This window comes from Eupeodes corollae, chromosome X (assembly GCF_945859685.1).
Source record: "Eupeodes corollae chromosome X, idEupCoro1.1, whole genome shotgun sequence".
Taxonomy (NCBI): domain Eukaryota; kingdom Metazoa; phylum Arthropoda; class Insecta; order Diptera; family Syrphidae; genus Eupeodes; species Eupeodes corollae.
The window spans coordinates 4,043,598-4,187,776 of NC_079150.1; the positions used below are offsets into that span (position 1 = coordinate 4,043,598).

General features: G+C 31.5%; 4 protein-coding genes across 10 annotated transcripts; 1 reads left to right on the top strand and 3 right to left on the bottom strand.

Annotated features, from left to right (window-relative positions):
* Positions 1–9,915: 9,915 nt before the first annotated feature.
* LOC129953415 (sodium- and chloride-dependent GABA transporter 1) lies at positions 9,916–17,423 on the bottom strand. The gene is made up of 12 exons (XM_056066624.1): positions 17,361–17,423; positions 14,191–14,513; positions 13,759–14,026; positions 13,586–13,687; positions 13,254–13,440; positions 12,926–13,193; positions 12,290–12,393; positions 12,093–12,217; positions 11,778–12,022; positions 10,604–10,807; positions 10,352–10,519; positions 9,916–10,280 (listed from the first exon to the last, which is right to left on the bottom strand). The coding sequence occupies exons 2-12, from the start codon at positions 14,341–14,343 to the stop codon at positions 10,179–10,181; spliced, it is 1,926 nt and encodes a 641-aa protein (XP_055922599.1). The 5' UTR covers positions 14,344–14,513; positions 17,361–17,423; the 3' UTR covers positions 9,916–10,178.
* Positions 17,424–34,553: 17,130 nt separating this feature from the next.
* On the bottom strand, positions 34,554–41,141 carry LOC129953251 (beta-1,3-galactosyltransferase 4). Of its 6 annotated transcripts, none has more exons than XM_056066232.1 (5): positions 40,828–41,140; positions 40,508–40,763; positions 37,171–38,197; positions 35,746–35,865; positions 34,554–35,601 (listed from the first exon to the last, which is right to left on the bottom strand). In XM_056066232.1, the coding sequence occupies exons 3-5, from the start codon at positions 37,616–37,618 to the stop codon at positions 34,622–34,624; spliced, it is 1,548 nt and encodes a 515-aa protein (XP_055922207.1). In that variant the 5' UTR covers positions 37,619–38,197; positions 40,508–40,763; positions 40,828–41,140; the 3' UTR covers positions 34,554–34,621. The 6 variants fall into 6 exon arrangements, with proteins under 6 accessions (XP_055922207.1, XP_055922206.1, XP_055922205.1 ...); XM_056066231.1 differs by having other exon boundaries at positions 40,818–41,140; XM_056066230.1 differs by adding an exon at positions 40,332–40,414 and having other exon boundaries at positions 40,508–41,140.
* Positions 41,142–44,814: 3,673 nt separating this feature from the next.
* LOC129953386 (ankyrin-3) lies at positions 44,815–83,625 on the top strand. Of its 2 annotated transcripts, XM_056066540.1 has the most exons (12): positions 44,815–45,197; positions 54,129–54,331; positions 59,390–59,497; positions 59,597–59,893; positions 59,973–61,841; positions 70,776–71,091; positions 74,975–75,092; positions 75,722–75,946; positions 76,006–77,855; positions 78,565–79,371; positions 81,960–82,020; positions 82,637–83,625. In XM_056066540.1, exons 2-12 carry the CDS (start codon positions 54,185–54,187, stop codon positions 83,112–83,114), a joined length of 6,276 nt encoding a protein of 2,091 aa, XP_055922515.1. In that variant the 5' UTR covers positions 44,815–45,197; positions 54,129–54,184; the 3' UTR covers positions 83,115–83,625. The 2 variants fall into 2 exon arrangements, with proteins under 2 accessions (XP_055922515.1, XP_055922516.1); XM_056066541.1 differs by lacking the exon at positions 78,565–79,371 and having other exon boundaries at positions 44,816–45,197.
* Positions 83,626–94,000: 10,375 nt separating this feature from the next.
* On the bottom strand, positions 94,001–106,397 carry LOC129953218 (uncharacterized). The gene is made up of 3 exons (XM_056066170.1): positions 106,376–106,397; positions 104,165–105,909; positions 94,001–94,880 (listed from the first exon to the last, which is right to left on the bottom strand). Exons 1-3 carry the CDS (start codon positions 106,395–106,397, stop codon positions 94,062–94,064), a joined length of 2,586 nt encoding a protein of 861 aa, XP_055922145.1. The 3' UTR covers positions 94,001–94,061.
* Between the last annotated feature and the right edge of the window lie 37,782 nt (positions 106,398–144,179).

A 144,179-nucleotide genomic window follows, 5' to 3' on the forward strand; every position in this document is an offset into this window, starting at 1 on the left:
GCAACTTGGAGAAAAAAACGTGTTTAAGGATAAAATTTTTGATTTCAATGTTAAAAATAATGTATTAACATTAAGCTTTTAATTTTAGTCGAATTTTTTAATGCAACAATACTTGTCCTAATAGAGCAAGAAGTAAAAGCAGAACAAGAAAGAGGAAACACGGCATGATGTTTGTGTTGCGAAACAATAACTCGAGTAGAATCTTAAAAAACTGCACTCTTATTCTATTTTCCGTGTATGTTTTTTAAAGTAAACTTTTCTTGAGTTCTATTGCTCATTCATAAAAATGGAATTTTCTATAGACACAAAACACAAACAGAAATTGAATACACCTACGCCTACTTACTTACCTCAACCTCATATTATGAAAATGAATATTAATAGACTCTCTTAGACTTAGATGAGTAAGAAAATGTCATTCAAACTTAACGTAAAACTCATTTCATTTTAGGGGAAGAACATATTTGTTGTTGTGCTTAGGTAAATCGCAGTTGGTTGCCACGTAAATTGTGTTTTCAAATTTAAAATATAAAAAACCCTCGCGTCACTTTTGGATATTTGCATAGGAAATGTTTGTTTCGAATACAAAAACGATGTTTTTTTTCTGTTTCCCTGATCGGAAATACCTAAGGTGATGATGAGTCAAAAAAGAATGTTTGGATATACAAATGGAGGAAGGTAGGTACTTAATGGGAAACGAATAATATAATAGATATTTGGATACAGATTTTGAATGCCTACCTCTTTGTAAAACTTAATTAAGTACTAATTTCCTCATAAGAATCATTAACACGCACTATAAGTAGGTAGGTGGGTTTTATATTTATCAAAAGCGGTTTTCTGTCTTTAATCAAACATTTTACTAATTGACTCTTACAGGTAGGTAAGTACCTGTCTTCGTTAGAGCAGAGGGTCGGCCTTATTCTTGTTTTTATTTTTCGAGTCTTACGTATTAATACAAAATATTTAATCACCGAAATGGTCATTGCTAGAAAAATACATAAATTAAAGATGTGATGGTTGCGGATTTTAATTTTTTTGTCTGATTTCATGGAGTTTTGGTTTTGTAAATGAAATTTGACGCCTTTTTATTCTATTATAAAGGGAACCTTATCAGTAAATCGAACGTATTTCATCAAAATTAACTTGAAATATAAGAAGGATGCGACAGAGGTACCTACAATAAATTAGGCGCCAAAAATTGATAAGTGTTTTTTTTTTTTGAATGAAGTCAAACATGAGCATTTCTTGTTTAGGAGGAAGGGCTTATTTAAAATGGAAACAAAATATTCAAGAACGATGGCAGTATTTACAGAAAATAACTATACCGGTTTTTTCTTAATTTGGTTCCAGTTTTTGTATAAACAATTAATTTTTGATTAAGTAACGGATTTACAGTCGAACTTTTGAAAAATACTTGAGTCTATCTATACTGTGATTAATTTCTGTAGTTTTGTTTGAAGAATAGAGATGGCTATTCAGATCTTGTATGTTTTTCATTTGAACTTCGGTTTTGAACGGGTTACTAGTTTTTATGTGCAGAAGTTCCTAGTTTTGTTTTTTTTTTTAGTTAGAAAAACAGCAATTTAATAACTTTTGTCTCATTTCTTTAAATCGAAGTTTCTATAACTAGAATTTTTTTCTTTCATTTTGAGAGTTCGGCTTAGGAAGTTCCACTGTATTAAATAATTTATTATTTTTATTTGTGTTGCCGTTGTTTTTTAAATATCTTTTTTATGTTAAGTAATTTTTGTTTAAATTTTCCATATCTTCAAAACGAGGTGGGTGTACCTGCTTTGATATTCTATTTAATAGACTTTCAACAACCTCACTAAAGACGCTATTCGACTAGCCCTAAATTCCGCTAATATATAACCGATATAATCAAACTGGATTGATTCCACGTTTGAAGTAAGTTAAAATTTGGTACTTATAGAAGCACAACGATGGGTGGGATATAAGCCGTCATGATTTGGATCCAAGTTGTTAACCAGATCTTAGATGGACAAAGGAACATGCTAAAAATATTTTAATAATGGTCTTAGGGATATTCAAACCTGCCAAAGAGTGGTCGAACTCACGTTCTTAATTGTAATAATTATAAAGAGGCGGGGATGCTACCCACAGTGATGATAACTTCCTATACGTGCCCGTCTTTTGATGTTTCTAAGTCTTACAAAATATTATTATATACTTTTTGTGTTTTTTTTTTTAAAGTCTATTGATCAAATCTTTTTCATTAATTAAATAGTATAAAGTTGTTTTGTTTATATTAATGTTTTTTTTTCAAGTCATCTTTTTTTTAAATTTAGTATTCATTAATTTCATGTAAACCAATTGTAAAACTGAAGCTTGTACTACCTTAAAAGATATTGTATCTAACTGTGCAAGACTGAATAATATGTAATAAATACAAATAAATATAAATAAAAAAAGTGTAGAATTATTACCTTTCTTTCTCTGTTCTTATCTTAAGGTACTTAAATCGAAAACCATATCTTATACATTTTCGATTGTTGTTGACCATTGTATTATTCTTTGTTTGTTGTTGGTTTCTTGAATTTTGTATTGTTATTTTGTATAACTTAACAATGTATAATTAACGAATTTTTTTACGAATGCAATACTTGCCATGTAGGTCCTATAAGTCGCAAATAAAAACTAAATTGTAGTCGCAAGTGTTGTTGGTTCCAGAGATATTTTTTTTTTAAATTGCTGTATACAAAAACCACTCACTCAATTTATTTTTAAAAGTCCTTGCTACACCTTTTGCTGTTGTCTTATGTTAAACGAAATTTATTAAAAGTAAATATCTCGGCCGGTTCTTGAGATATGGTCGACGAAAAAAGGTATGGAAAGTACAATCATATATACACACACGCACATAGGGCCACATTTGGGCCACAAAAAGTCGTTGTTATCCCCCTATAGCTTTTACCATTCACTGTAACGGCTTAGTCAACTTCATTTTCAAGAGAAGTATAGCGAAGTCAATCTTTTGGAGGGAACTTGTTAAAAATGAGATTATCAAAAATTTCACTGCGTAATCTACCTTTGTTTATGCTAACATTAGAAAATAATGAAAATCTCGAAAATATAAACAGTATTATATTTATGAATGGGCAACAACTATGCCAAAATTGAACCTCTGCAAAACCTTAAACTTTTTCGTGCTATTGCGAGTTTGACTGATAAATGCAGCCATGAAATTAAAGATCGTTATTGGGCAAAGAAAAGAATGTGAAATATGTTAACTGTCAGGGCTACCATATCCTGCAATTTACAGAGGATATCCAGTTGCCAACAAAATCCAAGGCACTAAGAGAAACATTAAAACTGGAAACAACTTGAAATCTAATTAATGAAAACAAAGCCACATACTTATACAAAAGTGCTTAAAACACTACAAATACAGATTTGGAAGTAAAAACAATTAGTATTGGTATGAAAAAAGAAAAGATAGCAGCTGTATACATCATGTCCAATGGGGTTCTAGATTCGTAACAACAAAAGGTTTCAAGGCGGCCAAAACACCTGACCTTAGAAATATTTTCATAAGTTCAAAGAATTCATATAAGTGACCAAGTTAATTACGATCGTCAGATCATACTCCTTTAATTTTATCACTAACTAAAGTGGAAGTATTAGAACATAGTAATCTAGCACGTGAATAAAAGAACAAATTGGAATGAATTCAGAGATGTGCTTGAAAGTTTTATAAATCTAAGATCCTTCATGCAAACGTAGGTTAAGATTGTTCGTGAAGTGGAACAATTTATTTCAGAAAAACTCCCAAAATGTATTAAATACTGACATAAAAGAGTAAATAAAACCTACCATTGTCCTTACAAAGTAAAAAAGTCATTCACATGTAAGAAGTTCTAATTGTAAGGTTTTTTAATCAATTTCGTATTTGTCGTTGTTATAAAACATTACATGATAAACTTTAAAAGATAGAGAAGAAAATTTCCAGTATCGAAGACTTCTTAACTTCCCGTAGGAAGCTATTGTAATTTGTCTGATTTGTCGAATTGAAAATTTTAAAATTTCTTGACGTTTCAAGGTCCCTTGAATCTTAACAAAAATGTATAGTACAGTTAATAAAAGTTTTCACCTCAAAAAATAATCCAACAGTTTTGAAACCTGGCACACTTACTAAGGGATGTCTGGTGATGACCCAAAAAGTCCCCAAGAATCCGACGTGAGCTCTAGCCGCAGTTAAGAAAAACATGGAGATTGTTTCAGTTTTTCGCGTTTATCTCGAAAAATGTTTGTCGTATCAAAAAATGTTGTTCCACAAAATTAAATCTCATTAAATTTTATAAAAAAAGGTTCTATGATTTTGTTAGTATCTATTATAGCTTATAAAATAACTCTAGCGGCAGTGAAGAGAGAAACATACGTTTTTTTGGTTTTTCGAGTTTATCTTGAAAATTATTTGTCGTATCAAAAAATAATCTCCTACAAAATTAAAATTAATTCAACTCGTGGGGCCACTAACTATATGGCTCATTGCCTGAATGCCTAGGGAATAAGCATTGCAGCAAGGTACTTTATCATCTCCAACGATGCCACTCGCTATTGACATGAATGCATTTGTAACTGGAAATGAAGGATGACTTTGGAACCAATTTGAAAGCTTTGCAATGTCTGTATTATCTCTAATTGTATGTACCTCCCCAAAATCTTCATGTTGTTCACTAGTAGAAAAAAGAACGAAAGTAAATTCTTCGAGAGATGAGAAAATTTATAGAGTAGGAGTCAGCCCTAGAACCACACTATCAGTGATTCCATGACCTGTTGTCAAGCCACCCATACTCTTCATTCCCCCCATTAGAGTTTGTTCAGTCGCCTGGTCCGACCACACCACTGTCCAAAATGGGCCCGTTCTTCTCATAGTAAACGCTCTTGCAAAAAGTTTTTAAATTCATCTGGGGTCATCACAGAAGGCAGATTTAAAAATTTTTCATGAGATTTTGGATTTCCTCTAACTAATGTTGGCTTATGTCGACTTGTTCCATTATTACATTAGCTAAAGATGTCGGTATTAGTATTAAAACACGAACTGCTCTCGCGAAAGCTTTTCCTTGCAGCATCTTTTCAACTGGGGCGTATATTGTCCTCATTACCTCTTGCAGGCCACTTCCACTCATCAGAAAACCTATTGGTACAATATAGCACATTAACAGGTAAAATCCACCCAATCTGACTACGCATTTTGATATCATGATGAAACTGCCTCAACGATTTCTTTACTTTGTATACTAATAGGCTGGTCAAATTTTACCACCTGGCATTTTTGGTCAAATTCGCAACATAAACTGTAAAGTGTATTATAGTCGGACGGTGGAGAGTTCATGAACGGAAGAGGAATAATTTTAGCTTTTGCACTAAACAAGCCTGTTGTTATTGAGTGCCTTTCCATCCTGGAACATCGTAAATGCCAATAAACTTTGATGCCAACCAAAAAGTGTCATATGGTTTTCGCTGTAACATTTCTTCGGATTCACGCATTCACATTCTCAAAAACTAAAATTTTTAATCCGCAATCTGTTTTCAGAAATGTTTCCAAAGGAAGAACCTACTTCAAGTTATCCAGTTGATTTAGCACAAGGTAGTTTTTTTGCTTTTGCCTTCGTGTTTTGGTTTCTTATCCTGTGGAAGTAGATGCAGCGTGCATCCTTTTCCGCCCAAAGAATGTAATGTATTAAGTCCATTTAAGGTTCTAACATTAAAGTCCGCATTATCAAACACAAATTGGTTAAATCACCCGCTGGAATCTGGTCACGTGTTTCAAATAGCTGATATCTCCAACAACTGAGCTTCATAGAATGAAGAACAAACCCCTAAGCTTAATATAAGCTTTACTAACTTTTTAGAACCAAATTTTCTGTATAGAAATTAACCAATGCGGCTTGGTATTGGAGACATGAATGATCTGGGTCGCACAACTGATATAATGTCATCAACATGTTTGAAAAAATCATCACATGTTTTCTTTACACCCCTATTAAGTTATTTTACAAAATAAAACAGGAACAAACAAATTAATATCATATTTCTTTAGAAAATTTAATTTTGTAGAAGATTATTTTTGATACGACAAATAGTTTTCAAAATAATCCCGAAAAAACCGAAAAAAACTTACGTTTCTCTTCACTGCCGCTAGAGTTAGTTATAAACTATAACAGATAGGAACAAAATCATGAAAGCTTTTCTTTATAAAATTTTATGAGATTTAATTTTTCCGGAACTAGAGATCACATCTGATTCTTGGGGACTTTTTTTTTGGGTCATCACCAGACACCCCTTAGTAAATTTGCCAAGTTTCAAAACTGTTGGATTTTTGTTATAGGTGAAGGCAATTTTTTTCGTTCATTGACTGGACTATTAGAGAGATGTTTGTGTGAAAATAAAAACATTACTAAAACTTGGAAAACATTTATTTTCGACTCAAATATCTTTTCAAAAATAAAAAATGTTTGCTTCAAACTGATTTCATTAGATAGAAAAATAGTAGGCACAATTGTTAAAAATTTATGTTCGACTCTCGATATCTCGTGAATAAATGAAAATATTGACCCAGCCTCTTTTTTCGTTTTTAATTTTTAGGAGTTGTTTCATTGTGAATAAAATCCTAAATGGTGGACGTTTGAAAGCATATGGAAAGCAACTAAGGGTGTAAAAAAAATGATCCATTCTCAGCAAATACATGATTCCTTACATATTATTGATAGAAGCGAAAAATGGAAGTAGGCCCCTTTGACTATTTACTTGTAGAGTGTGAAGATGAGAAGACAGAAGAGGATTTTGAATCTTCATCAAGTTTTCTATGAATTTTTGTAAACTTAATTTTTTAACTTGCAAAATTGATTTCTGAGGTATCTTGTACCTATTTAAAGTAAGTTTGTTCTTAGAAAAAGGTTTGTTGTTCCATCAAATCCACAAGATTTCATAATTTTTGAGACCTTCAAGTGATGCCTCCCATACCCTAACTTTTTTCTTTATTTAATTAGTTTCGTATACGACCTACCACAAATTGAGTCTAATTGAAAAAGTCACGACATTTTCTAACATTACAAGCTGTTCTTATTCTTTCTGAATTAATTGCCTTTTAAAAATATAAGAAGGAGTATAATACGTAAGTACATTTGCCTTTATTTAGTGTATAATTTATTTTCACCATGAAAATCTTTGAAAACATCAAACGACACGTCCGTCTCGTATATTGAAGTGCGACTTACAGAAAAGACCATGTTATAAACATATATGAACAATGAGAGCATTCTATATGTCACACGTCTATACATTATAATACTCATGGCACAGGTATTACAGACAGAAGATTATGCTTGCTTAATCCTATCCTATTTTGATGCAGCTTATGCAAAGTCACGTTTTGGTGCAACAACTATTCTGGAATGACAAATTTAATTTAGCCCATCAATTCATCTTATTTGGGTTTTGGTATTATTCTCTGACTCCTTTGTGCACTTTTTGTCGAATTTGATGAGTAAATTCTTTGGTTCCGTGACATGATTTTTAAATAAAAGAGCGCTTTGTTAATAATTCGGTAATAACCATTACCTCCCAATTTTCGCAGTTGCCTGATTAAAAGTAAAACTTCGGTAGAACAAGAAGAGTTCGTTATTGCTACTTATGAGTCCTTACAATAATCTGGGTTGATATTTTCAAGGAACATATCTATTATAAATTGTAATAACTTCGGGGTTGTAGCTAACATGCATGACAGACATTTAGACTGCAGGAAATGCTTTGTTCTTAACACTTTTGTAGGCTCTTATTTGGCTCGTCTTTGCCGCGAAATAAGAATATTGTTCATGTTTCACATTCATTTTAAAAGAGAACATTTATAGCTAAATTAATAAATGTGGAATATCGAAGAGTTAGGACTTATTCTATAGACTAAGCTCAAAATGTCGCATTTAGGAGTACTAGGTTTGAAAAATGTTCTTGTGATATTTTTAAAAAGATCTTTTTATCTTAAACGGTACTAAAAATTAAATTATAAAATACTGACCTATAATATAATATAGTGTAATATTTTGTAATGAGTGTACGAGTCCGTTAACAGTTAACTGTGTGCCCCAGGGCAGCCAACTAAGTCCAATCTTATTTATTTTTTTACAATTATTTGGTTCTGATCCTACAAAATTCGTTCGTCTCTTTTTAAAAGAATTAACACTGTATCTGATTGCAACTTTCACAGGAGACTTTATATTTTTTAGGTGGCGCAATAAAGAAAGCCTCGTTTTAAATGTTGACAAATGTAAAGCCATGAGTTTTACACACAGAAAAGTTCCAATCGTTTTAGATTACATATTTGATTCTTGTTCCTTAAGTAGGGTATCTGTTTTTACTGGCTTGGGAGTAGTCTTAGACTCGAAAAATTTCTCATTTTCTGCCTTTTTTTCATTTACAAAAACAGCAAAACGCCGGGCCACTGCCAGTGTCTTATCGTGTTCTTTACTTTGAAATTGAAATAAGAAGGGTTTATACAGTGATAGCCAAAAGAAAAAGAGTGAAATTGACTGCAATTTCTAAGGATAGGAAAAAAATACTTTTTTAAGGAAAATGAGCAAATGGGTAACCTCAAGACGCCAGTGCTTGATTAGGTGGCCTTTGTTCTTAAGAACCGCTTCACACCTTCTTGGCATGTAAAGTCGATTACTTTTTAACATGTTTCCACAGGTGTTGAGTACCATTTTTCATGGATTTATTTCCATAGTGCCTCCGTAATTAATATTAATAGCATAAGATGGCGAAAAATCAGAGGGTTCACAAGGAGCAGAAGGCAAATAAACAGATTTAAAATAATCGGCAAATAAATAGCATATAACGTTCATATCACTAGATACACAATTAAAGTACTTCATACAGTTTAGAATCCCTAAAGGCTTTCTTTTAATATTTATAAATTTCCAGAAGTGTTTCGAATCTTTTCTTATTTTTGACTCAGCAGAGAGAATACAAATATTAAAAAAAAGATATTGAGAGAGTCATATTCAAGGTGGAACTGAATGTATTTCTGGTAAGGGCCAGATTATCTTTTGTTGATTTATAAGCTTTATATGCTTTATTTTTTCTGTTTTTCAAATTATATAATCTTCTGTTAAACCAGAGTGGTTTTGAATTGGGTTAAACTTTTTTTTAGAAATATACATATCAAAAGTTTCACGCAGATACATTCCAACGCATGATCAAGGCTTAAATTAATCAAGGTATTATCCCAAGCAATTATTATATGCTTATTTATTTATTAACTTTAATTTTAATTTTTACTCATTAATTAATGTATTTAATATTTTTTTTTATTTAGCATTTATTTATTTATTTCATTAGTATTTATTTATAAATTTATCTGTTTATTTATTTATTTATATTTCTATTAATAAGAATGCTGCCTTATGTAATAATGTTATGTATTAAAATATATTTCTTTTGTAAAAGATGTTTTGAACTGGGTATTGAATGCTTTCGTGTTTACACAACCTCTTCTCTCAGCACATCTACGCCTTTTTATGTTTATTTAATGCATATATATATTTTTTAACGAAGATTTTTAATTGTAACTTTTCCTTCAAATCTTCATTAAAGCTTTTATTTATAACAAATTGTGTATGCTTGGCAGTTGTAAGAAAGCATATATACATCTTTCTATGTAAGTATACTTGACAAATTCAAAGCGATTATAGAAAAATTCTTTCAACATAAAGAAAAGATTATTACCAAAGTGGAAAATATTTTGAAAATCAAAACACTTCGAAGAAAGGTCAAAGTTATGATTTAACTACAGTCACTAAAAGACTTAAGTCTTCAAAGCTATTAACTGCTGATTATTATGTAGGTATACATTTTCAGTTACTTTAAGAACACTTCAATTACGCAAGAAAAAATATTAAAACATTTTGGTGTTTTATTTTGTATGTTTGTTTTATTTTTTTAAACTTATATTAAATTTGGCGTTTTATAAAACTGCATGACTTGTGCATATTCTTTTTATATTGTTTTAGAACATATAAATTATTCTTAATATTTTATAGTTATTAATTTAATTTTACTTTGTAAAAATTCGTTTAGTTTTGCGCCCGAATAAATAAATTTAACTTTGTTTCGATTTTTTCTAAGTTGATAAAATCTTATGTAATTAAACCATTTTACAATGAATACATATCTTCCATTTGTTTTGCACTTTCTTGTTGCATTTTTGCACGAAGGCTCTTCACATCATCGGCTATTCTAACGATAAGTCCAATTTTCTGAAATACATATTTGTTCGAGTGATTCAAATTTTCTTATTTTAATTTGAGAAAAGTTAAAATGTACATACAGTTTCTTTGTCTCCGGGTGTCTTATTCCAAAGCCAAATCATGTATGCAGGAATATAAAGCATTGATGACAGTGCTGTAAACCATCCAAAGGCTTGAGCCCAAAGTGGGTAGCTGTAGCCCAAATATTTAACTGGGGTCCATTGGACTAAATTAAATATAAATACACCCTGCAATGATAATACAAAATTAAAACGTTTTAATAGATTCATTTTGAAATGCAGATTTCAAAATGCAGAGGGCCAAAAACTTACAAAACAAATCATCGGAGTTGTAAAACACCAGCAGAACTTCCACCAACCTATTGGATAATATCCAATCATATCCTTGATGCCATCGTAGAAACGATCAACTCCATAGAACCATGAAATTGAAACACATTCGAAGAAAATCAGCCAGAGCAGGCAAAAACCACTAACAGCATATGAGTCGAGAATTTGAAATATGTACATTCCTCCCTGCAAACAAATAAACAATATACGATTTATGTAAAGAAAAGAGGATAGTTTTATTTTGTTTTAAATTATAAATTGCATACACGCATTTGAGAATGTTTTATATACAAATGGCCTTAACCCATGTAACCGCTCAAGGTATCTAAGAAATTTTGTAGGTATACAAAAGCGAATAAAAACATTTAACATTCAAAAAGGGGCTGAGCCCTAATGCTGTGTAAGTGTAAATATTTGGGGCTTATTAAAATTTTAAATTTCAACTTCCCATTCTTTGAATGAAGCCGGAAAGTAATTATTTTGATATACGCTACTCATCAACTAAATACACAAAAAAGATACTTTGTCCATTTTTTGTAAATATCAATGGTTATTGTGACATCTATTGATGCTCCCTACTTCCTAGAGATGTTAAGAAAATAATTCAAAAAGAAGAAGATACTTCTGCACAATTCCATTTAATGTGTCGTGTAAAAGGATTCAATGTCAAATTTTTAAAGAGAATATGTAATATTTCTTTGCAATACAAAATGCAAATCGTGATGGTCTTTAAGCTTGTCTGAGGAGCGTTTTTTAGACAGTAATGCTTTTTATAGTTTTTGTACGTTAAACTGAAGGTAGAGGTTTGTGAAGTAAAGTTTCAAGTTTGAAATTTATGACACTTGCAAAACTAACTAGCTGCAGAAAGTTTAATGCGGTTTACTCATACTTAAAAAATTCGTACAGAAAAAACTTGAAATAAGAAAGTCGTTCTAAAAAAGAGAGTCGCTTAACAGATCTAAAAATGATCAAAAGTTCACGGCATCGTAAACTTTAAAACAAAAAAAACACAACTTAACGAGAAGCAGACCGACGCGACGCTTGGTACAAAGGAATTTCATAAAGAAATTTTCAAAAAAACAGAACACATTAAGGCTTTTGGTATCCATGGATTCAATACCGCCCTGAAATATATGTAGGTATGACTCTGATTTACCTGTGTGATGCACGTTAACCCAACCAAATAACTAAGCATACAAACTACGGCAATAAAGATCTCTTTGCGCTTTCTTAACAGTTGTGGCCATTCATCAATAATTGCAGTTATAAAACCTTCCATTGTACAAAACTGTGAATCCAATCCGATTAAAAGTATCATAAAGAAGAATAAGCATGACCACAACGGCGATCCAGGCAATTGTAATACAGCTGATGGATAGACTAAGAACGCAAGTCCAGGCCCTATAAAAAAATAATTAAAATTAAAACAAAACATCTAAGAGTTTTTATCAAATAAGATACAAGTTCTTACCGGAAACAGCTACTTCAGCAACTGGCCTCTGCTGTTCGTGAGCCATAAACCCAATTATTGAAAATATTACAAATCCTGAGAACATACTTGTGCTGGAATTTACTGAACAAACAATCAGAGCATCTCTAAGAATGAAGAAAAAATAAAAGTTATTTTTTTGATACTATCACTGAAATAGAATAAAAATCATTTCATACTTGTAGACGTTATTTGTAAACTTGTTGTAACTTCCGAGAGCAACGAGGGTACCCAATCCGAGTCCATAGGAGAAGAAGATTTGTGTAACTGCATCAATCCATACCTGATCATCATACAAACAAAAAACCGTTTAAAAAGATGTTTAAAAACAAATAAACTTGGTAGGCTATAAAGAATCCTTTCCGGAAGTTCTATATTGTCCCGCATAAATCTAATTAATTTTTAGAAAATTCAAAACATTTAGATTCTTTCATCTCATTTTGCATTGTTTAAATGCATTACATGCACCTGCAGGTTTATCAGAGTGGATAGGTCAAGTATGCTTTTGAATCTTATTCAATCAAGCGTACGGCATTGAAATAGCATATAATATTATGTACCTACATTCAAGATTGATGATGCATGCATTTATTAATTTATATTTGCGTACAGCACTTTGAAGATATGTATAATAAAAATTAAACAAATTAAAGTTAAATTTAGTTCGCGTCGATATAAAAACAAAAGTTTGAAGGCTCATGTTTGACGTGTGTTTATATGCAACTTCAATAATGCATCTGAGTAATGAACATCTGGCGTTAAAAGCTCAATTAATTTTTTACCAAAGAATTTCTCTAGTTTGTTTGTTCATTTACCTCTGATTCTGATAATTTTGAAAAGTTTGGTATAACATAGAACTTTATTCCGTCTAAGGCTCCAGGCAGAGTGATTCCACGAATAAGTAAAACAGTCAATAAAACATAGGGAAATAGTGCAGTAAAGTAAACCACTTTGCCAGTCCATTTAACTCCTTTCCATATACAAAAGTAGCACAAGATCCACACAGTCAATAGAGTTCCAGCTAATTCCCATCGAATACTACCAACTTGATCAATTCCAGGAGAAATTTGAAGTGTACGACGTCTATTTTCAAAAATAAAATTTTAAATAACACAAAAAAAATGCACTTCAGCATTTACTTACTCCCAGAACTCCTTAACTGGATCGGATAATTCAGAAGCTGATACATTACTAGCTGCTACTGAACAAATCTTCTTAATTGTTCCATTTACTTTGCTCACTTGATCCCAACATAGAAGCTCCTTTCTTTCATAAGGATTAACACAATTTATTGTGTTCCATACATTATTGCACGTACGCCATGGAACATCTAATTTTTAAATTAAGAAGCGAACAAAATTATTTAACATTAGCAATGGAATTGAGATAATCTAGTTAATATAGGATTCAGATGGAATGGAAACAAAAAAGTATGATGGATATGATATGTAAATTTAACATTTATTTTTTAGTACCTGCTCTCATAGACATAAAAAAGTAAAAGGTTGCCCATGCCAAAATAACGATGTAATAAACGTTCATCCAACAAGACATTACTGCAGCAGCGTATCCTATACCTGTTTTTTCGGTTTTTTAAATAGAAATAAATTTTGTTTGTCAAGTTTGGTCTGTGTAAGTTATGTATTACCCTTAAATATAGGAGCAATTTTAAAGACTCCAAGTCCACCTATTGTTAACATTTGTCCAAGTGCAAGTTCCATAAAAAACATTGGTATACCAGCCAAAATAAGTGTTACGAAATATGGCACCAAAAACGCTCCTCCTCCATTTTTGTAGCACAGATAAGGGAAACGCCAGACATTACCTAAGCCGATAGCTAGACCAACAACTGATAAAATAAAATCTAATTTCGAAGACCATGAACCACGTTCAGGAACGTTATGTGATTTTGCCACCTTTATGTTAAAAAGTTAAAACAGATTATGTAAATTATATTTTACGGTTAAAGAAATCCGATTGATTAGAATGGAAAGTTATTTTTGTAGTTATTTAAAAAAAAACTTAAGAAAACAAAAATATTGGAAATCAAATAAATATTTTTGTTTGTTTTATTATTAACCTGATGCGAAGTTGCAGTTAATGCTGTTGACAGTGTTTTAGTTGGAACTGCATCCGAAGAGCTATTGATTCCCGGCATTTCAATATTCTCATCGTTACGTTTGTTTCTTAAGTTAAGAGTATCAACTAATTCTCGTTCAATTCCAGTAGACATGATTATGCTCACTCTTAATGAAATCTAACGATAAAATAGTGGCACAAACAAATTAAAAACGAAACTAGGTATATTTTAACACTATTTTGTATATTATCCTTTCGATTTCTTCAAATCAGATTAAGATATTCGAGAGGACGGTTGATATGTGTCGCCTCGCCACTTTCGTTCTGTAAAGAAAAAAAAATGATTTTTATTATTATTTGAAGATTACAATTTAGTACAACTACAATAAATATGAACCTCAAGTAAAATTGTAAGAAATTACATGCTTTATTTTAACTCAAAAATGTTTGTCTGTGTTGTGCCCTCGACATGAAACCACCACTCACTTCTAAATAACTGAATTTCAAGGGAACACTTAAATACTGTTTCAAAAACTCATTTTTAGAAAAAGTTCTTTTCAAGATATTAACTACTTTTTTTGACAAAAATTATGTTTCAAATTATGTATTATAATAAATGAATTAAGCGGCGCAACAGTCCGTGGCTTGAGACTCTTAATCATTCCTGTGTGCGAGCTATGTTGTAAGGAATGGAGGGGACCTACAGTTTTAAGCTAAATTCGAACGGCAAATTTGAGAAATCATTTTTCAAGACAAGAAATACTCTTGGAGGATTTGTCATTTACTCGTGAAAAAAGTTAGGGATTAAACCCAAGACCCCTTGCATGACAGTCCAACGAACTAACCATCACGCTACGGGTATTACATATTTCTTACAAACTTTTTAAATGCATTTTAATCAAACGTTTTAAATTCTCTTAATTATGTTTTTCTAAACAAGTAAAGTTAATTACAATCACCAAATAGATGCTGTGAAATAAAGCCAAGTAAAATACGGCCAAAATTTGAGAAAATTCACTTCACTTTTGGAAGGTATAATAAAGTCAATTTCCATCAGTTGGTCTTATTACACTCAAACAAAATGAAATAGAGTCCAAGTCAATAATGCAAATAAACTTTGCTCCTAACCCAAATCCTATGGTGTGCCCAAACTCCTTCTCTTACATACCTAAAGGGCAATGAGGCAAAGTTTTGAAAGTTACTCTTACTTGGCCTTATTTTACGGCACCCAGCAATGCAATAATATGCACCACATATTGTTTTACCACATAAAAAAACAAATTTTATTTTGGTTTCATTACTTATTCCTGGTAAATATGTATTTGGTTTATAAATCAAACTCAGATTCAGTCAAAATCAATGTATTGAACATTGGTCGCATTCACAAAGCTAGTGACTACGTAGTCAAGGGATTCTGATTGGCTAAATCTAACTACAAAATTAGTTGAAATTTCCCCTCCGACGTAGTGTAAAAAATTCGGCTACAAAGTTAATGGAGAATGATTTTGACGTTTCAGCTGCTCGGTAAAGTAACACGAATTCAAAATGAAACAAAATGTGTCTTAAATTTGATTTTATTGAGTTTAAAAACACAAAAGATAAGTTAAAGCTATGAAATCAAAAATGTTTCTTATTTTATATATTTGCATTTGTCAATAATATGACAGTTCCAGATTGACTAGCTTTGTAGTGAAGTTTTGCACTCACAAAGCTAGTTGAATTTTGACTACGTAGCCACTAGCTTTGTGAATGCAACCATTTTCATATTCATAACAGTTTTTTTAATAGCTCAAATAGAAATACACATTTATAAAAATGAGTCTAGAACCTTAAAACAATAGTTGAACTTACTAACGTCTTTGAAAAAGGAATTCGATAACTCGTATAAAATAAAGCCGTCTAGGACTTTATTTTTTATAGTTGAAATGTTAAAACTTTAACAAGCAAGGCAGTGTAATTTTCACATTCAACAAGTGCTTCAAAGACGAATGAAACAGGGTTATGATTAATAGTTGGTCTATAAAATTGCTGAAATAATGGCATTTTGTCACTACTTTAATTATGAAGCACTGCATTTTGTAATGTCTTCAGAGAGTTACGCCTCATAAAAGAATGTCATCATTCTTATGTTTGCGGAAAACACAATACAAAATTAATCTTTCTTTCAAAAATTTGTAGGCAATTGAATTGTCATAACTAGCAATTAAGCCACTGTCAAATATTTGCAAGGTGTAAAAATGAAATCGTAAACGATATAAACATGGATCGCGTAACACCAAAATTTCCGTCAACTAAAACATATAAGAAAATATTTGTTTTCACTTTTTAATCGTTCTAAGTTTGTTGGCTTAAAAATCTTCTTTTTTTTGTCCCGTAATTTCGGCAAAAAAAGAAAGTTTAAATATCTGATGACTTAAAAACAACACCCTTTAAAGAACTGTTAATATTTGTACGGCCAAATAAGCGTTTAAGGCATTTTGTGACTTGTCGCGATAATGCGATAAGACTTCCGACCCGTGAGCTGAGCGATGCTACACGTTCAAAGTGTACGATGCGCCAGTTATCCTGTAGGCCAACAATATGTTGTAAATCACAGCAACGGTTTTCCGTTACAATTTGTTGTTGGAATTGTATTATATTTATTGGTTATAATTTCCCCAGGGGTCTTGAAAATAACATTTAGAACTATTGTAGAACTGAATTTTGTTTTTTGGTTGGTGGTGAATATTTTTGTTTGGTTTAAAACATGCAGTTTTTGTTTAGCACTTTTGATTTTAAAAGGTTATATTTTTTGTTTCAAAGCTTATACCATCACTTTTTCTAATTATTATTTTTTATTTTGACCGCTTCATGGAAACAATCCTTATTGGAAAAGGGTTAAAGTTTTTAATATATTTTATGAACACTTATATATATTTTTGTATTTATATTCTTTCAAGCAACAAGGCGGTCAATTTTTGTTGAAATGTTAAGTATCCGCACCATTAAGCCAGACGTGATAGATATTTATAAAGAAATGAAAGTGATATTTAAGGATATTTCTTTTTCAGCTATAACATGCACTTTTTCCGTTTTTGTGTTCTTTTTTTTGTAAATGTTGGACAGTTATATGTGGACAAAAATGTAAAATATGGAAATACTTAGTAGTTTTTTTTATCGACCTAGACAGACCTTTAAACGTTATGAAATCTCTCTACGAACTAAAGGGATATATGTGAGGAGGCTCACTAAAATATAATCAAAATGTTGAGCTCAATTAGTATAAAATTATACCTACATAAAAACTGAATTAAATTTGTTGATCGTTTGGGTGGGGGTGGCTTGTTTTAAGGAGGATTTTCTATTACAATCCCCAAACTAAACCAAACCAAATACAAATTTAAAAAAACGTCAAAAATGGGTACAGTAAGAGTTGTATATGTGGGGGTAAATATATAGAGCTCTAAATAGATCTAGATGCCTACATTCTTTTTTTTGTTCGTTACTATCAGATTTAGTTTAATTTAAAATATGTGCATTATACGCATTTCTTTGGTACATTGGCAGATGAATGCTTATCAGAGTTGTGCCTTTAAGATACACTCTGAATTTTATGATTTAAGCCTTGTTTAAATATTAAGTTTTATGGATTTTAGAAACAAAAAATTATATTGTAGTACTAATTTCTCCTTATTTTAATGGAAATGCTGTGGCAGAATACTTTTCAATTTGACTTTTAGATATAGGCTGGAAAACACACATATAGTATATAAATAATTTGAAGTCAATATCTTTCTTTTTTCTCCTAGAACTTGCGTCAAAAACAAATTGCTTATCAATTTTTTGTTTGTATAGGTTTTCGTGTTTTACAAAAAAAAAAACAGTTGAATTTTTCTAAAAAAATAACTAAAACGTACCAACAATACCTTGAATATGATGAAAAGTTTAATTGTAAAATCTGTTTTTGATAATGAGATTTTTAGTCGAAAAATAATTCTTACCAATTTTTGTATTTCTTATTTTGCTAGGTTTTTGTTTTTTGTAAAAGAAAAACTATCAATTTGATTTTTCTCTAAATTTTACCAGATATCAAAAACGAAAGTCTTCGTAGCATACAATTACTTTGGATATTTTTTTTGTAACATATTTGAGGTTACAATTATTTTTTCAAGTTTTTTGATTTGTAAAAACCCGTTAATTGATTTTATTTTAAAATTATAATAGTTTAATATTACGTCACAATATATAATATAAAATTTAATTCATGTCGACACTTTTTTTAAATTGCTGTGGTAAAAAACACTCACTCAATTTTGTTGGGTGTCTTGTCTGCCTTTTTGCATTATTATGTGTATAATAAAATTTATTTAAAGTCGATATCATTACTGGTTCTTGAGATATGAACGGTGAAAAAAGCATTCCGAACGTACGGACGTACAGATGTACGTGCACACAAAAAAAACTTTTACTTATGTAGATTCTAGGCACCTTGAAACATCGGGAAATGTCAACACTTTCAAATGGACAAATCGAACCGATTACAATAACTTCCTATGGGAAGTTAAAAATATAAAACATTTCGTCTTTGTTTATTCAACTACCATAGTTTAGGATACAAAAAATGCTCACACGTTGGTAAACTCCATTAAACCTAATTATTTTGTATAGGTTTTGTTATTGCCAAAAAAGAGGGTCTTAAGTCATATACAGGTATTGTAACTCTAGGCAACAGTTCAACATTAAAATGATGTTACTAAATGTTTTCTAAATTGTTTATTGTGTTATCTCCGTCACTCAAGCATTTAATAAATACTTTAGCACACCATTTTGCATTTTTAGCAACTTACTATACTTAAAAGATGATTTACCTAAATTTAAACGATATGCCCAATTTCATAAACAACTTTTGTATTTAAAAGGATTTTAAAATGTAAAATGGGATATTTTGGTTTCACCAAGCGTTTTTAAAGTAAACAAGCTATTAAACACCCTTTAAAACTAAATGCCAATTTTTGGCTCATTAAATTTTAAAAGTGTCATTAAAAAATGAACATGACATAGTCTTGTATTTGATAATGGAACTAATTTTCTAAGACACTTAAGTTAAGTTGGCTTCAGTAGTGAGCAAATTTAGTTTGTACTCAACATATATACGTGTATACATGCCTTAATGATTACGGTATCGTTAAGGCAAAACCACTTTATCTATGTATGTCTTAGCCCATTGGGGGCAAAATTATGGGTCTTGTCGATGCCGTATTTAGTCAGCTACAACATTCTCGATGGCATTAAGCAATTTACTAGTTAGCAAAACCAAAAGAAAGGTCTCTGAGTCCCTTAATAAATTTCTAACTATTAAATTGTTAAGCCCTTAACAATAAGTTCTTAAAGATTTTGTGACTTTATCTATAACCTTATTGTTTCTGAGTCCCTTAATAAATTTCTAACTATTAAATTGTTAAGCCCTTAACAATAAGTTCTTAAAGATTTTGTGACTTTATCTATAACATTATTGTAAAAATCAAAATCAAAACATTTCTGAGTCCCTTAATAAATTTCTAACTATTAAATTGTTAAGCCCTCAACAATAAGTTCTTAAAGATTTTGTGACTTTATCTATAACCTTATTGTAAAAATCAACTATAAACATACTAAAGTTTATGACTCTAAAAAAATTGAAAGATGCAGAGTGTATGTAGATACTTTTAACAATCGAGAGCATTTATGCACCTTTCACATACCCCACCCTCGGTTATTGTACAGTTAGTAATTTAATTTGATTTATACTGCTCAGTTGGACATATTATGGCAACGAACAAACAAACAAAACTCAACCTTTGTCTAGATTTTTCGGATACCTCGTTCCCACCCATCCCAGTCCTAATACCCATCCCCATATCAGTCCAACTTCCATTCGTGCATTTATCTAATCTTTATGGTATAGACTATGGAGATGGGCAAAAGATACACCACATTCCCAAAAGGCATAGGCAACCCCTACAAAACTGTGTGATTTATCTTATTCACAATACCACAGTATGGGGACTTAATCAACTATGTCCGGTTAACTATACAAAATTATGACGCTCATGCATTCCGTTACGGAACGCATTAAAATTGTGTTTTATTTGTATTTACCGTGGACAGGAAGAGATCAGCGTATTTCCTAAAAAAAAAAATGAGCACTGACGGTGTTTAGGTTCAAATTGCTTTTGTAGCATACTACGACAAAAATATAATAGTTAATTTATATACATACATAGCATTAACAGCTACTTATTTTGACCTGGACGATCATAAATAAATAATTTTGATTTGTGCTTATTTACAATATTTTCAGTCGTAGTTTCTATTTCTGGTTAGGGGTTATTAAATGCTTCCTTCTTTTCCAGTCAAATTAAGCAGCGAAATAAATAATTATTATTATTATTTTATAATGGAGTGCTTGTTTTCCAATTCGGTAAAATAAAACGAAAAGTGGAGCTACCTAAATAATAACAATATGAGGATAGTGGTAAATTGTATTGAAGTTATGTTTCTGACCTACCTACGACCCTGCGTATTTCGATCTTTGGAAATATTTCGAATTTTCAAAATTCGAATTTATCAATTACACAATTTTATAATCCGCAGTTTGAGATATTATTATGTTGCCGCAAGAAAATCATGAATTATTAAGTTGTTGTTATATTTTATTTTAGAGCCGTTTTTTTACATCATCGAGTCGAAAATACCAAATGCGGTATATAATTAAGTCGCCTTAATATTGTAATAAATAATCATTGATTTCATTTAATATTTACAATTTCGTAATATTTCTTTAAAAATATGGCCTAAAATACAGGGTATCTCAAAGAAATAGTTACAGACAAAACCATCATATACGTATGTAGGTTAGACCTAAGACCTTATTTCGAATTATTTATGAAGTCATTTTCAATTTCCTTCCTTTTTGACTTAAAATAATTTTTATGATTTTTTGAGCAATTTCTTTTAAACCCATTTTTAGTTTTATTTATTTATTGAAGTAACCAATCTACGAATTTACATTTACAATTCAATTTATAAATACATATTATTACATATCGCTGCTTCTTTGGACTTAGAAGGCAATTGAGAAGTAAAGTCCTCTCTCGAGCATCTAAAATCACCATCTATAAGACACTCATCATCCCGGTTCTCATTTATAGCGCTGAGGCCTGGCCCCTTTCAAAGAAAGATGAGAGCGTCTTAGGATGCTTCGAGAGAAAAATTCTTCGGGCTGTACAGCGACACTGACCTAGTTAGCAGAATTAAAGTCCAACGGCTAAGATGGCTAGGTCATGTAGAGCGGATGGACATCAACGCTCCAGCCCGAAAGGTCTTCGAATCCAATCCCGAGGGACGACGCAGTAGAGGAAGACCGCAACTCAGGTGGCGCACCCAGGTGGGAGAGGACCTCAACCAACTTGGCGTGCGAAATTGGAGACAGCTAATATATGTAATATAATAATATGTGAGTATATTATTACATATTATACATAAAATTAAAAATTGATAAATTGAAATTAAAGTGAATAATCGACTTTTAAATAAGTTTCTTGGCATTGATATATCTAAATTAGAATAAAACATATTAAATAAATTAGAGCTATCGGAAATCGGTTCACGTTGTCGATATAGCGTATGATAGGAATCAATTGACAAGAGCGGTCTGGCTCTTAAGGAAATTGAAGGAGCATACAGATGCAAGCAGTTAAGCAAACTCTCACAATCGATAGTTGAAGTCAAAATTTCACGAATAAACATGATACTCGACTTTAGCTAAAAGCAAGGAATTAATTTTCATTTAGCAATGTATAATACTTTTGAAATTTTACATTGAAAAGCCAACAGAGTACATTAAGTACAAATTAATTTTCCCAAAAAAAACGCAAAACGTAAAGGACGCTTGGAAATAATATAAAATAAATTATGTGGCTCAACAGCCTGTTTAGATCTAGGGCCTAATGACTTACGACTCTTAACCATTTCTGTGTTACTAAATTTAACTGAAAGCTGAACATTATTACTATATGATTTATCAATTTTATTTGATCGACTTCCTTTAAATCACAAAATTCGAATCGTGATGGGTTTTTAGTAGTTTTTGTGCGATTTACTGGTGTAAGAGGTTAGTAAAGTAAAGTTACGAGTTTGAAGTTTATGACACTTGAAAAACTAACTGGTTGTCTTGGTCAAAATATATGCTCAAAGATTGTACTTGATTGCAAATGAAGTCCTTTGTTTGAACCTGCCCATTGTCATATTCTATAAAATAAAGAATTTATGCCAATCACCATTTAGCATTTAGCAAAGTTAATAACTATCTGAATTTCCAGGAAAAAATGTTTCAAAGAGATGAGAGATTTATTTGCATCATCTATGACGTTAATGAAGTCCGACTTTGACTACAATATTCACTAGTGTACAAGTGAAGACTTTGATGACGAACTTTTTGTTACAAATAATAAAACCATTCAAGAATGTAGAAGATCACTTATTTAAAAATTATGAAATTCAGCTTATATTTTGTTCTCTACAAAATTTAAATTATGCACTTATTTTAAAAATGTAATATAAAATAAAAATGTAATAGTAATAAAGAAGTAAAAGTTTTAAATAAAAAAAAACTGGAGTTTCATATAAAATAATATTTATTTTGTAATTTATCTTCAACTTACATATATATGTATTTAATTATATTTAGCTCAGTGCTAGCTTTCACTTGATACCTATTAGTATAGGTCAGATCCAAAATATCGGTAGATAGATAGATATTCTCTATTTTTGTAACTTACCAAATGTAACTGTAAAGTTACATTTGGTAAGATATCTTTCTGCTGAACAAGTATCTTAATTTGTATATTGAATTTAGATAATACAAATTAAATTATTAATTTTTAATTAAAATACAAATAAAACCTTCAACTCAAATTGAAAAGGGGAGGTACATTTTGACTCAAATAGAATTAAGATTTCTTAACTTTTGTTTAGAAGTATTTTTGTTAAAAAAGGTTAGTATAAATTATAATTGATAGATATATTTTAATGTATTAGTAATTTGTTAGTAAGAATTAACAAATTGTTAAATAAATAAATATACAAAAATAAATAAATAAATAATTTTATAAATAAATAAAATAAATTAATGAATAAATAAATAAATAAATGAATAAATAAGTAAAATAATAAATAGATAAGTATGGACAAACAATACATTAATAATGAACACATGGAAAATATATTAATAAATTAACAATTTAACGAGTAATATTTAAACAAGGGTACAAATATATCAAACTAACAAAAAATGTCGGAAAATGGTTAATGAATCAATTCATAAGCGGATTTTCAGAGTTTTCACAGTTTAGTAAGAAGGTGTTAGCTAGTTTGTTGATTCTAAGAGATATCAATTCAATATTTGCTTTCTCATGTAAGTCTATGGTGGAATGAATTCGTGGAAGGTTAAGTATCATTTTTAGAAGCTTGTTTTGTGATATTTGTAGTTTTTTAAGATGACATTTTGCACATTTGCTCCAATAATCCTGGCATTCATACAGAAGTATTGCTTAGAATACTACTTTTTGATTTATCATTTTATTGTCGTTGCTAAGACCGGACTTTCTATTTATAAAAGGATAAACAATATTTGTAGCAATTCTAACTTTTTGCAGAGTTCTGGCAATTTGCTCTCTGAAAGCCAGTGTTCTAAGTAAATACCAAAATATTTCACACTTGGTTCCCATTTGACATTTACACCATTAACGGTAAGTTGATTCCTTGGTTTGTAACAAGATTTTCTTTTTCTACTGAAAATGATGGTTTGTAGTTTGTCAGCATTCAGTTTTATTTTCCATTTAGTGTAGTAATTGGTCATCAACTCATTTATCAAATTTGTCTCAATAGGAAGACTAAATTCATGCGATGAAAAGATGCCTACTTCATCCGCAAATATGACTATCTGACAACCTGGTGTTCTTGGAATATCAGAAGTATAAATATTGTACAGTAAAGGACCTAGTACTGATCCTTGCGGGGCCCCATAGTTGACTTGGTAACAGTTAGACGAACAGTTGTTGACGAAAACAATAAGGTTACGATTGGACAAAAAAAACTTGGGTTAATTTATACAAGATACGAATGAAACCTGAAATATGACATCGTGTGCACAACTCCATCGTGCCAAACTGAGTCAGATAACTTTCCTATATCAAGTAGAATAAGCCCAGTCGATTAGCCAAATGATCGATTTTTCTTAATATGTTCACAGACTCTAAATACCTGTTGAGTAGTACTGTGATGTGTTCTGAATCCAAAGTGTTCATTGGAAAATATCTGAAGCTCATCAACGATGCGTAATATTTTACATTTCAAATTTTTTTCGAAAACTTTGCTTATACAACTACGAGTAAGCAAACTAATTGGTCGATGGCTTGTTGGGAGTTTTGCCGGTTTTCCAGGCTTAGGAATCGGTATTACCTTTGCATATTTCGAATTTAATGAAAAATATTGCGTTTTTAGACACGCGTTTATCAAGAAAGTAAGAAATTCGACCCCTGCTCGAATCTAAAACATCTAGTAAATGAAATCATGAAAAATTGTGTCAAATGAAAACTTTGCGCAATTTCAGATAAATTGATAACATTTTTTGTATCTTAATTATTTTACTGGTCGACAAAATTATATTTTTTTTTGCACAAACAAAACAATACTTTTCTAAAGGATTAAAATTTCCAACATTCGAATCCCACCTTTAAATTTGTCTATCACATCGGGGTTTTAAAATATACCAAAACCCAATTAAAAAAAGGATTTTAAGGCTAAATTAGAATGCCATTAACAAAACATAGTATGATAAATTTGCAAAATAAACATCTTTGTCTTTTGGATACAGTTTAAGCCATTGTGGTATCTTACTTAGTACTAGGAAATTCTCATTAGTTATGTTATGAGTATAGAGTTATGAGCAAACCATAGTTTCATAGTTTTGTAGTCAGTTTTGAGTGCTGTTTAACACAAGCTCTTATTTTGACTATTTGCTCATGTTTTAAAAATACCCGTTTTAAACTTTATTTTTGTGCTTTTAAATTAATTTCAAAAACTTGATACAGGGTGGGCGTGGTTACTTCCTTATCTAAAACTTTCGCAACTGAGCGGCTATTAATATTAGGGCGTTGGTTTATGGCTTGTTCGAAAGCACGATATCTAGGGTTTTCGTTATAAGTAGTTCAGTGCCAATAATGCAGTGGACAAAGCAAGAGCGTGCGTTCGCAGTGGAGTACTACTTTTCTTTAAGCTGTTCGATCATCGCAATTCAGCGTGCTTTCAGTCAATATCGCACCCGCAGGTCGTGTGCATGATCGAAAATCGATTTGTGGGTGGCCACATTCAGGGATACCGGTAGTGTGCAGAAGAAACATAATGGACCTTCCAGAACCGTCAGGACGCCAGAAAGGGTAAGGGCGGCGATTTTGAAATGCCCTAGGCGATCTGCACACAAACGGCTACTTTAGGGATTTCTAGTCGTACAGTGAGACACATTTTTTATGAGGAACAAAAACCTGCCTCAGGACGTGGCGAGACACATTTCCATATTTCGGGACAAACAAAAAATGCGATATTGGAGCCCCACTAACCCGAGAGAACTTAAGCAGCCTATGCATACAGAACGTGTGACTGTTTGGTGTGCAATATCCAGAATCGGCATTATTGGTCCACGATTCTTTAAAGAGAACGAAAGAGCAGTTACGGTTAATTCTGAACGTTATGTAAGCATAATTGTGGATTTTTTTCTGCCCAAACTTGAAGAAATGAATGTAGGGGAAGTGTGGTTTCAACAGGATGTCGCCACAGCTCACACGGCAAGGTCAATAAACGGCCCATCTCTTAGAGGCGATCTTCAGTGGCCAGCACTATCGCCACATTTAGCTCCAAGTGATTTTTTTCTGTGGGGCTTCCAGAAATCGTTGGTAAACACTGATCGTCCAAAGACGATTGTATTTTTATTTACGAATGAAAATTTAAAAATTATTGTAGTCTTATTTAACATTGACATTTTTTACAAAAGTCAAAATTCATAATGTATTTATTTCATTCTCGGGATTTTGGATTTTAGTATTTTTGAATATCCGGCATTTTTTGGGTTTTTGGGGTTGTGTCTGTTTCCCTTCAATTTATCTCGCCAAGTCATAATGTTAAGTGATGTATTTGAACAAAAAGCTTAAATGAATTATTAGGCCGAAAAATCACTACGTGACGATGCAAAGTCAAGGCTGTGTAATTAAACAAAAAGGTCGGTATCAAAAAGCTAGCGAAGAGATCACTGTCAATGTCGAGTCCTACAGAACAATTATTACCAATTTTTTATTGCCCAAATTAACAGGCCTATTCTGCTATTCATCGGGGGGAATTTTACTTGAATTTTCACTAATCATTATTATGCTATTCATTCGATATGAATCTGTGTATGTCGGTAACTTCGGTAATACGGTGCGGTATTCTTCTATTCACTTGAAAACATAAATTCTGGTTTGTTAATTTTTGCAATCAAAATGTAAGTGAAAACTAATTTATTACTAAATTTAGAATATTGGTTTATAAATTAAAGAATATTAACATTTTTAGGAAGGAATACACTTGTTAACCTTTCTCCGAAGCTCTCTGTTTGAGGATTCTCTAATTCCTCTGCTTACAATTGAAATAGAAAGTCAAATACTGCCCATTTCCAAAAATTACACAAATTATTCTGTTTAAGTGGATTGATTAAACTTAATTTTTGTATGAATCAAAACAATTTATCCAATATTCCCAAGATTTTTACATGAACAGCTGTTTATTTGAATGTCAAATTGGTTTGGGATAATGTAGTTTACCCGATGGATAGCAGAATGCAAAGGCAGTGTAAAAGGAAATCGAATGGGTGAATCAAATACACGGTCCACGTAAATAGCAGAATATGGCTGTAAATCATAATTAACCACCAAGGACGTGCGAGGCTTTTATTTCTGTGGAGATTCTTGAAAGGCAGGTTTAATCAAATAAACCACAATCAACAGATCCCTCTAAGGTGAACATTACATCATCAACCAAATTCAGTTACTGTATTTACATACAAGTAAATTCAAAATTGAGTGATAGGAATTGCATCGGCTCAAGAAGTAAAGTATGATAAATATATTTTATGCATTTGAAGGTCTATAAAAGTTTTTTTTTAGTTTCCTATTTATGTAACCAATTTCCTGAAAATGGTCTGATAGTGTCGTGAATTTTGCTCTACCTCATCTTTTTCAAAATTTGTATTTACGGATATTTCAGATAAAATATGGTCCTTTCTTATTTTATTTTAAAAATTCTAAAGTAGATTGCACAAAATTTCTTTTACTTTATACATTTTTAAGAATTGGATAAAGTTTTTGTTGTTCCACAATTTTTGCTACATTTTGTACCTACATATAATTTCAGAGCCACTTACCCACTGATTACTCATGTAAACCTAAGGAAACAGAGTGACTTTTCATAAATACTTCCGAAAACTTACAAAGTGCAGAAATAAAAAAATATATAAAGCTGAGATTGGGACATACCAACACCACCCACAAGCACCTAATCACCAAAGAACCTGCTCCACTTTGCAAAACTATTTCCGGAAAAGATCTTCAAGAGCTTTTAACAGTTATATCCTAAACTAATATAAAACATGTTAATGAAATTACTTTAAAATTAGAATTATTAATTTGATGTATTTAACAATTAACTAGCTCAAAGCCCTGGTAGACAGAGCTTTAATTTTAATTATTGATTATGTTATTTATTTATGAATTAATAAAGTTGTAATAATAATAATAATACTTCAGAAATTCAAGCATCAAGACAAAAAAAATTCAGAAAGTTTGAGCAATATTTCAAAAATGTTTCTAAAACTTTTTCTTAAATGTTTCTGAAATCTTTCAAAAATGTGTCTTTGGTCTGGACGTATGTACCTTCAGATTTTGAGCTCAATAGTACAGTCTCTTCTTTATATAAAAAAACCAACTAAATCACATTGTTTAACATCATAATTTGACTCTTTAACCAAGGCATACATTTTTTGCTACAATTTATAAATTGTACTAATGGGTTTCATTACACGAAGGCAAGTGGTAAACGGATGTAGTTTTTAATAATAATTTGTTTCTACTGCAAGCAATACGCTTCTTTTGGATTTTTTGTGGAAAATATAAACACATGTACTTTTTGTTTCCATTTAGTATTTTGGGTAGATATAAAGAAACCTCGTAACGCTTAATTCTCAGAAAATAAATAAAATAGTTTAGTTGTGTACACAACTTCATAAAATTATTTTTGTACTCGTATCAAACCTATAGATATTTTTATATATTACTATATATAAAAATTATAAATTAAAATAATTTCTTTGGATTAATTTGATAAGGAAGAATTACATTGTATTTCAATTTGTTATAACACTTTAATAAACATCAAGCGCTGAAACATTTAAAAGGAGCCTATAAAGAGGCTAAAAGACTGATAAAATTGCAAAGTTTTAAGGGCATTGCTGACGCCCTTTAGACTTTGCTCTTTTTTTAAAAGCCAAATTGTCACTTGAAGAATTTCAAAGAGAATGCAATCAAAAATTAAATTCTGTGATATAATAAGACAAGATGTTTTGAGATGTTCAATCAATTAAGGTGTAGGTTTCTATTTTTTGATTACAAAATTGACAGTTGGATTTTTATAAAATTTGTATCTATTAATAACATTATGTCCAAACTAAAAAAAAGTTTAAAATTAATATATTTTGTACATCATTTTTTTAAATATTTGAGTTTAAGTGCATAGTTTTTCATTTTTTTTCATTTGTATTCTTATACACATTTAATAAAGATGATATTTAATGCCATACGAAATAATTGTGAGATAATTTAATTTGTTGTAAGTAAAATTACCGAGCAGCCAATTTTTTTGAACAAAAAAGAAATTTGTCTTGACTTTTTAAATTAATTTAATTTAATTTACGTCGATAGAATTATTGGTTCTTAAAATATTTGGGGTCAGCAAAATTAAAATGCATGTAATACAAAATCTATTGAGCATAATAATTAAAGAGTCCTTCCAGGACACCTTGATATTGTCACCGTTCTATTAAAACTCCCTGAGTAAATTGTTTATGTTTTAAAATATTGACATTTAAACTTTAAATTAAAAATAATAGTTATCAGAGTTCTAATTCCTTATAATTTAATAATATAGAGCTAAAGGAGTTTTAACAGAATATTGGTTTATCCATTTCCATACAATTAGCGAATATATCTAAGCTATCCTAAACATGGACTAAGAGAATTTAAATAAAAAGACGAAGATATTAATATCTGTAAAATAAAAAAAAAGTATATGAATTTGATATCTTAGCTAATGTTTTTGAGATGAAGGACGAAAGTAAGGTATTCCGAACATACCCATTTGAAAACCATGGGTTTAAATACTAATGACAAATGTAAAAAATTACGTTACAAAAACTTCATGTTGCAATAGTTTCAAATTTCTCATCCGAACGGATAATTTGAGAAAGCATTTTTCATGATTAGAATTACTCTTGAAGTATTATCTAACTCCATTCAAAAGGCAATTTCCGTTAAAAAAGAATGTTTAAGTGGCGCAGTTAATGCCAGACCTCTAGCATGACGAAGAGAATAACCAAACCATTTGGAAAGCTGATTATAGGCATACCTTTGAGAATAATGAAAAACAAGTTTTAGAATAAATATAATTACTTTAAATATATAGCGTTTTACTTTTTCGTCCCTAAAGAAATCTGTGAGCGATCAGAGCAAACAAACTGAGACCGTTAATTTTAGCGAACCGAGTATAAATTTAAGAAATTGAATGGTGACATGAGTCTTGAGGCTTCCTCTTAAGCTCAATGGAACTAGTTTGAGTCCCTTACGAAACATAGTGACTTCAAATATACCCAGAGAAAGTCAAGTGACCTTAAATCAAACCAGTTCACGGGGCCATATCGTCAAAGTATGCTCTCCCAAACATTTTAGTCAATAAATGAATTGTGGCACTAGCTATGTGACATGTTGCACCATTTTATTGAAGCCACAGCTCTTGTACATGATGAACGAAATAGTCAATAACCATGGCTCTGTTCCTAAGCATCGCTTTTTAAGGAATTATTGACCAATCTTTCACCAACCTATAAAACATACTAAACAGTCTTTATGGATGGAATGATGTCTCAACATACAGTTGAAGATTATCATCACTCCAAATAATTCAATTTTATTATTATTAACAAAATTCGCTTAGGGAGAAAACAACATGATTTTTTAAATAAATTTGCACAATTTCACGGGTATTGCCTCTTGCGAGGAATTGACAAATTTTCCAAGAGAAATTCTTGTCATGAAAAGTGCTTTCTCAAATTCGTTCAGATTCGGCTTAAAATTGTAGGTTGCCTCCATCCCTGACAACAGTACTCGCACACAGGAAAGGTTGAGAGTTGTCAATATGGCCACCAGTTTAGAAAGTGTTTGCTAGCTTAATGTTCTTTACCTAAAAAAACACCCATTATTTATAAACAATTTCATCAGTATAAGATAACATGAGATGCAATAACTCAAGCTAAACATTGATTCAAAAAAGAGCTGCACGCCATTAAAGTTTTTTTTTAAGATGTACTTAACAAATCGTGTTAATAATGTTGCTTTGATTAAAAAAATACATTTAATAAAGTTCTTTTTTTCAACAGAATTATGTAAAACATTTCTTACGGATACAAATTTTGTGATAAAGAATTTGAAGACACTGCATAGTTAAATATAATTTTGACCCATTTCCTAAACCTGATTTTATGCAGACGTTTTCCACTGTTGTAAGAATCAACTTTCTCCAAGTAAGAGAATATCTACGCAATGTATGATAATTTCTTTAGAATTTAAAAAAAAAACTTAGAAATGAATGTCTTTTAAAAGTTTTAAACATCAAAAGTGAAGACTAAAATGACATAAGACCTTTATTAATACATGTGTACAATACAACTGTTGGAATCCAAGTGAGCTTTGTGCAAAGATTCAGTGCGACGTCGTAGTACGGTACCATCTAAACATATTTTTAAGGCTACTACCTCTTGAGTTGAGTTGATAAATCCTAGAGTTGTTTCATTTTATTAAAATAACAGTTATTTAAAATTATAGCAAATGCAATAAGCCTACTATTCAGCCCTATCATGAATTCCATCGTAATCGGATATTTTTACGAATCCCGAAAAACAGTATCATGAAATCCGTTCGTAATGCAAAATTGTATGAGATTTTCCACTACGAACGGATTTCATGATACAATTTTTCGGGATTCGTAAAATTTTCCGATTACGATGGAATTCATGATAGGACTGATTTGTAAACATTTTAAAAAATTAAACGACGTAATCAGTCTTAGATTTCTATTTCCAATTTTTCGTATTTGTCTAAAATATTTTTTTTTTTGCTATCATTTTTTTTCTATTTTTTTTTTTCATTTTGTAATATGGAATGTTAAGTATCATTTTTTCCTATTTTTGTTTATTTGGTAATATGGAATGTTAAGGCTCGGTGAAATGTATTTCACTCCACAAATTCAACCATCAAATATAAACCCAAATTTGGGAAGTACTATGAGGTTAATTTTCAGGTGTTTGTTATAAAAAAGTTTGCTTTCAAAAATTCAAATACCATTCGATTTCTGAAAAAAATTATAATTAAAAATCATTAGTGTTTTTTTTTTGTTTAATATTTTTGTTTCAATCAAAAATAAAAACGATGATATTTTTAACCATCAAATATTGATGAGACAAGAAAAGAGCTTGTGCAGAAAAAAACTATTGAAATCGGTTCATTAGTTCTTAAGAAAACCCTTCTAGGGCAATACTAAATATTCTTTTATATTAAAAGGAGCCAAATTAAGAGAACAAAATATAAACCAAAAATCTATCGGTTTGTTTTTCGGAAAATTTGAATTTTTGATTTTTGACCAACAAATTGGTACTGACATTTTTATTCTTACAAAGAAACGAAAAAAACGCCTGACGCGAATCGGCTTCAAGACGTTTGTTTAAAAATTTGAAGTCAGGAAAAATAGACCCACATGTTTCATGTTTGATTAAATTCCCGAGTTCGAAATTATTTACCACTTTGTTCCTATAAGTCGCAAGTAAAAATAAATAATTTACAATTCACAATTTTTTAAATATGTAGCAAATATGTTTTGAAATAAGAAAATGAAATTATAAAAAATGGAATTAAAGTTTCATATTGTCCTCAGCATACAGAAGCATTATCTCCTTAAACATATTCCGAAATGTTTTATTTTCTTAGTGTTCAGGCTTCGGTGTAGATTTAAAGGTTTACAAAGCTTAACAAGCTATTTATTTCGCTTTGGAATTTGATCGCAACTGTTTTTTTTTACTTTAAAACTTGTTAGATAGTTTTATTAATCGGTCATATATATATATAAAAAAAATAAATTAAGTCCGTTGAGAATTAAGGCCTAGTGACTTACAACTCTCAACCATTCCCTTGTGCGATTAATGTTCTCAAGGATAGTCACATAGTTTTGCTTGTTTTATTTTTTGTCATATATTATAAATCGTTTGAAACAATGGAAAGGAGGGAAAATATTTTAAAGGGTTTTTCAATAAGGGCGGAAGTTGTGTATAGATGTCGTGGCTTTTGCTGTGTGGCACGTAGCGCGGTCCTTATGGAACCACATGTCGTCTGGGTCAATTTGGGCTATAAGAAATTAGTTACCATAACGATGCTAGCGTTCGCTGTTGATGATGACCGCCTCACTAACGTAGTTTTCAAAATAGTACGGACCATTTATGCCGTCGGCTCAAAATCCACACCAACCTGTAACTTTTTGAGGGTGCATTATCACCTGGTCAACCTCGCGTGGGCTGGTGTCGTCCCATATACGGCAATTTTGCTTGTTAGCACAGCCATTCATCCAAAAAGGAGCTGTCACTAAAGATAATTTTTCTGCCAATCTTGTACACTTTCACAAACCACGGCGATGTTCTCGGCCGATCTTGCGTTCCTTGAACGTACGGGTGTTGGCTGATTCTTTGCTGAACCGGTCGTCTCAAATTTGTACACCAAACGTTGAATATTCTACTGTGTAGAAGATGAAGATTCTACCGATGCAGTTTTGAATATCAAAATGATAGGGAAAAACAAAGCTGGGTAAAGCATTCCACATTCTCGAAGTGCGGTTAAGAAAAGAATCTCTATACTTGACAGTACGTCCGAAATTGAGCTCAAGGTTAAACTGATGTGCATTCCTAGAAGTACGAGATATTACGGCTGAATTGTTTGAGGGGAGGAGAATGCAACTGGCTAATTTTGCTCTAAAACTTTTCTCCAAAATATTGGCTTTGATTTTCTGCCGGCAATAAATTCACCTCCTTACTTTAATCTGGTTTCTATTAATAGTTTAATTTGTGTGTTGGTAAAATAATTCCTGAAATTCATCAAATCAATTAATTTATAAACAATTTAGAATTTGATTGAATACTTTCCATTGTCTTTTTTCGCCATTTAGCTTTAAATCGCGTCCGCATTAACAACTTATCAAGAAAATTCTTGATGCTTTTTTTCCTTATATTTGCAAATCAGTTTATCGAACTTTGCAATAATGAACAATTGACATTTTAAGTTATGCCAATTATTTGGGTTTACAAACGTGCTAAAGGGATTATCGCAAATAATCTATGCAGTGATCCGTTTGTGAATTTACTCAAAGATTTATCATTTGAAGTGCTGTGTAACTTGCCATTGTGATTTGGCATAAGCAACTGAATAATAAACAAAAGATAAAGCAGACGTCACCAAAACAAACTGACCGCCACGGGGCCCCAAAATCTACCCGCCCCTTTAAATCCTACACATTTTTGAGCACAAAGGTTATTATATTATTACTTAATCATTTATTCTTCAACACTTGTGGTTTCCCGAGTAGTACCCGTGGCGTGATGGCTTCTGCGTTGGACTGTCAGAGGTCTTGGGTTCGATCCCTTCCTGTATCATCTAAAGTTTTAACGGGTACTGCCTCTTGCGAGGAATTGACAAATTCTCCAAGAGTAATTCTTGTCATAAAAAGTGCACCAAGGAATCGTTGAGAATTGTAAGTCACCAGGCCCCAGTTCTCAAGGGACTGTTGCGCCACCTAATTTATTTATTTTTTATGTTGCTTTCCGACCTCGTTGGTTGGCCTTGTTAGTTTCCATTTTCGTCGTTTTGAATTTTATATGTACTAAATTTATGAACTCTTAAAACTATTCCCTCTAACAATAATTTTAAAACCAGTGGAAAATATTGAAACGAATTTAATATCATATATTCTTTTTTGTTTTATTAGTCCAGTTTTTTTTAATTTTTTATATAATAATACTACTATTTACAGGTTGTCGATTGATCGAGCAGTTTTTTCCACAGATCAAATTGTTCATTTGACTTAATCATATGTACGCTGATAGTTTTTCTAATATTGCAAGGATTGAAAGCGATCCTGCGATTAAGAAACTCATTAACGTGTATTCGTTTTATGCCGAGTTGTTGGGCAACAATGCCCGTTGTAAAAACATCTTCTAACTTAAGATAGGTCTGCTCCAGTGCTTTCATATATAAATCGTGTATAACATCAGCACTCATTACATACGCTGGTCCCGTAGTAAAAGGTGGAAATATCGTTGCAGCGAACTGTACACTGGAGACGTAGTACTTGGATTTTTTATTTCTAATGGGCTTCCATTTTTTAGCCAGACGACCAAATATGACGCGCTTGTCTTTTTGGTGTTTTTCTAAGAAGGCCATTAGCTTGGGAACATTTATAAACATATCATCATCAGTTTTAAGTACAAATTTAGCTTGTGGGCAATTTTGATCAACCCATTCTAATGCCGAAATGGTTTTTAAAGTAAGATTATTGTAGCTATCTACGAAATGACCCCTAATTAAATCCCCATAAATGTAATTCTCCTGGTTAAGCGCATTTTCAAGAGTTTGATTATTAGTATAACCAAGAATAAATGCTATGGCGACATCACGACGCGTTCCATAGTGTCCCCATGTCTGACGGATCGATAGGCGCGCATCCTGGTGTGAGTGCGCAGATGTTATTATAATTAGCAATTTTATGCCGTCACCTTCGTCAGGACAGATGTGAGGGTTTACGTCAAGATGCCCACTCTCGTAGATGTCTGCTGTGGGAATGCCTTGAGTTGGATCGATGATTGCTGCTTGCCCTTTGCCAGACGGTTTCAGACGATTGGCTGGTATTAGAATGGACGGCGGTTGTGCAAGCGAAGATTGAACGGTTGAATGATTCGTTTGTTGTTTGTTTTTTTGTTGTTGCTGCTGCAAGTTTAAGTTATCTAAAAGGACGACAAGAAAAAATAATTATATTAATATAATTGCAATCTTTTTGAAAATTTAAGTTAAATAAAAACCATCCCAATATGAAAATAAATACACAGGCAACAAGGAATATTAGATACTTGTTTGTATGTTTTACTTACTGCTCTGTGACACTGTTAGGTTCTTTAAAATTTTATCAGCATTCAGAATAAGGGACTGGATATTCGCTGTTGGGATCGAAATGGTGTCCGAATCTTGTACGCTTATTGATGAATTAGTGACTGAAGCAAAGAAAAAGAAAATAGATATGAAAAAGAAAATGAATGAAACAAAATGATAAAAGGAAAAAATTCCCATAACCATGAATGTAGTGCTCAAATAAATTAGGTTTTAATTTCTAAGTTAAAAATATTATGCTTGTTTTAATTTAGTAATTGCAAGTATTGTAATATTATTATTTGTCTCAACAACAGCTAAATACACATAGTCACACACAGTTGTGTTCATAAAAATAGTAATTTATTAGATGGTCAAGTATTTAAATAACGGAAATTCTTACAAAAAAAATTAACATGTTACTTGCATCTAACGGTCTTTCATTTTCTTTTTGGAGACTTTAAGCTTGAAGTTATACTCAACTTTTCCCGATGAACACACATAAAAATAGCAGTGCCTTTGATTTTATAATTAAAAAGTGTTGACAATTCTTTTTTTTTATTTTCGGTAAGTAAATATTATACTATTTGAAGTTTTAAGTATTTGTAATATGCTAGCAAATACAAAATTAATAAATATTATCTCAAAAATAAACAAAGGGACGGTAAAAACACTGCACCAAAGAAATTCGAAAACTTATTAGAAAACTGTGTTCGGAGGGAAAAACCTACCAAAATATTCAAGACATCCTAGGCCGTTCAGCAAAAATAGTCAGTAACACCTTAAAATGGCTAAATAAACCGGAAACACGAGGTCCAAAAAGGATGACTACTGAAAGAACTGACAGAAAAATTGTTCAGTTAACAAAACAGAGTCCTTTCATAAGCTCTATGGAAATAAGAAATGGAGTTCAACTGTATGTTAACGCTGCCCACGTAAGGTCCCATTCTTGACGAAAAGGAATTTGGTAAGGAGAATAGAATTTGCCAAAGCGCGTAGAGATTGGGAAAAAAGAAGTGTAATAGAAGCATAATAGAAAAAAATAAAGGTATACAAATTAAATCATAGAAACTAATTTCATTAGTACAGGTTTCCTAAATATTGTTTCATTACTAAAGAGGTTATGAATACCCTTATAATATTTAGAAACAGTGCGAGCAATTAAGAAATGATTAGAAAGGAGAAACCGATGCATATTGGTTTTGAATGTCTGCACATTAAAATGAGTGGGAAATATTGAGCCTGGTAAAGCAGCCCAATAACCCCTTATTTTCGTTTCGTACCAAAAGAGGTTTTTGTACGTTGAAATAATGTGTTAATATCATTAATGAAATAAAAGAAAACAAATGAGAGGTCTGTTATTAATCATTCCCACCTTCTTCCCTAATAAATTATGCAATATTATTGAATTCTAACATGTTTGTACTTACAAAAGCTTGAATCTCCTTCAATAGATTTTTGTGCTGCTACGATATTGTTTTTGTTTCCTTTTGAAGTGTTGTTTTGGTTATTGGTATTGGCATTATCTTGATGCGAATATTTTAATTTATCGCTTAAATTATTTAAATTACTATGAGCCATCCGAATGTCTATGACTGAATTCCTGTTTTCTTTCAAATCGTCATCGACGATATTATTACTATTTTTAATAATTAAACTATTACCAAGGCTTACTCCATTTGAATCGCTTGCATTTTGAATCAAATATTTCTCAGACATTGATGATGAAGAAGAAACTAAAGCTGGTGAAATCCTAAAATGGTTGGACATTCCCATTGATGTATTTGAATAATAGGAGGCATAAACGAAAATAGTCAGTACTACAGCACCGATTGCAATGAGAAATCGCAAAATGCGTGCATTTTGAATTCCGGCCATTTCGAGAAATATAATAATTGATGTTTATCAATTCGTTTTTTTTTTTTTTTAATAATGCTTTATTTGGAAGCCCTTATCCAACGTCTTTTAGGAAAATACTTTTTATTTAAAATGAGATGTCGTCGTTTTGTTTGCTTGTTGTAGTGGCCGATTTTGCTGGAGGAAGGTCGGCGATTGCAGCTCGATTGTATATATTTTTGTTTAGTTATAATAAATTCCAATAATGCTTTCCATGTATTATTAAAGCGTACGTTGCAGCTGTCAGGATGATGATGGTTAAAGTACTGATGAAGATGGTGCCTGTAGTTGGTGTGATAAATTAAGAGAAACTCATGTAGCCGCCGATAGCTTTTGACACCAATTATAGCCGAATTTATAAGCTTCTCAAAATTGGGTTCCTGATGTTTTAATTGCAGAATTGCTTTAGCTTCTGGCCACTTCATTTAAAATTGTTTACTTAATTGTTATTGTTTAATATTTAATTGCTACAAATACTTTTTCTCTTTGTGTTTTTTGATTGAGTGTTAAGTCTATTTTATTTATATTTGTTCACAAATACACCATTTGGATCTTCAATTGCTGTGAATAGAAATAAAAAAAAAAAGAGAATTAAAAAACTTTCTTTCTATTGTTTGTAAATGTTATCACAACTTTGAGATTCTCCTTCATTCACACATTTTACACTATTTATTAATTTAACTGTTTGACCTGAATTTGATTAAAATATTAAATCCGAAAATAGTGAAGAACATCTTTTATTTGTATTTTAAAAATATAACCTAACCATAGGAAGTTTTTGTGATCGGTCAGATTTGTGGAATTGAAAATTTTTACACTTCTCGAAGTTTCAAGGTCCCTAGATTCTAAATAAAAGGTTTTTGTAGTAATGCCTGTGTGTGCGTGTGTTCGTAACTTTTTTCGTCGTCCATAGTGAACGAGTGAATTTATCGACTTCAAATAACTTTTGTAATACAGATAATAACACAGAAAGATGCAGAAAATACTGTCTAAAAAATTTAGTTGGTGGTGTTGCTACTATAGGTTAACCTAAAATATATCACGAACCAATAACGTTAGCGACTTTAATTAGGTTTAATATTTCAAATGTATTCTGAAGTGATACAAAACTGATATAATTTTGAGAAAAATTTAATAAACGCTGTTTTATAGATTTAAAAAAACTAAAAAAACAAAGTAATGGTCACCTCGAATAACTGTATGCAACGAAGAATATCGTTTTTTACTTCTGATAAAATTTGAGAAACTCGAATTGATAGTTTTTTTTACAAAAATAAAAACTTAAAAAAACATTACTAAAAGTTGGTAAAAATTGATTTTAGATTCAAACATCTTTTCAAAAATTTGAAATATTGGCTTCCTACTAATTTCACTTATTAGTATATTAGACATTCAGTAATTTTTTTATAAAAATTTAGAAGTAACTTTTTTCATAAAAATTAAAATCGCAAAATGGGTAAAAATTGGTTTTCGACTAAAAATCAAACTATTTCATCATGTGCACAATGTTATTGGTAATTTTTAGTTAATTTCTTAGACAAATTCAACTGATCACTTTTTTAGCAAAACACGAAAGCCTACAAAAGAAGAATGGTTTCGTTTCAAGTATTAGGAGAACAAAGAAAGATATTGACTTTAAATTATTTATATCACACAAAATATTGTCATGAAAGACAATTTGACGGACAGGGTGAGAAGTTATCAATGGAGGTCGAATCCCAGCCTTCTTTTTTATGCAGATTGGAAGTAGAGGGAATACAAGAGGTTCAAGATATGTGCGTTAATAGAAGCTCGATTTCATGGTGATTAAAATGAAGAAGCTTATGTTTTACTTGCTTTAAATAAGATGTTATACATCTAAAATTTATAGTGTATTTAACAGTTTGTAAGCTGCAATGTAATAAATGGTTCTAACAAAGAAGCAGAAGGCTACATTGAATCCTAAACAAATAGCCCAATGCACATAATTTTAAGCGACTCAGTGACATCCCTTGTTCTTGAAGCCTGTGTGATAAGTAGTTCTTCGTGTTTTTTCACCATCAATATTTACCATGAAAAATAAAAACAAAAAAAAATGTTAAAAAATTAAAGGCTTATTTAACAATTTTGCTGTCAATTAGAGCTTTGAATGAATAAATTTAGGGTCAATGGAAAAAGAATAGCAGTCATATGTTTTAATAAACCTTGGAGTGGACTTGACTTGAATTTTTTGGTGTATGTTTAAGGAGAATATGGTTAGCAGCTACTTAGAGCCAACTTGTTAGCTGTAAATGTTATGGTGTATTTCAGTAGGTTTGTTTTATAAATAAATACCTTTTCTGCTTTTATGTATTTTTTCCATTGACAAAATTCGGAATGGTCAGTAATTTCCCACTGTTGTTTTATCTAAGCGCAATTTTACATTTTGAAATGAGACACAAGTTTTAACTTAATCTTATCCACGTCAACTTAAAAACCCAGCAAGAATAAAGCATAGTAATAGTTCTTGTTGATGACTTTACTAAGGTTGTCTGATGAATATCTTGATGGAAAAGATACACAAACTTGTTTAAACTTTTTTTATTTTATACCAGTGGGAATTGCTAATCACTTGTTGCCTGCCTTTCCCAAAATCGTAATTGTTTTTTTTTTTTATTGTTTATTATGTTTAGTCATCTCGTATTGAAGAAGAAACAAAAAAAATGATGTATGTTACCTAAGGTTAATACAGGTTGATTTTGTTGATATCCGAGTCTTGACCACATAATAACTAATAACTAGAATTGACCATCAACATGACTTCATACATATGAAACAAAAAAAAAAGAAGTTAAGCCTCGTGTCGGTATGAATAATACAACAAAATGATAATAATGAACAAAAATTACCTACCAACTATTTAAATTTGTTGTCGTGAATCAAATTATGGTAATTGTTGGTGGTGACACAGGCACTGTTGTTGCTGATGCTTTTTCCTGGATAGTTTTGGTCGATCCATACGAATAGAATATAATTATTTTGTTTGCAATTTTGCAACACAGCCATTAAACATTTAACACACAAGTTTTTGTCTTATTTTTCGTATTCCTCATAGGCATATAAAACTTTTGCTCGGTATTGAAAATTTGATATTTCAAAAAGAAGTCACCTACCAGAATTTAAGTTTTTTATTTTTTAATAAATAACTATGTAGGTATCTAACTTTAATAAACCTGATTTATTTGGTCACGAAGAGCAGGTAGACTACTAACTATATGTGACTTGTAATTCGTCGTTAACACTTTGCACAGCTGCACAATAACCAAACCAACAAAACGCTTATAATAAACAAATAATTATTATTGCCTTACTAAAAAATGTTTAATTAACAAATAAAAAAACAAAAATGATGCAAGTAAAATCAATTATTGTATTGAAAACAATAATTGTAGAAGAATAGCGATAAAGAACGATGAGTGATGACGGAGAAGAAGATAGGGGACCAAAACGAATAACGAAAAGTCCAAAATGTGAGCGGAAGACAAACGCCAATTAGACTTCAGAAAACAAAGACACTCCATAAATTGTGTTTTTGCATTGAGTGTCTTTGGTAGGAAATGATAAGGTGTTGGTGCTATTGCTGTTTCAATCTGTTTCTCTCACAATGCTTTTGACGTTTCGATTTTGCTTCATACGAACTTCAACCACACTTCGATTAAGTTTACCGTATTTACAAGGACTATCGAAACAAGTTTGAAGCCGAGCTGTAATTGTTTGAAAATAAAAGTTGAAGGGTTGGTTTGAAAAATATATGTCATCTTTGTATAGAACGGCGAAACTACAACCACGCGTTAGCTCTGTCGGGTTTTGACAGGCTTCTTAACGAATTTACGATATTTAACGATATCATAGCGTGTGACATAAGAATTTGTAAAACGTATTGTAGATTCAAACCACCGGCGCGTTTATAAGCAAAAATTCTGCGCAAGTTGTAAATAAATAGGTAGAAATATAGCTTTAGTAGATCATAAGGTAGTAAAATTAGCTTATCCATTGCTAGAATAAGCGATATATAAACAAATAAATGTCTGGTCGCAAATAGCAACAATCTGATATAACGAACTGTCTAACTCAATTCACGTTCCACATACGATCCACACTTCAATAAATAAAATGTTCGCACGTGTCTAAGGCACTATGCACATGACCACGACCAAAGAATGAACGAATATTCGACGATTTTGACATTTCTTTCACATGAGAGTTTTTAATTCGTAACGAATGAAGTTTGACTTTGACAGTTGTTTTTTTTTGTGTTTATCATTACTGTGTTTTGTTTTGAAAACAAACGATTGAGAAAATCTGGTCAAAGCTATATTTGTTTAGATAAAAGTTATTGGTATTCTTGTTAATAAACAAAACAAGAACGAAATTTCATGTGCATCCACAGCCGAACACCTTTCACCACCGAAACCAAAACAAGAATGATTTTGTGAATACTACTTAATCATGATCATGTGAATAAAACCTTAAAATGTTTTTCTAGTATCTGAGCATCTTAAGCCATGTGAAAAAAATGTCATAATGGATGAATGTTCTGAAATTCGTTGATCGCTCATGTCCCTTTGGTGGTCACTTCTGTAAGTTGAAATCCATTCCGGTTAGAACATTGGTTTATTTTGGATTGTGTGGACTGTAGACTCGGAATTTGGTGCTGATCACGAAGAAATCTTTATATATAAAAATCAATGCCACTTTTCGATGTAATGTTATAACTCAACAAAGTCTTTACCGATTTGGCTAATTTTGGTCTTAAATTATTCGTGGAAGTTCAGAGAAGCTTTATACGCAAATAAAAGTAAAAACAAATCTTGAAAAGGCATCAAATCTTTCTATACTCCTATATACAAACAATTTCTACTATACTTAAATAAATTCCGATTTGTTGATTACCTTGATATTAATTGAAGATATGTGTCTTACGACTGTCAATAAAGCATTAGCACAATTGATTTTTTTTAACGTGAATTGAAAAGTGAGCAGGGGTTCAATTCAAATTATTAACGTTTATTTGTACAATAGAATATAACTAAATTGAATATTCAACAAAAACATGTGGATGACACAATCATGCAAGCCGTTTCCAATAATAAAGGTGGATTAGATTTCTTGGATGCACCTGGAGGCAAAACTTTCGTTTATCATTGATTTTAGCGACTATTTGATCGGACCAGAAATTTGAATGTGCACTGCATCTTCGGGAATTGCTGCTTCATTATTAGAAGGTGGTAATACCGCACACTCTGCATTAAAATTGCCATTGAATGTATGGGTGATTGAAACTCAACTAGCATCATTTCGAGAAATTCTGCTATGGCAAAAGTTCTGCGACTAACGTCAATTATTGTATGGGATGAGTGCACAAAGATCAAAAGAAGAATAACGCGGTACTTAACAGCTGTTTTAGTGGTGCTCTGATTTCGCTGTCAGGGGACTTTCGTCAAACAATGCCTATCATTCCTCGATCCACTCCTGCTGATGAAATAAACGCCTGTTTGAAGTCATCAGTTCTTTGGAGATATGTACGAAAATTGACACAGAGAATTAATATGCGTATTCACATACATAATGCTGCAACAGCCCATGAGTTATCAAAACAATTGTTAGAAAAACTGCCAGGTGTAGTCACGACATATAAATCAATTGACAGTGTTATAAATCAAGACGAGGCAATGAATTATCCAATGGAATTTTTAAATTCATTGGAACCGGCTGGTATACCACCGCATTGCTTGGTTCTTGGTTATATTATTGCGAAACATTAATTCACCAGAACTGTGTAATGGCACCAGATTGGCAGTGAAAAAGTTATTGCCAAATTTGATTGAAGCTATAATCTAAACTGGTAAATCAAGAGAAGTGTGTTTGATACCGAATATCCCTATGATTCCAACTGATATGCCATTTGAATACAAAAGATTACAATATCCTGTGAGTTTATCATCTGCAATGTTCATAAATAAGGCCCAAGGGCAAATAATCATGTTTTCACATGGCTAACTTTATGTTGCCTGTTCCTAAAAATATTGTTTATCCAACTGTTTTAGACTTACCCATATAGACCCACCATAGTAAGAGTACCCAATTCTTTTTTATCTTTTAGTTTTTTAAGTAGCTAGCAATTTGAAATATTTTTTATTTGAATAGCGTAGCGTAGCGAAACACGTACCGATCCGCTTGTATAAATATTTATGAAAATATAAATCCTAATATATATATAATGGTTTGCCTTTAAGCTAAGGCAAACATCTGATTTATCAAATGAATGAATGTCTTCGTAACAAATTGCACACATTTTATTAGTTAATTCTATCCACGCGTAAAATTCACAAAAATCTCATAACGAATATTTTGCTTTGTAAAATTGCGTTGTGGAAGTGTCATAAATAATAAAAATAAAAAATAAAACGAAATAAATATATATAAAAATTTATAATGGGAAAGTAGATTCAAAATAATAAACTATCTAACCTGCTGTCGAGGTATATCGGCGGAGGTAAACTGTCAAGTGGTAAACTGGCAGGGGTAAACAGGCGGTGGTAAACTAGCAAAGGTAAATTGTCCTGCTTCCATAGTTTTTATTTTTAAAGACGTCATGAAATATTTATTCGCTTATACTCAATTAAAAATATGGTCGGTTTAAGTTTTTAATTTGCGTCACTTTTTATAAAATTGGGTTAAAATTTATTCTGCTACAAAGCAGGCAAGTTTTGACAACAGTGGTTAAATTTTGATGTTTCTAAAAGCCCAAAAATGAACGAGCTAACAAAAAAACAAAATATTTCTGTAAGACCATTTATGGATACATATGTAAATCATAAGATATTCAATTAAAGAATAAAATTGTATTGTTTTTTTTGGGCCACAGAAAAAATCAATAGTTTTGTGCACAATATCCCTGACGGTATATCTGCTATACCAATGGAACAATCAGCAAGTCAAAAAAACTATTTTACTTCGATTGAACGCAACCACTTTTCTGATTGGAAATAAGGGATTGGAACTGGAAGCGACTACTGGAAGTTACGAGCTTCAAAGAAGTCAACATACACACGCATTGGATATTAAGAATTCTCTTATTGAATTATTTGTTTTCTAAGTACACTTGTAGGTATGTTTGTGTTATTATTTCTTTATAATATTTAAGTTAAGTGATCATCTTTCATCTGCGGTGGGTGGAAAGAGTGGCAAGTGCGCATTTCTCGATTATATTTTAATTATTTTTTAAATATTTCTTTTTAGTTAATAAATGATTTTTAAAGAAAGTGACTACGATTTTAGCATCTCAGTGGTTAAAAAGAAAATTATTTCACCTTTTCAATAAGAAAAAACTACGATAAATTTGTTTATTGAATGAAAAGAAAAATAAAATAAATTCAGAATTTTATGATTCGGTTCGATTTTATTTACATAAAAGCGATATAATGCAAAAATTGTGATTTAGAAAACAAAAAACAGTTTAGGTTTTGAAGTGCCGAATTAAAAAAAGTTATATTTTATTTTTGAAATACCTACGAAAAATATAGGAACTAAAATATTGAGGGTAAGTTTTGTTAGGAAAATACCTACATTCAAAATCCAAGAACAAGACTACAAGGCATGTAATTTTTTAGAAAACATAATTGGTTTGTTATTTGATTAATGTGATGAATTAATTTCGGAGATTGTTTAATTCAAACCAATGATTTAGGCTAAAAAAATATCTTCTCTCATTCGATGATATTATTTTTTCTTTTCTTGTATCTATTCTATTGCCGCAGTCCTTTTTTTGAGTTGAAATCAAGCCAGCGAGCAAAGAGGAATGAAAATAAAAATATAGCTACTCAAAAGCAGAAAAACATAAACAAAAATTAGTATATTTTCCTCTAACTGTACGTGGTGGCCGGCTGTAGTGCACACCTATTTAACCTAAGCCAAAAGATGTTTGTTGTTGCTTCCTCGTTCCTCATTCCTCGTTAATCGTCGACATAGAGCACTGAATTTGAACCTGGGCAAAGAAAAAAAGAAAATCAAAATGTGTAACACTATAATAATAATTGTAAATGTCTTCCTGCGGTGTTCTAGACGAATATTGTACATCAAGACTGCATCACCTTCTTGCAATTCTATTCTAATTGTGATTTATTTAAGAAAGCCTGCAGTACGAATTTGTTGCCCTATGTTAATGTCAATCGAACGCCCACCTACCTCAATACTAACATTATTAATCTCGAATTCTGTTGATGACGACGGTGATGATGTCAATCTTGCAAGCTTCCTCATATAGGTATACTTATTTTCGATTGATTTTGTGTTGACATTTTGGAAGTCATATTTCTAGTTATTGGGAGCAACTTTATTAAAATGTGTTTGCATTTTGAAGTTTAAATGGCTAATAGTATTAAGATAAATAATTTTTAATGAAAATTAACAACTCCCTCGAATTAGGATTATATGTTAACTTTTTTGGATTTTTCTTATTTGATTAAACTCATTGAAGTTCTTACAGAATTACATACACATAGCATCATCATAAGTCGTACTTGGTTAAAAGTGGTTTGTTCCCTTATTAATATAGGTACATATCCTTCTTAATCCATTTACCAATCATAATAAACTCTGCGCTTGTGCTGGGCACTCTGCTCGCTGGGAACCTATACACTTTGTTTGTTGACTTAATTAACTCAAGGAACACAATCTTAGATTTCAGGACTAATTCGTTTTGACTGCCCTTTTTTGTAATTCTGTATAGATTTTTCTTTTTAATTAATTTTAAATTGACAAAAAAAAACTATTTCCAAAGAGTTTACTTACTTACATCAACATAACCTTAATAAAGCCTTTTTAATAGAAGTGAGCAAGATTTTGATGATGTCCAATAGCGAACAGATTGAATGAGTATCAGAGTGATATATGACATTAAATATGGGATATCATAATGGCAACTTTAGTTTTCATGATTTCATTTTTAAATAAATCTAGAAGAATTAAAATAACTATAAAAATTATGATTTTATGAAACTCCAGCACTATTTGAAAAAAAAAACTGGAAATAATCTCTTTGATCTGAAATCATTTGTTTCAAAGTAAATTAAATGAATTTAATCAAAGATTTTTAACGATGTCAAAAAAATGTCTGAAAATTGTTTTCGTTGTTAAAAAAAATATTCGTAAATGTTATGAAACATTCAATCTTTTCAAAGCTTTGAATGCGATTCACTTGCTCCTTTTCTTAATGATCGTCAAGGATACACATATATATGTACATATGTAATACGATTCTTTAAACAAATTTATTGGTACAAAATAGAGAACCATCATTTCCAATTCCATTGTTTTTAAGGGAGGTAACTAAAAAATTAATAAAAATAAATCTAATTTAAGACTTAGTCAGTTTTAATTATTTATGTAAATCAACCAACTCATCTGTTTTAGTAAGAATACGGTATGGATTTAAACAAAAACAATTAAAACTTGAGTAAAATGAAGGTCAAAAGTTAAAAATATGATCAAAACAAAACGGGATCGGGTCTTCTAACATATCTCAACATTAATTTCAGAAGAACAATTTTGGATTGCTATCCCTCTTGCGGCAGATTTAATTCCAGTTTTTGTTTGGACATAATCGTAATGTTTATGCTCACACTATGCATGGAGCAAGTAAAAATCATACAACTTTATTTTTGAATGTGTCAAGTACGCCAAGTGAACCGTACTTTACACACAGTTACACTTTTTTGGTTCTCAATTTCAAAATTTTGTATCGTATGTGTATCTCCACTCGTGCAATAATTTATGTTCTAATTGAGTTTACATATCATGTTCATTAAGGTGGTTCTTGTTTAAAAAAAAATATTCTTCATTCGTAAAATTAGCCTGCGTTGAATTTCTTTCTACAAACTTTACTTTACTTTACTTTAAATTGAATTAAAAATTGACACCCCAATGTCCATATGACTGAAAAAGGAAGTAATTAATTTGAACAGGGAGACCTAGAAAAAACGAACACATTTAATTACGTTTTTTCGTTGACTGCGGCAATGAAATAAACATGCGAATCTAACCATTAAATATAAAATATAAACGCGTTGTATCTGGTGTTTGTAATACATGCTTGAAAATAAAATACAAAAAGGTGATGAGTCATAGCAATAGGATGGTGATGTCATGTGATTTAGTTTGAATAATTCAGACCAGACAAGATAATCAAGTCCATGACTTTGTAATCATAACATCATAATAGTTCCGACGCTAATGATTTTATTGTTTTGATTTTTGTCTTGTTCGAAATCAAAAGTATTTTAAGTGAAACAGTTAAGTTATGAATAAAAAGAACATAATTTTTATTCAATGTTTTACATTAAATTCCTTGAATGCTTTTTCTGCATTTTTAAATTGCAAGAAAGCATTAAAATAAGGGTTAGGTCGGATATAATGTTTTAAGATGAGTTTTGAACATTTAAATAGCCTGTACGAAATTTTAATTCAAATTCCCCTAAAAGGGAGGACTCTTTAAATTTAATATTTCTATGATCGATGATCCAATTTCATTGCATCTTTTGATCTGCATGTAATTTTAAAAGCCTTCATTCCTCAAAAAGTTAAGTATAATTTAAATAATAAAGTCATGTTTCTTAGTTAGAATCCAATAAAGTTCTTTGACAAAATTTCATAACTATAACTGAAACAATTGCATCACTTAAACACCGACAGATGGGTGTCAATGTTTTGCAAATATATTATTGTTAGTTAATAATAATAGAATTTTACTATATTAAAATTGGCTCATTTGTATTTGTCCTTTTCCAAAAGAAGGACTATTAGACCTCTGCGCAGTTTTACAATTTACCTTTCGCAAAAAGAAAAATGGCTTGAAAGATGGTCGTTAATTTGGTCGTACAAAAATTTGGCTAAAATTGTTAGTGTATTATTATAAAGTTTTCAAAATTGTAAAATTACAGAAAATTTCATCGGCCATTTTGTAGCTAGTCTTCCACTAACTGTACCTTAGACATATTTTGTAAAAATGATGAAAACGTTTTTGCACAATTTTAAATAAATAATTAAAGATATAATAGTTCAAAAATAAGATATTAGAGAAGATTTTTTTTTAAACTAAAGGACCCTTTTAAAAAATGTTTACAATTTATTTATTTATATAAACTGTAATAGTAATCTTATGTGCATGGGCTGTCGGCTTCCTGTAATATATTATAGGCGGGCTTCCCAAAGTGTGCTCCCCGGTACACGTGGTGCTGCGCGAATAATATCCAAGTGCTCTGTGGAAATATTTGAAAAAGTAGAAAATTCCAAGAGGGACTAGTAATTAGTTAATTTTAAGCTTCTGATCTTGTAATTTTGATAATTGATACATTTACATAGAATAGCACGAAGACTAGTGAGAGTGCCGATGGAAATAGGAACAGTTTTTTTTTACCGTGAAGTTAATTTGCAGTTGCTTTCAGTGCGCGAGTTTTAATTTATTTTGTTTTTATGCATTACATTTTCGAATGAATCGCTGGCTTAAGTCTGGATCATTGAAAAAAGCAAGTGAATGCTCCGCAAAAGCACTCGAAGTTGCCGAGGAATCTCTAACTGACGAGTATGTCAAAAAAAATAATTTACGTAAAATAGTAATCCATTCCGCACAAAATGATTTTAATGACTTAATTTTTTTTTTGTTCATATACTTATTTTAGTGCGTAGAAAAATGACGCAATAGAGACAGCGGCGGCGTTAAAGATTTCTGAAAGTTTTGAGTTTGATAGTTTGCCTAGATCAGATAAAGGGTGTACCGCGAATCATATTTGAATTTTGGATTTTCTGAGACAAGTGGCAAAAAAACTAAATGCGTAATTTGCCGTGTTGTTGAACAGTGCGATGTTTGCAGCAAAAATTAAACGTCGCTTTGCAGGGATTCATCCAGATTGTTAAGTTTCCGAATAGCGCAAACTGGTGAAGCCCATACCATTACTGAAAACTTAATAAAGCCATGTGTTAAAGACATTGTTGAATGTTTGTTGGGTTAAAAGGCCAACAAATTTGTTGACACCGTTCCTTTGTCAAATAACACAATATCAAGACGAATCGGAGACTTAGCGGAGAATGTGAAAGCTACTTTACTTTGACGAATAAGTCACAAAATTTGCACTGCAAATGGATGTATCAACGGATGTTGCAGGGTTGGCTATTTTAATAGTATTTGTGCGCTACCAATATCTATAATCGTTTCGATAAGATTAGGTCTTCTACAAGCCGTCGCCGTTGCCAACTACTACAATGACATACCATGGTTTAACTGCGTGGATGTATGCAAGGAGGGTGCCAAGGCCATGACTGGAATAACGTCCGATGCCTTCGCAAGAATAAAGCAAATTGCTAAAGGAAGCACCAGTAGCCATTGCGTTCTACACCGTTATGCCTTTGCAATGAATATAATGCCGGTCTCCCTTAAAGACATGTTGGACGAAAGCGTGAGAATAATTAACTTTATTAAATCACGGCCAAAGAATACAAGGTTGTTTAAAGTATTGTGTGATGACATGGGCAGTCTACATACGTCTTTACGCAGAAGTAAGATGGGTTTTTTGCGGAAAAACACTGACAAGGCTTTCCGAAATGGAGCTGAAGTTAGAACCTTCTTCATTGAAGACAACTATGTTTTGGGGGACATGTTGTGTAATGAGCGTTGGTTATTGAAATTGGCGTTTCTGTCATATATATATTTTTAAAAAAATAAATGATTTGAGTGTATCACTTCAGGGACTGCGTGATAAGTGTCACTGCGGAAAATGCCATATGCGCAACGAAGTGCTCTGCGTGAAATTTCTTACGCAAAAACTGCTTCGCCACTAAAAAAGATTGGAAACCGCTGTATTATAGTATAAAATTAAGATCTGTTATAGAACTACTTATTGTATCTTAATTTCATATGTTTTTTTTTAAGGATTTCGTACATATCATCATTATTGGGTAGAGATTAGAGAAGCACTGATGTGGGATACAAGGTATTAGAAATGTATTGTTTGTGAGCAGCTCATGTTGGAGGCTTTTCTTTTAGAAGGAACGAATGCGTTTAAAAATTGGTGATATTTTTTTCGATGAGTTAACTAAATAGATAGGTTGAATCTTATTACAGTTTTAACTTGTGAAGTGGTTATTATAGCTCGTCCAGTTTTTCATCTCGGAGGTTATGACAGCGCATATAACCTAAAGTCCTTTCGTGTTAGTAGTGTTTGTTAAGGCTCCAGTGTTTTTTTGCGGAAAAAACACAGTCGTATTGAGGAGACGGTGCCTTAGTAATTCACATTGTAAGTAATTATCGCATAACTTCTGTGGTATGATGGTTGTGAACCAATAGTTAATTAATAATACAAAATTAAATATTCACTTCCTGTTTTTGAAATCAGCATAATCTGTTATCGAAGGTCTTCAGGTCTATATATTTTGTAGTATTATCCTTAGTGTATTCAGATGACGTAAGCACGAAAGATCTAGAGCTGCATAACCATGATGGGAATCTTGATATTGAGTTGCAGTACATTTTGTTTTCAAATGCTTAGCATCGCTGAACTCTTTTTATGAAAAGAATTCAGCAGTTCAATCATTATTTAGAATCGATTCAGTTAGAAATTGAAGTTTTGTTGCAAGCTTAACAATTTACTTCACCTTACCTTTGGTCGACATTATATTTTATTGGAGCCGTTGTAAATGTGTTTTTTGGTATTAAACAAATAGCATATTAGTATCTATGGAATGTTTTATCTATTTATAATAAAAGGTGGTACATTTTCCTGAAAATTACAAAAGCACGTAGTAAGAGATGGGAATGATTGGGGTTGTTTTCCAATATTGTATTATTATACTTGAATTTTCCTTTGTGAAGTTTTTTTTAAAATATTTTTCAAGGATTTCACTTTCTCGTCTTTTAAATTTTTAAGTAGGGTACTTTCACAGAAAACAGAATGTTTGAATTGCTTGGGAGTAGTGTAGAATACTGTTTTTTTTGTTTGGTAAGCTGAGTTACGGAGAGATTTTTAAACAAAAAGCTGCAAATAGTATGATATTTAAGATTGTTAGTTTGGCAGTTAATGTTTCATATTCGACCCTATTGGGTTGTCAGTTTAAAGTTTGAATGAAGAAGGAGTAGGTGTATCTGCCTACTGCAATTAGAACTTCAAAATGTAATTTTTTGTATATCCTAACAATTATTTAATAATTGCAATTTGGGTAAAAAAGCTCGAACCAGTTCTTCTCGTTCTTACCACAAAACTTATATATCTTATATCTTATTCACATTCAAAAACTCCAAAAAATGATCTTAAAAAGTGCTAATATTTAAAAAAAAAACTACGAAATTTCATTTTGAAAAACAATAATGTGACACATCACTAAATTCAATAAAGTACTATGTCAAGCACTTTCTCAGCTTGCAACATTAAAACTGGTGACAAATTCGAGCTGTTGGAACAAGCAAATGGTGTGACGAACCGGAACCGTATGCGTAGATTACGAACGGCTGTAGATATTTCTGTTCTCCCCAGTATTGTTTTCGAAAACCAAGAGGTCTTTTCTTTTTGTAACTATTGTTAACAATTGTAACAATATGACGTCATCACATCTTTCCTTAACTCTTTGTTGAAGTGGCAAATAGTTACAACTCAGCTTGAGAGCTAATTTCAAATTGCACAACTATCAAAGAGAGAAAACAATGAATTTCAAAGAGATTTGTTTCCTTAATGGAATCCCAAATTTAATTATATATGAAATGTTTTGACGATATCGTACTGAGTGACGTCTTACAGTACGACCTGCACGTATTCCACGAACTTTATGTATCCGTATTTTGCAAACAGATTTTGATCTTAAGGTTTTAAGAATTTAGTTAACACAAGAACTATAGCTATTTGGCCCATTTCCACATTCTTTTAAAAATCTACCTTAAAAAGCATAAAAGCATATAATTTCAATAATTCTCTACATGACGAAAAGAACTCAGTATTTATTCAAGTCACTAAAGCGATGATAAAAAGTGAAGAATTTTTAGTTTTCTGATTCAGATTGGCGCAAAATTGTAAGCAACCTATTGTTAAGGCTCAACAATTTTCTCAATTACTCTTGGCTGATTTTTCAATTCTTTGCAAGAGGCAGTGTTTGTAAGAGTACAAAAAAAACTTTAGATGCCACAGGCAGGGATTGAACCTAAGACCTCTAGCATGACCGTTCTACGCATTAAGTATCCCCAACCAACAACGCCTCGGGTACTGCTAATAATAACTTACAGTCTTCCAGAAATGTCTATTAAATTTAATTGTCAAGCAAAATCACTAATTCACCTAACTTTAAAAATGTGACTAAGACACAATTCTATGCAAATTAAACTTAAAACAATGAAGGTGTTAATTTTTGAAATCCCATTTGTGTCATGACTCTTCACGACAGTAGTGAAACAAAAGAAGTGTATTCCGAAAATAACATAAACCTTAGAAATGACGATAAAATTACACATTTTTTCACCCAAACAAACAAACTTATTTGATCAAACACCATTACGCTTAATTGCGAAAATAATTATTACCTTCATATTTTGAAAGCAAGAACATATATTGCTAGAGTTGGCAATAAGGGATAGTTTTTATTTCCAAAAAAAAACAATGTAGATCGCTCACAATAAACTAAATCCGCTTGTAATATCACCACAAACTCTTTACATAAATCACATATTTGGACCACCTTACAAAAAATCTTTTGAATCATGCGAAAAGAAATGAGTTCCATTTAAAGAATTCATTCTGTATAAACTGGCAACAGATAAGTTGCGAAGTTATTAACAAGAAATCAGTCCATTCAATGCCGTATCCATTGAAAGAAGTTTTGAGATTAAATGCACTCCCACCAAGTATTCAGCATTCAATTAAAATGAATTAAACCTTTTACATTTCAGAGTGCAATTTCAGTCCATTTCGGAAGGATATATGCCAACAGCGATCTTTGTTGTGGCCACCTTATTCATTTTAATTTACCTTAATTAAATAGAAAAGATATAAAGATAGGTCACACGAAAATTGTATGAGCGATAACAACAACAAGCGCTGATTAACTCATTAGGCTACAATTAAATTACTTACCCACTTTTTAAGTTATTATACATTTTGTCTTAAAGTATAAATGTTGGTATTTATTTCATAACAAAATCGAAATCTTTCTCGTATATAGTTCTCGTTTATAGTTTAGTCGATCATTAAGTAGATAAACTTTTAAGTTTGTATTTGCGCATAATGTCATATAATCATTCTCTTAAAAAAAACATATATAAACTACTTCAATAAATAAACAAAATTTGCATGAAAATTTACAATAAAACTAGGATAGATAAGTAACATTACACAAAATTCACCATTCTTTTATTAAAAACAAAAATAAAATGCGTGACCATGTTAATACATTTTATAATCTTATCAGAAAAATAATTTTACAATTTTTTTTCATTTATTAGATTTAATCTTCATGAAATCTGACCAAATATAAAATCAGCATAAATCAATCACAGCAATGGCACTTGGTGATACAAAAAATGGCAACTTGCCTTCAATGACTAAAGATATTCAACTTCCAACTGCTGTAGAAACAGCTCCACAAAATAATGAACAAATCGAAAGAGGTTCAACAGAAAAAATGGCACACAAAGTCAATAAACAGGTAAGTTATTGTTTTTTAAACTATTATCATTATGATAAGCATTTTCCATTGTCAAAAGTATTTTCAAATTTTGTTTAAGAACTAGACAAAATTTCATCAACTTAACTACCTGTAGATTAATTAAAATTGTTCTAGATGTATGTTTGAAGGTATAAAATTTAGTCAATTTGTGTTTATATCATTTCATAAACAACAAAGGTCCACACATTTTGCAGAAGCTTACATTATTTATATTCACAAGCTTTAAGATGAATAAATAAGTAAATTATTTTTTTTTAATCATAAGATTACAAATAACTTATGAGTTTTTAAAGCAATCGTAACTTTAAAATACAGTGGATCCCACGACTGATCGGACACATGATATCGCACCTCCTCCGGTGCAATAATGACGTAAATGCAATTTTCTTAAATGTTCAGGAATCACGGTTAAAGTTTGCTTGCTTATTGAAAATACTATATCGCCCTAAAATAGGCCTACAGAATCGACTTCAAGAGTCCAAAAAATAGCTGACTATTCAGTGAGTTAGAGTTCATATTCTTACCTTTTATATCTTTCACCTGTTTCTTTTTTGAGCTTGTGAAGGGTTTGAACTATTGTGGAGCGCAAGGTACATTACGACTTTGTTGCTCCGAAATATTTTATAGTTTAAACTTTTGTGTCAAACAAAAAAGTGTCCTCTTTTGGGCACTAGCAAAGATACAATCACGTCAATTTTAACACGGATAAAACTTGACATTTGGGACATTATGGCGTTCATAACTAAATTTCAGAAAAAATTGCAATTGCGTCGATATTGCACCGGAGGTGCGATATATAATATTTTGCAATGCATTTTCTCCCAGAAAATGTATGGAGAGTGTAAATCTTTATAACCATTTTTTATAACATTCAAACATGTTTTTATTTTAAATAGGCCAAAATTATAATTTCAGCCATTAAACTGCAAACCAATATTAAAAACCAAAGTAACTAAAATTTAACACCTCACAAATAATCGGACACTTAATACTAAGTTGTGTATCCTTTCCATTTATTAACTTCCCAAAAGGGTCGATGTATTGAAGAAACAATTTTGCAATTTTGTTTAAGGCCCGTCTTAAGGGCTTCAATGTTCATAAAGTTCTTTTGAGCAACTCGAGATCCCAGTTCATCCCTAGAACATGCTATATTGCATGTAGGTGAGGTGACTTTTACTGTATTTTATGCACCTTAGGGATACCTTAAACGGTTAACTAACAATATAAAAATATGTAGTTCATTTGAAAACTCAAATCTTTCATTTATTTTTTTTTTTCACTGATGTACTGCCCTTTCGATCATTAATTCGAAGGTGATGCTTCTGCTTTTGATGATTTCGTTGCTGACTTCTTTAGTTATGGTTTCTTTTAAAAGAAATCTTTAGAGATAGCAAAGATTAGTTAATTAGCCTAAAAAGTAGCTTCTCGTCGTACATCTAAAGCTTCTTGCGTTTTTTAATTTGTTGCTCAAATTATAAATCCTTTTTTCGGTATAAAATCGTGATATTATGTAGTGAACTGTGGAAGGCTCCGTTGCTCAATTTTCCTATGGAGGAAATTTCCAAAAACAGTTTGTTTCACTTTTTGGTGCCATTTCGACGTGGAGCAGGAAATCACCTTAAATGTAAGTTTTCGGTAAGATAAACGTGAAAAACACCGTTACAAACTTACTACAGTGCAAAAACAGTGAGCAGTTGTTTTTGTTTTATTTATTTATTTGTTAATTAATAACTTGCGATTCTTTTTTATAATTTAAACTTAATTTAAGCTTTAATATGTTATAAAGTGATGACTGAATTCTACTAATTCTGCAAATTTCTTGGAGAAATTGCATTGCAAAAATGTACATTCTGTTTGGCTGATTATTTGTGGGAGCCACTGTACTTCTAAGTAACTCCTAAATGCGAAATCGGTATCTACAATCAATTTTCACATTTAAGTAACGTAACTTAAAGGCCATCTACGGTCATTAAAAGCCATTTAAAATTTATTTCGACGTATAAATTTTCATCTTTTTAATTTTCAAATTTAAACTGTAAAATGATTTTCTTTCCAACGTTTTTTTTTTGTATATATTGTGCGCGCGCTAAAGTGGTTATGAATACCCTTATAATGATTAAACACAGTGCTCAAAGGAGAACCCGTTACAAACTTTCCTAACATTACGGGTATTTTGGTGAAATTGTTACAGGGGAGGAAACCAACAGGCTAATAGAGCATTGTTTATAAAAATAACGATAAAACAAAGACAGGCATAAGAGCTTGCTTCGGTGTTCAAGAGAAGCAAATGTCTCGGTAAGATAACGATCTCCAATAATTCTTAGAGTTTTTTTTTTCAATTCTATCCAGACGACTCAAGTACGTTATTGGAGAAACATCCCAAATATGAGAGTTATACTCAAGTTTTGCACGAATAAAAGTCTTGTAAATTATAGCCAGATCAGAAGGGGTAAAAAAAACTTCTTGCATCGTCGGAGAAAACCTAAACACTGGCGATGTCAAATATGTGATCGCTCCACAACAAGCGGTTTGTGATGCACATACCCAGGACTGATAGTTGTTGTCTCCTCGATGGAAGTACCACTCATGGAAAGTGGCATTGAGAGTGGGTTACACTTTTGCGACAGTAGACATCATTGAGTTTTCAAAGCATTAAATTCTACACGGTTTTTGATTCCCCATTGAACAATGCTGTCAATGGTGACATTTGAATTGTCAAAAGTGAAAGTAGTGAAGTTTTGTTAGCTCCCGATTTTATTTAAAAAAGTCTAAATTAAAGTTGAATTTATTTATTTTTGTCTTCGACAACAAACTGAAAAATCACAAAAGCACAAAATGAAACGCTTTCTTTAACTGAAAATAACGTTATTGAATGGCAGAATTTACTTGATGACCTAAAACTGATAATGGATATATTTTCAATATCTAGAAAGAGCATCCTCTTCAGAAAGTAGAAACATTTACAGGAACCTGAACCACCAATTGTCATCTGATATGAGTTATTTTTGCAAGGAATTGGCTGCAGGAGCTATCGGTATCATCTTTAGGGCTAGAGTCGAAATACTATATATAGATTTGATTCATCACAAATCTGCACTCTCTGCAATTTAAGAGAACTTGAAGGTATTCACCATTTTATAGCAGTTTGCCCAATATTTTGCTAGAAATAAGGCGATTATATTTCCAAGACAGTTTTTTGACTTTGAACGAGCTTATTGATATTCTCAATGAATCAATTGGTTGGGTAAATCTCTTTAAATTTTGTAAACATGCGTTGTCATATCGCAATAGTTTTTGAACCTTAAGAAATATTCTCCCAGTTAAAAAAAAATAACAAATATTTGTGTTTCAAATCACGTGAAAATTGTATAGTATTTATGTTGCAAATCATTAAAATTGCATAAAAAGCTTTATATCTTTCAAATATTTGTGTTTCAAAGCACGTGAAAATTGAATAGTAGATATTTGCTCCAAGTCATTAAATTAAAAAATATAAAAAAACTGTTTATTGAAGATGTAAAAACTTTAATATTTTACTTATATGTATTTTAGTTTAAAAAATGTCTATCAGGCAGACGGCAGCTGTGCCATGTTCTTATGTTCTTAGTTTTAATAGAATGTAAAACTTATATATTGTAATAAAGAAATTGATCTATCTATTTGCGGCCAAGATCAGAATTCAATGAGCTTATCATACGCTGACGTTGGCCGTCCACATCCGAAGAACAAGGATGAGAATCTAAAAACGAATATGAAAAGCTGACGGTACTTTCATCAGCGAAACAAATTAGGTGGGTTAGAAGTTTCAGACAAAAGAACATTTATTTGTTCGTTTATTTTGTGACTATCAGATTTGAACGCGTCTAATACTACTTGAATTGAACTGTCCGAAAGGTAATTTCTGACCAAAAAAAGAAGAGATTCATCGATATCAAAAGCACGCATTTTCGATAACAGAGCTTGATGCCAAACTTTATCAAATGCCTTTGAAATATCAAATGCAATAATCTTACTTTCTCCAAAACAATGCTAAGATTTATTCCTCTGTTCGGTGAGATTAACCATGAGATCGTTCTTCAAGATATTTCTTAAGCTGAAAATTAATCAGCGTTTCCATTGCTTTGGAAAGAAAGGACGCAAGTGCAATTGGACGATACTTAGAAGGGAGGAGGATTCGCCTTTAGGGACAGGTTGGCCAAATGCAAATCCACCCATTTGGAAAGAGACCAGTAGAATAGGACAGATGGAAAAGCTTACGCAGTGGTTTTGCCAACGTTGAATAACACCTAGCGAGTCTTTAAATTAGTTTCATTTCATTTATCAATGATTAAAATTTAGTTAGTAAGAAAATATTATAAAAGTGATCTGTTGATCTCCAAGTAATGGCTTCTCTAAAATATTGGAGGCTCAATTTATTTTAATTTCCACTAAAAAAATCGTTCGGAATATCCTTTTCGGTAGAACCACCTGGTTTAGCTGTAAGTCTTTGTAAGAAGGCTTATGTGTCCCTAGGTTCCAATTTTAGTCTCCTTAAACTTTTCGTTCAACATTTTTCATAACGGTTTGTATATTCGAATTTGACATTTTCATAGATTTGTAGATTCTTAAATATTATGTGACACATACATCGTTTAGTTAAGTGGAAAACGATCATAGATAAGAATATAAGTTCTAAAATTTATAGAAGCAAACTGAACTAATTGGAGGGTTTTAAGAAAATCTAATACATAGATGAATCTAGCTCAAGCTGAAATAAAATCTTTAAAACTATTGTTTCAATATGTTTTGGAGTTTATTTAAAAAATCCGTAGTAGCTCATTCTTTTAATTTATAAATCTGCTATAAAAACCTAGAAAAATACTTCTTATATAAATTCTTTTTTTGTATGCACGCACACACGATTGACACCCCAGATTCGCAAATACGATTTTGAAATTTTTTTTGAATAACATATTTTATTCATAAGCGTCAGAACTATAGAAACCCATAAAATGTTCCTTATTTTAAGGTTTGTAATTTTCTTTATCATATTTTCAGATTGATGCAACAATATCGTTCCTCAGAGCTGGCCGTAGCGGTGAATTAGGTAAAGTTATTGAATTTTTAGAATCCGGGCAAGTGACAGACATAAATACCTGCAATGCGGTAAGTTAAGTTTATACAAAAAAGTAAATATCTTCAAAATTTAGATAAATACAATTGAAATATTTGAAAACGAAACAAAATGCAAACCATCCTATTTAGAATGGCCTAAATGCACTTCACTTAGCAGCAAAAGATGGCTACATTGATATTGTAAGCGAGCTCTTAAGACGAGGAGCTAATGTTGACAACGCAACAAAGAAAGGCAACACAGCTCTACATATAGCTTCTCTTGCTGGCCAAAAGGAAGTGATTAAACTTTTGATTCAATTCAACGCAAATGTTAACGTTCAGTCGCTTAATGGATTTACACCTCTCTATATGGCTGCACAAGAAAATCATGACGCTTGTGTCCGATATCTTTTGGCTAAAGGTGCCAATCCGTCTCTAGCAACAGAGGTACCTATTACACATTTAAGTCCATATATTTATGTAGTTTTATTTATTTTATGCATGGCAAAAAAAAACTCAAAAATAGGATGGATTTACACCACTTGCTGTCGCCATGCAACAGGGTCATGACAAAGTTGTTGCTGTTTTATTGGAGAGTGACTCGCGGAGCAAAGTTCGTCTTCCAGCACTTCATATTGCCGCCAAAAAGGACGATGTAAAGGCAGCTTCGTTACTTCTTGAAAATGACCATAACCCCGATATTGTTTCAAAAAGCGGTTTTACTCCGCTTCACATTGCCGCTCACTATGGAAATGTGGATATTGCAAAATTATTAATTGATCGCGGAGCTGACGTGAATTACATTGCCAAACACAATATTACACCATTGCATGTTGCCTGCAAATGGGGTAAGAAGAATATTCTGATATTGCTTCTTTCAAAAAATGCTCGTATAGACGCTACAACTCGAGACGGCCTTACACCGCTACATTGCGCAGCGAGATCAGGTCACAAAGATGTTATTGAGCTACTGGTTGAAAATGGCGCACCGATTTTATCAAAAACAAAAAATGGTCTAGCACCCTTGCATATGGCTGCCCAAGGAGAACATGATGAAGCTGCTCGTATTCTCCTAATGCACAAAGCGCCCGTGGACGAGGTAACCGTAGACTATTTGACGGCACTGCATGTATCCGCACATTGCGGACATGTCAAAGTTGCTAAACTCCTACTCGATCATAATGCTGATCCCAATGCCCGAGCTCTTAATGGGTTCACGCCGCTGCACATTGCTTGCAAAAAGAATCGCATCAAAGTTGTTGAGCTTTTGTTGAAACACAATGCCAGTATAAGTGCGACGACTGAAAGCGGGTTAACACCGCTTCACGTTGCCAGCTTTATGGGTTGCATGAATATAGTTATATACCTCCTTCAACACGATGCCAATCCAGATGCACCAACTGTCCGGGGAGAAACTCCACTTCATTTAGCTGCTCGTGCCAACCAGACAGATATTATTCGAATTCTCTTGCGAAATGGTGCAAATGTAGATGCCCAAGCTCGCGAAGGACAAACTCCCCTGCATGTGTCTTCACGTCTGGGCAATATTGATATTATAATGCTTATGCTCCAGCATGGTGCCAATTGCGATTCTGTTACGAAAGATGCATATACGCCTTTGCATATTGCCGCTAAAGAAGGACAGGAAGAGGTTGCAGCTCTACTTATCGATAACAATGCATCTCTTGATGCAGTCACTAAGAAGAGTTTTTCACCACTCCACTTAGCAGCTAAATATGGAAAAGTTCATATAGTACAATTATTACTACAGAAGGGCGCTAACGTTGACTGTCAAGGGAAGAATGGTGTTACACCACTACATGTGGCCAGTCATTACGATCATCAGGAGATCGCTCTACTATTACTCGAAAAAGGTGCATTGCCTCAAGCAAGTGCCAAAAATGGACACACTGCTCTTCACATTGCAGCTCGAAAAAATCAAATGGATATCGCTACAAATCTATTGCAATATGGGGCCGATCCAAACACCAAAAGCAAATCTGGATTTGCTCCACTGCATTTAGCTGCTCAAGAGGGCCATGTCGATATGGTTAATCTTTTGCTCGAGCATGGTGCCTCCGCAAACGTATCGGCCAGAAATGGTCTTACACCCATGCATCTGTGTGCTCAAGAAGATAGAGCTAAAGTTGCTCAAATTTTGCTCGATAATAATGCACATATATCAGATAGAACCAAAGCTGGATATTCACCGCTGCACGTTGCTGCACATTTCGGCCAAATAACAATGGTTAAATTTTTACTCGAAAATGATGCAAACATTGAATTAAGTACAAATGTAGGCTATACACCGCTTCATCAAGCCGCGCAACAGGGGCATACATTGGTTATAAATTTACTATTGACGCATAAGGCCAATCCAAATGCTCTCACAAATGTAAGCCAAATTTCCAAATATCTATGTGACGCAGGTTATTATTTAAAAAATTTGAGCAAATTTTATTTTGTGTAGTATTTCAATTCAGCTGCAATATTTTTTAATGGTTCATCGTTGAAAGCTTGTGAAAATGCAAATTCAAAAAGATACAGGTGACCAGATTCTTAATTAGTACTGGAATAGATCCTTATTTAAAAAGAATATAATTTTTAGTATTTAAGTGTGTTATTTTTCGGTTTGATATTTATGTAAGTGGTCTCTTACCTTATTAACCTTACTTGAATAATGCATACACAGTGCATATTACTTATTATTATTATTATTAATACATTCTTCATTTTTCGATAATTTTTTTCATTTTGTTTAGCTTATTGACTTATCTGGAGTTTTTAATAAAAAGACACAGTCCATTTTAAAAATACTTTTTCATCAACAATAATACAAAAATAAAAGAACCATGTGCATTTTGTTTTGGTAAGATACTGAAAACGATCCAAACATTATACGCTCATTTATTACAGTACAAACTGAACAACACAAAGCGAGATAGCTAAAATATGTAAAGTTTGACACCGACTAAACCAGATTAATTGGTTGTTTCGTTTGTGAGTGAAAAATAATAATAATAATTCAAACTAACGTTAATCAAAATTAAAACTAAAGTATCTCCTCAAAAATATATATATATATATATAATATATTTGATTTTATTTGAAATATTGTGTGAAGAAATTTTTGTTAATCATCATATAAGATTTTCCAAATTGAATATTGTTAAATATCAGTCTTAAAAAATTATGGTGACTAGCGTGTACCACTTCATTAGTAGTTCCGAGTAATGGATATTGGATACTCATTTTGCTAAACATTAATTAATGCTTTGAGATTTAAATGCAAACCTATTTTGGAATGCAAAAAAATGTAAAACCAAACCCATTTGTACCCACACAGACATTGTTTAAAAACAAATAAAAATAAAACCATTTTCTAAATTATTTCATACTTCATATACAATGATTTTAACATCTTACTATCCCTTTATAATTTGGTAATGTTAAAATCACGGAATTGCTGGCTCCTTTAACTTTAAGCAATATCCATATGACATCTAAACAATTTTTCTTATAAGAGCAGTGAATTAAATAGTCCCGTCAACAGTTGGGAATTCCAATAAATAGGTCGGCCTAAGCGTATTTGCTCTATTTCTTTTCACGAAATGTCACTTTTAAGACATGTTTGTTTGGCAATTAGCAATTAATTAGTTGGTAAAGGTTTAAAATGTTGGACTTCCTTAGTGAATGTAAACTAGTAAATTGTTAAAGCCTTAACCATAGGTTGTTTAAAATTTCTCCCCAATGTTACTTTTAAATTAATTTAGGTCCATTTCCAAACTAGTTATTTTATGTACATATTGTATAAAAAAAATATTTAAATGAATACAAGAAAAAATATCAAAATAACCTGAACAACCCAAAATTACGCTTCCCTACGGTCACATCGAATATTTTACGAACAACAAATTTTGAGAAAAATCAAATTGACAGTTTTTTTACAAATATTACATTCATTGAAATATGTATAAAAATCCAACAGTCAGTTTTGTTAATAAAAAATAAAAAAAATAGTACCCACAATTGGTAAAATTGATTTTGATATCTCGTGAATAAATTAAGGTATTGACTTCAGAATGATTTCATTCTGAAATGTTCTTAGACAAATCCAATCTATATTTTTTTTATATAAGAAATAAAAACTTTCAAAAAATTCTACTAAAATAAAAATCAAACTTTTTCATCATATACAAAATATTGTTGATAATTTTTAGTTAATTTAAAAAAAAATCAACTGACAGCTTTTTTTAAAAAACATGAAAACAAATACAACAAAAAAATTGATAAGACATTTTTTAGTAGAACAGAGAAATATATTGACTTCAAATTATTTATCTCACACAAAATATTGTTAATCGACAGACGGGATTGGAAGTTATTAGTGTGTATCCCAGCTTCTTTTTAACTTTCCATAGAAAGTTATTGTAATGGGTCGGATTTGTCAAATTGAAAATTTTGACATTTCTCGACGTTTCAATGTCAAGCTAAAAGATTTTTAGAAAGATGTCTGTGCGTGCGTGTGTACGTACGTTTGTACGCCCGTTCGTTCGCGACGAACCAGAAGAGACATCGACTTCAAATAAATTTTGTAATACAGATAAAAAGGCAGAAAGTGCTCTTAAGAAAATTGCGTGGGTGGTTTTTTTTTACCATATCAGTTTAATAAATAGGTGAACATTTTGGATAACCCTAAATATCTTACGAACCAAAAACGCTAGAGACTTTAATTAAGTATTATATTATATATTGTAACGTGATACCAAACAAGTATATTTTTTGAAAAAAAATCAATTAACAATTTTTTTTTAATCAAAAAAACTGAAACAAAATGTGTCACCTCGAAAATTTTACGAATACAAAATGATTTTATCTCCAAAACAACTTTGTGCCACGAAAAATGAAGTTTAACATCAGCTAAAATTTTGAGAAAAACCGAATTGACAGTTTTTTTATAAAACGTAAAAACCTAAAAAAACATTACTCAAAGTTGGTATAAATTGAATTTCGACACAAATATCTTTCCCAAAAACTTGAGATTATGACTTCTAACTAATTTTATCTTTTAAGAAATATCATTTTCAACATTTAAAAAAATCGAATCGACAGTTTTTTTTACCAAAAAAAAAAAACCTAAACAAAAAATTAATAAAAGTTGGTAAAATTCATTTTCGACTCAAATATCTTTTCAAAACTTTGAGATATTGGCTTTAGGCTGCTTTTATCTGTTAAAAAATATTGTTGTCAACACTCAGTAAAATTTTGCTTACAAAAAATAAAAACCTAACAAAAAAACAATACTAAAACTTGGTAAAAATTTACTTAGGACTCAAATAGCTTTTAAAATTAAAAATATAGTCTACAACGCTTTTTATTCATCCAATTTGTAAACATTTAAGAAATGCTACTTAAATTGGTGAAAATTTGTTTTCCACTAAAAATCTATTTAACAAAACTAGATTTTCAAACTAAACTATTTCTTTATTTGAAAAATATTGTTTGTAATTTAAAAATTTTTAAGAATGATTTAACTGAAAACTTTCTTAATCCAACACGAAAAGAAAGAAAAATCGACAAAATTTAATTTTTATTTGTATTTAAAATTAATTTTTAATATAATGGACAGTAAAGTTGGAAACCTTGAGTTTGCAAGGTCGACTTAATGTATATACAATTTTATTTAAAAATCTGCGTATTCGTCCAAGTGTATATTTTTAGTATGTCAGGTAACATTTTACTTGTATTTGCATATTTGCAAATTGTGGCTGTCACATCTATAGTATTTAAAAATTGATCTTCATATAAAAAGGAAAACCGTTAAAGTCTTTTAATCCATATGGGCCAAAATGAATGCATCCTAACTGATTTCGATCATTTCGTCAGTTGTAAATTTTATTATTTTTTAATTCTGATTTTATTTTTATTTTTTAATTTTGATTTTATTTAAAAAAAAATATTTATTGTTTGGGTTATTTTAAGTAAGTTAGAAACTGAATAATTTTACTAATTCATAATTATAGTTTCCAGGCCTATCGATTGAAATGTATTTAGTTAATATATCTGAATAAATGTTGGAATTTTTACATCTAGTATGAAACGATCCACTGCGCGACGACACGGTGCTCAAAATATACAAACGTTTTAGTAAGACAACTTTTTAAAAACTCTTTCTTTTGAATTTCGTCCAAGAAACTCAAGCCCAGATATAGAAATTGTATTCAAGTTTTGGACGAATATATGCTTTATTAATTATAGCCAGATCATTATTTCCAAAAACAATATATTTGGCTATTACTCTAAAGAACACTTACTCTAATAACACTCACTTCTGAGAAGGGACCACCTTCAAAATTACTCTGTGGTTATTAAACGTTGTAAAAATCTATATTAATTAATCCACATTTATTTTTGTTCAGGTTAGAACAAGAAAAAGTTAGATTTTATCACTTAATTTAAAAAAAAAACTTTAAGGTGAAAATTTGACCCGTAAAAAAAACAGCAGTATTAATAAAATTTAAGGAAAACGACACAATTACAAGAATTGTAGAACTTTTATTGCTTAAACAGTGGTGCAAGAGCGGGAAAAGGCCTTTTGAAAAAGGCATATCTATCCTTTTAAACTTTATGTTTAAGTACTCTTAGATAACCCGAGCGTATGATTTAAAAGTATTTTTCAACATATGTATTGTATGTTCTGATTTACAAGCCCTCAAAGTTGAAAAATAATTTTACTCTAATCGCGAACCGTATTTTCAACAAATTTTAAGATTTTTTTGTCCGAAGTTTCTTTAAATAAATTCTCTAGCTTCTTAAATAATTTAATTGGTTTATTTTCGATTATCTAAAAAAAAATAATTATTTTATAAAAGATACCTTCTTTATGTAGTCTGAAGCTTTAGTACTAAGAAAAAATGTTTTTTTTTAAACTTTTTGTTTAAAAAAAGCATCAAAAGATACCTACACATTACACATTCGTGTAATTTCGTGGATTCCAAAAAACTCCTTGACGGTGGCGTTTACCAACAAATTTGATTTCTTCGGTATTAATCGTCAGAATAAACTGGTTAAGCGCATTATTTTAAGAAAAAATTTTACTAAAAAAAACTTTTATTTAAATATAACACCAAAACCTTCAAATTTTATAAAAATATCAATTTTAATAATTTTTTCTTGGTCAAATTTTGACATGTGTGTCAAATTTCATTAAAATTCGTTAAATAGTTCAGATTTTACTGACTTTTTTGCGCTCTCCCATACAAACATCAAACCCTCAAATTTTATACAAATGTCAATAACTTTGTTGCTATTTATTTTTGTTCAACTAAATTTTGACCAAATATGTAAAAGACTAATATAAACATGTTTGCCAAATTTCATCCGTTAAACCGTTCAGATTAAACAGACTTTTTTCCGCTCTCCCATACAAAAAGAACAACTGTGCATCGTCGCTTCATAGAATCCACCAAAGCCTGACATCTCTGTACTGCAATCATTTTTTTAACATCTAATTTACCAGAATATATTAATCGGGAGTTTACACTACTGTTATTTTGAACGGCACTGTAATTATTATCTGTTGGGAACATTACTAGTTGGACTATAACTTTTGATTAGTAAATGCCTAGTACTCCCTTAATTAATATCAAACAAATCCTTATAAAATATCCTTTTACTACAAAAAATAAATTAGGTGGCGCAAAAGTCCATGAAGAACCAGGGCATAGTGACTAACAACTCTCAACCATTCCTGTGTGAGTAATGTTGTCAAAGATGGAAGGGACCTACAATTTATATGCCGAATCCGAACGGCTAATTTGAGAAAGCACTTTTCATGATAAGAATTACTCTGGGAGGATTTGTCAATTCCTCGCAAGAGGCAGTTACCGTGGAAAAAGTTAGGTGGCACAGGCAGGGATTTAACCCAAGACCCCTTGCATGACAGTCCAAAGCACTTACCATCACACTACGGGTATCACTATCTTTCTTTTAAAAGGTTAAATTTTAAGATCGTCTGTTGGGTTATATTGGTGGATGCGCTCGCCCCACCCCATTGACTTATTCTCTTCAAATGATTGCAAACAAATCTGCGCACTATTCTGCAAAATAATCTTTAAAGTCCGGTTCATCGGTTTGATGAATGACGTGAAAGTTCCCTTGTCAATTGTGGATGCAAATGGCATTTCAGGAACTCCGGCCCAACAATTTCTTGTCATTAATAAAGATGGCTTTTTTTGCCTTTGAGATAACTTGAACTACTTATTCACTTATATGCAAATAGTTCTGTACAATTGTTACGACTTTATTTTGTTTATGTGATTGACAATTAGGAAATATCATTTAACTAATGGTATTTTTACTTTCATACTTTTTTATTCGGTAGGATGTGGCATAGTGGCAAACACAAAAAGTTCTCCTTTAGCTTCATTAAGTTCTCTTTTTCGACTGTTCCCGTTATGATTAGAGAAAAATCGGGTCCAAAAATATAAAAATATTTTATTAAAATTCTTGAATTTTTAAAATACTTCACAAAATTGCTAATTTCCGATTATTGGCTTATTTTACTATAAGCACAAGATAAAGGAAATGTGACATTTTGTTCCTTACAACTAAAGTGTCTAACCAAACACATTCTTGAGTACAATTTAAAACATTACGTCATAATCTATAAACTTGTCTTTGCGTTGGGTATTCTAGATGCTGTACATTCATTCATTGGAATGTTTCCAAATATAATGTTGCCGTTACAGTGCGGTTCACCTAAAATTGTTTAAAAATATTTAAAAAAAAAAAAACAAAATTCATACAAACTAGGTTCTAGTTTTATTATTTTTATTTTAATAGCGTTATGTGATTTTTAAGTAAGGTTCTGATTGCAATAGTCTAAAATGGCAATGGTTCACATGATTATAAATGGCTTCTTTCAATCAAGGGTGTATACAGACTCTAAGATAGAAGGGTCATACGCCTACCATAATGTATATATATCAAGAAAGTTTTTCTCGGGACATTCCATTACCAAAATATTAAGACAAAAAACCTTTAACCTTTTTCAATAATTGTTTGTTTTATTACTCGCTGTCATTACCTGAAAGAAGTTTTTTGTTTGAATGACAAGTACAGCGCGCAATGTCAAAAATGTACGTATTTAAAAGTGGATAAAATGATTTTTGTGCCACGTACAAACAGAGAAGTATGTGAGGTGGGATGAGGCATTTTGCATTTGAAGACCACAGAACAAAATAATTTTTTTTTCTGCTCTATTCAAAAAGAACCTACCTTAAATATAAGAGAATTAAAAAAATAATTATAAATTTTCAATGAAATTACCAAAATAATTATACATGCCAGTGAATAAATGTCAAGATAAACCACTTTTAAGTTCAGGGCAGAGAACTGAGCTGTCAAAAAAAGATCTGCGTTTTTTTGCCCAGAGAAATGAGAGCGCTCGGTTTGGGTTTTTTTTATTTAATCAGCAGAGCTAGCTCAGAGCGCCCTATATGAGGTCTTCACGTTTGTTTCGTGTTATATGAAAGAGGCATATTGAACATTCTTTAGCTATTCACAGTTCATTTCTCAAGTGTGTTTCATAAGTAAGTCTGAGAGTTTTGATCAAACTTTGCTCAGGGCGTAATCGATGTGCTCAGGCTGTGCTCAGTGCTCTGTCCTGAGCTTAAAAAGAAAAACGCCTTTATGTGAACAGGTGAAATTTAAAAATTAATATAAAATAGAAATAAATGTTTCCACGAGATAAAATTGCGATAAGTATTATTTATTTGCGCATATCTATCAAATAAAATAAATGTTTGAGAAAATTTATTTTTTAAATAATGCGTATCTATGTACTATATCCTAGTCATATAAGACATAATCGTAAAATTAGATATGACACTAATTCTGCATTTTAGAAAAGTTGTTGGGGTGGATGCCGTATAAGCTTGTGATTTTTTTTTGTCGAAGGGAACCACTTTTAACTTTAAAAGAACTATTAATCCACGGAAAAAACAGTGTTTAGCTTTTTAAAGATGAACCCAATATAAAATATGAAAATTACCTTCATTTTGTAAGTTTTAAAAATGTTTAAGCCAATTCCGCTCTGTTTTAGTTGGTATTTAATTTGGTAGATTAAATAAAAATAAATGGAAAAGTACTCAACAAAGTTTAGGTTGTCAGAAACAGACTTTATTTATTTGATCTAAGTGAGAATAGGAACACATCTGGGGTGGAATCGGCTAATGTTATTATTGATAAAATAATCGAATTTGATCTATGTAAGGTGATAGTCGAGAGATCTAAGCACGAAGGAATAAAATATAAACGTACCTACACTATTATGTGTTTTAACCATCCTTTAACGTAACGAACAGATCAATGTCGCAGCCCCAAAGTTTTAATGTTCGCTAAAATTAATTAAACGAAGCTAAAAGCTAAGACAATTTCTGTGCTTCTGAGTGTCTCAAACCATCATATAATACATGTATACTAAAAAAAAGATTCAATTTATTAGTATTGCAAAACGTTTAAAATTAATTACGTAATATCTTTGTTATTACAAATAAAATAAATGGCTTAGGAGAGGTTTCATGACGAATTTAATCAGCAAAACCATTCCAACGACAAGGTTTGTACATTAAACCCAATTTTAAAATACTTGACATCACAGTGTATTAATGTTAAAAAAAAACTTGTATCTAACCCAATGAATCGCGGTGTGCCTTAAAAATGCCTATTAGATCTTTGCTCTATTTATCAATTCAGTAAGATTTTAAATAGATTCAATTGTGAAATTAAATCATATTTTTTTTTGTTTTCTCGAACAAACTAGCGTACTGAGCAGTAATAGAGAATAATTTGAAAGTACCAAAACATATTATTGCATTACTTGGGTTTTTTTTTGTTTTCTCAATATCCATTATAAAACAACAACGAGGAAAATTGGAAAATTTGGAATACAAAAAAAGTAAACATACATCTGTGAGGAGAACGCGGTTCTAAAAATATATTAGAGAAGTGCACATCAATAAAAATAAATTAGGCAGACAAATGCTTCGTTATACTTCTAGCATGCATACGTTTTTGGTTTTTGTTTTTGTATAACAACGTAAGTTTTTTGGACGTTTTTGAATTTCTTTTATCGAATTTGGTTGAGTCAAATAACTTTCCGGCGGTGTAACCTGTGATCGGTTTGAAATAGCATTTTTTATTTAAATTTTTAATTTGCTCAAATTGTCATTTAAATATCTTGGGTCGATATAGAAAAATAAAAGAAAAATACAATTTTGGTGTGAATTTATTGTAATCCGTTTTTATAATTTTTTTGTGTATCCAGCATGGACAAACGGCCTTGAATATTGCAAATAAACTTGGTTATGTGACTGCTGTTGAAACATTAAAAGTTGTTACTGAAAAAAGTATTACAAATACAGTTACTGGAGTTTTGGAAGAAAAATACAAAGTTGTCGCTCCTGAGTCTATGCACGAAGCTTTTATGTCGGATTCTGAAGACGAGGGCGGCGAGGATCACTTAGATCAACATCAATACAAATACATGGCCACAGACGATCTTAAAACTATTATAAATGAAAATGATCAACACAATTATGACACCACAGATGATGGCCAAAATTACGGAAGTAATCGTAAAGGTAATATTACTTGTATTGTTATATTTTAATAAATTATGATGTCATTCTTATAAGTAAGCTATGGTAGATATGTTTTTTGTTTTATGAGGAAGATTTCGAAGCAGAAATTAGATTACTTTTTTGTTTTTGTTTTGTTTTAATGTTTGTGACAGACACATGCCTCTTGGTTTTGGTGTGACATCCAAACCGTGTCTTCTAGATCCAGTATTACCTTAAAAAAAGGTCAAAGTTTCAATAAGTCAAATATTTATTTAGATATTTTAATTTTAATTTGAAATTAAAGCCGAACCAAAAGCAAACAACTAATTTAGAGATTTTAATTTTAATTTGAAAGTAAGGGCGAACCATAAACAAACAATTTTAGAATTATATACACACAAGAGCATATAAGAATAATCCAAAATTGTAAATAGTATAAACGTTTGTAGGTATTTCTTAAATAGAAACCTCTTTTTTGACCATCTCGCCGACAGTGTGTGTTCCTTTCTTTTAAATAAATAAATGTAAATAATCAAATAAACAAATATTCAAATAAGACTACACATTTTAATTAGAATGGAATTTATGAACTTCCTATTGGATGCTAATGTAGTTAGTACAAATAGTTTGATTTCAAAAATTTAAATCCCATTTCTCAAAAAAACTTTAATTTTTAAGAATATATGTAACTGAGCGTATTTTTTTAAATTAATTTTTATATATAAAATGTTTTAATTTGAGTTTAAAACCATTTTTAGTATGTAGTTACTTATAACTTATTAATATACGTTCTAAATTTGTAAACAATTTGTAACCCATTTTATTTAATGAAAATCTATCTGTTCGTTTTTGAGAAAATTGGAATTTTCGATTTTTGACCGAAAATGTGTATGTGTATGGACTACTGTTATTTTTAGTCTTAACAAAATAAAAAAAAATACCTAACGCGGATCAGCTCAAAACCTTAGTTTCCAAATTTGAAGTCAATCGAGCCATTGCTTTAGGACGAACAGGCAGACGGATGGTGTCGCAAGTAAAAATGTAAATATTGGGTTTTGGAGGGTAATACGTACGAAGGATTTATATTTGTATATTGAGTGTTTTTAGTTCTACATGTTTTTCTTTCTGATCAAAAAACAACAACAATTCATGACAGGTACTCGCGATGTATTCTAACTATATGGAAAGTATTGGATTCGTGAAAAAAATAAGAACTCGGTATTTTAATCAAACATGACATTACGATGGTAGTTAAGTCGAAAAGATGAGTCCCCCGATTCCGTATATCTGCCTGTCCTCGCTCATACAGCTCAAAGCATTAATTCGAGTTCAAACTTGGAAATTATGGTCTTAAGCTATTTTTTTAGAGACTAAAAATAACAGTAGTCCCCATACAAATTTGTTGGTAAAAAATCGGAAATTTGAATTTTCTAAAAACAAATAAAACATTTTTATTAAAGTTTTTTCTAAATATTTTTTTCTAACTTGGCTATTTTTAGTAAGAAGAACTAATGAACCGATTTCAATAACTTTTTTCCTGCACAATATCATAATGCACTCAATGTCTTAATAATATTTGATGATCCAAATGCCATGTTTTCTTTTACATTTTTGAGAATTTTTTTTTTTTTTTCAAAAATTCCAAAATTGTTGACGAAAATCAAAGTTTAGACGTATATTAATAGGCTGTAAACAACTGCATATTTAAAATATATTTAAACGAAAATTGAAAAAAAGAATAATTAAAAAAACCCTTTAATGATTTTTTAGAAAAAAATTAAAGATTTTTTGAGAAATCAAATGGCATTTTTAATGTTAGAAGATGAACTTGTTTTATAGGTATTATCATAAGTAATATTGTAAAAAGAGTCTTTGGACACAGGAGCAAGTGCACTTAAATTTTAAGTTTATGCTCGTGTTTTTGTTAAGAATTTTAAAGTTGTAAAGATTAACGTTTTTTATCTTTTTAATTAACACCGTATGTTAATGAAAATACTACCGGATTTCAATAAAAAACGTAGAAAATTTGGAATTATCTTACCACATATTATAATAAAATCATCGTTCTTCATCTTCGTAGTATAATATGATTTTGAAGATAATATAATTTTATATATAACTACCCTTATTATGTAAGGACACAATATGAGCACTAGGAAAGTGAGAGAGGGGTTGAAAGAAGGTGTCAGTGCACATTAGTTTTGAATTCCTGAATATTGCAATGGCTGAGAAAGACAGAGTTTGGTAAGGAATGCCATATTCGTGTAGTACGGCTAAGTAACGAATCTCTGTACTTGACAGTACGACCGAAGTTGGGCTCGGGGGTATTCTGATGAACAATCCTAGAAGCTCGAGTACTAAGAGGAGGAATGGCCGTTAAAATAACGGTAAACAAGAATGAGACAAGAAACTATACGACGATGTTAGAGCGCCGTAAATAATCCTATGATGGTATTATTACCAATCAATCTCGATACGTCCAATACTGTCCAAGAAGCTTAAATAAGTTGCAGGAGCATCAGTTAAGATATAGGAGTTATACTCAAGTTTTGGACGTACATATTATATAAATCTTGAAGATAACAGCCAGATCAGAGGGGTTAGAAAGACTGGCCTTAGGAAACACAAACATCTTGCGGTATTTTCCGCGACATTGTGTATGTGATCGTTCCTCAAGAAGTGGTTGGTAGTACACATACCAAGTATATCGAGATGTTCAGTCTCCTCGATGCAAGTGCCATCCATGAATAATGGCGAGGGGGGTATATCTCGCTTTAACGATAAAAGATAGCATAAGGTTTTCGAAGCATGTAATTCCACGTATTTTCTTATTCCCCATTGGACAATGCTGTTTAGGTCGAAAGAGAAGAACACTAAGGATGTGATTCTGAAAACGAATATGAAAAGCTAAGAGTACTATCGTAAGGGAAACAACGTATTGGATTACAAATTGTAGACGGGAGTTCATTAATACAAAAGAGAAATAGTGATGGAGATAAAACAGAGTCCTGGGAGAACCCAGCATTTGTTTTGTAGTTTTCAGACTTGAATGCATCCAATACTACTTGTATTGAACGATCCAAAAGGGATACCATCCGGACAGGCGGAATGTGTAAAAACTGGACACCATATTAATTTATAATTAAACTGCACGAAAGCATAATTGCCTACACAGAAGGGCTTACGTTTTTATGATATGAAAGAAAATAAAAGGTACAACAAAGGATTAATAACGTTTGAAAACAATTTTGTAGTATACGAGATATTCAAAATACAAAACCAATCTCCAAGAACGATAAACTTGCAGTTTCACAAAGAGCTATTGAAATTTCTATTCTCAAAATCCACCGCAGAAAACACATCACAAATTTCACCTTAAGAAGATGAAAAAATATCGAAGAAATGGGATTGGTCAACCACTTAAAAATTGACCGAACAGTTTGTTTGGATATGAAGAGAAAACTCGGCAGAAAGCGCTAAAGATGGAGGGCCAATATCGATCAGTTCGACAAGCACAAAACGCTAGGAACAGATAAATGTGGAAAAGTCTGTGGGTAGCTTTTATTCATTTAAGTTAATTTGTTTTTTTTTTTTTTTTATATATATGTATTTATTATTTATCAAATAAATTGTTGGGTTAGCAAAAATAGCTTTAAAAATAATTTTAAAAAAATTTAGAGCCAGGTTTTTGTGAATTGTCTGAAAAGAGATTCTTAGACAAGGCATAGATTAGATTTATAATTGACATAATGATACAAATTTTACCTGTAGTAATAAGTTGACAAGAGATTTTTAAAAGATAGACGAAGAGGCCGACTTAAATTAGTTTGCAATTTATTCGCCTTATTTTTTGAAGACAGACAAATATCGTTGCTAGTAAAATTTATTTAACTTATTTTTCCAGCTTTCACTGAAACTGCGAGTGCCAAATATGTCAATCAAAATATGTCGCCAGCATCCAACGTCTATCAAATTAAATCTATTGACAATGTTACAATTATCAAACCACCAGTTCATCTAGGGTAAGTTTTAATATCTTTTCTTACACAATCCATTTTCAGCTAAAGGGTTTTTCAATAAGAGCGGGGAGATGTTGAAATGGCATAAAACAAGCTGTGTGTGAGGTATTAACAAAATAATTTTGTTATTAAAAAGTCACATGTATGCCATTAAATGTGGAATATGAAATCATTCAAATTCCTCCGCTTCTTACCGTGGTACGGATTCGAATAGTCCAATTTTTTTTCCGCATAGTTCCGACTACATTTGAGCGATGGCCTGTGTTATGTACAACTTTAAGACAACGGTCCATTGTGTTTTATTTACATAGACCTGTGACACAGGAAAAAGTTTTGCTGGTTCCAATCGCATGACCTTCGTGGCCAATTCACATCACCCTTACGAGAGATAACCTTGCCCTCATATCGTTCATGCAAAATGTCAATCGTGGCGTTTACTGTGTGGAAATCTTTAAGTTTGATTACTTTTGATCAATTTATTATTAAATATACTAAGAAGACATTTTTTTAGCTGAAGAAAGAAAATATTACAGGGTTTATTGTTACTTATTGTTAGAAGTAATTGAACTAAAAAACAAAAATTACAAAACACTTCCTAAATGATTGACTAATAATTATGTCTCTTTTTTAAGTTTCCTAGTTTCATTCCTGGTCGATGCTCGTGGTGGATCAATGCGTGGTTGTCGTCATAGTGGCGTTAGAGTTATTGTACCACCAAAATCATGTGCCCAGCCAACAAGAATCACATGTCGGTATGTAAAACCGCAGCGCGTAGCCAATCCACCACCTCTTATGGAAGGTGAAGCTTTAGTCAGTCGCGTCATGGAGCTGTCACCAGTGGAAGCAAAATTTTTAGGGTATATAAAAAGCAAACAAATACAAAATTTTAAAACTAATTTTTTTTCTTTTAACTTAGTTCTGTTATATTGGAGGTACCTCATTTTGGCTCCTTACGTGACAAAGAACGAGAAATTATAATACTTCGATCCGACAACGGCGAAACCTGGCGTGAACACACACTATATGATAGCGAGGAAGCCGTTCGCGACGTTCTCAATGAGACATTCGAATCGAACGAACTCAGCCACTTGGAGGACCTACACACGTCGCGGATTGTACGCATTGTTACACGCAACTTCCCACATTTCTTTGCGGTTGTGTCGCGCATTCGGCAGGAAGTGCATGCAATCGGACCCGACGGTGGCACTGTGTCATCAACGGCTGTGCCTCAAGTGCAGGCAATATTCCCGCCAAATGCGCTCACAAAAAAAATACGTGTCGGCCTGCAGGCTCAGCCAGTCGATTTGAATGGTTGCTGCAAATTACTTGGTCAAGGTGTCGCTGTCTCGCCAGTAGTTACCGTTGAACCGCGTCGTCGAAAATTCCACAAGGCAATAACACTAAGTATTCCTGCACCCAAAGCATATACCCAAGGAATGGTGAATCAATACTCAGGCAACGCACCAACTTTGCGGTTACTTTGCTCCATTACTGGCGGCCAAAATCGGGCTGTTTGGGAAGATGTAACTGGCTCGACTCCATTAGCTTTTGTTAAGGATAGTGTGTCATTCACTACAACGGTGTCGGCACGTTTCTGGCTAATGGACTGTAGAAATGTATCCGAAGCTAGCCGCATGGCAACAGAACTCTACTCATATATGGCACAAGTTCCATTCATGGTGAAGTTTGTTGTATTCGCAAAGCGAATAAGCAATACGGAAGCAAAGTTGAGTGTTTTCTGCATGACGGATGACAAAGAAGACAAAACACTTGAACATCAGGAATTTTTCACTGAAGTAGCCAAAAGCCGTGATGTGGAGATACCTGAAGATCAGGATATCTATCTTGAATTTTCTGGCAATTTGTTACCAGTATTGAAATCAGGTGAACAGTTAAATATGAAGTTCCATGCATTCCGCGAAAATCGACTTTCGTTCCTGGTTCGTGTCAAAGACCAGGAAGATGCATTTGGTCGTATTAGTTTTATGAGTGAGCCAAAAATAAGCAAAGGCGAAGCACCACAAACTCCAATTTGCACTTTGAATGTTACCCTAACAGACCATGAAATTATAACAGACAACCACAATGGCTCACAAAAGAGCCTAGATCACAGTCTAAATTATAGAGATATGCTTAATCTTGGCTACCGTCAAGCTGACGAAATTCACAAGGCCGATATTCGGTTGTCAGACATATGCAATCTGCTTGAAGATGATTGGGTGAGTTTGGCAAGAGAACTACAAGTACCAGAAAACGACATCGAACTTATTAAATCCGAATACACTGGAAAACAAGCTTCTAAACAAGCTATGGTTATGCTGAGACTATGGCTACGGCAATCAGGTACCAATGCAAACGGTAATACTCTAGAACAAGCCCTTCACAAAATTAATCGCAGTGATATTGTCGAAAAGTGCATTTTTAATCTGGAACTAGTAACGGATTATATGGAAAAAGCGGTTGCAAAAATGCAGCTTGATCAGTCAGGATTTGATTCTTTAAGTGATGATCTGTTAGGTACAGCGTCATGTGATACGTCTCTAGTTCAACGGGATGAAAGGGCGGTTCAGAAATTCAAAATAATCGATAACGAGCAAATGGCAGCTGCTTCGCCACTGCCTGCATCCACAGAATCACTTCAAATCGAAGAGAAATTCACATTGGATGCTACGCAAAAATTCGAAGAGAAATCCGATACTGATGCTGAGTGCAGCGAAAAACGACATGAAAATCATAATTCACATCAAATAGAAGGCAAAGCCGAAGGTAAGTTATTCTTGTTCTCACTAAAATTCTATTGAAACAGTCTGTCATAGAGAAAAAATTTGTTGCAAATGCAAACTTTTTCATTTAAAAAAAATTGTATTGATTTATGACTTAAAATAATATTAAGCCAGAATAGTAAGTCAAAAGTTCAATCCACACCCGATTATAACTTTTACTTAAAATACCACATTTTTAAAGAATCAAAAGTATCAATTTACGACAACCATACACATTCCTTGGTAATCTTACTTGTCAATATTGTAGTTAAACATTTGAGAATAAGAAGTAAGCTACAGGTATAAGCTTTTTTAGTGCTTGTCGGTTTCTCATCATTTCTTTTATAGACTGGCTGTTGGCTTTTGTATTCATATAGGAAAAACTTTGCTATCTATAAATGATGGAAACTACGTTTAACTAAGGTTTAATCTATTACGAATTCAGAAGAGTTACTATTAAATTAAGTTTATGTGAATATTAAGTACATCAAAGCACATATAACTGTTCTCTTTATTGATTTTTAGAAAAAAAAAATAAAACTAAACAGAAATTACTTAGTTCGTTCGATTCTGTTTACCATCCAAAATGTCATAATATATATAAAAAAAAAACTTTTCAAACACATGCTTATGTTTCTTTATATTTTCAATTATATATCTAAACATTCAAATTCAATTTGAAAATATTGAGAAATAAGTTCTAATTTTTCAAGATTTGAAACCACCTGTAACCAAGTTACCAAAAAATATCACCCCATCGAAAGTAGTAACCATGATCAGTCAACAGCAGCAATTTGATCCTCATTATCATCAGAAACAATACCAACAAAGTTGGGTTGAACCATCAGATATAAACAAAGAAAGTTCTGAATATAAAAATGATGATGCTAATGAAACTCCATATGATGGACCGGATGCTGATCTTGCAGCACATATTAATCAACAACAAGAAGCAAATAATTTTGCTTCGGAAATTCATTTGCCTTCGACATTAATGAACGCTACAACTGTAGGAAATAATCAAAGTAAAGATATAAATTTCATGGAAATGCCAAGTTCTAATTTAGACGATGAGATAATTTTGTCAACGTCAAATGTTGACGAAATGGAATTCAACCCATCAACTTATCCTACTACGATCAGTCCTTTGGCAGATTCACAAACAACTGATTTTATGAACGAAACATTGGAGTCAGTTGAAGGATTCCACTTGACTACGAATGAAGCAAATGAAATTTGTTTAACAAAAGAAAATACAGCAATTATATCGTCTCCTGAGATTCAGGCTGAATCAAGTTTACCAGATTTAGAGAAATCATCATCGGCTGGCGTTTCTGTTGCTGCTGGAACAGGAGTTGCCACTGCAAACATAACACAAAATAGTATCACATCAATGAAATCAAAAACCAGCAGCACCAAATCACTGGAAAATAATATTAAAACAGCTGGATCTTCTTCTGATTCCGATATAGCATTACATGAGACGGGTGTTGAGCTAAGCGAGGACGAAGAACATTCAGGTAGAATTTAAACATACACAAATTGATACCTGAAAATGATTGATGATTATTTACAAAATACACAAATATTGCATCAATAATTTCAAATAATAAATAACAATCAATAACTGCTCAGGTGACAGTCTAGTAGCATAAATAATAAATATATTCAAAAATTAACAAAAGGTTAGTTTCTTGATTTCAAATTAATGCGCCAAATCGACTGTCGACTTGGTTAACATACTCCAAGTGAATCAAGAAATGTATCAAGTATATTTTATATTCACTTGAATTTTCGATGTGAAAGATTGTAGTTAGATCGAAGAGAACTATAATGTTCAATTTGAAATCATAAACAAAACATGTAATGCTAAATTATTTGTAAAATGTTTTTAAAATTTTTATTTCTCTTCCCAACATAAAATCAATTCTGAATTCAATGGTAATAACCAGAAATTATCAGTTGATTTCTTTTTTCTTGCACACAGTTGCAAACCGTTATAAGAATGCAATCAGTCATTTTGTAAATACTCGTATGCAATAATGCCATACAGTTTTGTGATATGAAATTTGATCTATTAATTTTATTTCATACGTTTCTTTTAAAATTTCGGACTCAAATTTAAAATTATAGACATTAAAAATACAATGAAACAGTTGAACTGTTTAACTATAATGAATTGAGTAAAAAATAACTTTAAAATTCAATCAGGAAAGATTTTTAAAACTTGAGCAATTCTCTTTCACTGTCAGTCTTTCACATTTATAAAAATGAGTTGCTTACTCCAAACTGTAAAAAAATAAAAAACGTATTTTATATTCAAATAATTGTTTTTTTTTTTATATCGTTTTTTCGCATGTAAAAATAACCGGCTTCCTTTGTTTTGTTTTGTTTTGTTTATTTTAGAAGCACCATATCACAGCATAGAATGTGTAACAAAAATTGTGTTTTTAAAACTTTATTTAAAATATTTACTGTGATTGTCTCAATCTCAGCTTAGTTTTGGATGAGTAGAAATATTTTATTAAAGTTATAGTTTAATTTTATCTATAAATAGACTTAGTACTATTCAATCTTGGTTATCGATGTAAATTAAATATTAAAATGTGTGGTACTTGCATGAGTTAAAGCTGTTATTACGTTCATTTTTCAGATGCTTTATTTCAAACGCCTTCGTTTGCAGTTTGATTTTACTATAGAATTTTCTGTCTTTCAATTCGAATACTTTGTTTTTGATTTCTTTATTTTGTCAAGTACATTATAGTTTTTATTACCGTATGTATACTGCAGGAATGTAAAAATATATAGTTTTCACCGTGGATACACTCAAATGTGTAGGTCTAAAATCAACTGGGGAAGCTTTTTAAAATACAAACAACTTTTTATTTTTGATGAAGGATTTATTTTAATATGAATTTTGAGAAAGGATAAAAAAAATGTCAGTTTTTCGCAAATGTCTGGTTCTAACCTAAGTAAAGTTGGTAATGCGTCTAAATTTCGGGTATTATTCGCTTAAACACTCACAGCCCTACACAAATTGACGAAATAATAAAACCTTTAAACGTATGACTTGTGACTAAAATTATACAATTGACTTAAAATTTGAACTGAGTAAAAAAATATTTGCCTAATAGTCGCATTATTTTGAGAGGCGGGTTGAATTTGACAGCTCGTAGCGGAAATATTGTTTCTTTTACTTTCGGTCAAAATATCTTTCTCAAATCAACCACAAATCACAATGGCAAGTTAATGCCATAAAAATAATACAACTATTAACAAAATGGATGTTGTCATTGCGTTCGGATTTGTGACGGCACTAATTCTCGAGTAACGGCGAGATTCATGAACTTCCAATGCATCCAAGTAAAGTAAAGCGCCATCGGTCAGTACTTCTTTGAAAATGATGCTAGACAGGCCATCAACGTCAACGGCTATCGCTGAAGGTTGATGATCACCACCTTTTGCTCTGAAACAGATGATATTGGGATTGAAGCCATGTGGTTTCAAAAGTATGGCGATACGTGCCACATAGCTCAGGAAACTGCCGGGCGATGTAAATTTACCAGCAAGATCGTGTGATTTGATCTCTTTAGACTTTTTCTTGAGGGTTTTTCTTAAGATCCCACATTTGCCAAGAACGATTTTGAAAATATTGTTCTCGTGAAAAAAGCTAAACGTTGTTACTATTAAAAGTTGTGATAAGTGTTTAAACTCCTACATTACCAACAAGGATGCTTCAAATCTTCTATACACTAACAGGACCTTTTGTTGCTTTCTTTTAACTAGATATATTAAAACTACGCTGAAACTTCTCTATGATTATTATTTTTTTCCATAGTTATTTTAATATTGTTAAAAATGTCTGCTTTATAAAGTAAATTTGTATGACATGTAGTATTTATAATTTTCCATTGTTTCTATTCAATAGCTTGCAAGATTTTTTTTGGCCAAAGTTTGTGGCAATCCTTTTAGTAAAAAAACAAAGAGCACTTCTGCTGCCTTGCTGGTGTTTTCTTTTTTTTCAATGGTCAATTTTAATATTATTTTATTCTCTTTTGTTGTATCTAAAGTAAATAAAACACTAAATCAATAATTTTTGTTTAAACAGAACCGGAATTTTATCAAGGCATAGAACAATCCACAGGAGTTATTGTCGGAAAGAATGATGAGTAAGTATATCTTTGTTGTCTGTTTATATTTTTTTATAATTTACTTAAACAATGATATTTTGTATGGTTTGTGTAGTATGTTTGACATAGGTTTTTATATTTATTGTTAATAATATTTACATGATCTAAGAAATTTAAGTTTGAAGTATAGGAAACCACATTTATACCTTATATTAATACGTTGAATGGAACGTAGCTCTGATCTTTGGCGGTTTTGAGACTATTTACCATATAATTAAAAATCTAGGCTTCACGCCCAACTCCCATTCAAATTTGCTAATTCTCCTTTATAATTAATTTCAATTCCATTTATATACTCGAATATTTAACCAATTTATTCAAAAAAAGAACTCCCGACTAAAACTCCTAAATTATGTGATTTCACACTATTATTAGTTTTGAAAAGTTATTTTCCAAAATTATATCTTTATGAATTATTGCAAACCATGTGGGCAACGTTTACATAAGTTTATCAATATTCAAAAAGAAAATATTAAAAAACTTTTCTATCAAGCTCTATACTAAGTTGTATGTTGGATTTTAATTTAAAAAATATTACTGAGCTAGATTTGACGAAATTTAATTGGGGGCTCTTAATTTTTTTTTGTAATTACAGTGATTGGCGAGCAATAGAGACAAATTCAACGGTTGATGATATCCAATCACGTAAAGATGATTTAAAAGAATATTTGGAAAATACAATTTTATCAACAGCAGCTGAACAAGTTGCGGAATTGCAGCAACAACAACGAGATTTATATAATTTTGAAATCACACACGACAAAGAAATAAAAGAACCGCCATTACCACCATCACCACACGCGGCGGCAGCGATTGCTTCTACCAAAGCAATTTCAGAGAATGTACAAGTTGAAGATTCAAAAATAGAATACGGTGAAGACATTGAAGTTGATAACGATGAAGCTTATGAACCATTATCAACATTAACAAAAGTTGGTTCTAACAAATTAAACAACAACAGTAAGGCAGTTCAAAATGATAAACATCACGATCTACCATCAATTGTTATTGAACCCGTTAATAATGCCACTGGTGAATTTTTGAACCAGGAAAAACATCATTTTAATAACTAGATACAAACAAAAAAATGGAAAAACAAACTTACATTTTTTATTTTCTAGCGAACTCAAATCAAGAAAAACAAAGCAAAGAATAAAACACATCATGTCAAGTTTTTCATTTTATTTTTTTTAATATAATATAATATAATATAATAGCACTTTTAATAAAATATTGCTTATATATATTTGCTGTTAATACAAAATATTTATTGACACATTTAAAAAATGTTAATTTTATTTCTTCGTTAAAAATAATGTTTCTTTGTTTCAAAATCATTTGATCGATGAATTAAAAAATCTATACAAAACAATATATATGTATATGTATAAATATAATATATGTATATATATTTATATATATATATGTATATCAATTCAAATCAACAAAATCTTTTTCATAAATATATATACATATATATATGTACCATCCGTTGGTTAAGGTACATCATGAATTATAGCATGTAACATTAAAATATATTGATTGTATGTATTAGTCAGTTAAATAAACTATAACAAAAAATTATATCAGGAGTTTAAATAAATATTTTAATATGTGACCAGTTTTATGGGCTACTTATGAAGGCATGAAAATAATAACACGCTCTGGTCCATTAAAAAAGAAATAAAAGAGACAAAGTCTATAAATACATTAAGTATTATTAATAGGACTTGCAAATGTAGATACACTTGAAAAGAGTATTTAGAAATAACAAAAAGAGGATGTGATGCGACCGAAACTGCTTACTTCCCTTTCTTGCCCGTTAGTCGATTTTTCTAAAACTTTAACAATATTTTGTGTGAGATACAAAATTTGAAATCAATATCTTTCTTTGTTCTCCTAATATCATGTTTTCGTGTTTTGTAAAAAAAGTTATTCTCAAAATTTTGCCAGATGTCAAAAACGTTGTCCTTCGTTGTATTAATATTAGAAAATATTCGAGGTTAAATTATGTATAGCTGACTGAAGCAGTTACGTAATGGTGTATTTACTTGTAGATGTTATTGTTTCTTTTTTCCAATTTTCAGCCAGGCAACATTTTTTGACTTATATTAGTTACATTAAATAAAAAAATAAATTGGGTGGCGCGACAGTCCGTTGAGAACCAAGGCCTAGTGACTTACAACTCTCAACCATTCGTGTGTGCGAGTAATGTTGTCAGGAATGGAGGGGACCTACAGTTTATATGCCGACTCCGAACGGCTAATTTTGAGAAAGCACTTTTTCATGACAATAGTTACTCTTGGAGAATTTGTCAATTCCTCGCAAGAGGCAGTACCCGTTAAAAGACTCTAGATGGCATAGGCAGGGATCGAACCCAAGACCTCTAGCATGACAGTCCAACGCACTAACCATCATGCCACGGGTACCACATTAGTTACATTACTTACGTAGAAAATGAGATGCAACTAATTACAATTACTTAAGCGTAACTATATAAGTAACTTACTAGTATTTTTTATAGTTAAATACCTCGAAAACTATCAATGATATTATAAAATTTCAAACACAAAATTGTTGGGCTCACTTTTAAAATACGTCATGTATTTTAAGATTTTAAAATGTACCCGCAAAAACAGGTTGTTTTTAAAAATTTAAATGGAATTTGATTTCTTAAAAATACTAAATTTTTAAAAAATTTTATTTGGAAATCGTTAGGTCGTTTTTTCTTTAAATTAATTCTGAATATACAAAGTATACAGTTAAATAGTGCTTATTAGTATACGTTTTACATTTGAGTTTGTAAAGAAAAATGATTATCCGTTTTCGAAAAACAATGACATTTTTGAACATCAAGTATTCATCAAAATGGAGTAGGGAGTAGAATGAACTCTGTCATTCTATTTTAAATCGCAGTGCTTAAAAGCAACTTCAAAATTGAAGAGACACAAAAAGAAAAATAACGGTACTTTTATATTTATGAAAATACGGAGTTCTCTTCTATCTAAGAAATTAAAATTGATCAAAAAGATCGATTCGTTGGACCAATGCAAAATTACAATTATAACTACTCCATGAACACATCAATCGAGATACAACTCAAAGATCAATCGAACCAACTTTGACTTCTCGCATTTGAATTTAATGGCCAGAAGTTTTACGCTACGAATATATATAAATAAATAAATTAGGTGGCGCAACAGTCCGTTGAGAACTATGGCCTAGTGAGTTACAACTCTCAACCATTCTTGTTTGCGAGTACTGTTATCAGGGATGGAGGGGACCTACAGTTTTAAGCCGAATCCGAACAGCTAATTTGAGAATGCTCTTATGACAAGAATTACTCTGGGAGAATTTTTCAATTCCTCGCAAGAGGCAGTACCCTGGAAAAACTTTATATGGCATTGGCAGGAATCGAACCCAAGACCTCTGGCATGACAGTGCCACGCACTAATTGCAGAAACACAAACACGCTCCAGCTTCGGCTTCGCCTGACGTTAACGTGTTCAGCCAAAGGAATTCAATTCATGCTATCACAGTGAAGCTTTGACCTTACGTTTCGTTTGGCAATCGCAAGGAAAAGAACGTAATGTGACTCTAAACGAAAGCTCTTGTTCAAAGTCAAACAAGCACAACATTCGCTTTGTCTTTGACAGCTCAACAGCTGTAAAAAAAGTCAACACACAAAGTACATTTGCTTTTGGAGGGATTCCAATGAAAAATTATATATTTTTTCGATTTCAAAATAAATATTTTGTACCGCACGAAAAATCAAAACAAACTTTTGAGAAAAAATAACAGCAGCTAATGACAGAAGTGCTATTTAAGAAATGTCATTTAAACCAACCTCGAAGCAGGCCCAACGTAACGCAAACGAAGCCGAAGCTGAAGCGTGTTTGTGTTTCAGCCATAACCATCATGTCACGGGTACTACAACGAATATGTACAAATAAATAAATTGGGTGGCGCAACAGTCCATTGAGAACTAGGGCCTAGTGATTTACAACTCTCAACCCGTGACAAAACTTTAGATGGCATAGGCAGAGATAGAACACAAGACCTCTGGCATCACAGTCCAACGCACTAACCATCGGGTACTACACTACAAATGTATACAGCCCATTAAAATAAAGGTTAAAAGGGGTGAGACAAGAAACCTTACGATGATATTCGAGTGACGTTATTGAGTTAATGACGTCATCGCCAATAATTGTATGTGGCAATCTTTAAAAGATTAATAATAGATGGACGTTTCTTATTCAAAGTTAAGTGTGATTTCATGTTGCGAGGCATGGCTTTGACAGGGCTTAAAATGGTACCATTGAGCCCTTTACTCACTGTTTAAGACAAAATAATTGTATTTGTAATATTATTATAATTATATATGTAATTATAACTTAAGCAACGGTTTTTTAAAAAGAAATTTGCATTTGTCTTAGCTATAGATTTATTTTCCATATTTTGTTTTTTTATATTTAAATAAGGCTTTTAGTAACTTGGGAAAATAAATACAAATACAACTAAAACTAAACTTAATTATTAAATTTATTCTTTCAATGTCATTTCCCTTGAACACCTGCAACAACTTTAAATTTAATTTAAAATCTCTTCCGTATCAAAAACTATTATGTTTATCTGCATATGTTACGGAACAAACAGATAAACCTGAAACTGACGAAAATCCTGTTATATATTCAATGTGAATCGAATTAGATACTAGAATTCACTTTACTTTAAGTACGATCAACATAGAATTACAACCCCATTGCAACGATTAGACTATAATATCGAGGTATAACTAATCCACCCCATGGTAATCCCTCAAAAGGGTAATGCTCATTTTCTGGTTAAGAGTGTAAACAAACAAAAATTATGAAAAATGAACGATGAAGTTCAGCTTGTATTATGAGTGGCAAAATTTGACATACCTACACTTCAAGTTAGAATCAATAAAAAGGGCATTTCAGTTATTAAGAGATACAAAATGTTAAAAAAAGAATCAACTTGGGAAAACAAATTTTTTGTTTTCAAGAAAATTTGAATTTTAGATTTTTGACCTAACAATTTGTATGGGGATTACCAGGGCCGTCTTTACCCTTTTGGGGGCCATGGGCACTTTTCGAAAATGGGGCCCCTGTATGATTATATATAAATGTTATGTTGTGTAATAAAAGTATACAGAAAAAATCACATAACTTTGAATTGATATTTATTGTTTTAATTTTTTAATAGATAAATAGTCATTGCAGCATTTAAAACATAAATAATGTAAAAATAAAAAAAATCATATAAAAATTCACAAATAAACAAAATTTAAATAAGAGATAATTAAATAAGTTATTGAGAATGTAATTTAGAGAACAATATAGTGACACAGACTATATTTTTCAAGTAAAAGAAAGGAATATTTATTGAAGGGGTCTTTTTCTTGATTTGAGATTAGCAAAATCATTGATCACATCTTCAAAACGGAGCCTCTGAGGATGTCGCAGTCGATTGACATCAGCGACAAACATGTCAATCTTTCTTGAATCATTGTAGTTCTGAGTTCATTTTTGATTCTTTCTAACTTAGTAGTAGTCTTTTAAATTCAGCAATTCAGCATGTAGTTCATCTCCGTTTACATCTTCGGTGTATAATTTAGCAAAATATTTCCAGTTCTCCTGAATTCAGATTTTCGGGGGTTGGAGCACTTGTGGGATAGCTTCTTGGCACATCGTCTCTCAGAGCGTGGACTCCTAGCGCCCCGGGTTATTGGAATGGCTCGCTTTGGATTTAGGATGCTTTGGGTTATTGGGTTGGCTCGCTTGGGGTTAAGGACGCACTGGGTTATGAGGGGTTGGCTTGCCCATCATATAGGAAGTTATTATAATAGGTCCGATTTGTCTTATTGAGCATTTTGACATTTCTCGACGTTTCAAGGTCCCTAAAACCTAAATAAAAGATTTTTAGAGCAATGTATGTGCATAAGTGTGTCCTTGCGTTCGCAAGTCCGTATGTCTGTTCATCAGAACGTTCGAGAAGCTTTTTTCGTCATCCATATCTCAAGTCCGTGGTTTTTTAATATAGCAATTTAAAAAGAAAACAAAATTGAACATTTTGGTTAACCCAAAATGTCTTACGAACCAATAACGCTAAAGATTTGAATTAAATTGTATATTTAATATTGTGACGTGATACCAAGCTAAAATAATTTTGATAAAAATAATAACCTTAAAGAAAAAAAAACATAATTAATTTGTAATATAATAAGCCATAATTAGTTTATAATTTTCAACTATCGAACATCTTTTTAATAATTGAAGATATTGGCTTAAACAAATTTAATCTTATAAACAAAAATTCTGTATTCAAAATTTTTCAACAATTTTTATGATCATTTAATGGTTTTAAAAACAAATTAAAACCTAGAAACATTACTTAAACTTTCTCAAAAATGATTTTCGTCTCAAATATCTTTTCAAGAACTATTGGCTATATTGGCTTCAAACTAATTTCATCTTACAAAAAATATTGTTTTCGACATTCAGTAAAATTTTAATAAAAATCCAGCAGCTAGTTTTTTCATAAAAATTAAAATCTATAAATAGTAAAAAAATTGGTAAAAACTGATATTCGATTATCGATATCTCGTGAATAAATAATAGGTATGACAAAATGATTTCATTCTGCGCTAAATTTTCTTACAAAAATCCAATCTGTATATTATTATAATAAGAACTTTCAAGAAAGGCGATTTATAAAATGGAATTTAAATTTTTCAAGACAAACTTATTTTTCAGGTAAAATTTTGAATCTTAAAAAAGTTTTGTTTTAAATTACTTTAGCTGTGTTAAATGTAACCCCCTCCCATCTGACGAGATGAAATCCTGTGCATGAGTGCATTATTTTGACAACATTTTAATTACATTCCTATCTTTTATCCAAATTAATGCATTTGGTACATATTTTTGTATTTTTATAACTATAACTAGTAAATACCAACGATGGCCGTCTAGCGCCACTGCATCGGATTAACTAATATGGTATATCTTGGTCCCTCTGTATATATGATTTTAAAATAAAATCCTTTATGACTAAGATTGTTTCACACATATTTTACTTGCCTTCGCCTATATAAAAGAATAAATACTTAGTACAAGTTAAAGAAACGGGCCAGAAAGAGTACCTCACTGTAAACAACACATGAATAGCAATTTCTTGTACTTTAACCAAAATAATAAACTAAACGTAATAACTCCATGATCACGCTGAAAGCTTGCAGGAAAGAAGGAATGTGATTGGATTGTAGTTAGCACCTTCTACCACCAATAACATTCCATCATTATCATGATAAACATGTCTTTATCTATCAGCTTTATGCAGCTGAGAACGCCAATGAACTATTCTTTATCCTTTTTAGACACCTACCTAACTATACACATACACATACATGTTCTGCCTCTTTCTTATCTTCAGATAATTTATTTTCCATCTTGGTTTTTCTTATATGAAATTACATTACATTACACACTACTCAGCACATAAATGTACAGGGTAGAGAACACAGCGCCTTGAGCGACTAGACTTTGTAAAGTGATAACAACACAAGACATTAATACAAGACAGGAGGACAGAAGAGAAAGAAGAACAGACAGAAAGAACACTTGAGAACAGAACGCGGTAGGTTTCGGACGGTCCTCCATCTTTCTACTAACCACGCTCACTGATGCTTGATTTCGGTGATCGATGGGAACCGAAGCTTTATAAGTGACTAGGCCATCTTAAGGAAACAGCTTTGAACGAACTAGTTGAATACACAAACAATTTTTTTCGTTAAGTATGCTTACAAGTATTTTTCATTTCCAGGATAAGTTGTCCTATACGATGAGTTGTGTCTTGGGATGAATTGCGCGTTTTTTTTTGACAATTCAAATGGCATTTATATCTTTGAAGACAAACCTATTTTACAGTTATATTTCTAAATCTTATATAGGTACTTTTTTAAACAGACTCTTTGCATACAGGAGCAAGTTCGTGCGACCAGTCGTGCATTTTATATTGTTGATATTTCAAAAAATATGAATTTATTTTTCACATTTCAATATCTTGAAAATGGGTCGTCATTTTCTTACGAAATTGAAATTTAAAAGGCATTAAACAAGCTCTTAATATTTTTTTTTTTAAAGTTACATTTTTAAATCTTAAAAAATAAGAATTTTTTTGAGGCAGACTCTTTGAATACAATACATGAGCAAGTTGGTGGGACCATTTCGTGCATTTTATTTTAAATTGCTTTAGTAAGAAAATCACCTACTCAATTTTTTTTGAAAGACGTACGTAATAACGCATATAAAGACTTCTCTCTAAAAAACTTTAATTTCGATTCTAAGGACCTTGAAACGTCGAGAAATGTTGACAAATCGCACAGATTATAAAAATAACTTCCGATGGGAATGTTACAAAGATTTACTTCGATAAATGACAACCAAACATGACCAATCTAACCTGAACAAGTGATAGTCACTTGTAATGTAGTTAACATTTTGTTGCAAATTTGCGAGTCAACTAAAGCTTACTCCGATTGAGTACCTCTTAACATGTGAAAGGACTTCTAGAATCATATCAGTTTAGACTCAGCAGATAAACTGTAGTTCGTTAACTGAGAGTTTTAAGGCAGGACGAGCTGTAGTATCACCAAATTTATTTATTCATGATTGCGAACAGAATTCTGTCCACTTTCTTCGCTCTATGAATGCAGATGAAGACCTTGTTGCTCTTTAGCTCGCGTTGTGGTGAATTAACATACCGTGTAGTGTAGGGTGGCAATATTTAGTGTATGCGTGAAACAATTGTAATTGTAGTACCCGTGGCATGATGGTTAGTGCGTTGGACTGTCATGCAAGGGGTCTTGGGTTCAATCCCTGCCTGTGCCACCTTAATTTAAAAAAAAAAAAATTAATTTTCGCGGGTACTGCCTCTTGCGAGGAATTGACAAATCCTTCAAGAGTAATTCTTGTCATGAAAAAGTGCTTTCTCAAAAACTAGCCGTTCGGATTCGGCATAAAATTGTAGGTCCCTTCCATTCCTGACAACAGTACTCGCACACAGGAATGGTTGAGAGTTGTAAGTCACTAGGCCCTGGTTCACAATGGACTGTTGCGCCACCCCATTTGATTTTTGTGAAACAATTGTGTTGAAGTTGTTGGCAATTATGTCAAACCTATAATTAACATTCACATTTTTGTGTGTCGATAATTCTCTTGACTTGGTTATATCTCCAGGGCTTAGATCTTTTTTTAGCAAACATTATAAATATCCTCGGTAAAGAACAACCAGTGATAATCTAAACATCTGTCAGTACAATATTATTATCAGACAATCACTTTATGTTTACACCCTTTTCAATTCCTATGCATAATGATGATGATAATGATTATTATTATTATTTAACTGTAATAATAATCGCAAACACAGGAATGAAACCGACAAAAAAAGAAGGCATAATTTCTTTCGTTTCACGTTATTTGCACATGGAATTAATTATCTCTTCACCGTGCAATCAAATTTACTGCTATTATTCATGTTGTGGGTTGTTGTTCGCGTTCCTGGTGCTAAGGGCTGCCTCGCAGCAACTACCGTCGTTGGCGTAGTCATCGTTGTCGTGGCTTGTCTCCTGCCATGTGGACTGTGTTAAAGCCAGTCGAATCTCATGTAATGTAGTTAGTTGTTCAACCCCCATTTATTGGGCAAATAAATTTGATTCAGATATGGATTCAATTAATATGATGTGAATTGTTATAAGGACTCTTTTGTTAGCGCGGCATAAGACGGATAAGGAACTTCACAAATGTTGCAAAATGTATGTTTATAGCTTTAGGGATTTTTTGTTTTTATTAGTGGAAGAGATTTAATATGCAGAAAGTATTTAGGTGTTGAATCGATGTAATACATTTCATAATAATTGTTTTTTTGTCTTTATAATGTTACGAAAAATGGGTAGCTAGGCTTAAGAATTAGGTAGGTACTTGTGCATATATTGACAATGACTTTGAGTTACTTTAAATAATACGCTTTTAGTAATACATAATTTTAAAAAAAGATGCTGGGATACAGCACATACTGAAAACTTTTTCATCGATTTCAAAGCCGCATATGACAGTATATACATGGACGAGCTTTATGTCTAAAGAGCCATTTCTAGTTTTGGAATCCCTGCCAAACACGTCCGTTTGTGCAGGATGACCATGGACAATTCACGCTGCTGCATAAAGGTTGGAAACAATTTAACAGAACCCTTCGAAGTCAAAAAAGGTTTCAGACAAGGTGTTGCGCTGTCATGTCATTACTAGCATATGATGATGACATTGACTTAATCGGAAGAACTCAGCGTGATGTCAATGGGGCTTTTGTGTTTAACGGTTAATAAGGGCAAAACAAAGTACATGCTGACAGAACTGACGTAACTTTGAGGTAGCCAAGGCTTCGTCTATCTAGGCTCCGCAGAAAAAAACACCAGCGCTGAGATCAAACCAAGAATAACTCTTGCTAACCGCTGTTTCTTTGGGCTAAGAAAGCAATTGAGTAGGAAAGTCCTCTCTCGAAGGACCAAAGCGACGCTATATAAGAAGAACTTGATCATCCCCGTCCTGCTATACGGTGCAGAAGAATGGACTATGACAAAAGCGGATGAAAGCACCTTGGGTCGGTTCGAAAGAAAAGTTATTCGTTTGGTCTACGGTCCAGTATGCATAGAAGGGGAGTGGAGGAGAAGATGGAACGACGAGCTGTACGGGCTGTATAGCGACGTAGACGTAGAAGGGTAAAAGTCCAACGCCTAAGATGGCTGGGTCACGTAGAGCGCATAGAAACCAATGTTTCCACCCGAAAAGTCTTCGAATACACACCCACAGGACAGCGCAGTAGAGAAAGACCGCGGATCAGGTGGCGCGTACAAGTGGAAAGTGACCTCACCCAACTTTGACCGCGAAAATGGAGACATCTAGCTAGGGACCGAGCTATATGGAGAAATTTTGTTCACACAGAACTGTAGGGCCACCTTAAGTAAGTAAGTAAGTAGTGTTTTTGTAGGTTTTGTAAAAAATTGTCAATTTGATTTAGGTCGAAAATCCATTTTACCAACTTTTAGTAAAGTATTTTATATGTTTTTATTTTTTGTACAAAAACGCTGTCAATTCGATTTTTCTCAAAATTTTACTAAATGTTAAGCGTTATTTTTCGTTGCATGAAATTATTTTAGATTTTATTTTAAATCATTATTTATTTGTAAAATATTGCAAGTGGCAATTTTTTGTATTCAGTTTAATTTAATAGTTAGTTATTTTTTTTTAGTCATATCAGTTTGGTATCACGTCACAATATGTAGTATACAATTTAATTCAAGTCGCTAGCGTTATTGGTTCGTGAGACTTTTCTGCATCTTTCATCATTATCTGTATAACATTTACTTGAAGTCGATATCTCTACTGGTTTTTGAGATATGGACGACGAAAAAAGCTTTCTGGAAGTACGAATCTTTAATATTTTTATGTAGATTATAAGGATCTTGAAACGTCATGAAATGTCAACATTTTCAATTCGACCAATCAAACAAATTACAATAACTTTCTATAGGAAGTTAAAAAAATCTTCTTTCTTTCAAAAATAAGAACACTTCCAAGGCTCTTGTTGTACATAATGGAATCTTTTGTTAATCGCAATCAAACAATAAAGTTTGAAAAATTATCGACTGAATATTTGTATTTTATTTTTTAAGTATCTGTAGCGCCTAATATATAAAATTGTTTAAGCAGATCTGGGCTGTTCTTAACTTACTTACCTTATAATAGAGTGTGGCTCATTCATTATCAAAAGCACAATAAATATTTTCTATACATCTTAATTCATTAACTTTTTAATTTTTAATGTCTACTCAATTTATGTAACAAAATATTGCAAGAAAGCGATTATTATTATTATTTAAAGTTTAACCATTTTATAGCAACAAAAGATATATTATGTATAGATTCAAAGAAATAAAATTAACCAACTCCATTAGTTTGTGTTGGGGTTTCTTGTCCATGATTGCGGAAGGCTTGAAAATGCTTCGCTATATCATGGTTATGTCTATGAAATGTTGCTGTAATTGGTACATTGTGTTGCTGGCTGTAGTCGTTTGGTCGATTGAAGGACAATCGAGCAACGCTCCAGAATTCGTTGTTGACGCATGTTGTTGGTGATTCGGTCGAGTTTCTAATTGTTGACGCACTTTGGTTGTTGCCATCGTTGTTGTTTAAGTTTGAGTTTGGGTTTGAAGTCTTACCGTTCATCAAAAACGTATTGGTTTTGTTCGAAGAAGGATTATTGTTGCCTATTGCTCCGAAAAGGACGCTATTGCTAATTATGTCTGCTGTCAGGTGACCACTTACTTGGGACGCCGACGATCCATTGCCAATTGCTGATGGGGTATTAACTGTCGAGGTTGGCTGTGGCAATGGTATTCTCGCTGATAGCGATGTTACCGATTGCTGTGATGGGTGCAGATGATGATGATGGTGGTGATGATTGTTATGATGCAGATGCGGATTATGATTATGACTGAAGGCCGACACAATAGCTTCAGCTACATTTCTCTGCTGTTCGGGACTACTTGTTTTCTGAAGATTGAGATTTGTTGAATTTGAAGATGCCGATGGCGATACCGACAATATAATGTCAGGAGTACTGGATGCTGATTTGTTGGACAATTGGTAGGAGACATGGTGTTCGCTAGTGATGGACGATGCGGGCGAGTGAGAAATCAATGATGATGTGGGTGTATGCATTCTACAGGTGGTGTCTTGCTGAGGAGTAATGGGCTGCTGAAAATAATTAAAAATAATAATTATAGTTAATGAGCTGTAAGTTTTTAATTTACATTTTTTTTTTATTTTTTCATTTAAAAGTATTGTTTATTACTAGCTGTTATATTACTTAATAAAGTTTTAATTCTACACTGCGATACCACAGCACGTTAATTTTGTTTTTGTATATAGGTACCTATCTTCATCATCTAAACATCGAACATAATAATATCGATATCTATATCCCTTTGGGGAATGACATCTGCCCATTTGCTATTTTGTTTAAATACTTTATGTACTTGTTTTATATTAAATTTCTTCTAAGAAGAGAAGAGTCAACTAATAAAACAGAAATTATGGTACTACAGTTTCAAAATTAACAGTTTTAGTCTTTTAAAGTCTTTATCTTTAGAAAAAAAAAGAAATATCAAAATGATCACATGTATTGCACAAGTTAATATTATTCCTAATTGTTAATGTGAAATTTAACAAAATGAAAAAAATCAGTTTTTCTAAGGACCTTATTTTTTTACACTTATCCTTAGTTAAAACTAGAATTTGAAGAAAATGATATAATGGGTAGCCTCAAGACGTCAGTACTTAGTGGGGTGGCTTTTGTTCTTAAGAACCGCTTAACATCTTCTTGGCATAGGGTCAATAAGTTTTTGAAATGTTTTTGGATTTATTTCTTGCACGATATTCTATTTTTCGAGTCTTTCAAAAGATTTGTATGCGGCTTAGATCTGGCGATTGTGAAGACCATTGAAAACTGACACATTCTTTTTTTCAAACCACATTGTCACGACTTTAGCAGTGTGTTTGGGGTCATTATCCTGAATTAATATGTCCAAACTAATAGCAGAATATCTTCTGCCAAAGGAAGAGTAACATTTTAAAATATTCGAAGGTAAATTTCTTTGGTCATAATATTTTTTATCCAAATGAAAGGAAATACTCCATAAAAGGAAAAACACCAACAAATTTGTATGTTACCGCCACTATGCTTTACCCTCTCTTAGGTTTTTCTAGAATTTAATTTTTCATTCTTTTTCCTTCTAACATAAATCCGGCCATTGGATCCGAAAAAAAATATTTTACTTACGGCTCTGTACAATACATTTTTCCAGTTTCTTGGACTCCCTGATGCTTGGTTGAAGTTTACGAATATAATTAGCTACTTTATTTTTCTGTTACTGAGCAAAAGAACATTCCTGCCTATTCCTCCGTGTACCTAAATTTTTTTCTTGCACACGTTGGTGAATCGTTCGGGAGCTAACAACCAAGAACGAATGTTTTTATCAAGGCGGATGTTCCAAATGGATCCTTAAGAGCTTCTTAACTATTTTTCTGTCTAGGGTAAATTAAGTTTTCTTTGGTCGTCCTTTTTTTGTGGCTTATATCGGTCCTTTAATATACCCGAGTTACAACACAAGGAGATCAATGAAATGCAAATCTCTTCTCATCTCTTCGTTGCGAAATCACTTGGCGTCCCATTTTTTTTCAGTTTCAACCCAAAAATTATTATTGTAGTTGATTGAATGCTTCAAAAGAAGAACCAACAACAATTTCAGAGAAATATTGCAACTTATTATAAATTTGAATGTTTGATGGTTACTGTAGTGCCTCTTGTCAATTCTGATCTCAAATATAGAATCATTATTTTTGTCATAAAGAACAAGAACCCTCATTTTGTGGATCTTAAGAACTTTCCGGGCGACCAATAGAAAACGCAATTATTCTATCTGTGATTGGATATCTTGGCACTCATTTCAAAATCGAATTCACAGCTTTTTTTTTTAATAAAGAACTAAACAATTCTAGGTACTAGAAATTGGTAAAAATTGATTTTCTATTAAAATATCTCAGGAATAAATTATGTTGTTTCCTTCAAAATTACTTCATTTTATTCTAGATATTGTTGCCAATAAAGAGTTTTTCAATTGGCGCTGGTAGATTTTGGCGCCCCGTTGCGGCCATTTTTTTTGGTGACATCTGTCAAATTTTTTGTTCAATATTTATGCCAAATCATCATGACAGGTTATACGATTGAACAGCACGTTCAAATGATAAAACTTTATTATCAAAATGAGTGCCCGTGAACGCAAACGTTGCGCGCATTGCCCTTATTTTACGGTAGACGTGGTGGCTCTTAACAATCGAATCTCCAACTTTTGGTGGGCACATTTGAGACGACCGGTTCAGTAAACAATCAGCAAACACCCGTTCGTGCAAGGAACGCAAGATCAGCCGAGAAGACTGCTACGGTCCGTGCACAAGAACTGGGCCTTTCGCAGGCTTCAATTTGGCGAATTTCGCGCCCAACTGACGCAGGAGCTTAAAGTTCATGAACATAGACAACGCCATTTGTTCGCTAACTGGTCTTCAAATAGTTTGGAAGAGGACCCTAATTTTTGCCGAAAAATAATCTTTTTAGTGACAAGGCATATTTTTGGATGAATGGAGCTAAGTGCTACAAAGGAAACGCCACAGTTTGACATTTTTTGCATGAACGATGTGAGGGTAAGGTTATCTCTCGCAGGGGTTTCTTGAAGTCGCAGGTCTATGCAAATACACCTCTATTGACCGATGAACTAAAGATGAACATATTACAGGCCGGATTATTGGAGAAGAGTCATTGAAAATTGGACCACTCACTTCGTGCCATCGGAAGAAGCCACGACGGGCATTTAAATGATGCATGTTCTATATTTTGTTAATACCTTACATCCAGCTAGTTTTATACCATTTCAACATCTACCCAACCTAATTGAAAAACCCTTTATTATATGTAATAAATTTAATAAATTCCAAAAATAATACTAAAATTTGGTAACAAAATCTCGCATACCTCGAAAAGAATTTAAAATTATTAAACTAATTAAATAATTGAATCAATTATTACTAAATTAAATTCAACCTAGATAATAAAAAAAGAGGTGACCCACAATGATAACTTCCCATCCCGCCTGTCAATTTGTCTTGCTTAAAACTTAAACAAATTGTGCATAACAATATTTTCTGTGACATAAATAAATTGAAGTCAATATTTTTCATTGTTCTCCTATTGCTTGAGTTGAGTCGAAATCCATATCTTATCAGTTTGTTGTTAAAAAAGTTGTCAATTGAATTTTTCTAAGAAAGTTACTAAAAATTACCAACAATATTTTGTATTTGATGAAACAGTTTGCTTTCAAAATATATTTTTGTTAAAGAAATGTTTAAACATTAAACCAATTTTTAGTAGCATTTCTCGAATGTTTTTATTTCTAATGTAAACAAATACAGATTGAAGTCAATGCCTTCATTTATTCACGAGATATGGAGCATCGAACATAAACGATTGGCAATTTTGTGTTCTATGTTTTATAGATCTTAATTTTCATGAAAAAAACTGACTGTCGGATTTTTATAAAAATTTTACTGAATGTCGAAAACAATATTTTCTTTAATATGAAATCAGTTTTATTTTTACCAAATTTTCTTTATTGATTTAAGTTTTAAGTTTTTATTTTTTGTAAAAAAGCTGGCCAATTCCGATTTTTCTCAAAATTTTACCAGACGTCAAAAACGTTATTATTCGTTACATACAATTATTTTGGAGATAAAATCGTCTTAAGATAGATAGATACTATATTTTTTCATAGATTAAGGCTTTACAAAAATTTGCGCAGCTTGCACAGGGATTTGATATTTGAAATATATTTTAAAACTGAAAAAATGTTATGAAAGTTAAAATCGTCTTTTTTTTCATGAATTATTCGAGGTAACAATTATTTTTTTTCAGTTTTTTTTTTCATTTAATATTTAATTCCGTTTTAAAAATTGTATTATTTTGGCAATTTAATTCAAGTCGCATGCGTTATTAGTTCGTGAGATATTTTGGCTTTACCAAAATGTTCACTTTTTAAATTAAATAGGTAATTTTTTGTATTGATATGGTAAGATCTTTCTGTTTCATTATCTGTACTATTACATTTATTTGAAGTCGATATCTCTACTGCTTCCTGAGATATGGACGACGAAAAAAGCTTGTCGAACGTAGGTATACTTACACACGTCGATAAAGGTCAACATTTTCAATTCGATAAATCGAACCGATTACAATAAGTGAAAAATTATTGAATTTAAACTCTTCATTTAAAATGTTTAACTGCTACCAATGGGAAGTTATCAGTGTGTGTCGCATACCAGCCTCTTTTTTAAAAATGTTGCATTTTAATTATTTAATAACAATTTTTAAATTTCGAATGTTTTTTGACTATTCGCTAATCTAAAAAAAACTTTACTAGTATCTAAGTATTTATATACCTACATATGTACCTATATAAAGATATCAACCACTTTCTTTACCTATGTATGTACGTACGTAAAGTATACTTATCAATAATAGCAAAGTAGCACAAAACTTAATAGCTCATCCAGCTGGTTACAAAATATAATTGAAATGAAGAATAACGTTTTTATTTTTAAATTAAACCTACACACTCCCACCATCTCACCCCAATCAAAAACAAAAAAAAATTAATAGAGTCGAAAATTCAAGTACAAACAAACAACCTTCTCAAAATTCAATTTACTATGTAAATTGAGATTACGGTAATTCAATTTTTGGTTTACTCTTTCAGTGAGTATATAGCGGTAGTACACTCAGCGATACAATGTTATCTACCACTCCCCCCAACTCCACACTTTATCACGGTCACAGTTAATATACCTATATCCCTATTCTATGTGTATCTACCTACCGTCACCGCGCAGCGCCGCGTACCAACTTCCAAAACCCAAAGATCCCAATTTGTCGTTACGTCCTTGCCCTTACCATTATGAATCTAGGTATAGCCTGGTGGGCGGCTGCGAAGAGGCGAAAGATGGATAGGATATAACAATCGAATCACAAGAATGGAACAATTTAAATAGGGAGAGGACAAATAAATTTTCAATTAAAACCGTAAACTGTTCGCAGGGAGCCGGAATAAACCAACAGGCGAAACATCATAATTATACTCAATTTAAAATGATTCGCTTTAACACTCGCTTTCAATTTAAATTTACCATCATCGCATTATTCAACTAACTACCACTACTCCAACTCCATATTGCCATTCTACAGCCATCCACCGCGCCGGTTAAGTCTTACTTATATATATATATACATATATACCTACCTGAGTGCTGGGGGGCTAACGCTAACGCTAGCTCTGGCGCTGGTGCTGTTGCTGGCAATGGCAATGGCAACGGCAACGAACAGCAGTAATGACACGTACAGCACAGCATTTATTTTAGATGTTTTGCCCAAAAATCCTTGCAGGTTTATTCAATTGTTCTGTTTTCCCCCAAAAGTCTAACGCCCGGCAACAGCCATGCCTGATCCCGCCCAATCTCGAATTTCCCCAATCCTCGTCGTAATCCTAATTTAAAACATCAACCCCACATAAACGAAACGGAAACAATAGAATGGAGGAGGGCACCACAGTCAGAACACACCTTCACTTCCAACTACAATGGATGATGAATAAATTGTTTACATCCGATTCCGATTTATAAAAACAAAATACTCTTGCTGTCTCTTTTTATTCCCCAAAAAAAAGCGAAAAAGAAACAAAAAAGGAAAAAGGAAACTCCTCTCAACTCTCAAGTTTCGGATCCAATTGGGGTTTTTTATTTTGTCCGTTCTTCCCACCAATCCGTATTAAAACAAAGCAACGTTATTTCTATATTGTAGCAAAATTTCAATTTGCAATTGGGATTGAACGGTAATGGTATAATAGTTGGGGATGGAGAGGTATTTGATAGATATGTGCATGTATCTTATGGTATGCCCTTAGGTAGGTAGTAGAGTTGCTCAACCTTCCTCCATCTGTTGGCTTTATATCGGCATCTCCTGGCCTGGCCTGGCCTAGCCCTGCCCGGCCCTATGTAAATATATGAAGTAGGTAAAATGTTTCCGTACGTAGGTAATACCGATAAGTTGCTTTACCATATTACCATGCCACACCACTAATGGGGTAGACATAACGACCCTAGAGAAGAATTTTGTGGTTTTCAACTTCCTGAGCAGAAAGATTAATTAACTCGTGTGTGTCTTGATTACGAGTAAAAATTGGATTACAATTGAAAATAAATTGAATGTGAGGCAAATAAATGTATAAATTGTATCTAGGTAGGGTAGGTATATGCTGTAGGTACGAGTACATGTAACATTAATTGAAGCGGTATTAAAATAAATTAAATTTCTGATAGAGAAAGATAGAATCGGAGTCGATGGAGTGGGTGGGAAATTTTTTACTTCACGGCCGTGGTGTTCAGATCATTCTAGTCTCGTTTATCTTAGTTAATTTTTGTACACATCGAGGAAGGGTAGGTACATAATATCATGGATGAAATTAAAATAAATAACATTTTAAATAATTTAACATCGGCTGGATACGCAACGAATGTTGAAAGAAAAGATTAATTTCTCAATTAATTGAGTTCAAACAATTAATGGTGAAATTACAAGCCTATTTTGCAAAATGTACGTACATATCTCGTGTTTGCAGGTATGTATGCCTACAGAAAAATGGAGAAAGTAAAAAGCACATAAATGGGAACCAAATAAAGAGACATTACATTATTACTTCTTAGAGTAAAACAAGAATTTGTTGGAAAATCTATCCAAAGTATAGTAGGATTTTACACGAATAACAAAAACAATATCCATAGTATGAATAACACCGGTAAAAGTTAGAGTAAGATCATACTATGGATGGGTTTTTGACATTTATACGAGTCTCGAGTGGGTCTTATGTGATTTCGTTCTCAAATGTTGGTACGATTGATATTGCATTTGTATCTCAATAGCTGTGTTCGTGCATTTGGAATTATGTATGTGTTTTCCATTGGGGAAAAAAATCAATCTGTTACTGTTGATATTATTTAGTTTTGTTATTGAAAATGGACTAACTGGGCTTATTTAGCAAGAGAAAACAATAGAAAATATAGTAACGTTTTGCTATGTTTTTACCAAAGGTTTATCTCAGTTTAGATTGAATAAATCTTCATGGTGTTTCCACTGCACAAGAAGATTTAAAAATGATTAAGTTTGACAGCACTTTCTAAAATACAAATGGTGATTCGATGTTTCTTATGAAGTGCAAGTGAGATAGTTTGATTCGTGTTAAACAATGAAAAACTGAATAGTTCAGCACCATATAAGAATATGCTACCTACTCCATGTGCATTTTTTTTTTTAAATTTGAATAAACCAAAACTATATTTTTGCACACAAACATGCAAATAAACAGGCCATAATTAATTATCTATAAAACTAACTCCACACAGGTTTTTCTTCACAAATATCGACTCGACTCCGATCCCCGACCGGAATCAAGGCAAATCAAGCTCATTTCAACTCGGTTTAGGTATATAAAGAATTGAGGCGAGCTTCAAACTCGATTTAACACCACATGTTAATGTAGCAGTCTACGAACAAACCTCCTCCTTGAAGCAATTGATAAATGAACTTTTTTTTTATAGAATCTCAATTTCCAGATGTTTTTTTTTACATTTCTTTTTGAAAATTGTCCATTTTATTAGTTTTAATTAGTTTTTGATTTTTACAAAACTTTCTTCTATTTGTGTGTTTGTTTATTATTATTCTGAAAGATTTTCTTTCAGTTGTATCAGTTTTTAAATACAAAACTCTACTCTGCTCTACTCTACTACTGCGGATCGTTTTGTTGGCAATTTCTCACAGTACTATATATGAAACACCCAAAAAATGCACTTATTATTTACAAATTGAGTTATATTGTTGTTGAAAATTTTAAAGAAGGTATTTTGCACGAAATGGAAACAGTTCAAAAAAGACGCGACCCACACTTGAAATTTCCCATCCCTTCTGTAGATTTGTTGCTTTAACAAAATGTAATAAATACAAATATTTTGTTCCAGATAAAAGATTCTTATAAAATCAATTCTTATCAGTTTTTGAGTTGTTTTTGTAGTGAAAAAAGAGTTGTTAATTTTATTTTTCAAACAAAATAAGCTAAAAGTATAATTTTAATATCTGTTTTTCTTCATCACATTTTTAGTAGAAAACCAATTGTTACCAATTTTACTAGCAATGTTTGAACGCTTCTATTTCTTATATAAAAGAATTAAAATTGAATTTTTCTAAGGCCATCATTTACGCTTTCAACAAAATGTAGCATTGAATGAAATCATTTTGAAGTCAATATCTTCATTTATTCACAAGATATTGAGAGTCGAACATGCATTTTTACCAATTTTAAGTAATATTTCTTTTTTGTAGATAGGATTGTTATTAAAATGTTCTAATATAGTCCCTTGAACAATAACATATGTTCCTATGATAATTTATAAGTCTCTGTTTAAAAAAAATAAAAATAATGTATATGGTATCTTCTTATTATTTTCTCTTTCTCATTTTCTTCTTCTTAGTTATTTGTATCTTTTTCACATTTGTACTTGAATGGTTCCTATCATAATCAACAATTGCATAAACAATTGTAATAAACTAATTGATCTGTCAAACCTTTCAGTATTATACAACATTATGAGACACAGTATTTTGACAATATACAGAATTTTGAGACACATTCTTTTAAATGTACAGTATTTTGAAATACACCATTTCGACCCGCTTCCTTGTAAATCACTAGGCCCTAGTTCTCAACGGACTGTTGCGCCACCCAATTTATTTATTTATTTATTATAAGTCAAAAACTTATTTTTTTCAACTTTTGGTAATGTTTTTTTTGTTTAGGTTTTTGTTTCTTGTTAAAAAACCGTAACTTAAAAACCCTTATTTCATGCACAATTAAACGTTTTGGAATTTGAGTTGGAAAAATTGAAATGCGAATAACCCCATAGTAATGACATCTATATTTGAGTTATATCTGTATGCAATATGTTAAAATTATATACAATTTAACTGCATTTTTGTCACTGCTATATCTAAAAGAAATATTAATTGTCATGCATTAATTGTAAATGTTTCAAAATTTATATTTAAGGTATAAATAATCATATTCTCTTTAATTTTAATAAATATTTTCTATTGGCCAGGACAAATTGATTATGTTCTTTAATAAAGTTTTAAGTTTTCTTTCACTTAGCCACTGATTTAAACAAATTATAAGAATCAGCTGTTCAAATCGCTTAAACAATACCAAAAATAACAAAAACTAAAACTAAATGTTTGATTTTTGTACAGGTCTAAATATCCTTGAACAAATTATATTTTAAAAAATCGAAGACATAAATAATTTTTAAGAATGTTAATTTGGCTCGTTACTCACCTCTTTCTTTAGACCTTTCCATGTCAACTCGTCACTTGAATTGTCAATTTCAATGGGGGTATTGAGAAAAATTTCATTAGAGTGTTCATCGTGTATCCGGGATAGTTTGTGCATTCGTTGTTGCTCCTTGACATCGAAAGGTTTTTCTTCCTCTTCTGTTGTTTCAATATCAACCATTTCATCATCCGACGAATAAGATTCTTTGATTTGAGAAGAAACACTTAACGGTTTCAATGAAAGGGAATTATTGGTCGTAAGGGAATTCCGGCCCAAGGCTTTCTGATCGTTGTCATTGTAGGAAGTTGCTGCGGCGGCTGCAGCAGCTGCTGCAACTGCAGCTACAGTCTCTAAGGCTAAAGATGTAGTAGCTGCTGAGTAAGAAGACGCCGTTCTATTAAGCTGCATAACAGGCTTGAACGCTGAATTAGTATACAACCCGGTAAGGCTTTTCATATCAGAAACAGTTCCTGACGTTGGCGGTGGATATGTATGTTCCGGAGGAGATCCAAACTTTGCTATCGGCGATGGTGATGTGTTTTTACGCATCAGAGCCGATTGATCCGATGAAGAGTTTATAGAAATTGTTAAGGTTTGGTCCTGCGTAGGGCTGGTTGTCATAAGGGAGCTTTGACTAGATCCATTTCCAAATATCAACGATCCAGCATTGCTTTTTATCCACGGCAGGGAGTAATTCGAGAAATGGAGGTGGCTGTTTGAGGATTTGCTTTGAGCATGTGTATGCCACATGTAGTCCATCATGAAATGGCTAGAAAACGGCAGACTAATGTCGGCTGATGGTGTATTTCCTGCCAAAGTAGGTATTTGGCTTGACACCGTCAGAGGAGTGGCGCAACCACTTGTTTGGTGCGAATTGACATTAAGTGATGGTCTCAATGAAAACTGTCCAACTTGATGCGAATTAATTGCATTTGTTCGGCCTGGCGAAGTTTCCTTCAAACGCTTTGGAGACTGTGCAGCTATCGATGATGAAGAAGATGATGATGACGTAGAGGATGATGCTGAGTTTTTGGTGATTCGTGTGGCAGCTGTCACAGCTGTCATCTTCAAGGAACTTGACGAGCTAGTTGCTGATGTCATTAAGCGTTTTCGAGTGCCACCGTTGAACATTGCCTTGACATCCTCCCATGCATGGGTTATCTCTTCGGGTGGATTACCACTCAATTTCATATGACGCCGCCACGAATTAAAGTTGGCTGCATCTGGCTGAACATACTTATCACCCGGGCCTATCCTGTGCGAATGGAATATGAATTTGTTTGGAGAAAAGAACAAACCACAATAGGAGCATTTAATGCATTTTGCTCTCGAAGAATTGTATCGCGAGGGCAAGAATGAGCCACGACATCCCCAAGCACATTTGTGATGCACGCTAAAAGCAAAGTCCTCTGGCAGCCGAGGTGGTGTATTGTCTCCCAAGAATGATTTACACAGCCGTTCAGCTTCTCGCCTGGTTATCATGCCACAACGTCTCGAACTAACTGGCATTGCTCCAGCTCTTCGTAATATTTCTAGTTGCACTGGAGTACATTGGACACAAGTTATACCGAGTGCCACACGCCGGTTGTGGATCTCATTATAGCTAAATTGCTTTAGAAGTGTATTTGAGATTTGAGCTAAGCACAAACGCTCCTGCGATTCGATGTACAGCGAAACAATTGGTATCCCATAAAGTAAAACAGTGCTTACCTTAAAAAGAAACAAAAAGAAAAAGAACAAGATAAAAAAAGAAGAAATAAAAAATAGAACAAAACATCTTAGTTAGGACTCTGGAGAGTTAGAAAAATAAATTAGATGTAAGGACGTGCACCCTTGCTAATCTGCTCACGTTCTCAATTATTTTCGACAAATTGTTCAATCAAAACAGTGTAAGATTACAGTTTTCTGAAGAGCCATCATTTAAACGAACTTCTTTTATACTCTTATTGCTCCTCAGTTTGGGTTGAGTGAAAAGTTTTTTTTTGTTTTGCCTTTTATTTGATGCTTTATTTTTCTATTTTGTTGACTTGACTGTAACTGTAGCGTAACGTTAGCAACCCCTTTTGAATTGAACGTTTTGGGCTTATGGTTATGGGAATCTAGGCTATCCCATGGGTACAATTCATTCCAATATGAGATAATATTTGTCTGAATGTGTGTTTTGTGTCTTGTTAAAAGACATTATCAAGGCTCTTTAAAAAATATTTAACAAACTTTTACGTTCTTTCTTAAGCATTTTTTTTAGGATGTTATTGATATTATTAAGGGAAGATTTCAAACGTTAAAAGCAAATACTCGTATTTAAGCTGAATATGTTAGCTTTAAAGCCCAAAGTCTCTGCTCCCATTAAACAGTATAGTTGTGAACATGGTTTTAAACATGGCATAAATAAAAGGCCAGTGAAAGGTCATACTCAATTAAGTTATATTGTTTGGGCAATTCATATGATTTTTAAAATAATCGTAAGGCTTTAGCAAAAGCATCAGGATAACGATTTTCAAGCAAATGACATGCTGTCTTGCAGTCTAAAACTTGAACAAATTGTTGATTTTTCGCTCTTGACTACGCTTGTAACAGTCTTATTTAATAAGTTGACGATATATTTAAGTGAAAAAATAGCTTTTTATGAAATTTAATATCTGTTATTGCGAACTAACCTCTACGTCCCAGCAGAGATTAATACAAATTAATTTTAAATTTAAAAAAGAGCACACTTAAAGGGATATTACTACCCTTATTATGGAGAGACGCAGTGTGAGCATTAGGAAAGGGAAAAAGGGTCTTAAAGGAATTGTCGGTGTTCAGTGGTTTTGAATTCGTGAATATTGCTATGACTGGGAAAGACAGAGTGTCGTAAGGCATTCTTGACTCTACGACTGAAGTTGGGCTCAAGGTTATGCTGATGAGCATTCCTACTAGCGGGAGTATTACGTTCGCAGTAAGTAATTTAGGAGCATATAAAAAGAGAAGTCACATTTTTAGAGATTGGTTTCAAACTACAAACAACAGTTTTATTGGCGACTGAAAATTACAAAAAAATAAAATGTTAAGTTTAAGTTTAGATGATTGGAATATAGGCATTTGATGTACATTTGTTAGAGTAAATTTATCAAGGCCTGAAAATCGTCTGGTTAACTGAATTAGGTAATTATTTATGCTCTTCAAAAATGGGAAACACTTTTAAGGCCATACAAACTTCTATTCAATTATGTAATTATTGAGAATGGTAGGAACAACGGAAGACAAAGTGAGTGCCATAAATACTATTAAGCCTTAGCCAAGACCAAGAGTGTACAGTAGGGTGATTCATTTCCGCAAACAAATTTTTTTTCTCGGTGTTCGGGGCTCTACTTTGGTGAGAATTTTTTCTATAAGTAAATTAATATTTTGCTTGAGCACCGAGAAAACAATTTTTTTTGCGGAAATGAATCACCCTAGCGTACAGCCGATTAAATTTGTTATCAAATGAAAGTTGACGTTGAGCTTGAAAATGGAAAAGTTTGTAGAGTCCTTTTTTTGGAAATCTGAGATAAATGTAAGGAGTGTTATATCTTTCGAGATACTAAAGATAATAATTTCTTCCTTTTGTAGGCAGATATCTTAGAAAAGTCAGAACTTGTTTGGTATCAACCTAATGCTCATTTAAAAACTTTTAAATTTAATTTAATAAATATTATGTAATTAACATATTTTATTCACCTAAATAGTAGTACCCGTGGCATGATGGTTAGTTCGTAGGATTTTCATGCGAGACGTCTTTGGTTCAATCCCTGCCGTGGCACCTGAAGTTTTGTTTACTCTTGCATATTGCAGGAAATTGAAAAATAATCCACGAGTAATTCTTGCAATGAAAACCGCTTTCTCGAATTAGCCTGTGGGATTCGACTTAAAACAGTAGATCTCCCCCATTCTTGACAACAGTACTCGCACGAAGGAATGGTTAAGAGTTTTCAGTCACTTATAAGGACGTTTACCAACTTATTTATTTATTTTATTCTCCTAAATAGTCCAATAGACCGAAAAGACGTTTACCAAATAGATAACGGTATAATTTCATTATCTACGATAGATAAATATTTTTTAAGTCTTGACCATTGATTTTTTATCTGGCCCTATCTTTTCTCTTTATGAACATCAGATTATCTTTAGTCTTTCAAATGCAAACTCTATCTATATTGAGAGTTAGTAATAATTGTTTACATTAAATTTAATTTTAAACTCAAAACTTGAGTAAAAAAAAATAAAAACAAATTTTCAATTTCAATATTTGAAAACCATAAACAATTTTTTTTATAATTTGTGTCTCTCATTAGTTTTTAATCAAAATTCGAAAACTAGATGCTTGTATGTCGTTTAGTTTTTGATAAAATTGAAAATAACCACAACTACTACTTTAATTCAATATTTTTATGTAACTGTTTTTTTTGCCCAAATTTAGAGTTTAAAACATTTCAAAAAGTGCATAGTTTTGACTTGATTTAGAAACAAACTTAGAGACAAAAGTGTTGGCTTTAAAAAAAAATGTATAAAACTACCTCCTAAATAGAGGAAGATTGCACCTACCGCCTAAACGGGGCGAGATAGTCCCCCGCACCAATAGTAACAAAATGCTTGTTTTTAACTGTTCTATACGTCGAATCAAAAATTGTTGGGTGAGGGCCTAGACAGGATTGTAAGATTTCATAAATTTATGTTTTTAACCTTTAACTCACAAACATCTTCCTAAGTCTAGATTTTATTTGAAATAAGTTGAGCGTTTCATATACTTTGATGTATTTATTTGGGAATTTAAAGGTCTACAAATAAGTTCTATATTGATATTGATTGATAAAAATGTTTGCGTACAGAGGATATCAACAAACAAAAAAAAAACTTTCAAGAACTTTAGGACGAATATCTACTTGTATTTTGAAGTTAAAATTTATCTCGCAACATAAAACATTTATTTCGAAAAAAAATACAAGTGCTGGTTTTTACATGTTAAACCTATTCTTGCAAAGAAATTTTAACTTATGTTTTTGCCAGTTTAAAAAAAAAACCCACCTGATTTGGCTTCGGAGAAGAAATCGATGAAGATAAACCTTCAATTTCCTGTTGCCTTTGTTCCTGCTGTTGATGCTGGTGATGTTGGCCCTGATGATGTTGATGATGGAGGTCTACTGTGTCACCGAGGACATTTTGAGGTTGTTGTGGTTGGTGGCTTTTTGAAGATGACGGCTCATTGATCATTTTAACAAATTGATGAAGACACGATGCTGAAACATTATTCTCCGTAGAACATATTGTGTTGTTTATTTTATTATTGTTGATTGTTGTTGATTTCGACAAAACATTATTCTCTTCAGTCTTATCTATTGCCACCGACATTGTTATTGTTGATTGATGCTCTATCATGATATTTACTTGAAAGAAGATATTTTTAAGTTACGAAAAATTAATTTCAGAATTTAAATATATGGTTAGGTTTAAACATATTTGTATGAAATTATTTTAGAGGTCAAATATGTAAATTCAGGTAGATGGTTTTATTTCTCTATCTATTAGAATTGTCAAAAAAATCAATTTGTGTTTTAAACCAATTATTAAAACTATTTGATACCGATATATTAACAGTATTAAAAAAGACAGAATGTCTAAATGATTAAAACCCTACAAATAATGGTGAAATTCTTCCCCCCTATTATAATCCAATCCTAATACATGTACCTATTATAAGAATCTTCATTACTTTATTGGCTACGCCTGCGTTCTTGTTGATTAATGCGATTGAGAATGGTTTTTTTCATAAAAACTGTCCGCCTCCTAATGCCTTTAACTTTCCCAAGCGGAGCATATTCATTCGAAAACTTATAAAGTTAAATTTTTGTACATTTTTGTATATATGCATATACAGTCAAACTTCCCTCTAACGAACTTCTACATAACGAAGATCTCTCTATTACGGATTGATTTTGAGTACACATCTTTTTGGTTACTTTTTTGGTGTGTTTTGATCTCCTTTAACGAATTTCCATAAACCGAATTTTTCTCAACAACCAACAAATTTTGTTGGTGAAAATCCAAATGTCATACGTTTTTGTTTCCACATAACTAATTTTTTCAAAAAATGTTCTGTTAAAAACAACAGCATGTAACGTACCGACTAATTTATTTGAATCTCTCAATTTATTAGACGATTTTGTTGAAAAAGAAAAATGAAAGAAACCAAAATCACTGACTTCTTTAAATAAAAGTAAAAACAAAACATTTCTGTATAACGAATTTTCTATATAAAGAAATAATTGTTTGGTATGAAAAATATCTTCAAGGATATCGTAGAAGTCGAGTTTTTGAAGATTTTCGGGAGATAATTTTGTATATATTTCCATTGCCTCCCCAACAATTGTTTTAATCCTGAGTAAAACTCGACATAAACAGAATTACAATGTTTATCTCACAATCATTTGAGAAGTATAGAAAAGTAATAGTAGCAATAAAATATTTTGTTGATAATTAAAATCGATTTCAATCGATCAACAATTTCTAGTGCAGCTGTTCCATCACTCCCTGTCCTCAATGCTTTTTGAAAAATTCATTTGAAAACTTGAAATTTTAAACAAAATTATAAAATAAATTTTTAAAAATTTTGATTTTTCTTTTTAAATAAAAAACAGAATATTTGAGAAATGAAACAAAAATAAAAGTGCTTTTTTCAAAAAAAAACTCTATTTTTGGTTTTTCCAAATTTGATTTGCTATGGGCAATGATTAAATTATCAGATTATACCTATTTTATCAATTTCAAGCCTTAAAATTACTGTTTCGAAAATTATGCAATAAAAATGACTCTGGCTATTTAAGTTTTTTTTTTACAAAAATTGTTTAGGCTTAAAAAAACTGAAAATAAAGATTCATCAAAGTCGGACCCTTTAGTCGCTTCCTCTTCTGTCGTTTGAATCCGAAAATAGTATTGAATTTACACTTCGCTTCAACTGAAAACGTACAAATATTTTCGAAAATGCTTTTTATTTTTTCAAATATTGACTGTTTTTGTGATATCTGTGATATCGATGCTAACTATAATAACTTAAGATGTTAAACAAAATCCAAATAAAACTGCGAGTTTTGTTTTCTCCCACTTGTCAAGTATTTCATACGTAAAGTAGAAGTTGTTTCGTCTATACCAATCTTTACAATATGAATTTCCCTAAAATTAAAATCAGAATAATGATGTATTGAATTTAATTTTAAATTAAAAGAATTATATCAGTTAAAAAATTGCACTATTGTGAACTGAAATGTATTGTTACAATTTTCAAACTTCCCGCCCATCTGGCCATATTTTATTTAAAATTTAAAAATTAAGAAGAAAAAGGAAAAGAAAATGAAATAAAATAAAAACCATACCACACGTTATTTCCGCACTCTAAAGGGCATTTTTTTTAATCCGCATTTTGTTTGTCGCTTAAGTTTAACTTCTTTTTTAATTTGTGAATTTATTTTACAGCTTAAGTAAGAGCTGATTTGCAGAAAAGCATGTACAATTTTTAGAAGTTTTTTTTTTGTTTATGAGCGTTTGCAAGTACCTACTGGATAGTTCAATTTCTGATCTAAAAATTTAACACCAACTATTAGATCTACATGCATGAGCTGGGTTTCAAAAGTTTAAATCGACTTGATTAGACACCAAGAGCTAATCGATGGTGCAGCAGTTGATAAAATTGGCTGAAGTCTTAACTATATGTACCTGTCAAGTTGAATAAAAAAAAGAAAAACTGGCAGTTGATTTCTGACAGTTACTTTAAAATTCTTTTCTTAACGTCTATCTACCCATCAATAATTGGAAAAAAGTATTTTCAAAATTTGTTTTGCGAATTCAGATGAAGCGGAGTGTAAGTGAACAATGCTATTTTTTTTTTATTTTAAATGCTTCATGATACATCAAGTTATATGCCTTCAAAAAAATCCTTATTTAAAATTACACAGAACAATCAGATTTTTTAATTGAATATTAAATGCACTCCGTTTATGTAGCAGTTGAATAAGGAGGATTAATTTAAGTTAAATAAAGAATCTCACAAAAGCCCATATCTGCAGACAATTACAGGGCAAACAATTTAAAAAAAGAGTGTTAAGACAAAATCAAATAATTATCACAAAAGCAACAAATCCATACAAATAAAACTCATTGCAAATCCCAGTGGTGAAGCACAAGCATGGATCCTATTGAGAATAAGAATGAACTGGCTTCCGCCGCACGCTGCTTCGCGTCGTCGGTAGCGCCAGTCGTCGCCCGTCCCCGTCAATGGAGTTGCTTTCGGTACAGAAACAGAACATTAGAACTTTATTCCCCTGATTTAAATTGTAATTCAATTCCAGCAAAAGCAATGAAACTTCGAATCCGAATTGATTTCGATTAGATGTACGTATATAGTATGGGTCCCTGAGGATACACAGTTAACAATAGAAAACACAAAAAATCCTTAAAATTCATAGGATAACCTTTCCAAACGGTGAGGCAGCACAGCATCAAGCAGATGTTGGGCGATGAACATGGTGATGGAGAAGTCAGTAGAATTCGTTTTGGGGGTGGACACGTTGTTGGTTTCGAATTCAAAGGACAACTTAATTTAATGTTGATGTCTTTTTTTGTAGGTGAAATTCAGGTGCGGATAAAGTTTATTATTATCTTTTTTTTATATGTATAATATACCTAACTTAAGCAATGTGAATTGTTAAATATAATTGCCTGTTATAATGAGCAATATAATTAAAAAAAATTCCTTAGAATATAACTAACTATGTACCTATAGCAAATATGAATTTTACAATTTTTACTTACACTACATTCTTCAAAAATTGAGAACGCGAGATTTTGATTAAACATGACTTTAAAATGGTAAAGAAATCGACAAAAGTGGATCCGGAAATTTCGCCACTACGTTTTTCCGTAAATAAAAGTTTCAGACTGTGGCCAAAAATAACAGCAGTTCCAATCCAATTTTTTGGTAAAAATAATCTGTGTAATCTGTGTTCAAAAGGTAAAAGCTCTTAAAACTATTTTTATAGATTTTTCAGAAAGTGGATTTTTAACTCGCAATCTATGTTTAAAAAGTTTAATATTCGAACAAGCTTGGTGGTAACTAAACAGTCTGTTATTAAATATTTACTGTATTTTAAGATTTAAAAATATTAAAAAAAAAACGTTTTTTTTTTAATTTAACGCATTTTAATTTCTCAAAAAACCATAATTTTTCAAAAATTTTATTTGAAAATCGTTAATTTTGTATATATACACATAACCTTTTTTAATTTTTATTCAAAAATATTTTTGGTATGCATTTATTAAGAGGTTATTATAAAAATGATTTTTAAGATATAAAATTTCAAAAACGAAACTTTCAGTATTTTTTTTAAATCAAAAATAAAAACGATCACCTTTTTGATCATCAAATGTTAATAAGACAGTACAAGAGCTGGTGATTACAAAAAATATCGCAATCGGCTGAGTAGTTCTTAAGTAAATTTATAAACAAAATAACGGTTCTATAGGGAGTAGCTTTCTGGAGCAATACAAAAATATTTGTTTTTATATTGAAAGAAGCCAAATTAAGAAAAACATTTTAGAGACAATTTAAAAAAAATCTATTTTTTACTAAACCATTTTTGTGAGGACTACTGTTACTTTCAATTTAAAAAAAATGACAAAAACCACCTACACGAATCAGCTCAAAACCTTAATTTCCAAATTTGAAGTCAATCTACCTAATGGTTTGGGCTGTGTAGGCTAGGACAGACCGAGAGAAAACGAACGGCAAGTAAACATTAAAATGGATAAAAAGATACAGTTTTCATTAATTTTGCAATTAAATTATACAATTATTTGAATAGTAAAATTAAATTTTGATAAGTGGAGTATTTGATACATTTATTAATACTTTTTGACTTCCATTAAAAAAAGTTCATAACTTTCTTACTTTAAAAGATTTGTCAATTAGAGTAAATAAGAAAAAATGATAAATTACTTAAACCACTCAAGTCGATTTTCTCAGGAACTAATGAGCCGATGACAATATTTAATAAATTGTTAAAAAATATTTGATGATCAATGATTTCTGATTTTCTTTTGGGTGTTGTAAACTTTTATTTTTAAGCAATTAGTTACTTTAAATATTTCTATGAAATCAACTCAAAAAACCGATTTAACGATTTTCTAAAAAAAAGTTCAATTTCTTATGACAACTCAAAAAGCATTAAAATGTTTTTGTTTTTTCAAAATTCAACATCTCAAAAACGGGTAAATGTTTTTTTTTAACACAAATTAAATGTAAAACTCATTAGTTCTAAAACACTGTATGCCTAGAGCATTTTTTAACAATTTTAAATTGAAAAAAAATATATTTATAAAACAATTGATTTAAAAAACGCTATAACGATTTTCGGAAATAAGATTTAAAAAAATAAAGGTTTTTTTTTCGGCATTCAAATTTTTTAAGAGATACATTTTTTATTGTTAAATTTAAATTTTTTTGTAAACAGAGTCTTTGGATTCAGGATCCAGTTCGAGCTATCCATTTTGGGACTTTGTTTCTGTTCGGTCTTAGTTCTTACTAAAATATGTTCTGATTCGTGTGTTCTAATCTAAATAATATTAATAACAACGACCACACTATAAGACATACACATTCTCGTACAAAAATTCTTACATTACACGATTCTAAGGCATTAAAAGCCAAAGTAAGTCAGTTTCGTTTTTTATACTATACCATTTCTCATTTTGCATATACCCTCTGTTAGATTCTACACCCTCAAAACCTAAGTAGATACAAGACAATCTGGACACTGCTTACACTTCATGTACTTGTCGATCCTTGCGCCAACCTATTTAATATCTGAAACAAGAGTCATCTTCTAAATTTCCTATAAACTCTTTTTAAGTATCATTAATATGATAAGTATTTCCCTCGGGAAAACAATCTGAGTTAACCTTCTCCAAAGGAAAATACAACCACCTCACAGAAAATCAATTAATTGAAAAGAAAAATGCTGCTGTTTTTAAACATATTCTGTCAAATGACATGGCATGAGATTGTAATGCTGTGTGTTGCTTAGGCTTAAGATCAACCTATTCCAGACGACTTTGGTGCATGGCAGATATTTTGCATTTTCATCCCTGAATTGTTGACAAATCTTCTTTAAAGGTTTTAAAACTAACCAACTGTGAAATTGAATTGTTTATAGTTATTTTTTTTGTAGTTCATATGTATATTCTTAACTTGCATTATATAAATCTGAGTAATGAGTGTGTTCAGTGATGTAAGAATACGTGCAGCTAAGGGGCAACAGAGTTTGTAGATTAAAAAAATAATAATACAAGAATGAGTAAGAAATGCAGTTCTTCTGAAACCTGATCATCGTATAACTAAAATTACCACTCGCCAAAAAATTAAGCCAGGAAATCTAGGATGATAAGTTATATGGGATGGTGCACTTGAAAGTTTGTTCTCCATCACAATATTTGGTAGGAGCAATAAAAAAGTTAATTTAAAATTTACGGATTTCATTGATTGAAAAAGAGTAATCGCAATATTTTTAAATTTGTCACAGGCACTGACAATCAAATTGGCTGGGATAGATTTTTGATTTTTAATTTTGTTTTTATTTTATTTCAAACAAAAAAGGTTTTGTAAAATTAATCAAACTTGCTATTTGAATTCTCAACTAATGGAAAACAGGATGAGAGTAAATACATATCATGTTAGTAATCCGGGCGTCAATACGCCTGGAACCGATTTTGAATTTGATACTTTTTTTTTATTATTATCGTGTTTTTAAATTACAAGAAATTATTCAAATAGCCTAAAACTTTTTCATAAGGCCATCTTCTAATATATAAATTTATCAAAAAGATATCAACGTTTGTTAACTAAAACACACAGAAACAGAAAGAGTTGAGTGTTTTACATCACTGAGCCTTGGAGCTTAGCTATGGCGACCGTGCCGTCGCCGTCTATCAGTGCCTTACATGACTACGCGAACACTTTCACAAAAGACGATTTTTATTCAACTGCCGTCCGTTTTTCTGGTCGATTGTACTAAAGCATTTTAATATTATATTTTATTAAACGTAGACGATTCACGGGAAAAATACGTTATGTGTGAAAACAAAGTCCGTACAGAAAAAAATCGTACGGATTTTAACCGTACGGACTAAACAGTCTTGTGTGGAAGAGGCCTAATTACGTGAAATAAAAATATATTCAGGTCAATAGCAACTGAATCCATATAATTCATTTGTCGCAACAACACAACTCGTTTTCTGTGAACGTTTAGTTTGTTTAGCACAAAGACCAGATTCGCGAGATGAGTGTCGGAAAACGCATACAATTCAACCGGAAACGAATGATTCATTTGATTTAAACGCATTATTTGTTTGCATCAAACAAATTCTATGTTGAACTTAAATGGTCCTGTCTTTGCCACAATCGTAAGATACGATTGCAACAAATGTAAGCGTTAAGAATATTCCTTTCCTACTCCTTGATTCGTTTGCCTCAACCGCGAAAATTGGTAGAATCAAACGCACAATGTCTTAACAGCTAACGTGAAATTCGTTCAGAACAAACTCTTGGTCGTGAGCCAAAACTTGACATTTCGTTGGTCAGAATTAAATAAATCGTTTGCTTCAAACAAGTAATCCGTCTGCCACAACTTCAAGCTTCTTTTGTCATAAACGAGCGAAACGATTACTGCAAACAAAGTAAAAACTTGTTTGCAAAACCTAATTATTTATTTAATACAAACATTCGATTTATTTGCAATAAACGATGAAATGTTTACTGCAAAAGAACTTAAGAATTTGCTGCAAACTAAAATGAAAAATTCTCCAGCAAACGAGAAAGTCGATTGGGCAAATTTTTTCGTTTGCCGCAATCGAATCGTGAACAAATACAGATTTGATTTTTCTTTGAGTTAATTTGTTGACCAATTTGTGTAATTATTGTCGGCTTTTTTTGGTCGCTGTAATTTTTGCAATGAAACAATTAAGTTACATTATAACTTTCCCAACGTTTCGGCAGGGATTGCTGCCTTCTTCAGGGGAACTTTAGTAACACAAACAAAATATACAAATGATCTTAGTTATATCAATGGGATACAAATACATACAATAAAGTTTACTCAGTTAAGAAAAATACTAAAACAGTAAAATTTTAGTTATATTATTTAATATAAGTTAAAAATAAAACTATAAATATTATAAGCACTTCGAAGAATAAAGTTAAGTTTAAATTGAACCATGGTTTTGTGGTGCGTTCTAACGGGTTCATCAATATTTTCTCGTGGAATTTTTATTTTGTGTTTTAAAAGGAGACTTCGAATTATGGTAGAAAGATAACCATTATCATTTGATTTTTCTTAGAAAATTTATCACCGAATGAAATCATTCTGAAGTCAATTCATTATTTCATTATTTCACTATTTTTTGTAGATTTAAATTTTTTTGAAAAAATGATTTTTTTTATAAAGTGTACTGAATGTCGAAATATTTTCTATAACATAAAACTAGTATGAAGCTTATATTTGAAAATATATTTGAGTCAAAACTAAACGTTTACCAAATTTTAGTAAAGTTTTTATTTTTTTGTAAGAAAACTATCAAAATTCTCAAAATTTTACTGAATGTTGAAAACAATATTTTTTATAAGTTGAAATTAGTTTAAAGCCAATATTTTCAATTCTTCCTAAATTTTAGCAATGTTTTTATTTAAGGACTTTATTTTTATAAAAAAAACTGTCAATTCGATTTTCATAAAAATTTTACCAGATGTCAAAAACGCTATTTTAAAATCGCTTTTTTTTAATGAAATCATTTTTTGTTCGTAAATTTGATTTATAAAAAAAATTGTAAGTAATTGATTTTTGTTTTCAAAATTATATAAATTTTGGTATCACGTGAAAATATGTGGTATAAAATTACAATAAAGTCGCTAGCGTCATTGGTTCGTGAGATATTTTGGGGTCCTTCCTGCGTCTTTCTGCATTGTTATCTATGCAGCAATATTTATTTTAAGTTGATATCTCAACTGGTTCTTAGGATATGGACGACGAAAAAAGCTTCCCGAACGTATTTTCGTTCAGGTACACTAAAGGATCTCTCTAAAAATCTCTGATTTAGATTCTAGGGACCTTCAAACGTAGAGAAATGTTAAAGTTTTCAATTTGACAAATCGGGAACTAGAACCTAGTGACTTACAACTCTCAACCATTCCTGTGTGCGAGTACTGTTATCAGCGATAGAGGGGAGCTAAAGTCTAAAGCTGAATCCAAACGGAAAATTCTTTGAGAAAGCACTTTTCATTACAATAATAGGGCGGGTAGATATTGAAATCGAACTAAACGTAGAGAAATGTTAAAGTTTTCAATTTGACAAATCGGGAACTAGAACCTTGAGACTTACAACTCTCAACCATTCCTGTGTGCGAGTACTGTTATCAGCGATAGAGGGGAGCTAAAGTCTAAAGCTGAATCCAAACGGCAAATTCTTTGAGAAAGCACTTTTCATTACAATAATAGGGCGGGTAGATATTGAAATCGAACTAAACAAGCTGTGTGTGAGGTATTAACAAAATTAATTTTTTATTTGAAAGGCTCATGTAGGCCGTTAATAATATTTAATATGGCATCATTTAAATGCCTGCCTTGGCTTCTTACAGTGGTAGGATCCGAGTGGTCCAATTTTCAATGACTCTTCTGCGTATATCCGGTTGTATTTGAGCGATAGCGTGTGTTGTGTTCACTTTTACAGCATCGGTCAATTGCCTAGGAAAAATTTCAGCGGGGTAACCTTACCCTCAAACCGTTCATGCAAAAAATGTCAATCGTGGCACATAGCGCCACTCATTCAAAAATGCGCCTCGTCACTAAACATGATTTTTCGCCAAAAATGGGGGTCCTCTTCCAAACTATTCGAAAACCAGTTAGCAAACAAATGGCGTTGGCTATGTTCGTGATCTTTGAGATCCTCGGTCAGTTGGATCTTGTACGGGTGTAGGCTCAAGTCCTGACGCGACATTCGCCAAATTGAAGTCTGCGAAAGGCCGAGTTCTTGTGCACGATAGGATAAGACTGGCCTCGGGTTTTTCTGTACATTTTCACCGACCGCGGTGCGCGTTTTTCTCGGCTGATCTTGCGTTCCTTGAACTTACGGGTGTTGGCTGATTGTTTACTGGACCGGTCGTCTCAAATGTTTCCACCAAAAGTTGAAGAGTCGACTGTGAAGAGCCACCACGTCTGCCGTAAAATAAGGGCAATGCGCGCAACGTTTGCTTGAACGAACACTCATTTTGATAAAAGAGTTTTATCATTTGAACGTGTTTTTCAATCTTATAACCTACCATGATGATTTGGCATAAACAACTGAATAATAAATACAAAATTTGACAGATGACACCAAAACAAAATGGCCGCAACGGGGCGCCAAAATCTAACCCCGGCAATTGAAAAAAACCTTTATTTGTTTTGTATTGAAAGTTGTTTTGTTTTGTATGTTAGCTTTTGGGTTGCGAGTTTTCAACTTATTAAGTCATTAGTCTGTATATGACTTGTGAATGAAAATAAAATTTAATGCATAAGGAAGCAAGTGACTTTTGAATTTGAAAGAAAATCAAAGCTTGTTACTCTGTGCCAAACCCAACCCACCTTCTAAGAGTAGGTCTTCTTTCATGTTTGTTTTTAAATACTTATTGATTACAAATTGAAATGAACGAATACAATTTTTTTACTGAATTCTCAAAAAAGTAGATCGAATAAATAATAATTAAAGTAAATCATTGAACACCGACAACATTTTGTTGTTGTTGTTGTTGTTTATTCCCGCATCATGATCGAAAGGCTTAACTGTTTTTTTTTCTAAAAGGGATGAACCAATTGTACAATTTTGTGACCGAAACAAAAGTAATAATACTTAGGAATAAAGCCCAACATAAGTCCATATACCCAAAACCCATATTCAAAATGGAAAGGGACGCAATAATTGAATGAATAGATACATTTCCCAATAGAAACGACCATGGGTAATCTCTTGTCCAATAGACAAAAATAAAAACAGGATAAAAGCTCTTTAAGGCATGTTATGTTGTTAATTCGAGGTCGAAGGCTATCGAACTCGTCCTTTCCTTCCATGATGATGTCTTCCAGTTTCAATTGAAAAAAAAAATACTGTAAACGAAAACAACTGGTGGAATTTTTTTTTTGTCGAGCAGGGATTTAGAAACGATGGGGATTTGTATTTTGTGCTATCAAGTTGTAAATGGGGTGTGTAACTGAGCAGTATATGTTTGTATACATTTGATATGACCCCGAACACATGGTCTAAATAGATTTCGCAAGAAATGAATGTGAATGGTGAAAAAATGGTCTAACAAACCCCAAATGCAATTGAAGGTAATTGAAACAATTTTATAAGCTGTAGCTTTGCTTACCTACTTTCAGCGTACAATAATTTGTTCTAGCTGTGGAATGTAGATTTAAAATTTTGAGTTGTAAGGGTTTATATATGTATATATACTCGTTATGTGAAAGATTTATTTTTTGTCTATTGGAGTTTTCGATTTTATCGGTTCTTTTTTATTAAGTGAATCAATTATACCAGAGTGTTTTACTGTTTATTCAAAAACATTTATTTTTAGACCTTTGGAACCCTTATTTTGTGGTTTAGTAGGCCAAGATGTGAAACATAAGAGTATTTATTGTCCTTAAAAAAATGCTTCTGCCAATAGCAGATTGATTGAGCATAAAGTGGGGAAGATACCAAATCTGGTATACATATTTGTCAGGTGAAAGTTGGATTTTGTGGTTTTGTAAGGGACCGGTTGAAAGCTATCAGTAGAATAATTTAGTAAACGTTGAAACATAAAGAATCAGTACACCTACGCCTTTTAATTATGTGCATCATAATACTGTTGATTTATTTATATACTACTAAAAAGAAATGGAATATTGCTGGAATTTTATTTCGAAATCAATTTATCTTCAAATACATTGTTTCTTTTCAAACAATACAATTGACTTATAAATTAAAAATAAAGCTCTTAAACGTTCTTAAATGTAAAACAAACATTTTAGAGATGGATTTTTTCTTAATTTGGCTTCTTTCGATATAAAAAAATATTTTGTTTAGTATTGCTCCAGGATAGAACCCCCATAATTCCATTATTTTGTTTTTTAGTTTTAAGTTTTCTCAAGAAATAATCAACCCACACCAATAATTTTTCTGCACAAACTTTTATACTTTTTCATTAATTTTTTAAGATCAAAAACGAAATTGTTTTTATGTTGGATTAATTATTTAACATTTTTTTCGAAATTCGATGTCACGAAAATAGGTCATCATTTTTTTACGACATTGAAGTTGAAAACGCGTATCAATTAATTTAGTTCAAAATAACTGCATACCAATTTTTTTTTTTTTAAACAGATTCAAAAATTGTATATATTCAAAACTAATCGAAATAAAACCGTCCTAACGGTTTTTAATTACAAGATTTGAACAAAATAAAGTTGTTTGAAATATAAAATTGCATTTACATTTTTGAAAAAAAGAACAAGCTTTTTTGCAGGTACATTTTTTAACCTTAAATAAATAAAGGAAATATGTTTAAATATAGACTCTTTGGATACATGAGCTTGGCGCAATTCTGCATTTTAGCTTTTTAAACTAGTGCATTTTTGTTTTTCTTTTTGAAACACAAACATAAGTATTGTTAGGAAATGATATCCTCCTTTTATAAATGCTTGCTCTTAATTTACCCTTAAATAAAAAAAAGGCAGACAATTCTACAGATTTCTGATTCTGTTTTATTTTCTTACAAAAAAAAGATCACATTGTTCTGGTAAACTTTCCCATTATCTGTGGATTTTGCATATGTAGTCGAATTTCCATAACTTTCCTTAAGTCGAATTTCTCTATAACTCAACATTTTATTGAGAACTTTGATTTTGCAACCGTATTTTCATGAATTTTGATCTCCATAATTCAAACCTCTGCAAGTCAAATTTCTCTATAAATCGAATATTTTAGATTCTGTTTGATGCCAAATAGTCTCTTTAACTCAAACTTTTTCTCGCCTATTGGGGAAATCCCATTGGTGAAAAAGCACGAATTTAAAATGTCAGCAAGCAAATTAAAGCATCTTACTTTTGAACAAAAGCTGGAAATCATAAATGAAGTTGAGTGTGGTGTCAAAAGAAAATCGTACGCATAAAATATGGTTACCACAAAGTACACTTTCCACCATATTGAAGAACAGAGAAAAAAAAAATGCTGAAACTTTACGAAAAGAAAAAAATATGATCGTGTTGACAAGGCTATCTCCAAATGGTTAACGGAAACCAGGAATGAAAACCTCTCAATTTCAGGGACAATTATAAAGGAGAAGGCTAAAAGATTTCCAATTGAAATGGGAGAAACTGATTTTGCTGCAAGTACTGGTTGGCTTGATAAATTCAAAAAAAAGGTAGGTTACGTGCATGACAACAAATTGTACAAACAGAGTTTTTATGTATGTTTACAATATTATTTTGTTTCAATTAGAATAGACATTATTGAAAAAACACTATCTGGAGTGAGTGCCTCAATTAATCAAGAAGACTGCGAGCATTGGAAACAAAATTTTCTACCAAAACTAATTGAAGGTTACAGTGAAGGTGACATCTTCAATGCCGACGAAACTGGACTTTTTCATAAATGCCTTCCAAATAAAACATTGTCTTTTAAGGGTGAGAAATGTCAGGGAGGTAAACATAGTAAAAAGAGGGTAAAATGTATGATTGCAGCAAGTACACTACATCAAAAAATTGCACGTACATCAATTGAAAATAAATGGGTTTCCCTTACACTATGAACTTCCTACCACAAATCTGATTTTATTTGATAAAATTATAATGTATAAAAGGAAATGCAACAAAACTGCTCAGTACAGCAGTATGATCTTTTTAATTGTTTTTTTTTTTAATTTATTTTGCGAAGTTTATTTTGAAAATGGAGGCTTCTCATACAATTAGGTGAAAAATAGATACAAGCTTTGAAGTGGCCTCAGGAAGAGGTCAAAAAAAAATATTAGACGCTCATATTGAACGAAAAATTGAAATAATGGTAAAGGCTGATCCCAAGCTAAGTGGTCCTAAAATAACTGTTGACATTCAAGCAAATATCGCTTAACCCTAAAACTGTTCGGAACTTTCTGCATTCAATATAATGGTCGCACGGTACAAAAAAAAACTATATTTGATGATTTTTGGAAGAATGTGTTATTTCTTGACGAGAGCAAGTTCAATGTCTTTGGGTCGGACGGTCGCAGATTTGTGTGGAGGAGATGTGAAGAATTTGCAAACAACAGTGAAACATGGAGGCGGAAATGTTATGGTCTGGGGAGCTATGGGGTTCAATAGTGTGGCAATTTAGTTTTAATAGAAACAACAAATGATAAAAACCAATATTTACAAATTTTAAAAGAAAATTTGAAAGCCAGCGCTTTAAAAATTAGACTCAAAGACGACTTTTAACTTGTGCAAGACAACGATCCTAAACATTCATCAAGGATAGTAAAGGAGTGACTTCTCCATAATGTTAAAACGCAACTGCCTCATCCTCGTAATAAACAATACCAAAAAAGAATGGTTGAAAATCTGTATTTCTTTAAATACCTTAGCTATTATTTTGAAGAATCACCTGTACTAATAATTTTTTGATATAGTGTATGAGTGGAAAAGAAAAACTTAAAATTCTTTTGATCGGCAAAAGCAATAAGACTTTATCTGTAAAATACCGATGAAACAGAAATGTGTAGATGGTAACTGACTTTTTTGAAGATTAGGTTAGGGAGTGGGCAAAGGTGTTTTTTAATCAGAAAGGAAAAAATCCTTCTTTTTGTTGACAACTGCAGTGCCCACAAATCACCAACAAACTTTAAGTCTATTAAGCTTGATTTTTTCCACCAAACATAACAGCCGCTTTACAGCCAATGGATGAAGGTATTATACATAATTTTAAGTGCTTCTACAGAAAAAGAATCATCAGCAAAATGTTAGTTCAAAAATTACCTTATTGGACTGCCTACAAAATGTTTCTAATGTTTTATAAAAGCTGGATCTGGCAAACTTTCTCATTGGGATGAACAAGACGATTTAAGTTTAGCAGAGCTTAGAGAAATTCACGCAGACTTTGGTGTGCCCATAATAGAGTTCAGAGAAGTGCAAGAGAATATTTCGCGTATACAAAATACACAAGACATAACATACAACCTTCCAGAGTACATTAACATGGATAGTCAAATAATTGTTTGTCATAGGCAGTCTGATGAAGATATTTTACTTTCGGTTGCATCTGATGAAGTGGAAGCCATCAGTGACGATGAAGTTAATGATGATGCAGAACCAGGTGAAGGCTTAACTGTGCAACCGAAACAAGTACGGATGCTGGAAACAATACGTGATGCTATTCTTACTGAAAACAACACGCCAGATCGTTTTTTCAACGTTATTAACGAGATTGAATTTTTTTATAAATTAAAATGTAATAAAAAAACGCCAACGAATGCTTACTGATTTTTTTAAAGCTTCTGTTAATCACAAACCATTTTGTTTTCTTAAATCATATTCCATTTGATAAAATAAAACAAATTAAACTAACTTTTGTCTCATTTCTTTAAATCAAAGTTTTCTAATTCGATTTTTTTTTTCATTTTGAGAGTTCGACTTATGGAAGTTCCACTGATATATTTCTGTAGCGTTCTTAACATAAATGGAAATATTAACAAGGACAGAATATATTATTTTAGGAAGAAGCAACATTTCAACACAATTCCTAACATTTCTGCGTGATATATTTAGTGTAAAAAGTTAATTTGTAATGTTAATGATTAGGGCCCGGATTCTCATGCTCTAAAAAACAGGGAATATGCGCCTAAAATATGCCCTTAATATTACTGAATACGCCATAAAAAAATAAATATATGTCATAAAAATCCAAAATATTTTGCAGAACTTTTCAAAAAGAAAATGAAAATACTTTGAAATTCACAGCAAAAAATTAAACAAGTTAACATAAAACAAAAGATTAATTGAGGTTTAACAAAAAACTAAATAGTATTTAGTATATTTTGTTAGCATGGATCATGAAGTTTTTTCTAAAATTTTGTAAAATTGAACCTCTGCGATTTGGTCTAAATAAACTTTTTAGCGTAGAAAACGACCTCTCCAAGTCAATAGACGTTAAGGGGACATGTTCAAAGGAAACAATCTCATTAGCTGAAAATTTACAATCGAAACACTGTTTTTCATCTTCATTTAAGAATGTGAATATTTTTTTCATTTGTGTATATCCTTTGTTTTTTTAAGGACGTTTTCCATTTTTTTTTTGCAAATAGATTGACCAATTGGCGATTCTGTAGCATGTGTTTTCAAAATTGCTTCATCCATAAAATGTATTTGGTTTTTGAGTAAGTTCCAACTTTCAACCCTCTAATCTGACTACTGAAGAACCCATAGTTCGAGCTATGAACCAGGCCCATGAACCAGGCAGGTGTCAATAATTATTTTTGGATAAAATACTTTCAGTGTGTGAGCTGTACTGTTAACAACAGAAGGATTTTATTTTTGTCGATATGTTCTCCAAAAAGGTCAAGATATTCTTCAAAATCTAAAGCTTATAGATTTATTTTAATCTCATCGAAAATACAAGTAAACACTTTATTAACATAGTTTTTTCTTACTGTAGGTTTGTTGGGTATAATTTATTGTTGGTACTTTTTGAAAAAATCGTATATATGTGTTGTTAGGTTTTCAATTAAATTAATTTTTTAAATGTTTAAAGTTTTTTTTTCAAATATTTAGGTAAAATATGCTTTTATTGTTGAAATATGCTCAATGAGGCAAAATATGCATTTATATCTAAATATGCAAAAATATGTGCCAACGATTAAAAAATTAATATGAAAAACTATCTGATTCTTTTGCTTCTAAGGCTATCCAAAAGAATATGCATTTGCATTGAAATCCAGGCCCTGTTAATGACAATAAACAAAGCAAAAAAAAATATTCTGTGCGGAAACTTAAAGTTAATTCTAATTTATATTTACTCCCTTTTATATACTAAATTGTTAAGTTAATTATATACTAAAAAATAAAGAAGGCTCAGAATGCTCGAGAGAAGATTTTTCGGGACATATCCTTGAGTTTACAAATTTACACTTTTTTATTTTAGATAAGCATTTTAAATAAATATATCCACAGTTATTTAAACAATTCCAAATATATACTCAATTGTGTTTTAAATTAATTGGAGGTCGCTCGCCTAGATGATATTCAAAAAAACATTAATCCAACCTTCACAAATAATAAATAAATGAAATTACTCCTATTTATTTAATTAATAAAATTCATCACAAAATAACTTATAACCACAATTAAACTAAAAATTTTAATGTTTCTTATTTCAAAAACATTCCAATCTGTGTGGAATGTAGTGTTGTTAATAAAATGGAAAATTGACATCGATTAGTTGCTATTGGCATAATACAGTCATCTTTGTTTTCTGATTATTTTAGTAAATAATTTTAAATTTTGAAAAATTTTTTCGTTCAAAAATTATACATACACAATTGTTTGGCAAAATGTTTAAAATCACCCTTCTGTTAAAAATAAAATCATTTTTAATGCAAAAGGAGCTATCGTTAAGAAATAAAGGTGAAAAATAAATCTACTTATTCAAAACTAGACATTTTCACAATATTACACACAAACAAAAGTAATTACAATATTCAATTTGAAACAGGCTATTGGTCAAAAAATACGTCCAACAATTTTAATATTTCGACTTTTTTGATCAACATTACCCAGTTTCTACACTCCAATAGCGAGTTAACTTTAAAAAAAAAAAGTTTTAGACATTCAAATAAATACGTGACAGAGTTGTAAAAGAATATTTGTATATATGTACCTATAGTCAAGCAACTATATTTCTCGTGTTATCGACGGATTAAAGTTACTCCCACTTTACAACGCCTTTGATACTAAAATGCTTATTTATTTATTAAGTGGTCCATTGGAGGATTTCATTTTGCATCGTATACAATTAAAAAATCCCTTTTACTTGGCTGATTTCATAATTGAAGCTACAAAAATATATAAAGGTAATTATTTACATTCTGTCAATTAAGCTCCGGCTTTCCTGTCCGACTTTCTTACATTCGTATGCATTTTTATTTTGTATTGTTTCTTTTTTACAATAAATGGTCCGAGAAGTATTTTTAAAAGTTAACTATTCCAATGTTCAATAGTTCCAATAAAAAGGAGACCCTCTGAATTGTGCCAACTGCAGAGGCATCAGTCTGCTTAATATTGCATATGCTTCAGACTATGAAAGTCCACTATCGACCAAATATTCACACTATGGCAAATCTTGAAAAAAAAAACCAGAAGCTTCAAATCGATAGCCACTATCTCTTTATCGATTTTAAAGCCGCGTATGACAGCATCCATAGGGAAGAGCTCTACAGAGCAGTGTCTAGTTTTGGCATCCCTGTCAAACTTATACGTTTGTGCAGAATGACGATGGAGAATGCACGGTGCTCTATCAAGGTCGGAAAAGATCTCACCGATGCATTTGATGTCAAAAAGGCTTTAGACAAGGCGATGCACTGTCATGCGACTTCTTTAATATCGAACTGGAAAGAACTGTGCAAAGCCCAACCGTGAACGCAAGAAGCACAATCTTCCAAAGTTTCATCCAACTACTCGGATACGCAGATGATATTGACATAATTGGAAGATCAAAGGGTGATGTCAGTGGAGCGTTTTTGCGGCGGAAGCGAAGAGGGTGGGTAAGAGCAAGGCCAAGTATATGATGTCATTAAAAAAGGACATTGAACAACGACGTCTTAGAAAAAACGTCACCATGGACAGCTATAACTTCGAGGTAGTTAAGGACTTTGTCTACTTAGGCACTGGCTGAAATCAAACGAAGAATAACTCTTGAAAATCGCTGCTTCTTTGGACTTAGAAGGCAATTGAGAAGTAAAGTCCCCTCTCGAGCATCTAAAATCACCATCTATAAGACACTCATCATACCGGTTCTCATTTATGGCGCTGAGGCCTGGACTCTGTCAAAGAAAGATGAGAACGTCTTAGGATGCTTCGAGAGAAAAATTGTCCGGGTGATTTTTGGTCCCGTACGCATAGATGGAGAATGGAGGAGAAGATATAACGACGAACTATACGGGCTGCACAGCGACACTGACTGATGGCTGGGTCATGTAGAGCGAATGGACATCAACGCTCTAACCCGTCTTCGAATCCAATCCAGAGGGACGGCGCATAAAGAGTTTTGCTCATCAGGTGGGAACGTTGCGTTTATAATAACCAGAGTGTTAATGGTAGTTTTTTAATAAAATATTTTACATAAGTAAGGGCTTAACTAAACCGGATAGAAAAATATTTTATAAAAGATATTATTAGAATTGTTTTCCTATCTCACCCTAGACGTAAATCAATCTCGCTCAATTTAAAATTCGATTTATTTTAAATACAGTTGCAGAGTATTGATTTTTAAATAACTTATTCAATAATAAGTTTGATCTGATTACTTCAGGTGATTCCAGTTACACATGATTCAATTCTCTAAAAATTAAGGAACAGCTACTTTAACTTTTAGCACTGTCCTATATCCATCTAACAATTATTTTTATAAGATTAGCGAATTCAATAATCAAGTCAACAATTGTTTATTTTCACGTACTGCCACTTTTAAGACAGTTTGTGTGCCCGGTTTTTTAAGCAGTTTACAAGTTAGTAAAACGAAAAGAAAGGTTTGAAATTTTGCACTCCCTTAGTGAATTTCTAAATATTTATCAAATTTCCAACTAGTAAATTGTTAAACCCTTAACAAATGGTTACTTAAAATTTTGCGACAATGTTTGCCCTTGAAAAGGCCCGTGAGCTAATGAAGTAGCATCTAGAGAAAAATAACCATTCTGAACCCTCTTCATCTGTCACAAATATATGCCCGATCCCGACGGTCCAGATTCCAACCCTTCCGAAGGCAGCACAGTAAACTAAAATTTTAACAGTTACATGTTTTCGTTCATTGCAAACTCTTTATTTTTGCTCACAAAAATACAAACAAAACCCGACCCGCCGACGGCAAAAGCTTATATTCTTTCTTTTTTATACTCAAGTGCGCAGCTGAACCCACAGGGAATTAATTGTTGTCTAATTTATTAATTGCTTCGACATTACGTCGTTTTTTTACCGTTACTTAAAAAATGTACCCACCCCCAGCACAACATTTCAATGAATTTCTCACAAATAAAAGACAAAAATCATTACTTCCTCAACTTGTATATTTGATGATTAATTATCTCAGGTTTGATGCTTTATTGCAAAAGAATCTGGGAATTACCTACCGTTTACAGAAAAATAGACAGAAGATTTATTTAGGCAGGGATTGAACCCAAGACCTCTGGCATGAACGCTTTTCGCTTACCATCACGCCACGGGTACGTGTTTGTAGGTGTACAAAAAATACTGTTATTTGCATTCTGACACAAAACTCATCAATATTAGATTAATACAAATTATAAATGTATCTTAATAGATAAGATATCGGAAGGAGACTCCGTACACTGAATAGGTATAGGTAGTCAGCCTACGAGGCCTAAGAGTAATTTGTACCTTGTACAATGTACGTGCATCGAAGGACCACAATGCTCTTAGTCAATCAAACTAAGTATTCATGTAAAAGATCAATACACCCGATAATCAACCTACAATCTTTGTTCTTGTACATTTGTATACTGGCCATAAATATTACAATTTTAACTCATTGTTAATTTATTTGAGCGAAATATACAAAGATACTGAATGTAAATGAAAATGAGGTCAAATTAGTTAAGGCGGAGGTATGCTAAATTATATTTTTGTGTATGGTCTGTTGTTTTATTTTACAAGCTTTCAAACTTTTTGACTTTAATCTCCTTCACTCAGATAGTTGCTCAAAATATATCTTTGTATAAATAATAACGCAAATCTCTAGAATGTACCTTAACAACTCTGTTACGTAAAATACATGATATACATACATAAATACCTAGGTACTGTAGAAAATAAATTTAATTTAGGTAATTCTTAATTAAGTTTTTAACAATTAAAATTACCATTTTATTCAAATTAATAAAAATCCAATCTGCAAATAAGTTTTGATAATCCAATATCTTTTTTAATTATTTTATTTTATTTGTTTTAAATTAACACTTTCAATAACATTTTGTAAACTCACGTCACATTCACATGAATTTTATTTATTTGGCTAAGTCGTATTTAATTCGCTGCACACTTATCCGGTGTTATAGGTACTTGTTATTAATTACAATTAATTTTTTTTTCGGCACTACAAATTAATTTAAAAATGATATTTAAAACCACAAAAACACTTTTTTCCGAAAGAAAATGTCAGCCCCCTGATTCGAGAGGTTGCGTAGTTACCTGCTATCTTTTTTTTTTTTAATTTTACTAACAATATCACACAAACACAAGGCCTGCGAACTATTTAATTATTTGAACAGCACAGTTCTATTTTATAAGGACATCTTTCGACAAAGAGAATATTGAATTTCGATTCCGAAGCTCATGTCATGTTATAACCAAAGTTCAACAGTGGCGACGAACGTGCGACGGCAAAAAGGCAAAGTCGATGACAATGATGAAAACAAGGACAAAGTCATCCTAACACACAAGACACAACACAATCCATCGTCCATTCGTAACAGTATTCTACGTAATTCATTCGAAATCGAAACACACAGAGCAACTAAAACAAAAAGAAAACAACCTTAAAATAATATCCTCGTGTTCATATGCTACCGGACGACATCGGCAAGGACATGACAATGGCACAAGACTAAAATGTCGCTTCGCGTCGTTTGCCAAGTGACTTTCTGTACAAAAAAGTGGGATGGTTCGTTTGCGGTTGTTATCCTTGTCATTGGTGTGCTTCCAAATTATTGGCAACTTGTGCCCAATAATGTACTCTTGTTGCCAGCCAATGGGAATAAGTTTTGGTGGTCATGCATTTTAAGGGTTGTGCGGCAGGCGCACCCCTATCTGTACAATTAAGTTTTAAAGCAATATGCCATGTGGAGTCATCAGCAGTGGGCAGAAACGCGTACGAACCAGTGTTATGTGGATTTTCTGCAATATCCTGGCGAATGTTTTTCAGAATTCCGGTGATAAGCATATCTATCTATGTAGGTGAAATCGAGTTTCTTGTTGCTGTTTGAAATTGAGTTTTCAGTTAATTTCTGTTGGAATAGAATAAAGTTTAAATCATACAAAAATGTCCTTTAATGTTTATAAATTTTTTTAAGGTACATATTTTGAATTATTAATAAATTTTTTGACATTGATTCCTTATAAAATGTGTAACTCACTAGAAATCACTGCTAAATTTACTCCCGCCAAATTAAGGGCATATTTACTTACGATACCGCTTCGTGGCTCTCCTCCAGATACGGATAATTCGGTGAGCTCTTTGCGGCCTAAAGAGAAAACAAATGACGTCAATTTTGGTTTTCATTGTATACCTAGGTACTTAGTTGGATTTAAAAAAAATAGTTGTATTTAAATAAAGATTTGTTTTGGTGATTTACACTTTCAAGCAACGTAAACAACTTAATTTTAGTTTCTCAATGTCTGGATAATCTTATCAAGGAATCAGATTTCAGAGTGATTCACTGAGCATAGATAAAGTTAAGAAAATTTTACTGACAATTACAAATAATGTTAACAATTCCTGTGTTTTTTGGAGAAAATATAGTATAGAAATTTATATGAAAAACAAATTCAATATCCGCAGTAGAGAATCACTGCAAAGTTAATCCTGCTGCGGATAGAGATTCGACTTTAATTTGAATATCTAAAGATATTTTTGTTTTTAGACATTGTACGTTTAACTCTTGATGGCTCTGATCGTACAGTAGTTTCCAATACGCAAAACACTATGACGTCAACTTCACTCAAGATGTTCAGTCATATTTCAAAAGAACTTACAAATGTTCAATTTAATTCAACTAATGTTTTGTAATTTAATTACTTGGGTGTTTTATAATAAGCTGACGAAGTTATCAAATTTTGTTTAATAATTGTATGCATAGAACTAAAGAAGAATGATGGTAGCTTTTCTATAGAAATTAGATTGTTTTTTGAATCAACAATTGCGAAATAGGTACCTTCCTCACATTTTAAACAATCGGTAAAGAGAATATTCCAATTATTTCTGATGAAAGGATTCATCAATTCCTGAAAATGCTGAAGACATACCTTTTTCGGAGTTGAATCTTTTTTAAATTGAGCGAGTGTAGTGTTGTAGATTCCTTCGGGCATTCGATTTCTTTCGCATACATCAAAGTTATGTAGAAGTCTGATGGTTTTTTAGGTGTCTTCAAGGATTTAAGTACAATCAAATACAATACCTAGTATACTTAACTTATTAACAGAAGGAATAATAATATTATGTATGTTAATAACAGGACGAGAACATGTATGTTCTCTACAAATGTGTAAGTGTTTGCTTTTGTTCAAAGAAATTTGAGCCCCGGATGAACGCACCAAAAGTTTATTCGAGCAAGTATACCTTTGAGGGAATTATCTATACGAGAGTTTTCTTTAAACTTTGAAAGAATGTAGAGGTCGTCATCGTACAGGGTGTGATCAATGTTCTTGGATTGCAAAATTATTTCACTCACATTTTTGTAGGCCATAATAAAGATAACAACAGATAGAGGCGAACCCTGAGGTATACCGTTATTCAGGTTGTAGCTGTCTAAAAAGGTGTTATTTGCTTTAATTCTAAACTTACGGTTCGTTAAAAAGGATTTTATATAATTGAATATATTTTTCATTTTGTTAGTTTGTTCAACACAACATGGATGCCTATACGGTCAAAGGCTTTTATATAATTAATGGATAAGATTGAGATGTGATTTTTTGACGAAATTGCTGTAGAGACAAATTCGTCAATATGTAGTAAGGAGTCAATTGTACTACGGTCGTGTTTGAAAGCGACTTGATTGAGGACAATGAAATTATTTTTTCAATAAACCAAAGTAGTCTCTTGTAAACAATTTTTTCTAACAATTTACTCATGCAAAATAGAAGGGATATAGGTCTGTAACTATTAGTTTTCCATGATTTTGGAATAACACCAGAGTTTAGTGTACTATTATACAGTTGAATCAGGTGTTGTTTTACAGCAGGTGGGTCATTACAAATCATTGGATTAGAGATTCTGTCAAACCCTGGAGTCTTAACTTTGACGGCGGTGATGCTGCTTTCAAACTCAATGGTATTTTTAGGGTTTTCAATGGACTTGGCAGATGGGCTAAGATATGATGGAGAGTAGGTGTTGTTCATAGCTTGGAGTTTGGATTCATGAAATGAGGGAGAAAAATTGGAGTTGCACGAATATGAGGACCAACATTTGGCAAAATAATCTGAGATGTCGAACGAGTCTGTCAGAGTAACTGACTTTATAACCTTGATGGTGTAAGTCGAATACATTGTATAATGATTTTACAAGAAAACTTTCCCTACAATTTAAATCAGTTTTATATCCTACTTAGTTTTTGAAAATTCCTATTTGTAATTAGTCCTTACCATGAATTTAATCTTTCATAATTTTGAAAATTACATTATGGACTTAATGCTGACTTGGAATCCGTTTGGATTTAATTTTTGACTATCAAGTTTAAAAAATAACCGTTTTCAACACTATTTTATATTTTTTTTTAACATATATCAAAAATTGTGTATAATAGAACTGTTTGGATTTGTTTTGATTTTAATTTGCACAGAAATTCTTACATTTAATTCAAAAAATTGGGAACTGAAAAGTCAGAACAACAATGTTCAAAATATTCGTATGTGATGTGTATAAAATACATATTTGCCAAATGCAATATTGTTTTTTTTAGAAGATTTGCATGCTTAGCGCGTGCATTAGGTTATTAAAGGGAATGTTGAAGTTGAGAAATAATAGAATCTTAGTGAATAATAAATATAGATAACGCAGTTTGAATAGAATATGTACAGAAACGAAAATTAAAACTTTAATTTATTTAAAAATCAAAACTGTTTTACCGAAAGGTATTTAAAGGTAAATAATAAAAAAATGTATTAAATTTCAGCATTTTTTAACCAAACAAAAAATTAAATTGAATTTTCAAAGGTAACATTGAAATAGCAGTGTTTGTCTCAATTAAGCTTATATCACTATTATGTGATATTAAACAATTGAAATAATAAAAAAAATAATTCAGTACAAAAAATGTCAGTACTTCGTTGAATTTCCCCGATTTTTAATGACACCCTGACACCGCGCTCCGTGGTATAGAATCTACCAAGCGCTTGCAACGCTCCGCTGGTATATCATACCATGCATTTTTAACTGCTGCCCAAAGTTGGTTGTTGTTGGCTGGATTGGCATTATGCACAGCTCTTTTAAGGTGGCCCCAAAGGTTTTCAATGGGATTTAAGTCAGGGGTCAGTCCATAACATGAACCCCATTGACCCGAAACCACTCCTTTGGCTTCCGACTAGCGTGTTTCGGGTCATTGTCTTGCTGGAAGACCTATTTTAGTGGCATTTCTTCTTCTGAGTATGGTAACATGATATTAACAAGATGTCGACATAAACATTTTGGTCCATAATCCCATCGATTTTGTGTATTGGGCCACCACCGTTATAGGAAAAACATCCATGTTCTGTGTTCTGAGGACGTCTAACAAACTGCCGGGAATTAGGGCCACCGTACAGGACAATTTTGGACTCGTCCGTCCAAATTTAGCTCTTGTGTGATTTGTACAGCTGACTTTTTTGGATCTAGTTTGGCTGATCTCACAATCCTTCTATCATCCTGGCATGTTGTTTTTCTTATTTCACCTCTATTTTCAGGTTTTTTAACATATTTTATAGCAGTGGCTATCATTTTGGCGGAGCATGAACAAATACGCTGGATTTCTGTATAAGATTTCCCTTCTCTGCGCACCGAAAATATTAAGTTTGGTTGCTCGCCGGTGCAATGCTTACCTAGACCCACTATTGTAGATACAAAAAGAAAACAGATTGTGTAAAAGCCAGTTCCTGGTTTAACCTATTTAATTAAGACAACTCACTTATTTTAATGATTTCTGAGTGAATTTTTCAAAATAAAAACAAAAAAATATAAAATTTTTACTGACTGCTATTTTATAGTGCACCTGAAACACGATCTACAAAAACAAAAATTACTGTTTTTGTATGATCATGAATTGCTTGCTATTGTTTTCTCTTTTTTTCTACTGCTTAATATTTTATCTTAGGCTGACCGCATTAATTTTTAGTGAGTGAATTCAGAACTAAGAGAAGTAATGCATTGCTTCATTTTTTTAAAAGAACTGCTTTTCACCTTCACCTTTTTTGTTAATTTTCCTGAGTTTGGGAGGTATCTTCACTAATTTCATTGAATGACATTTTTAAATGTTTGTGTTTTTCTTATAAGATTAATGGCAAAAAATTTATTTTTCTTATAAAGGGAAAACAATTTAATAACTAGACAAGAAATTTAAATAATGTGAACATTTCTATGTAATAAGAGTCTTTGCATGTTCTCTATAGAGTAACAAAGTTTAAAAGTGTAACTTATCTAAAACATAAACTTTGTATGAAGTCATTTTAAAAGTTGATGAGAAATGTAGAGCTGAATATATTGCTGATGCGTCTACGAAGTGAACTAATGGATTTAAATTTCATTCCACATAGACCTGATTTAACTCTAGAGTGTAATATGTGCAACCTAGCAGAAAGAGAGGATACTGTCCACTTCTTGGGAAAATGCCCCATTCTCAAAGAAATCAGAAATAATGCATTCAGAAAAGACTTTCTATGGAAAGATTAAGTGATATGTTTATTGAATGAAATGAATGTTGTCAATCTCTACGAATTTTGCAAAAATGCGCTTAGATATAAAAGTGTTATAATGAACGAACATTTTTGATTGTGTTTCTATTCACTTTTTTTTAATTATTTGTAATCTATCATTCACTGTTTATAGACAACATTATAAATACCTTTTTTAGTATTGAAAAGTAATTATATTGAGAACTTTTTACATTAATTGTGTTTTGTTGTTAATCTGGCAGACGGCAATGGCCATCCTATAATGATTTGTGTAAGCATTATTGGTGTGTAATGTAAATTTTACTTTAATTCAATAAAATCTGTATCTTTTTTCTATCTATCTATCATATCGAATTAAACATTTAATAAAATTATATTTAATATTTTCTATATAAAAAAATCTATCTACAAACTGAACTTTTTTATTACTAAAGGTTTTAATTATAATTTTTATTGAGCAGAGTTATATAAAGTAATTTTCGTTTACATTTTCTTTGCTATTATATCAATAATTTTTATTAATTTTATAGTCTTCATATTTTTTTAAATTGCAGTAATTTAATTTAAAAAGCGTTATTTTACAATTATGATTTAAAATGCAATTCTCTTTGGCGGAAGGTAAAGTCATTTTAGGTTTTAATTTTGTTTAACAGATTTTGTTCTATAACTGTTTACTTACTAGTTTAGTCGTTACACAGTTAATTTAAATTGAAATACATAATTGGTTTGATTTTTTTGTTTTCATTTCTTTGACATTGGTCTACAATTGTGACTTAAAAATCATAATCAATCAAAATCATTCATAAAAGAGGATTCCTTGTGTATTTAAGCAAATTGTTTCCAAAATAAATAAACAAATTGGTTGGCACAACAGTCCGTTTGAGAACTATTGCCTAGTGACTGACAACTCTCAACCATTCCTGTGTGCGAGTATTGTTGTGAGGGATTGTTTCTACTATATTAAAAAAAAAACTAATGAGATTCCTTAAAATGAGAACTTATTTAAATTTGTTTGGAAAGATTCCTGTATTTTTTCTGTTCATAAAAAAGAAGAAAATAATGATGTTATGAGCTATAGGAAAGCATTGTCTACGACTTTCTCTATTTTCATTATTTTTTCTATACAACAACAAGGCTTCTTAAAGGCAGAGGTACTACACAGAATTCAACTAAATTTGTGTCTAGAACTCTAAACGAATTAGAAAAAGGAAATGAAGTAGACGTAACTACTACAAACTTTAATGAAGCCCTTGATAAAATCAGTCACTAAATTATTTATTTTAAAATTGATTTTCTAAACTATTTTATTTCATGACTCACATCTTACCTAGAGAACCGTCTATATAGAGTTATTTTCAGGTAATCAATCTCCGATCCCAATGTTATATAATCTCAAGAGTTCCTTAAAGGAGCCACCTTGGTCATTTGATATTTACCTTAACTATAAACGACTTTATTTATGTCAATGATAATTCGAAGATTTACTCAAATGACATAAAAATAATAAAACTAATTTGTACTCCATTTCATTCTATCTTGTTTCAAAATTGTCTTGACTGATTTCAGATTTGATGCGGCAAAAATGTCTTAGAAATCAATATTGCCATGATGCAAATTCATAACATTCATCCGTAAGCGATCATATCTTCTCTTCGAACTAATACGATGTTCCCATTATTATGACCTTATGAAGACCGTTTAAAACTTATAAAATTGCAAACCCTCCAAAAACTCTGCGAAGTTTCTGTTATTCTCTTTTTACTTTTCGAGGGACCATAGCCTAAGCATTTCTTATAGCAAAGATACCCATTTATATTAATCCACGGAATGCATTCTTCATCACCATACAAATTATAGTCTTTTTTAGCCAGTTTCAATGGTTTCCATATGACTCCTTTATCCCTAAGAAAAATCTACAAAGTTTTTCGTACTTCATATACTCGTATACATAAAAAGCAACTAAAAAACAAACAAAATAGATTTATTTTTTTGTTAATAGCATTAAGCGGAAGGAAATAAATACAAAAAATTTACTCCGAATTTAGGGACACTGCACAGGTTAACACTCCATGTCCATAACCAACAATTCAAATTCAAAATATTGTAAGCAGAAGCAATTTTTATGGCAAATCGTCTCCAGTGTTTGTTTTCCGTCGGAAAACTAAATTATTGTATCGCGTAAACTGATTATAATTCTATTTAAATAAATCACATTCAAATTGGAATAACCTGTGTTTTATCAACTTCAAATAGGAAGTTATTGTAATGGGTCAATTTTGACATTTCTCGACGTTTCAAGGTCCCTAGAGTTCAAATAAAAGATTTTAAGAAAGATGTCTGTGCGTGCGTTTGTGCGTACGTTCGTACATCCGTACGTTCGTATGTCCGTACGTCCGTACCGTATGTCCGTACGTCCGTGCGTTAGCGACGTTTTTTCGTCGTCGATAGCTCAAGAACCAGAAGAGATATCAACTTCAAATAAATTTTGTTATACAGACAATAAGGCAGAAAGATGCAGAAAGGGCTCTTAAAAAATTGCGTGGGTGTTTTTTTTACCATAGCAGTTTAAAAAAGGTGAACATTTTGGTTAACCCTAAATATCTCATGAACCAAAAACTCTAGAGACTTGAGTTAAATTTTATATAATATATTGTAACGTGATACAAAAGAAGTATATTTTTTGAAAAAATCCTGAAAAATGTATCACCTCGAAAATTTAACGAATACAAAATGATTTTAACTCTAAAACAATTTTATGCAACGAAAAGTAACATTTTTTTGAGAAAAATCAAATAGACAGTTTTTTTTTACAAAAAATAAAAACTTAAAAGTAAATTTAACAAAAGTTGGTAAAAATTGATTTTCGACTCAAATATCTTTTCAAAAATTTGAGATTATGGCTTCCAATTTTAAATTATAAGAAATATTGTTTTTTAACATTCAGCAAAATTTTGAGAAAAATCGAATTGACAGTTTTTTTTTACAAAAAATAAAAACTTAAAAGCAAATTTAACAAAAGTTGGTAAAAATTGATTTTAGACTCAAATATCCTTTTAAAAATTTGAGATATTAGCTTGAAACTAATCTTTTAAAAAATATTGTTGTCGACACTCAGTTAAATTTTGAGGAAAATCTATTTTTATACAAAAAATAAAAACCTAGCAAAAAAATAATACTAAAACTTGGTAAAAATTTACTTACGACTCAACAACCTTTTAAAAATTGAAAATATTGTCTTCAAACTTGTTTTATTTCACAGAAAATATTGTTTTCGATATTCAGTAGTTTTTGCAAAAAAAATCCTACAGTCCGTTTTTTCATAAAAATATAAAGTTTACAAAAAATAGTACGCAAATTTGGTAAAAATTGATGTTCGGTTCTTCATATATTTTAAATTAATTTCATTCAACCAATTTGTAAAAATTTAAAAATTGGTAAAACAAATGCTTCGACTAAAAATCTATTTAACAAACCTAGATTTTCAAACTAAACTATTTCTTTATATGAACAATATTGTTGGTAATTTTAAAGTTTGTAAGAACAATTCAACTAACAACTTTCTAAACAAAATCCGAAAACCTGCAAACCTTTTAAGGAAGATAAATCGACAAGATGGGAAGTTATCAGTGTGGGTCACATCCCAGCCTCTTCTTTGGTTTTATTTGAAAAATAATTGTATGCAACGTGAAAAGCGTTTTTGACATCTGATAAAATATCCAGAAAATTCAAACTAACAGTTTTTTTTTTTAAATAAAAATCTTAAGAAGACATTACTGAAACTTGGCAAACATTTATTTTCGACTCAAATATCTTTTCGAAAATTAAAAAGATTGGATTAAAACTATTTTCATGTTATACAAAAATTTTGTCTTCGACACACATTTTTTAAAAGAAATCCAAATATCAGTTTTTTATATACAAAATTGAAATATACAAAAAATGGTACGCAAAAATTTGGCAAAAATGATGTAACATTCTCCATATCTCGTAAATAAATGAAAGTATTTGCTTCAAAATTATTTCATGCTGTGATAAATTATCTTGGAAAAATTAAATCTGTATTTGTATATCTAAGAAATATAAACTATTAAGAAATGGTACTAAAATTGGTAAAAATTGGGTTTCGACTAAAAGAGTGTCGTTTACAAAAGTTGATTTTGAAATCAAACTATTTCATCATATGCAAAATATTGTTGATAATTTTAAGTTAATTATTTAGAAAAATTGAAATGACAACTTGTTAACATAACACGAAAACCTACAAAACCACAAAAAAACTTATAAGAAATGGTTTTCGACTCAAGTGTTAGTGGAACAAAGAAAGGTATTCATTTCAAATTATTTATCTTACAAAAAATATTATTATTATAGTTCTTCTTCTTTTAATCTGTTAGAGCACCTTATTTTATTCTTATAAAGAGATTTTTCAAGGCGGAAGTAGAATCGTGTAGTTTTAAGGCTTTCTTTTTATTTATTTATTTAAAATTAAATCTGTCTAATCTAAATACTAAATAAGTTAATTAATAAGAGTTCTCATATAGGTATGTATCGTGGGATTCCAATAATCACATTACGATCTACCATTACTTTACCACTTAAAGGAACTACCCTTCCGTTCCCGCACTGCACAAGACCGGTAAAACAAATTCGATTAATTACAAAGCGAATGAGTTTGGGGTGGCACCAGCACCACAACCACACCACCACCGCAAAGATGGGTGTGGATTTAGATTTGTAGAGGCTCAACGACAGGACAACAGCAGTGACTTTAGAAGAAAGTGTGTAACAAGTTATTCTACCTATCTACCCTCCCCCCCATATTACTATTATAAGTAATTATTCTCAGGAGCGTTCAATTCAATTTCAAAGTGGAAGTGCCTTCTCATGCCTAATGTCTATGTTTACACAATAAACAAAGTTCGACTTTCAAGCTTCACTTCAACTATTAACTATATCAATCTTATGTTTCTGTTAAGTGTTCATATATATGTAGGTAGGACGATTGCGGTGAATCGGAGACGGAGGAGTAGGGGAACAATATTGGTGTATGAATATGTGCCTGAAAGGATCAAAAGCTCTGGGAAAATTTCATTTGGTAATTTGTTTAATCGTTGCGACCAGGCTTAAGTTCAAAGTTTATAACTCCTTTGGGTTTGTTCATACTGAAGGTAAGTACACTCTGATTCTATCAGGATTCTGAAATCATGTCCTTGCGAAGCATTGTCAACCAGCCACCCCCTTTTTGTTGATATTGTAGGTAAAGCCTATTTATAATCGATAAATAAACAATAGCAGCCGTTCAGCTGTTTGTTTACTTTATTTTCTGCCTGCTCTGTCTTTTTTGGAGATAGTATGTCTGTGAGTAAATATTTGCGTCATGTTTACGTACCTGCATACGTATTCACGCATCAAGTAACATTACAACTATGAGAAAACCAAATATAGGTCCTAGAACCACCGACCCATTTTAAATGTTCTGTACATACCCAAGTTATAATGTCCTCAGTCTCATGTTTATGATAAACTACTAGTTATAATATCGGTATGATAAGTGCATAAATTCCGCAGGTGGTGGGTGTATGTAGAAATTATATTATTGAGTAGGTACACATATAGAAAAAAAAGAAGGTAATTGCCTTATTGAGAAAAAAGTAATAAACATGCAGTTACTTAGAATTTATTAATATAAATTTTTCATTTCAATTCAGTAAAACAATGATGACCCAATTTCGAGACATCGATTTAAAAAAAAAAATTTAAATATTTTTTTTTGAATCAATAATACTAGCAATGAAATCTTTGATCTTATGGAAATATTGTTTTTAAATTGAAAGAAGCCAAATTAAGAAAAAAAAGATTGAGAAAATTGAAAAAAAAGTATCGGCTTGTTTTTGAGAACATTCGAATTTTCAATTTTTGTCTAACAAATTTGTGGTCGAAATAAGTCGACCCAATGCTTTGGGCTGTAAGGGTCAAAACAGACGGACGGAATCTCTGTCATGTTTCATTAAAATCTCAAGTCCAAATTTTTAACGTATGTCAATATAATAAATTTGAGAAAAGTGCTTTCCTATAAAAAGAATTGCTTTTGGAGGCAGGGCCGAATTTAGAGGCCTCGGGGCAATTAAGAAGCGGAGGCCCCCTCGCCCCAAATTATTTTCTCAATAAATAATTTATTGTGAAACCAAGTAGATTCCTTTAGTATTGAACAAACACATATAAATACAAACGAAATAGAAGAAATTATCTAAAATTAAATGTTAGGGTTAACAAACGGAACCATTCGAGCTTTTTTCGCCGAAAAATCGTTGTTGTAAATAAAAAAATAAATTGGGTGGCGCAACAGTCCGTTTGAGAACTAGGGCCTAGGGCCTAGTGACTGACAACTCTCAACCATTCCTGTGTGCGAGTACTGTTGTCAGGGACAGCAGAGACCTACAGTTTTAAGCCGAATCCGAACTGCAAATTTGAGAAAGCACTTTTCATGACAAGAATTACTCTTGGAGAATTTGTCAATTCCTCGCAAGAGGCAGTACCCGTAAAAAAAACTTTAGGTGGCATAGGCAGGGATCGAACCCAAGACCTCTCGCATGACAGTCCCTCGTACTTTTTGTTTTTAATTCATTTTTATTAATGCATATCTTAAAGCTAGACAAAAATTCTTAATAGTAATGCCTTTCGGCCCTAAGATCTATTTTACTTCAATTTAAATTTTATTTATTTTTGTATTTATTAGAAAATTTGAAAAAAAAAACTTATATTGATATCCTTTGGCCCTGGTTCTCTACGGACTGCTGCGCCACATAATTTATTTATTTATTTATAGCTTTTAAAAAATACCCCTTTATTTACCTTTATTTAAATACACATTTTTGAAAATTAATCTTCAGGCTCTTGAGTTAATTAATTTTATTTAATTGAAAGAGTTGATGTGAGCATATGTAGGTATATCCCTTTTCACACTACCAGTTCCAATTCCTACATATTTCTAGAATATAATTATTTAGATACGCAAAAATATAAATGACAAATATCGAGTTAATTAAATAACGACAATTCAGGTTATTATACCAATTTGTCAGCTTGCTCATTATAATTGCAACATAATTTTGTAACATTCCTGACATCCCGCACGTGCATTATATTGATCAATTGCCAATTGGATCCAATTTGTAAATCCCTTTGATGCTTCATACCTATACCGTGTCTAAGAGTCCATAAATTACTTACCTACTACCTATAAAAAAAAAGATTATAACGACGGATTTTGTGGATGTCAATGGTTATTGTTTTCCCTGGTGTTTTCCTTCGAAAAAAAATAGCACTTTATTGATCCATCTGCAGATATTCAAATAAAAATCCCTGCCCGCATAAGGACATTCATAAACTATAACAAAATGTGATGACATTTTGCGCACACACCTCTCTTTAAAAGCATACCGGAAATAATTCCAATTTGTCCTTGGACAGTGGACATGGCATACATTTGACTAACAGTAGGGTAGATGTTACGATAAGGGGAACAATTTATTATTTTTTTATTATTGATATTATATTAATACCACCTACAGAGTCATATTGTATTATTTTGGAAAACCAAAAACACATTATTTATTTAATTTTCAAATAAAGTTTTTGATGTGAATAGTTTTGAATAATTAGTTTTCAAACCTCAAATTTTGAAAGAAAAACAATGTCAAACTATTTTTTTATCAAAAATCAATGTTCTTATCAATTTTGAATAAAAAACAGTTAATCTCATGCTAAATGTATCATATAGTTTTTGAGAACTAAATTTAATTTAAGAGTACTTTTTTCTATGGATTATTATATTTAATAAGAGCAAACATTTGAAATTAAATTTATTGGAATTTTTTTTTTAATTTCAAGTTTAAAAATTAATTTTTTAATTACTATTTAACTCAACCTCTTTATTAAAAAATTTAATTAAAGAATGGGTTGCTAGATTTTTGAAATGCTACAGCCTGATTCTGTAAATATTACCGGTTTTTAATGATATTTTTTTTTTCTGTTTAAGCCTAAACGATGGGAGA

Coding starts and splice junctions, on each gene's coding strand:
- LOC129953386 (XM_056066540.1), top strand. CDS start 54,185: ATGGCACTTGGTGATACAAAAAATGGCAACTTGCCTTCAATGACTAAA. Junction 71,092..74,974: donor TTACGGAAGTAATCGTAAAG/GTAATATTACTT, acceptor TTATTTTTCCAG/CTTTCACTGAAACTGCGAGT. Junction 82,021..82,636: donor ATTGTCGGAAAGAATGATGA/GTAAGTATATCT, acceptor TTGTAATTACAG/TGATTGGCGAGCAATAGAGA.
- LOC129953218 (XM_056066170.1), bottom strand. CDS start 106,397: ATGCTTAAGAAAGAACGTAAAA. Junction 105,910..106,375: donor GCTTAAGAAAGAACGTAAAA/GTTTGTTAAATA, acceptor TTATTTCTTCTT/TTTTTATCTTGTTCTTTTTC. Junction 94,881..104,164: donor GGAAAGGTCTAAAGAAAGAG/GTGAGTAACGAG, acceptor AATTATTTTCAG/CAGCCCATTACTCCTCAGCA.
- LOC129953415 (XM_056066624.1), bottom strand. CDS start 14,343: ATGTCTACTGGAATTGAACGAGAATTAGTTGATACTCTTAACTTAAGA. Junction 13,194..13,253: donor CCAGTTAAGGAGTTCTGGGA/GTAAGTAAATGC, acceptor TTTTGAAAATAG/ACGTCGTACACTTCAAATTT. Junction 12,218..12,289: donor TTTACAAATAACGTCTACAA/GTATGAAATGAT, acceptor CTTCATTCTTAG/AGATGCTCTGATTGTTTGTT.
- LOC129953251 (XM_056066232.1), bottom strand. CDS start 37,618: ATGGCCGGAATTCAAAATGCACGCATTTTGCGATTTCTCATTGCAATC. Junction 35,866..37,170: donor TGAAGGAGATTCAAGCTTTT/GTAAGTACAAAC, acceptor TCTTTGCTTCAG/TCACTAATTCATCAATAAGC. Junction 35,602..35,745: donor CCTAACAGTGTCACAGAGCA/GTAAGTAAAACA, acceptor TCGTCCTTTTAG/ATAACTTAAACTTGCAGCAG.